The sequence below is a fragment of the Lampetra fluviatilis genome, chromosome 10 (genome assembly GCF_964198595.1).
Source record: "Lampetra fluviatilis chromosome 10, kcLamFluv1.1, whole genome shotgun sequence".
Lineage (NCBI taxonomy): Eukaryota > Metazoa > Chordata > Hyperoartia > Petromyzontiformes > Petromyzontidae > Lampetra > Lampetra fluviatilis.
The window spans coordinates 13,955,300-14,081,259 of NC_136284.1; the positions used below are offsets into that span (position 1 = coordinate 13,955,300).

The 125,960-nt window shown below is 46.1% G+C and overlaps 4 protein-coding genes across 9 annotated transcripts; 3 read left to right on the forward strand and 1 right to left on the reverse strand.

The window, feature by feature from the left end:
• The first annotated feature begins 448 nt into the window (after positions 1-448).
• Positions 449-12,940, forward strand: LOC144934602 (vesicle-trafficking protein SEC22a-like). Its single transcript, XM_078860591.1, has 7 exons — positions 449-648; positions 3,726-3,914; positions 5,032-5,195; positions 6,170-6,346; positions 7,362-7,480; positions 8,212-8,277; positions 9,766-12,940. The coding sequence occupies exons 2-7, from the start codon at positions 3,730-3,732 to the stop codon at positions 9,964-9,966; spliced, it is 912 nt and encodes a 303-aa protein (XP_078716717.1). The 5' UTR covers positions 449-648; positions 3,726-3,729; the 3' UTR covers positions 9,967-12,940.
• Positions 12,941-23,253: 10,313 nt separating this feature from the next.
• Positions 23,254-42,494, forward strand: VOPP1 (VOPP1 WW domain binding protein). Its single transcript, XM_078860593.1, has 5 exons — positions 23,254-23,588; positions 33,755-33,810; positions 37,357-37,434; positions 40,092-40,243; positions 40,943-42,494. Exons 1-5 carry the CDS (start codon positions 23,535-23,537, stop codon positions 41,272-41,274), a joined length of 672 nt encoding a protein of 223 aa, XP_078716719.1. The 5' UTR covers positions 23,254-23,534; the 3' UTR covers positions 41,275-42,494.
• Positions 42,495-51,458: 8,964 nt separating this feature from the next.
• LOC144934605 (cytosolic 5'-nucleotidase 3-like) lies at positions 51,459-73,269 on the forward strand. Of its 6 annotated transcripts, XM_078860594.1 has the most exons (11): positions 51,492-51,578; positions 52,876-52,950; positions 58,463-58,549; positions 63,007-63,105; positions 65,102-65,171; positions 65,952-65,998; positions 67,654-67,739; positions 68,324-68,413; positions 69,346-69,508; positions 69,900-70,100; positions 71,203-73,269. In XM_078860594.1, the coding sequence occupies exons 1-11, from the start codon at positions 51,546-51,548 to the stop codon at positions 71,356-71,358; spliced, it is 1,107 nt and encodes a 368-aa protein (XP_078716720.1). In that variant the 5' UTR covers positions 51,492-51,545; the 3' UTR covers positions 71,359-73,269. The 6 variants fall into 6 exon arrangements, with proteins under 6 accessions (XP_078716723.1, XP_078716720.1, XP_078716722.1 ...); XM_078860596.1 differs by lacking the exon at positions 58,463-58,549; XM_078860595.1 differs by lacking the exon at positions 52,876-52,950 and having other exon boundaries at positions 51,517-51,578.
• A 10,090-nt stretch (positions 73,270-83,359) lies between these two features.
• LOC144934546 (uncharacterized) lies at positions 83,360-105,691 on the reverse strand. The gene is made up of 2 exons (XM_078860448.1): positions 105,361-105,691; positions 83,360-86,972 (listed from the first exon to the last, which is right to left on the reverse strand). The coding sequence occupies exons 1-2, from the start codon at positions 105,422-105,424 to the stop codon at positions 85,414-85,416; spliced, it is 1,623 nt and encodes a 540-aa protein (XP_078716574.1). The 5' UTR covers positions 105,425-105,691; the 3' UTR covers positions 83,360-85,413.
• Between the last annotated feature and the right edge of the window lie 20,269 nt (positions 105,692-125,960).

The window sequence follows — 125,960 nt, forward strand, 5'->3', positions numbered from 1 at the left end:
CCCCACCGCCACCACCTCCCCCCCCACCACCACCACCTCCCCCCCCACCACCACCTCCCCCCCCACCACCACCTCCCCCTACCGGGCCACCACCCCCCCCTACCACCACCCCCACTCCACCTCCCACTCCCCCCTCCACCCCCCCCTCTCCCCCCTCCCCACCACCACCCCACCACCTCCCCCCTCCCCACCACCACCCCACCACCTCCCCCCCCACCACCTCCCCACCACCACCACCACCCACCCCCCACCACCTCCCCACCACCACCCCCACCCCCCCAACCACCACCCACCCCACCACCACCCACCCACCACCTCCCCCCACCACCACCCACCCCCACCTCCCCCCCACCACCACCCCCCACCACCACCCCCCCACCACCACCCCCCCACCACCTACCCCCCACCCCCCCCACCACCACCACCCCCCCTATCGGGCCACCGTGGATCGAGGCTCTCGGCGCTCCACTCACCGCCCTGGCCCCCGCGCTGCCTCTGCGAGAGATTTGTTTGACGCGGCCCTCAAACTCTTGGGGTTCAACAACAGCGACAACAACAACACAATTCTCCCCTCCACCACCACCTCCTCCGTGCGTCTTCGTGTCGCCTGAGCCCGCGTGAGGCTGCGGGGTTTACTTTGCGTGCGAGGTGAGGAAGACGAAGGCGGTGGTGGTGGCGGTGGTGGCGTCTGCGGCCTTCCGTGTGTGTGCAGGCCTCGGCGTGGCCGGCACCCAGCCGCGGCCTCCTCCTCCTCCCCCTTGTTCACCCTCCACACACGGCAGGGCGGGCAGGGTTGGCAGGGTGTTCGTGCCTCTTTATTGGTTATTAAAACGACGATAAAACAAAGACGCGACGTAGGGAACGATGTGAAACGCCTCGCTACGTTGACGGTCAAATATGGATGGTGCCTTGTGGCATTGCCGCTGTTGCTGATTGTGTTGTGGCCTAAACGTCGTGATATTTCAATTATGTTTTATTTTTATTATTTTATAATTTCCCATCTACGTGACTTTACCGAAAAAACCAAGAAGATGAATCCCTGCAGTCACGAAAGCTTTAAATCTAAATTTATATCCACACTTATATACACACTTGTGCAGCGGTAACACGTCGGCATTGCGATATTTGGCCATGCTCACTCCGCTGCTCGATGAATGCCCCCCATGTCACGACTCCTCGGTTCGTGCGTCTTGACCAGGGCTCTTTAAGGGACTGCTTCGTGACCCTTTTTATTTTAAATGTAAGGACCAACACCGTCTCGTATTCGCCACCCCAGCGCATTGAAACATTCTTATTTTGTTACAGAATTTGCGACCAAAAATGGTTTTTGTTATTGTTGTTTGCCTACTCCCCCCCCCCCTGGCTTTAACCACCCACCCCTGGCCTTGACCACCCACCGGCCATCAACCTTTGACAGCGACATGTCCAGCTCAAGTCCCCTTCACACACAGGGAGGGTGACCCTTTGACGTGTGTGTGCGTGGTCTCTACTCCGAGATGTTAACTACCTCGTCTGGTGTACAGGAGTACGCTCCTGGGTTCGATCCCCACCCTGACACGCCTGTTGTGTATTTGAAGGTTGCACGTTCTCCCTGTGGTCGCCTTCTCCACTCCACATTTAGAAAACATGCATTGAGGGTATTTGCTATATATTGCTACTTGATTAGCCGCTTTGTTGAGCTATCACTTGTGGACAGGTCGCTTCTGAAAAAGAGCCGTATATCTCAGTGGGCCTTACCTGGCAAAACAATATAATGTTAAACTTCGTTCGCACCGTACGTAGCCAATCGTGCTAATCTTTGCAGTGGAATGCCGAGTGTGCAGCTCCACACTTTTCGCCAATGTCCTCCATATGTCTCTTCCAGTATGTCATAGCAGGTAATGTGCTTACGTTACGTCTCTAATCACTACAAGTTAAAAGATTAGCCAAATATATTCTCCCAACAACAAGTGATGAAAATAAGTGGACCAATATCATGAGATTAAGCTTCTTAAGAAGGATAACACACAATTCAGCATGGTGAAAACCAATAATCTTAAGACCAGACTAAAATATGTATTTTCTGTTCTGTAGCTCACGTTTGGCACGTGAGAAACCTTGGAGTGTAATGGGAACTTGATTGCAAACATTTGGTAACGTTGCAGAGTTGAGCATGATTGGTAAGCTTGAAATTATGGTGAGGAATGAAAGAGGTTAACATTTATTCCAGTTTGCAGCCAGGAAGCACATGCTAATAATGAATAACTTACAAAAAGAACATAAAAAATGTATTTCTTTTAATCAAAGTTCAAATATGACAAATATTGAAATTAACAATTTAAACACAAACATTACTCAAGGTCCATAACACATGCTTTTGGGGTTAGATCGCATAAATTTATCAAATGTGTCGTTAAATCCAGCCACTTAGTAAGGTTTCTCACGTAAACAGAGCATGCTAATTCGTTACTAGTATTTGAGAGCAAATTCACAACATTTACAATCTCAGTACGACGCCTGATGAAGCTAGTTATAATTACTGGCGAAACGTCATACTCCGGTTGTTAATGTTGTGGCTTTGCTCTCCAATACACCGGTGTGATGTACTCGTAACAAATTGGCACGTTCTGTTTACGTGACAAACCTTACTAATTGGGTGTGTCGAGTGGTGGCGGGTTTCACGACACATTTATTTACACGATATAACCCAAAAAAAATGTATGATGGATGATATTGGTCGCGAAAGCCTACGTTTTAAAACATTGCTCAAGGTATTCAAACATGGAAACAACAGTCACAGCATACAAACATTGAGCATATGAATAACATTCCAGACATGGGTTACAAAACAACAAACCGGAGGCACAGCACACCCAGTGAGGTGTGTGTTTTAATCAAGAGCCTCTCCAACTGTTGACAGTTAAGAGTACACGATTGTTAACACTTGTCCTGTGTCCGGGTTTCATCTGCGCTCTTTTACTGTGGAACAACCAAAACGTGTCGTCCGGATGTTAAAAACCCCGTGTCATCCTCATCGTTAGTTTAACACGTAGGCTTTTGCGACCAATATCCATAACATCGTTTTTTTTTTGGGTTAGATCGCGTAAATATATAAATGTGTCGTTAAACCCGCCACCACCCTGGCTGTGTCGTTAGGTGGAGGGTTTAACGACACGTTTATATGACGCGATCCTACCCAACAAACCTGTATTATGGATGATATTGGTCGCGAAAGCCTACCTGTTAAACTGACGAACCTCGACGGGGAGGATACTTTTCTTCAAGCCTCGTCATTAAATTTCGATGTAAAGCTTTCGTGACTGCAGGGATTCATCTTCTTGGTTCTTTCGGTAAAGTCATGTAGAAGAGAAATAATAAAATAATAAAAATAAAACATAATAAAATAATTCCCACGACGTTTCGGCCACAACGCAAGCAGCCGTCCTCAGGTGAAGAACAGGTCTGTCGGAAAGACAGCGTCTGAAATGAATGAGATGACATCTTAATTTCAACTAAAAGCTCATTTACATCATTCAGACGCTGTCTTTCCGACAGACCTGTTCTTCACCTGAGGACGGCTACTTGCGTTGTGGCCGAAACGTCGTGAGAATTATTTTATTATGTTTTATTTTTATTATTTCCCTTCTACGTAACTTTACCGAAAGAACCAAGAAGATCGTCATCATTAGTTGCGGTGTTGGCGTCTTTTCTCACTCTGCCACCCTTGTGCTGTTCTCCTCCTGCAGGGCCATGTCGGGTGTTCTCTTTGCATCGGTGGTGCGTGTGCGCGACGGGCTGCCTCTGTCGGCCTCCACGGACCAGCAGCCGACGGCGGCGCTGCAAGCGAGCAAGCGAAGCCTCAAGCTCTTGTCGCGGCGCTTGTCCGCTCTGCCTGACCGCTGCTCCCTGGGCGCCGCACCCTCCCAGCGTATCCAGTATGCCCCGCACCGTCTGTGGATCACCTAATGAGATGCCACCTTTCTTCAGGTCACCTGAAAGCTCACGGACATTAAGGCTTTTTCTTTTTACTTTTATCTCATTCTTTGCAGGATTAGAACTTCGGTCCATGCAGCATGCACTGCTCCACGCTCGTCGGCATGCCCACATTTGTCACCGAATGAGATGCCATCTTAATTTCAACTAAAAGCCCATTTACATCATATGGATTAATCTTGACTTAAAGCTTTTGTGACTGCAGGAATTCATATTCTTTGGGTCTTTTGGTAACGCCACGTAGATAAAAAATAATAATCAAAATAACAATATGACGACTTTTCGATCGCCACACAAGCAATCGTCGTCAGGTGAAAAAAGAAGATTGCTTGTCTTACGATCGAAACGTCGTGATTTTGTTATTATTTTGATTATTTTTTCTATCTTTGTGGCTTTACCGAAAGACCCAAAGAATATCATATGGTTTATTACATGATTAAAACCATGAATTTATTTTCTCCCCATTAAATTTAAGTTGTACGATAGGCATATACTAATGAGATGAATACATTTCTATTTGGAATGCTCACAATGAGCTGTACACCAATGAGAAAGCATCACCCTGGCCTTTAGATGTCAAAGAGATATTCTGAGATTGTGATTCGCCTCTTATCACCACCAGGTGGCACACCTTCCCGCATGCCCTGCTATAGAGGTGTATGTCACTTTGAAAGCAGAAAAATAGTCCTCAGAGCTGGAATATGCTGAATAAAGTGGCAAACCAAATGTAACGTGATTTTTCCATGCAATCTTTGGTGATTGGACTGAGACCATCACCACTCTACACTGTCCAGATTTAAATCCAGGGTTCCCAGTGGGTATATATCGGTAGAGCACGTAAGCCCGTGTGCGGTTGGGTAAGGTGATCGGGGAGGAGAGCTTAATGCTAATTTTTATCTTTTAAAGAGCAAATAAGTATTGTTGAGGTGTTTTTTCTTCACCAGCGAGACCCCAACGTCCCCTCATGACGAAGCACCGCTGAGTCTTCTGTCAGCAACGCAAATAAAGAAGATAATAACACTGCCCCTCGCGCCGTCGTCGTTGTCTTTGCACGTGCAGCTTCATCAGCGCGCTGGGCGTGGCGTACATGCTGGTGTGCGAGGACGCCTACCCGGCCGTGCTCGCTTTCTCCTTCCTGGATGAGCTGCAGCGCGAGTTCCTGTCCACGTACGAGCGAGCGCGCATCGAGACCGCCGTGCGGCCTTACTGCCTCATCGAGTTCGGTGAGTGTGTGCGTGCGTGCGTGTGCATATCCCTCGGCAGGAGGCATGGGTGCGGTGGTAGTGTGGGGAGCGGCAGTGTCATGGTTAGTGTACTGCGCTAGTACCGGGGCACAGGTGGTGCATCGGCCAGTCATATCAGTCAACTCATGGCACCTGGGTCTCCCGTGATCCCCTGCCAGCGGGCATTCGACACTTCACATGGCTTTAAAGTGCACATAGCCTGGCACAAGTGCCGCGGTGACGTCACCGCCACTTAGTGGTGAATGGCGGTGGTTGTTGTTGTGTTGCGCGATCAACACGGCGAACCGAGATCATTTCTCGCTCACGGTCAACGTCAGTGACAAATATATGATTTGATCCTGGATCTCCCCTAGGTCAATTCCGTCTTAAATGAGTACGTGCTGTGGTGTGCAAACATTAGCACTGGGAAGATTAAGGCGGCCGGGCATGGTTGTGGCCACCTATCCCCTGGTATGCCATGGAGAGCTTCATAGGTACTCGCTAACAGCACTTAACCCCACAATCTGACTATATGGGGGATCTGTATGTGCACTCCTCTACAATGGTTATTGCACAATGCTACGCTTCCTGAGATGTGGGTTAAATTCCCAACCACGTGCCACATCAGAAGCGAATGGTATCCAAAACTGTCATAGGTCCCTTTTAGGTGAATTTAGCCTCAAATGACAGTGGTCTACAGCTCCAGAAATGTGGGGGCCAATGACCTGGAGTAATTAATAATCAACAACTACCTTTAATCATGAACCCTCCCAACACGGGTAGCAAAGCATCCATGTAGTGGCAAAAATCACTTTGGGCACTTTCCAAGTTTGAAAATATTTGCACTCGTGTATAACTTTTGCAATGATAATTAATTACTTGAGGCTCTTACTGGATTCCATAGCACAGCGAATTCAGGGAGTGAATTCACCTTGCAATGGTGACACTGAGTGATGTCGGACTCTGGCGAGCAGACACCTTCATCCAGAAGACGAAGCAGAGGTACAACAGCCCGCGGTCGCTGAGCGTTCGCCTCAACCTCACCGAGCTGCAGACCGAGCTGCGCCTGAGGCCACCGCATCAGTTGTCGGAGAGAGACTTCGCCAACGGAGGGGTGTCCACCAGTACAGAGCCGGTCCACACGAGCCTGTGTATGTCCCCTGTGTGTGTCCCCGTGTGTGTGTAAACGTGTTAGTGGGTGGGTGTGGGGAGCGGTAGTGTAGCGGTTAGCGCCCTGCGCTACGAATCCGGCGACCCGACTTCCATTCCCGCTCACGGCCAACGCCAGTGACGATTTTCTGAACCGGTACTGGGCCTCCCCTAGGTCGACTCGGCCTCAAATTAGAACCTGGTGGTGCGGTGTGTAAAAACAGTGCCACTTGGGGAGACAAAGGCGGTCGGACGTTTTGCTGGCCACCAAACCCCCTCGTGTGCCGTACCAACCTTCATAGGTGCTCACTAACAGCACTTGCCCCAGCAGTCTGTTAAGGCTATACGGGGTATATTTTTGTCTTTGTAGGTGAGTGCATTTGGGGCGGTGACATGGCCCAGCGGTAGTTTGTTCGTCACTTGTTTTGCAGCCGTTCCCGGTTCGAACTTGGCGGCCGCCCTGGTTAATACTGCAGGTGTATTAACCGTTAAAATCGTACCAACTGCTTCACAGTAAACATTTAAAATCCTGTGACGTCATTCAAAACAGTATGCCATTGTGTACCGCCATCATCGTCCAAATTTTAACAAGTAAAAAAAATGTGCACCTAGGCACAAGTGCCGTGGTAATGTCACCGTCACTTAGTGGCGAACGGTGGTTGTCGTTGTTGTCTGTTTCTGTGTGTTTGGGAAGTAGCGGCACAGTGGCGAATGAATATGTTCTACAAACCCGGATACCTGGGTGTTTATTCCCAGCAATAAATTGTATCAATGGCAAGTGGTGTGTGAACCTGTCCTGGGCCCTCCTCATGGTCAACTCGACCTGAAAATAGCGTCGTGTGCAGTTCGTTGACATAAAAAGGCAACAACAAGACCCACGGCAATGATGAGTCACTTGGCTCAGCTCTGGTGTGCTGTGTTTGTGGTGTTTCTATGTTAGTGAATGACTTTTTACGGGGTTCTGTGCATGCTGCTTGTGTATGTGCGAGTCAGTTATCCCTGTCCTCTCATTGGTAGCCCCCCGATCGCACCTGGGCCCCGTTAGTGTCACTGGAGCCATCTCATTGCTGCTCAACTTCGTGTGCGGTCTCCTCAACCTGGTGCGGGGATTCCACCTCCTCGAGAACACGCTCATGGTGAGGCAACTCCCTTTCACAATGGGTCTAACAAAGAGACACCGTCTCCTCTCACTCAAGGGTTTCCCAATATCTTGTCATCAAAACTCTCCATCGTCCGTCCGCCTTTCTACGTTTACCAATTTCCTGCTTTTAAATACAAATTGTCATGGCAAATGTCAAGGGTCCCCCGTGGCCTCCCGTGAAAAGCTGATGAAAAATTCCTGATGTCCATCTCTGCTTACGGACGTATTGCTTCCTGCACGTCTTGCGCAGGTGCTAATGTGATTGTCACAAAATAAATACTTCCTAGGACGAATAGATGTTAAATAATCAATGCATAGACATGGGTTTACTTCTTGTTCTGCTGTTAAACACCTTAGCCATGTACCTCCAGTCTACCAAGGTTTTTTTTTTATGAAAGATGTATTTTTTTTACTGAGTGCAGCTGAATATGGCATTAGACCCCACAATGTACACGGAGAGCACTCTGCCTGTAACACCCAGCGACCCAGTAGCAGTTTGAATCAACCACATCCTTCTGATGAGACTCGGGAAAGTTATAGCCAATCCATGGTTTTCTTTGCTTAAATAAATGCTCCTGGAAACACTGATATTGACGGCCCATTATTCGATGGAGTTAATGATGAAGTATGCATCACGACCTGGTTATGTGTTTAACATTAGTCTGCTGACGGTGCACAATGATGCTTATTCATGTCGCTCCCTTACTCTGTCCCTTGGTTGCGCAGGAGGATGGAGAAGGCTCGTTTAACATCATGGTGTTTTTCCTCGCATGTTCCACATCCTTCTATCAGGTACGGTGCACTTCTGTGGATGCGAGTGTACATAAATGCATGTGTATGTTTGTGTGGAGAGTGGGGTCACAGAGGTTCGTGCAACAAGTGTTCAAGTCCAGGAAGCATCATCGGTGGCAAGTTGTATTGAACTTGTCTTGGACATCCATTGGTGGATTCGGGCTTAAATGAGTACCTGATATGCCCATACATCAGCATTTGGGAGATGGGAAACAATGCTTGGAACTGGCTAAATCATCTGTATTGTTTGCTGTACCAGCTGTAATAATCGGTGCTTGTTCACATGACTTACTCCTACAGTCTATAACGTCACACAAGGGATCTTTGTACAATGAATACATCTGTCAGAGGCGGTGATATAGCCTAGCAAAGGGGTCGGCAACAAAAAAATAAGAAACATTGTTTTCGAAATCTATGAAAAAAAACTCTATTTCAAGAGCTGCGATGCGTGAGAACGTGAGAATACGTGACGGTGGTCCTGAATAAACGACGTCACGAAACTGCCCTTAAAGAGGCGCATGCGGTTGCCAACCCCTGGCCTAGCAGTACCACATTGCGCTTGTTGGAGAAGTTCACTGTTCAATGCAAGTGGGGTGTACCAACCATTATCACGTCGTCTGCTTCACAGTGCACATCCCGTGGTGTCATTCTCAAGAGTGGGCCATTGTCTGTTGGTGTCGTCCAAATTTGCTTCGTTTTTTTTTACAAATACCCACAAATTACTCAGTTGTGGTTATACATAGCAACCATCGCCCCTGCCGCAAAAACTCTGCAGGATCCTCCTGAAAAATAAGTCATGAGACTTGGTGAGGCTATCCTGGGTTAACAAGCGTAATACAATCATGATCATAATAATACAAATCCGGTCTGTTGAAGGTAGATGCGTGTGTGCGTGTGCGCTCTACCCGTGTGCGCCAACTTGTTCGTCTTTTCGTCGATATGTGCGGAGCCACGTTACGGGCAGCAGAGGGCAGTGTAGCAAAATCTATTATACTACTGTACTTATGTGCCTCCAAATCCGTACTCGCTATCTTCACCGCAGGATGGTGACGTATGGTCAAATAACCCCGACGACCCGCATGGCATGGGAAGGCCTTTGTCCAGCAGTGCTTTGACAAAGGGCTGTACGTGTACGCAGGAAGCTGCTGTCGTGTAATTCTTGTTACACGGGACTCGCAATCCAAATGTCGCCATTTCCCCCACACCTGTCCACCCAGCAGTATAAATGGGTACACCATAGTCCATCGGCAGGTTTGCATGTGGTGGGTACAGTTGTGGGTACTCCCCAACCCTTTCAAGTCTTCTCACGAGTGTGGAAGAGAAGGCCAAATACCCTCCAGAGGCGCTCTCCAAATCTCTCTTTAGGAGAGGCCCGTTTTACCTGCAGTGACATGAGCACGCTACACCTTTTGTTTTTTACTTTTTATATATGTCTGTGCATGCACGTGTCCTTCCTCCCTCCTACTCTCTCATTCCCCTCCGCCGCAGTGCTCCCTGCTCGTGCGCCAGTGCCATTGGCGGAAAGCCAAAGCTCTCACGTCACTCGCCGTGGTGTGCGCGTGCAACGCACGCCTCGCCGACACCCGCACGGCCTGGCAGCTGCTCTTCCACGTGGGAGCGTCGATCATGGGGGCCGCGCAGGTGTGCGCGTGGCAGCCCGCCGGGAAGAGCGCCGACTACAACGTGTGACCGACCGCCTCTCCCCACCCCCTCCGTGCCCACACCCAACTCACGCCACCCCCATTCCACACCGGCACCTTGTGCCCACAAGGAGAACGGCTACCACACATGCCAAGCTGCCAAATAGATTTTCCAGCGGAGTGACATTTAGGGAGCTGACATCTGTATAAGTTGCTCATTTGTTACGTGGTTTTATTTTTTTTGTTTCACATGTGGTGAAGGCGAATTCACTGTCTCTGCTCCGATGAGTGTTGGCAGTCTTGCCAGTAGTGGAACTCCACACTACTGTGGAGGATGTGAGTCTATCAGACATCCACTATTCCAGTGTATAGGTTTCTTTTGAATGTCATATCCTATCCAAGTTGTGCTTTAATCATCCATATAGCACTCTTCTAGAGAACTCAACTAGCATTCCGAGGGTTTCAAATGAAAATAACAATCAGGATTGTACCAAGCCCATCATATTTTTGCGTTTGGTAAAATGCATACCACTTGGTGAGTCATTCGTGTTTGTCCTATAGATAAACTTGCTCAAGTTATGTGGAATTTCCACCACCAGCTTTGGGCCACCCAACAAAGATGAGCACTGTCCCGGTGCTCGTTTGAGCAGCGAAACACTTTGACTTGAATTTGGACTTGGGTTCTAGTGAAGTCGAGGTACGAATAAAATGTGTTCATTCATTTACCTTTATTCCTCGTAACAATGTGACATTTTAGAAAAAAAAAAACCCCTGGAAGAGACTATTGTCTGTGTTACCTATAGGCCTCTTACCTAATACAAGATAAGACTTCATGTTTTGTGGCGAATAGGTTACCATGGCTTTTTTATTATCAGACCATATCTAGTCAAAAACAAATGTCAACTAATATTGTGCAATCATTTGACGAATGGCTAAGAACATCAAATCTGCTGCACAACAGAATCTTGAGTGGACTCCTTGATTTTATCCCAGGATCTCAGCAGTGCTGGCAGAATGCACCAATGTAGGCATTGGCCCCCGATCCATCGAGCCAAATTATGAATGTGGGTATCCACACGTGTAAAATTATGAGCAACTTAAAAAAAAATCAAACTCCACATGTTTTCCATACCAAGCAAAAACACTTAATATATTTTGGAAGAGTACAATGTGTGTTACTATTTTTTTTACATGTTCCCATAGTCTTTTAATTGGGGTTTAATATTATTAGCCTCTACATTTATTTTAAAAACAGATTTAAATAATAACTTAATGGTTCATCGGAGGTGCGATTCCACACCTCCGATTAGCACGGTTGGCAACATACGGTGCAAAAGATGTTGAACGTACATGGACATACAGCCTCAGCAGTTGCTGTTCATTTCACCAGCACAAAAGGTGATCACGAGCTTAGACGGCCCTTGCCAGTATTTCGAGTAAACGCAAGTACATGACAAAATGTTCCCTCTATAGACGTGGTTGGTAAGCTATTGTGCCATTGGATTTCTGTCTTGCTTGACTCATTTAGAGTGAATTTAACTTGCATTTCAGCTTTTGTCATCTTAATAATTTGCATAAGTATATCATAGTTCATGTCAAGATGAAAGTGTCTCCTTACAAACACGGGGTGGCACTCATTTCTATTGGTGGTCCTGAGCCAGTGGTGGAAATTCGGGAGCACGATTTCATGCAATGATCGTAATTGATATCTGACAAAGTGGTACTCATTGTATCAGAGAGATATGGGCTGAGTAAACCCCAAACCAGATTTGGACATGACCTTAATGTGAGATGTGTGATAACCAGTGCCACCTGGCCAGATTATAATTGGTTGCTCAAATGTTTGCATTGTGTCTGTGGAGGCTTGGAAGGGAGTAACTTTTTGCATAAAGTAAAAAAAATGTAACTCAGGAATAGTGAATCCCCCTCCACCCAGTGTTTTACATTCAGTCTTCTATTTGAATTCCTCGTTCATATTTTTTTTATGGAATGTTATTTTCTAGAACTTTTCAATGCCACGTCTGCCCAATAGTTAAGGAAATTACTAACTTATGCTGTCTACTTTCAAGTTAATGATAATAACGCAGAGTCGTCATTCACAAGAATGGACCATTCAATGTCAGTGTCATAACCAAAATGCCAAAAGTGAAAATTCCTAACATTTAAGTTATATATATAAACACATACTTGAATAACATTAATATACTGTCATCCAAAATCACAGTTTCTCCCTGGCCAAACAACCATTATAGTCCACTCATCTCCATTGGTATCCCCGATCCAGCGAATGTGTAAATTCCACATTCATAGAGTGGGGGTGGTCTATCAACAATATGATAATAGTTGAATTTCGATTTAAAGCTTTTGTGACTGCAGGGATTCATATTCTTGGTTCTTTCGGTAAAGTCACGTAGAAGGGAAATAATACAATATTATGTTTTATCCTTTATTATTTCCCTTCTACGTGACTTTACCGAAAGAACCAACAGTTGAATTCCCACGAAGTAGCATTCATGTAATTGACCCCCGAGGGAGAATATTTTAAGTCGAAACCCAAAACAAGATTTGAACTGTCAACCTTCCAAACGTGGCTCAAGCGTGCTAACATCAAAGTTGGCTTGTCAAGTGACCATGTCAGAAGCAGCAGTGGATGTCAGAGGGTCCACCTGCTGAAAAAGTACTGGTTTAGCCATTTATATCGATACTAGTTTCTGTGCCATGGCCAAAGAAGCATGTTCTAAATTAATCGCCCTTTCCGTTATTTTCAGAGGGAAAAGATCCATAGCGCACTTTGTTTTTACGCGATGATTTACTTTGGCCATGTTCCTTTGGCCATGCTATATCAATGTATTATGTAACGTCAGTTACAGCTATATCATTAGTCATATTTCGTCTGAAGAATTGCACTAAGTAAAAATGTCACGTCTTTATGAAGACAATTCTAGTGCAGTCATCTCAAGGATAAATGCAGGCATATCTACGACTGGAGTAAAATTAAAGGAAGGCACAGCCTAAAAAACATACACTTTTGTGGTTATTTCCCTGATAAGTACATAGGCTGTGTGTGCCCTGGGCTTTTAGACAGGTATTTGAAGATTTGTTAATGGTAAAAATTATTGAAAGTGACTTTCAGGAACACCACTGTAATATGTCGTAATATAATGCAGTGTGACGAAATAACATTTTTTAATATAACAGTGACGCCACCACACATCATGACTTGTATTCATGTACAGGGTGATTCAAAAAATGTTAACACTTATAAGGGACTATCGTTTTTAATGGGAAAAGAACGGATAATAAACTGCAACATGATGACAAATGTAATGTTAATAGCTTCAAAAAGTCATAGAGTCCCTACTTGTTCGTCATCGTTGTCAACGCGTGCCTGGAATCATCTCCAGGTGGTCTCTAGAGCCTCGGAGGCACATTTCTTGTGTTGCAAATTCACAGAAGTGTGAACATTTTTTTGAAGCGTCCTGTATATGGCAGTCATTGCAATGGCATCACTAGAGGAACATTGTCACGGTGCTCCTCATTGTGGCTTTCAAGTATCTTTTATTGTTCACAAAACGTAATATTCCTTCTAGATTTGAAGCTTTCGTGACTGCAAGGATTCATACTCTTAGTTTTTTCGGTAAAGTCACGTAGGTAAAAAATAATAATAAAATAATAATAAATGAAAATAACTCAATTAAATCACGACGTTTCGGAGGCAACACAAGTCTCCGTCTTCAGGTGGGAACCGTCACTGCCAAATATACTGTATCAAGTGAAGGAAAATCCAAGAGACAAGATCTTATATACTGGTTAAGGGGAGGGGGGAGGAGCTTATCTTAATGTGGCAGACTGGGTGGGGGAGAGGTGGGCGGGGCTAGAAGGGAAGGTGGGCGGGGCTAGAAGGGGAGGGGGCGGGGCTGGAAGGTGGGCGGGGCTAGAAGGGGAAGGTCCAGATGTTAAGCACCTCCGCAAGAATTACAGCTGATGTTGGCTTCCAAAACCAAAAAATAGCAGCACTGTTAAACGCTGGGGATGTCAACATCTCGGTAAAATAGACTAGTACCTGTCAAATAAGATATTCCTGTCGGCTTGAAACACCGATTAGATCTATCTCTACACGATAAGAGGTCTGTTTTTTTCTTAGTTTGCGTCGTTTCAGTGACAAAAATGTAATGTTTAATTTTAGAATGTATAGTTGAAAAAGTATTGTGATATGATCAGCCATGATCAACCGTTTACACCGCGCGTGGTCCTGCGAAGTCGCAATCGATCGTACCCTTGCACATGAGCCGCTGTTATCACTGCAACTCTCGCAGTAGTTCATGCATCGACCATCCAAATTCACGATGTCACCTGCCCAACGACGGAGCTTTACAACAATGATAGTGTAATAATGCCTTAACATCAGACTTTAAATGTAACTTCATGTTGTCAACTCTGGATTAAAACACAGGATTTTTGCAGTGTTGGTTCGCTACCATAACAGGAATTACTCCCCTAAGCCACCTTGCTACCCGCTAAGTCTTGCCTTTATATTCGAGCCGTCAGGTTCTTAAGAGACCGAGCTTAGCTGGGTGATTTTATCAAACAACTCATGCTTTAAAGTTTAAACCCTCTGTTTGGGCGCTCGAGTGAAGGAGCTGATTTTGGTTCCGAATACTGTTTATTTATTTTTAATTAATTAAACACAACAGTTCAGAGTTTTCAATTTGCTTACACTTGTACAGTGAAATCTCGTTACAACATATGTGTGGATAACCTGTATTTATTCTTTTTTTTACATGATGAAAATACTTTGATCTGAAATTACAAGAAATACACTTTCAAATTGTTTTACAAATTTCACCATTTTTACTTATATTAATAGGCTAGAGCCTAATAAATATAATAGTGTGGTACATTTTCATGTGTTTACATTTGTCTTCGATGGATATATGAATACATCAGCAACCTTTCCAACTTCGATTTAAAGCTTTCGTGACTGCATGGATTCATATTATTGGTTCTTTCGGTAAAGTCACGTAAAAGGGAAATAATAAAATAATAAAAACGAAAACTTAATTTTATCTTATTATGTTTTATTTTTATTATTATATTACTTCCCTTCTACGTGACTTTACCGAAAGAACCAAGAATATGAACCTTTACAACCTCTCTTGATGACAATGCCATGCAAACTGTCAGCCAATCCATGGGGCGCGCTTCGTTCTCCACGCTTCGTTCTCGCCAGCGAGTTGAGAAATCACAAGCAAGGCCACATGGCAGTGTCAAGTGGACTGGCTTGGCTGGCGTTATTTGCACGATGACATCATAGCTAATGCTTGTCAGGCTGCCGCGATTCTATAGGCTGCAATACCAAGCTGGTACGAAGCGGTAAACAATGACCAGAACTTTTAAAAATTAAGTTAATATGCAATGCACATTAATATGATGTTATTTTGAGATGTTTAACATGTGATCGTGCCGAGGATTTTGGCAAAATGCATTTATTAAAAGTTTGTCAATCTGGAGGACGTTATAGTGAGGTTTCACTGCAGTTTTATTTTGGTGGTTTTTAACCGAGGGTTACAGACTTGGCATGTATGTTCAGTGAATTGGTTCCTATGGGGTTTGTGCCTTTGTGAAATAAAATATAATATACTAACGCGTATGTGTAAGCTAACTGCATTAAATAATAACATCAGAACTTCACAAATCGCAGAGCTCATACCCATGCCACTTTTTAAAATGTTAACATACTCTAATGGACATCAATCTCCAAGCCATTAAGTTATTGAATCATTTAATGATTTATTTCCAACAGCTCTCTTGTTAAAAGTAACCAAAACTTGCTGAATGCTATGAAGTAAATCTTAAATATCCTGTGACATTGGTTCTGAAGAGCAAGCTATTGTGTGCTGGTATCCTATTCCCAACGTTTTCTCAATCATTCTGAACAGATAAAACATGTACCTATTGAAGTAATACATCGCTAATTGACGTGTTATACATGTGTATTGAGCGCCTTCCGAGACACGTCGAGTAGAAGGCTTATTTATTAAGAGCACACGGGGCGATCCACTTCGTAACGCAGCTACACATCGGCGATCCTAACACGCAAGCCCATCTCAGTCATCCACTACGCTCGCTTGATTTGAAGCTTTCGTGACAGCAGGATTACTCGTTGGTTCTTTTGGTAAAGACACGTAGAAATAAAATACATTAAATAATAGAATACGACGTTTCGATTGCAACATAAGCAGTCGTCATCAGGTAGAACTAAATTTGAGAGAGAGACAAAACACAGACACGGAGACAATAGTTGTGTGTCTCTGTGTCTGTGTTGTCTCTCTCTGCTTGTGTGCAGATAAGCTTTGTGTTTTGGGTTGCCCTGCGTGAGTTCAGAGCTTGGAGAATGATACGATTTTCCAGAGAGGGAGGGTGGATTTTTCAAAAAAATAATTTTGCTGAAAACATTGACAAAAGCGTGCATTTGGATGTTTTTAAGGGCACTGAATGAAAATGTTAAGGATTATTATTATTTTCGATTTAAAGCTTTCGTGACTGCAGGGATTCATCTTCTTGGTTCTTTCGGTAAAGTCACGTAGAAGGGAAATAATAAAATAATAATAATAAAATAAATGTATTTCCCTTCTACGTGACTTTACCGAAAGAACCAAAGAGTATGGATTCCTGCCGTCACGAAAGCTTCAAATCAGTATGATGCCAATTTCAATAAAAATCCGCCAAAGCTTGTTTCCAGTTCCTGCTATATTATGCACTGTACATGTATTTAAAAAATCATTGCATTGTAAACTATCATATTCCCTGCAGAACGCCAGTCGTCCAAAACCTCCATAATCTTCCTTTCGTCTCGCTGATAGTATAAAAAAAAACCTGACATTTTTCATTTAACCTCAACTCAGAATACTGCAGTTGCTGGCGTCAGGACTTGGATAACGAGGCGATCGTCTCAGCCCCAGTGGCACCAAGTTCAGCTTTGAGAGTTACAAGTGAGGCCCAATTACCACCGCAGCCCTAAATTGTCAACATATCTCCCAATTCACATTTTTATAACAACTGTAAATATACATTTTATTTTTCTACTTGCAACATGCAATGAGCTATTTTTAAATCATTCATGCGTGCGTTCATTCATTCATTCGTTGAGAGGCGTTCACTTTCAGGTTCGTCTCTACCGAGCTGCCTAAGCGTAGCGTTGAGCGCCAAGTTGGTCTTAATTTCCCTGTGGAAATACGTCTGTGTTGTTCAAGTGTGCACCGAGCCTCGTAATTGGCTGGCTTGCCACTCTCCGATCAACAGCGGCAGACAGAGCACTGGGGCCGGCATATAACGAGCGCATTAAAAAACACAATCGTGCCCTTCACACGGCAATAGGGCTGCAGGTGAGGTTGCCTCCAGAAAACCACCACCGTTACACAATCAATGGGACTGCAAGAGGCATCGTTCGGTGTGATCTTTTATGCATATAAAGTATCAACGCTACATTTTCCAAAACGTTTTGTTTTCACATTCGACATTGTCTGTTTTTGGCTTGCTGTAATTTGATGCAACTACGTAATTGTAAATCAGGCTGCGCATTTGGAATTCATAGTTTGCATATAAAAAAATAGAAATCTAAATGGATGTTATCTTTCAATTATCAAAGATTTAAACTGACTCCATTTGGAGCTTAGAGTATAGGTTCAGCCTGAGTATGTGGTGGAAATTCCATGTGTGGTGGGAGAAATTCTGTCCATAGAATAACCATTGTTGCTGTCCCAAAAGCCGTTCATTGTTTTGATTCTGGAAGAATGATGAGCAGAATTGACCTCCCCAAGTTGAATTTGAACTTTGAGATTTGTTTTACTTGAATGTGAGCCAAGACAGAAGGAAGAAAAACCATGCATACGCATGATTCCGTAACGCTTTCCATCACGAGTTTGGACTATTCTTTGGATGTGGATCACAAATATGGACGTTACCAAAAAAAACATGCAAATAAGGTAGTGTGATACATGCATTTAATTACAGTTTACTCGCATACCAACCACTCCATTGTCTCAAGTACACCGCTCCCCCCACGATAGAAATATTGGCCGTAAATATTTGCTTTAAAATATTTCCAACTACTGATCCTCAAACATCGTTCATTCGAATGGCATTGACGTATTTGGGGACGTTGCACTGGCAGTGGTGCAGAAGCACATATCAAACAAAAAACTCAACTCAACCCTTCACAACACGTTGGATTATTGCCTGAAACGTCGTTTCTTACATACTTCTATTTAAGGCAGTGTTATCGGCGAATGGGTTAACTTTTTTGTTCTTTCGTGTTAGGACATTCTCTTAAACATTAACAAGACAGGTACTCGGGGCTGTGGCCCTGAGCACGATTGTTTAAGAGCGCTTCATGAATGTAAATGATTACTTTCATGCCTACAGTACCGCTTGAGGCCTTTTTACTTCATAACGATATCAGCAACGGGCATCTGTGCGCAGAGCAGTGCCGGATTATCCTAGTAGCAAAAGCAGCTGCATGTGTAGTAGCTACATGTGTAGTTGCTACTACACATGTAGCTACTACACATGTACATGTGTAGTAGCTACGGGCCCCGCACTTTCAAGGGCCCCGCGCTAAACCCTTCCAAGCTATCAATTCCGGTTCAGTGATTCTGCACTTGCGCTATTACTATAGTACTATACTGCCTTCAATTTTGATGAACAACTGGGTGTTTAAGGTTAGCGATTTGTGGTATTTTTTGGCTGTATAGAAAATGACAAAAATACAATTAGGGGCCCGTCCATAAATGACGTCACGCGATTTTGGACAATTTTTGACCCCCCCCTCCTTCGTCACAAAAAGTCAGAACCCCCCTCAAATATGACGTCACAAAGCTCTGCCCCCACAAAAAAACACATGCTTCAAATCGCTTTAAACTATTGTCATTGTAGTGCGTATTTAATGTGGCGCTGCACTCTGATGTCGTAGGAAAAACATTTATTAAAAAGTCTATTTAATTAAGTAGAACGTGTTGTCTATATTCATTTAAAGTTGCGCATTTTGATGTGACGGCACATTTCTCACCCCCCCCCCCTCGTCAAACATCGTCACAAATGTCTGACCCCTTCCCTAGGTGCGTGACGTCATTTATGGACGGCCCCTTACATTACTACTCAAGTAAAAACATGTGCGTGTTTAATATTTGTGTGTTTTTTTCATTCATTGCCCCTTTATAATATATGCTCCAGGACCCGCACTCGTTTCATCCGGCACTGGGTGCGAGGGTCACCCAGGGACGGAAAATGCAGCGCCGAATCGTTGCGCACACGACTCTGCCGCCCGACTGACTGCTGTGTGGGAACAAAGCTGCTCTTTATTCAAATCTAGAATTAAAGCTGCCCTTGTTTATTCGCGCTGGTGGTGGGCAGGGCGCAGCTGAACCACAGTGGCCTTTATAAACACCCGGCACTGTGAAGCCATGCACACTACCCCAGCCATTCACGAGAGCCACTGCTGCTGCACACTCAACACGGCACACCGAGAGGCAATTCGTCCTGTTGAGTTACACCCGAGCATTTGTATGCGTGTGTTTCTTTACACATTTGACACAATAAATAATATCCCTCGAATCCGTTGAGATGTAATTCATGCCCTAACACGTTCTCTTATCTACGTGTTTTCCAATTTTCCATGACCGATATGCGAAATACCGTAAACATCTAAATATATATATACAAGAGATTAATTGTCCTTCATGTAAATAATAATAATGTGAAGACCCCATGATCTTTTTCACTGATGGATGGTCAGTCACCCCATGCTGTGCCGATCATGGAGGTTGTCTTCACCATATTTCACCACGCTGGTTCAGATATCTCTCGCCACTGATGTTTGCCGTGGCCGGGAATGGAACTCATATCCTTTGGTTCTTTCGGTAAAGTCACGTAGATAGAATAAAATAAAATAATAATAACAAATTAAATTTTAAAAAAATCAAAACCAAAAACTCCGGTCCGCTTGTGTTGCGATCAAAACGTCGTGAGTTTTTGGTTTTTATTTAAAATATATATAGTTTATTATTTTGATTATTTTTATTTTATTTTGTTCTATCTACATGACTTTACCGAAAGAACCAAAGACTATAAATTCACCTTATGTCGCCGTTTCACAACGCAGTGCGCTAAACACTGCCACACCGCCCCTCCGCTACCCATCATATCATGTCACCCAGAATCTGCCACGCATTGCGTTGCATATATATATTTAGAACATACGTTATTTGGAATGTGTCAATACATTATAAGATGTAGCAATGTTGATCTGAAAGTGGCTGTATGAAAAAAAATTCCCACCCTTACACCCTAAGGGGCCGTCCATAAATGACGTCACGCGATTTTTGACGATTTTTGACGATTTTTATCCCCCTCCTCGTCAAACGGCGTCACAACAAGTCAGACCCCCCTCAAATATGACGTCACAAAGCTCTGCCCCCCCCCCCAACCACATTTACATTTAGAAAATAAAACATGCTTCAAATCGATTTAAACTATTGTCATTGTAGTGCGTATTAAATGTGCCGCTGCACTCTGATGTTGTAGGAGAAAACATTTATTAGAAAGTCTATGTAACTAAGTAGAACGTGTTGTCTATATTTATTTAAAGTTGCGGATTTTGATGTGACGTCTCATTTCTCAACCCCCCCCCCACCTCGTCACACATCGTCACAAATGTCTGACCCCTCCCCCCCCCCAGGTGCGTGACGTCATTTATGGACCGCCCCTAAATGACACTGTTCGCTCAGAGATAAGCACTGGCCAGTATTTAAGAATGGAGGTTTTTTTGCTCGATTGACATTGTTACAAAATTGTATTCAAATACAATATTGCAACAATGTTGTATTCATGTACAATATTGTAACATATTGTATTATAACGTCTCGCCACGGTGGCGATGAGATGTTAACTACCTCGCCCGGTCTACAGGAGGTCGTGGGTTCGATCCCGACCCTGACACCAGCTGCTGCTGCTGCTGCGTATTTGGAGTTTGCGTGCCTCTCTCCCCGTGATCGCGTGGATTTTTCTCCGGGTCCTCCGGTTTTCCCCTCCATATTTAGAGACACATTTGGCTGATATAAATTCACACATGATAAGCCACTTCGATGAGCTATCATGCATTAAAAAAATAGTTTCGTTCAACTAAGTAACCGGCAGAGGTGTGGACTCGAGTCATGTGACTTGGACTCGAGTCAGACTCGAGTCATGAATTTGATGACTTGCGACTCGACTTGGACTTGCATAACAATGACTTTGTCCCACCTCTGGTAACCGGTATTCGGTCAAACATCCCATTGCTGGAAAATGACCAGTAAATATCTCAATTGGGATCGCACAGCAGAAACAACATTGCTCCCTGCTGCCAAAATCCAGCAGGTCCCTCCTGGAAAAAGAGTCGTGGGACTCATTGAGGCTTTCCTGAGTTTTCAAGCCGAATACAAATACTAATGGTGCATGCATTCTCACGTGTATATGAACACATTTGTGTTCATGCGTGTGGGCATGTGAGGCCACGTGTGCCCTTAATTCGCGTTTGTAAACGTGTATTCGCAAGTGTACGCATACACGTGCGAATTGACACGTGCACGTGTGTATTGCACATGCGTGTAAGTGTGTGTACCCACATCCGTGTGAACACGCATGTGTAACAGAGTGTGTGTGTGCACTGTGCCGGTCTTCATAGGTGCTCGCTGTGCCGTGTGCTGTCTGCGTGTGTGCACACCCATCGTGTGAACACGTGTGTGAGTGTGGCAGCGTGTGTGTAACTGTGTGTGTGTGACTGTGTGTGTGCTGTGAGTGTGACTGTGTGTGTGACTGTGTGTGACTGTATGTGACTGTGTGTGTAACTGTGTGTGTGACTGTGTCGTGGTGACGTCACCGCCACTTAGTGGCGAATGGCGGTTGTTGTTGTTGTTGTGTGACTGTGTGTGTCTGTGTGTGTGACTGTGTGTGTGACTGTGTGTGTGACTGTGTGACTGTGTGTGTGTGACTGTGTGTGTGTGACTGTGTGTATGTTTGTGACTGTGTGTGTGTGTCTGTGTGTCTCTGTGTGTGTGACTGTGTGTGTGACTGTGTGACTGTGTGTGTGACTGTGTGTCTGTGTGACTGTGTGTGTGACTGTGTGACTGTATGTGTGTGTGACTGAGTGACTGTGTGACTGTGTGTGACTGTGTGTGTGAGACTGTGTGTGTGTGAGCTGCTGTCAGAGCGCCATGTTGCAAGAGAGGTTATTGTTGGCTCGTCGTGCTCCAGGGCGCTGTTGTTAGAACCCCGTTACACACACACACAGTTACACACAGTCACACACAGTCACACACACACAGTTACACACACACAGTCACACACACACAGTTACACACACACACAGTCACAAACAGTCACACACAGTCACACACACACAGTTACACACACACACAGTTACACACAGTCACACACAGTCACACACACACAGTTACACACACACAGTTACACACACACACAGTTACACACAGTCACAGACACACAGTCACACACAGTTACACACACACAGTTACACACAGTCACACACACACAGTCACACACAGTTACACACAGTCACAGACACACAGTCACACACAGTTACACACACACAGTTACACACAGTCACACACACACACAGTCTCACACACACACAGTCACACACACACAGACACACACACACCCCCACCACCACACACCCATCATCACACACACACAGACACACACACAGCCACACACACACAGACAGTCACACACACACACACCCCCACCACCACACACAGACACACACACACAGACACACCCACCCCCACCACCACCACCCACCCATCGTCACACACACACAGACACACACACAGTCACACACACACAGTCACACACACAGACACACACACACCCCCACCACCACCACCCACCCATCGTCACACACACACAGGCACAGCCACACACACAGTCACACACACACAGACACACACACACACACCCCCACCACTACCACCCACCCATCGTCACACACACACAGACAACAACAACAACAACCGCCATTCGCCACTAAGTGGCGGTGACGTCACCACGACGCTTGTGCCAGGCCATGTGCACCTTGAGGCCACGTGAAGTGTCGAACGCCCGCTGGCAGGAGGTCACGGGGCAGACCCAGGTGCCACGGGTCGACTGACCGAGATGACCGAGATGCACACACAGTCACACACACACACACACCCACCACACACACAGACACACACACACCCCCACCACCACACACACACACAGACACACACACACCCCCACCACCACACACACACAGACACACACACACCCCCACCACCACCACCACCCACCCATCGTCACACACGAGACGCGGCTTTGACAGCTCCGCGACGGGGCCGTTACTGAAGTCGCCGACACGTTTTTTTAAACCCCCACAACACTAACCACGACAACAACAACAGCAGCAGCAGAGGATGAGTGGTGGTGGTGGTAGTGGTGGTGGTTGTTGTCGTCTGGGGTGAGGCCGCGTGATGCCAGTGAGGCGTGGGCGACCTGTGAGGATCGCGGCAGAAGAAGACGAAGAAGACGACGACGACGATGATGGTGGTGGTGGTGCTGATGCCGCTCGCCATCGCCGCCGCGATGTTGGAGGTGATTGTCGTTGTTGTTGTTTATCGTTGTTGTTGTCGTTGTTGTTGTCTTCGTTGTCGTTGCACGTCAAGCGCACGTGGTGTGGGTTACACGTGGTGTGTTGCTACACGCGGTGTGTTGCTACACGCGGTGTGTTGCTACGCGTGGTGTGTTGCTACACGTGGTGCGTTCGAATACGATGTTACATTGAGTGAATATATAAAATGGTTGAACACAATGTCTAAACCAATACTGATGCAATGATATACATATTGTTCTGTACAGTATATGCATCATTATTAAGGACAATGTGTATACAAAAGGAGACTTCTACATATACCATGCTATAGTCATAATAAACGAACACAATGTGTGCATACCAATATAGCAATACGATACGTGTTGTGCAAAATATTGAATACAATGTATGCACTATTGAGGGTGCATACATAAACATTATGAAGTGATTTAATTTAATGTATTCACTCGTGTATCGGGAACATCGCTGGCAAAATATCACCCGGCAGGGCTTCCATGTCAAGCAGAGGCAAACCCGTGCAGTCCTTTAGATTGTGAAAGTACCGTGTAGTGTGTAGGATTATTCACTGTCGAGAAATTTAATGTGGCCCCATATAACACAACACGGGGTGACCAGCCCCTCCCCACCTAGCCCCACCCCTCCCCCACCCAGCCCCATCCTCCCCACCCAGCCCCTCCCCACCCAGCCCCCACCCAGCCCCACCCTCCCCTCCCCACCCAGCCCCCCCTCCCCACCCAGCCCCTCCCCACCCTCCTCACCCAGCCCCTCCCCACCCAGCCCCACCCCTCCCACCCCCCACCCAGCCTCACCCTCCCCACCCAGCCCCTCCCGACCCTCCCCACCCAGCCCCACCCCACCATCCCCACCCAGCCCCTCCCCACCCAGCCCCTCCATACCCTCCCCTCGCACCCAGCCCCACCCTCCCCACCCAGCCCCTCCCCACCCAGCCCCTCCCTGCACGACGGACGGACGGACACAATAATCCCCTGTGGGCTGGTGTAACCAGAGGTTCCTACCAGTATAACATGTTACATGCGTTACCCTACAGGACTGCTACTGCATGCACGACAGTGTATAATGTCCTGAAACGATATTCTGAATTATTGTATTGTAAGAGCACTACTCTCCACTGTAACGTATACACATGGCGCTGGACTGCATTGTGCATACGACATCGACTGCTCTGTTGCCAGCGCTGTATAACATCGCACTTGCCATGTCCACGTGGGGCTTCTTCTAAGTGCATGGTTCGATGGCACCACGAGTTCAATCCCTCGTCAAGGTCAAGCGCCGGTGTGGGCACAGTCTCTCTCGCACCAGCTGCTTCGGGATGTGGTGGCAGGGCGATGAGGAGGGGACGGTGATGGTGGCGACTGGCAATGTGCAATTTGACACCACCACCAGCACCACCAGCACCACCACCAGCAGCACCACCACCAGCACCACCAACAGCACCACCACCAGCACCACCAGCACCACCACCAGCACCACCAGCACCACCAGCACCACCACCAGCACCACCAGCAGCACCACCAGCACCACCAGCAGCACCACCAGCACCACCAGCACCACCACCAGCACCACCAGCACCACCAGCACCACCAGCAGCAGCACCACCACCACCAGCAGCAGCACCACCAGCAGCACCACCAGCACCAGCAGCACCACCACCACCAGCAGCAGCACCAGCACCACCAGCACCACCAGCACCACCAGCAGCACCACCAGCACCAGCAGCAGCACCACCAGCAGCACCACCAGCACCACCAGCAGCACCACCAGCACCACCACCAGCAGCACCACCACCAGCACCACCACCAGCACCACCAGCACCACCAGCAGCACCACCAGCACCACCAGCACCACCAGCAGCACCACCACCAGCACCACCACCAGCACCACCAGCACCACCAGCAGCAGCACCAGCACCACCAGCAGCACCACCAGCAGCACCACCAGCACCACCACCAGCACCAGCACTACCAGAACCACCACCAGCAGCACCACCACCAGCACCACCAGCAGCACCACCACCAGCAGCACCACCAGCACCAGCACCACCAGAACCACCACCAGCAGCAGCACCAGCACCACCAGCACCACCACCAGCAGCACCACCACCAGCAGCACCACCAGCACCACCACCAGCACCACCAGCACCACCACCAGCAGCACCACCACCACCAGCAGCACCACCACCAGCAGCACCACCACCAGCAGCACCACCACCAGCAGCACCACCAGCACCACCACCAGCAGCACCACCAGCACCACCACCACCAGCACCACCAGCACCACCACCAGCAGCACCACCAGCACCAGCACCACCAGCACCACCAGCACCACCAACAGCAGCACCATCACCACCAACACCACCACCAGCACCACCACCACCAGCACCACCACCAGCACCACCACCAGCAGCACCACCACCACCAGCACCATCACCACCAGCACCACCACCAGCACCACCACCACCAGCACCACCACCAGCACCAGCACCACCACCACCGGGTCTCTTGACTCGATGGTATCATCTGACCATGGGCAGGCAGATTGACATGGAGGGGGGGTGAGGTGTTGCAGGTTACAGGATACAACTGTGCAATACCCACAATGTAACGTCCTTGTAATCCATACAGTCTGGGTCATTCGTTGATAGAGAGCTGTTTTCAGAAAACCAACTAGGACACGATTACTCTTTGGTTCTTTCGGTAAAGTCACGTAGATGCTATTTTTAACTGCAATTTTGTGTTAGCAGCTAATACCAACTGAGCTATACTGTAGCTCTTTTTTAGAAGCGACCTTTCCACACGAAATTGTAGCTCAAGTTGTTAGTGGCTTCTCATCACGTGGACATTTATAGCAGCCAAATCCTGCAAATGTATGATTCTAATGTCTTCCTCTCTCCTCAATAGGTAAATTAACACAGTCTATAAGGCAGTGGTTCTTAACCTGGGTTCGATCGAACCCCAGGGGTTCGGTGAGTCAGTCTCAGGGGTTCGGCGGAGGTTAAGACACACACCTGACTCATGATTGTGCACCAGTAAAACATATACCTATGTTTTGAATTTGAAAAAATATTTTATTTTTCCAATTAAGAAGGGTTCGGTGAATGCGCATATGAAACTGGTGGGGTTCAGTACCTCCAAAAAGGTTAAGAACCACTGCTATAAGGTAACCTTGAGGTCAGGCGAGCAAAAAGTCATTGAATATTGTAGAAGGATGGCTCAATAGCATACAGAGGAGAAAGAGAGAGATCGTTTAGAATATTCCCACAAATAAATGTGTTGAGGTTGGTGGGGAAACGTGCAGTGCTTTGGCTTTGAACTAAAAAAAACGTCCAAATTTGCCCCTATTCCGTCCTAGCACGAGTTTATTGAGTGGAGTAACTGCTATGTATACATGTTACACTTCATGAAGCACACTAAGTGCATGGTTCTTTTAAACTAGCCGCGGTTGCGGTGGTGTGGCACATGCATTGGCATTGCTGTGTTCTAGACGGTGGCTCGGATGGGTGGCAAAGCACGTGAAGTGGAGTGGTCTTGTTCTCCGCTCGCATTTCCCGTTACGTGAGCAAAATGTCACCATTGTCCCACAACACTGTGGACTGACAACCCACGCGTTGCGGTGATGTCGTCTTTGTGTGTTTCACACACGACGCGTGTTTCATTGTCGTCGTCCGCTTACACGACACGTTTTCTCAAACAATATGTGCACAGCGTTTGGGCAAGTTGGCCTGCTGCCTTGACTGTAGTTGAACAATTGCATGAGATTATTATTATTATTGTAGGGATTTCAGCAATGACGAGAACACGTGTCCGTGTGTCTTTCTTCATGCAAACAATACATACAAAGGCTGCCCGGCAAAGTGTGTACACAAGTACAGTGATGTATTGTATGCACTAAGTGAACGGTGACCGTAAGGTGAAATAGAAATGCACACAAGGTGAGTGGGATCTCGTGTGTGTGTGTGTGTGCCGGTCAATGTCAGAGTTCATCCGTGCTCCACGCAGTTACTGACAATCGTCTCTGTTGGAGGCCCTGTGCGCATGATGCAGCCAGCGGTGGGAATGTCACTTTCTTGTGACATGGGTCAATCTCCCTCTCGGACAACAGTCGTTTTACTTCACACAAAGCGGTACTCATTGTATCAACCCAGGGGGATGATGGGCTGTGAGTAAAGTCACTCTGACCAAAGTCCCACGCAGCCATATCTCTCAATGTCTTTACTGTATGTTTGGTTTAAATATTAGATGGCTCAGGTTGAGTGCTCTCAGATTATAAATTGCAATTACTGTTGTGTATGCCTGTTTATACACAATAGCATGTAGGCATTCAATTATTGAATAAGTACTCTAGCGGAAAATATAAATATTGAAATACCTTGTTAACAATTTTTAAAGTTGGTGTGTATTAAACACAACAACCTCTGTTGTCTGCTTTCTAATCTAGTAGAGCATGCCCGTTGTTATTACGATATACTGTGTCACCAAGAACTACTCGACATTTCATGGGTATTTTAACACAAGGGAGTCGTATATCTTCATTCTAAACGGAACATCAATTGAGTGGCTGTCATGCCCGTTGTGAGTCCTGAACCCATTTGTTGAAATTCCATGTTCCCACGGCAGGAATCGGTCTACTCATAAGACACCCAGGGTTGAATTCCCATCAAGTGATGCAATGTTACCACGTGGTATATATCCCGCATTTTGTCCCAAGTACGGTATGTCAATGATTAACATAAAGATAAAGATGCCCCCTCTTTATCAATACTGTACAGAAATTGTTTGCAAGCACCTATTAACACTGACCTGGCAAATGAGGGGGTAGTGAAGCCACCACGATGGCAAGCCACCAATTCCGAGGTCTCCACATTGCACCAACTCCTGTCCTCAGGGCGACATCAACTTAGGTGCGGTGCAGTAGTCCCCTTCCCCTTTACATTGCTACGTGTGCATGGGTAGCTATCTGTATCTGAAGCAGGTTACCTGGGACCGTAATGCAGTATATGAACTACAGTTACTGTTTGTAATGCCAAATCAGTACTTGAAACCCAAGACAATGTTCATGCTGTACTGGATAGCAGAACTCCAATAATTCGTGGTGATATGGGGCGGGAGGGCCATATCATGAGTCCTGTAATCCGTGGCATGCCGCAGAGATATAAATAGTTTGCGACGACGCAGTGTGTGGCGGTTCACCGGAGGAACTAACACCAACAACAACAACATCAATCCAGAAACAACTTGCAGATGACGGGAAGTGGGCAAGTGGTGAGCGGCCAAAGTAATCCGTGGTAAATTCCCGGAGTGCAAGATTACGAGTTTTCTCAGATCCAAATAGTGTCAATCTGCGATTATGGGTCTATGTTAAAGAATGTTTGCATTATTTCTGACTTGATATCCAAGTCTAAAACATGCAACATTCTCTTCTACCAAAAAAAGCTAATTAATTTTATAATGTTTTATTTTTATTATTTTATTATTTCCCTTCTACGTGACTTTACCGAAAGAACCAAGAAGATGAATCCCTGCAGTCACGAAAGCTTTAAATCGAAATTTAACCGCCTCTACGGGGAGGGATTCCACATAACTTTGAGATCCTTCAACAAACTCCGAGATGAGAAGGCTCAGCTAATCGAGTCTCTCACCTTTCTGAAGAGATGCCGCGACTCTAACCTTAAACATACGCTGCCAAGCTTGGTGGTGTTCATTCGGACGCTGTCTTTCCGACAGCCCTGTTCTTCACCTGAGGACGGCTGTTTGCGTTGTGGCCGAAACGTCGTGAGAATTTTATTCTATTATGTTTTATTTTTATTATTTTATTACTTCCCTTCTACGTGACTTTACCGAAAGAGCCAAGAAGATGAATCCCTGCAGTCACGAAAGCTTTAAATCGAAATTTTACATTTCTCTCTGCAGCTCCGTGAATAACTTCACAGCGCTCGCATGGCTAGAAAGCCAGCGGCCTCTTTGAAATGCGTATCGCTTTGACAACAAAAATATTACTTGAATACAAATGACAACAAGGTAATACAATTATAATGAAATTAGAATAAATTGTTATAAACTACGGATGCCAACAAACGTGGCGCGGAATATGAGAGGAATTAGCCGCTCCCGGAAGAATTCCAGAAATCCACGATGTTTGTAGATTGGAGCACCATAAACAGTACATGTATATTGAAACATATACACGCTATTTTCAATAAACTTCAGTGAATTTTTACGTGTGCCAACTCATTAGTCAAACAATTTAATCTTACACTCGAATTTGGACAGGTCTTATCGAAGGCTGGTTTAAGTATTCGACTCATAATCGGGTGTTGAGTTCTAATTTAGTGTCTCGCCTGGTTTTACGTAAAGAGACTTTCGCATTGGTCGTAGGAATTTAGAATTTACACCACTGGCTCAGGACCAACAACGGTGATGATCACTGCCACACATTTCCATGAAGCACGAAGGGCATTTGAGAAGATACTCTTCAGTCCGATATGGTGTTTTGGTAATTCCCCCCAAAAATACGACGCAGGCAGCAAAAATGATCTGACAATTGCACCATGGATTCCACGCAAACTGGCCTGTATGTATGTTGAACTTCTTTCGCAGCGTGCGTAGCTACCCGTGCAAATCGGAGGTGCGGTTAATTTAATCCGTGTCTAGATTGGGCTGTCCGCCCTAATGTACTGCGCCGTGTATCTGAACCTTGAGTGTGTTGTGGCAGTACGATATGACACACGCGTTCTAATTAGTAACATCAATTGGCATTGACTCAGACGCATTTCTGTGTCCAGCATCTTGCTGCAAATAATTCCCACACGTCAATTTGGTGCAGTGCAGGCTGGGTGTGTGGCTGTAGGGACACACTTAGAGCACGTTGAACGTGATGTCCCAGTGGGCAAGTTGTACTGATGTCAGGATGGTTGCACAGTCTAGAGTTTGGAGAGAGAAAAAATAAAATTCACTGTCCATTACTCCATAGTCATGCCATCAAAATATCTGTTTAATACATTTTGATTGTTAGTCACCGTATGAGTGAGTGGACACGGTTTGTTGTGTGCACATGGACTGCTTCCAGCTCATAATGTTTGACATTTACCGCCTCTGGTGTAATCTATATTTTAACCAGTGGTGACTAAGTGCCCATGTAAATCGTTTCTCAAGCACACAGGCCATGAATATTACAGCAGCAACAACAAAGAGCACTGTACGCTACATGTATAGAAAGTCGAAGGGGTTTCTCCAGTGGACGTGGGGATGTGGCCTTCCCCAAAGTACTGCACCGAGCCAGCAGTAGGGCTCTGACCTCTGAGGTCAGACAAAAAAAAACTGGGACATATCGTAGGAATGAGAAGACAGTATACCATAAGCGAGGAGAAGTATTTCTGCAATACATTTGTCTTGAGAGGGGCATTATGTTTTCTGCAACTGAAACTGGGATTTGTCAACAAGTCCTGGAAGAAAAAACAACCTCTTATGGATAATATTGGTCGCGAAAGCTTACGTGTTAAACTGAAGAGGAGGGCACTCTTGGGAAAACCAGGATAGGTGGCAACCCTAGCCAGTGAGTGGTAAGAATTCCCCATTGTTATGGCAGAACAAGGTCCACAACCATCGTGAATTCCCGCAGAAAAGTGGAGTGCTCATTTTTTGTGAACTCCGGAGGGATGATGGTCTGAGTTGACCTCTGCCTGTGATTTGACCATCTCATTACAAGTGCAACGTTCTAGGCAGTGTAGCAGACCTGACTAATCATCATAATCTCAGCATCAGCAATTTTTTTAAATTCTCTGTTGGATGAAGGCCTTCCAATGCCGTTGCCACCCCTCATGATCAAGTTTGTCATTTTAGCACTCGTGATGTCATTGCGAAGTCACTCCCATACATATTCGTTCAACATCAACAGTGATTTCCCTAAAGGCCATGCTATACTGTAACTATAAAGTATGTTTTTAATCATCAACTAAGCTTCAAACTCACGTGGGACAGTGGGACACCCAGCCGACGTATGTGTCCACTGGATATATTTCATTAAATTAATTTTTTTGCCGTGAAAAATTATAAACGTAGCTGCCACACGTGGTTTAGCTACACGCCGAAATCCTAGTCTCGGCATTGGCTGATTGAAAAGGGTCGTTCAGATTATATTTAAAATGACTTGTTAAACCTAGCGACAGTTATGGATCACGTCCCACGCATGCACCGTAGAGCTGGCGTGGAAAGACTGCATTGATCACTCTCCCTGTTGTTTTAGTCTTGCTGTTGTTGGCAGCTACAGTGTTGGTATTACCCCTGGGAATGTTGTGCATTAGCAGTTGAGACCCGTCCTACACGTAGGCAGTGCAGCAGCGAGCTACAGGCAGGAGGGTGGTGATCGCTGTTACATTGCTTATGGCTTTATTTTGGTGATTTCGAAAGCGTTTTTTTTGTTTGGCCATGTTTGTTTGTTGTAGTACGGAGTTAGAATGATGGCTTTAATCTAAGTTGTCTTGTGGTTGTTGTTGTTGTTGTTGTTTGACTTGCATCCCACTGGGATTTTTGCACAGCGTTGGTGTACGGTGCTTTTTTTCTCGAGGACTTTGCAGTTTTTTCCTGGATTTTTCTGTTTGCGCATAGTCACTTTAAGATGTTTTCATGTTTTTGTTTTTTGTTTGTTGCGGTTGCACCCGATTCAAGAGCCGAATGGCTCACAGGGCTATACCAAATAAATGAAACTGAAAAAAAACTGATAGATTCAGACTTGTAAGAATTTAGGCGAGGGCTTTTAAATTGAACCACAGAAGCAATTAACATCTCATTGTGTATGTATTGTGCAACATGTTCACAGAACCGCATACGTGTGTTAGTCATTAAATGTCATCCCTGTGTTTGCTTTGTAACACTAAGTCGAATTCCAATTAAAGGCTTTGCATGCAATTCAAATAGTGTAATCAAGAGTCCTGTTTCTCAGCGACAATCTTAATGAATATATTTTTTTTCAGGAGGGTCTTGTGTGAGATGCTTCCTCCATTTGAATGCAGCGAGATTCGTGTCATTCGTGGCCAAATTTACTGCCCTTACCCATGGAAAATTTTGTCACCCACGAATGGATTATTCCTATTATCCATGTTATCTCTGTTGATCGGCAAAGTCGTCCTTTTTACCGCAAATAACCATGCGAATTATTTTTGCGGTAATCAAAAAGTGCCCCCACATATGAATATGGATGAAGTGTTTCACAATCTTTTACTGTGTAGCAAGAAACCGGGGTATCCAGGGGGAGACCCACACACATACAAGTAGAATATACTCAGTGGTCTGCACAAATAGGTCAGCAGCCTGCATGCTGGAATTGCCCTCATCAGACCACCTCATCGCCCAATAGGTGGGTGACTCATGCTCGCTGATAGTCTCTGTGTGGTCCACCAACCCCCCTGCTAGGATTTTCTGGATTAAATCAGTGTGCCACTGTGAACGGCGGCCCAGCTAAGAAGGGAAAATAAAAGTGACGTTGGGTTAGATCGTCTAAATGTAACTGTGTCGTTAACCAACCACCACCCGACATAGTCAATGATTAAGGTTTGGAACGACAACAAAACGTGGAAATTAGTTGCTCTCCAACACACCGGGGTGCTGAAGTAGCAACTGATTGGCACGTTCTGTTTAAGTGACAAACCTCACTACTTGGCTGTGTCGGTGGTGGCGGGTTTACCACCACATTTATATGTACGCGATCTAACCCAACAAAAACCTCCGTTACTGACAGGTCACTTAGATCATAGTGCAGCACGCTAACCACTGCACCACCACTGCTCCACCTTGCATATCACACGCAAAATAAGTCAAGACCCCATCCCTCTTCAAATACATGGTGTGTTTCATCATCTTTGTTCATCTCGTGTGACGAAAACTTTCCATTTCTGTAGTGGAGACAGACTGTTGATTTGCCAGATTAGAGCAATTCGGGCTAAAGGAATGACTAGGTGTTTGAGCTCACCTCCATGTTTTTAAATGACCTGATTTGTCTCTTGTAACGAGTGACGATTGACCTAAAGAGGATGGCCCTCTTTTAGGCACGACCGTGCTGAACAGCTGATGATGATGATGATGATTGCCACTGCTGCTGATGATTATTCTAATGAATCACACCTCTTTTTCGACAGGCCTGTGAAGCCAAGTACTGTAATTACCACAAGGATGGTTTCAGCCGGCCTTTCACGTAAGTGCAATGATCGGTGAGTGCTTGTGATGTGCGCACAGCGTTGCGGGGCGCAAATTGCTCGCACCTCTTAAATGGAAGCCGCTTCTGAAATGGTGGCATCGCTGCTCAAAGGGGACACACGCTGAATTGTGCGCGGTTACGGAAGGGGACCGGCGCCATGTGAGTGAGGTGTGTGGGTGGCCCAGGGCGGTACGGGGGCACAGGGCAGGGAGGGCGAATGTCCTCGTCACAGTACTGAGCCAGCGCTGCTGGGATCCTGGTTTCGGATTGATGGCAGCCATCCATGATTAAGTCCGCATTGCCATCTGTGACGAGTCAACGGTCTCACCCGGTTATCTCGTTAATGCGTTTAAAAAAAAATACAATCTTCAAAATCGACCTTTCTCCAAATTTTTTTGCATTAACATTCGTACTCGCGTTCTGGCCCATGTGATGTGGACTAACCTCCATTGAGTGCGACGGAGCACGTTACAGTATCATAAGGCATGAGGGGTTATTATAGGCGCGACTCCACGAGTAATCTGTGGTTTCATTTCCCAGGAATATTCCCTAATATGATAATGCGTTTCTCTGCTGGCAGAACGAGCTACAAAATTATGTTCATTCTATTCATGACATGATTGGGTACAACAGCACGTTTGGAATATTGCCCGACAGTCAAAATATACAAAAGCACTTTCCTGCTCAGCTGAGTGCGCGGCAGCATACATTTCTTTTGCGCAGCCACAAGCAAGTGGTGGAAATTCTACGTTCCTATGGCAGGGGCGAAGCTGTCTATAACGACAACCGCCATGGTCGTCCCACAAAGTGGTAATTTTATCCACTCCAGATGATCGAACGACTTGAGGCCATCGTTGACTAGACTTTGATCTTGTGGCCTTCTGAATGCGAAACATACGCCTAACCACTGTGCCACCTGATCGATTATGGAATATGACTGCAACCCGTGATTCGGAACATCGTAGGGTTAAGTGAGATATCAGCAGGGGTGGAATGATGTATCTATTAATTAATTGATTAATATCTATATTTAAACTGATGATCCAAGTTCACAATGGTGATTGTTAGATAATGTGTTATATGTACGGTAATCGGCTCACATTATGTCCACACCCAATAAAGGCTGCATGGAGATGATGTAATCTTTAAAAAGTACAAATATTTAAATCAGATCGTGAATGAATTGGAGACAATTCATGGAATTTCATGGGGCAGTGGGGGGGTGAATAATTCCACCCTCGTGATATGATACACTATTGCAGCTGTTACAGCCAAAGTATCCAAACAACCATCTGTCGCATGCGGAGACTGACGCACAGTTGAGGGCAAAGTCGCTGTAGCATTGTTACGTTGTGTGCAGCGCTCCGTCAAAAGAGGTTCATGTGGAAGGGGAGCCATGGCAACGTGACAAATGTTACAGGAGCTGAGCATCTGTGTGAAGCTAAGGCAGTAAACACAGTGCCTATCATTTTCAAATGGAGGGGACAGGCAGAGTGGGCAGGTGTTTTTGTTGTTGTTGCCAATATATAGGCAGCCCTCGCCAATTCTCTGGACGATGCTGGCTGCTTCCCCGGTTCATGGAAACCGATTTGTCTTGCCCTGGGCAGTGCAGCATCAACCTGTTGACTGGGAAAGCATATTTTTTCATGATGGTACATATATTTTAATCAAAAGTTGTAATCGCTTTCGACGTTTAGAAAATGCTTAATGCAACCCTAATATAGGAGGAGTTAAAGCTTCATTGGTGGTGTGAATTTATTACTTGAAACACTGCCCTGTGGAGCAATACCTGACCAGCAGTGGAGTGGCCTGATTCTAGTGTCACGTTCTGGACCCGCCCTTACTGGACATGTGTGACAAAGAGCTTCATAGCTCATCGGATTCCTCCAGTACAATTCAATATTCTGATTCTGCTTTGCTCGCAAATCGAAATTTATGAGTTCGTTACCCGGTCGGGGATCAAATCCACCTATCACCTTTTTCGATTTAAAGCTTTCGTGACTGCAGGGATTCATCTTCTTGGTTCTTTCGGTAAAGTCACGTATAGGTGATAGATGTTCTTGGTTATTTCGGTAAAGTCACGTAGAAGGAAAATAATAAAATAATAAAAATAAAACATAATAAAATAATTCTCACGACAGAGTCTGTCTCGGCAGACCTGTTCTCCATCTGAAGACGGCTGCTTGCGTTGTGGCCGAAACGTCGTGAGAATTATTTTATTATGTTTTATTTTTATTATTTTATTATTTTCCTTCTACGTGACTTTTCCGAAAGAACCAAGAACATCTATCACCTATATAGGGCCAATCAGTACCACTTTGTTTAAAGTCAAAGTAGCTAATACTATTGAAAAAAACTCTTCATGGTACATGGGATTATTTTAGATGGATAGAATACGTTTGTAGCCACGTACTCTCTCACGGGATACATTGCAACATTGTGACGTTCCTTGGGCGGGTAGTCCCATGGGCATCGGTGGCATATGAACACACCGGACCGGCATTTGGGATTATGTTAGGTGTTAATTTGGAGCTTTCGTGACTGCAGGAATTACTCTTTGTTTTTTTCGGTAAAGTCACGTGACTTTACCGAAATAACCAAAGAGTAATTATGGTAGGTGGCCAGGAGATGGCGGTGCAGCAATGAATTTGATCACATCGCGCTGTCCCCACGCGTTTGTTGGGGTTTCTCTGGATACTCTGGGTTCCCTCCCACATGTCAAACACCTTTTAAAAAATGTGATTGACCAAACACACACCAATTGCAGAGCCCTCCTGAAACAGTGTCTCGATACTCGGGGAAACTGTTGTTTTCCTGGAGAGAGGACGTTATTGCAGTAAAATAGCAACGGTACTGTATTTGATTTGATTGTTCACTGTTCAGCAACCATTATGAAATAACCCAACCAATATGGTGTAATTTTACGGCAGTCCAGTACTGTATACATTTAAATATGTATTTTTATTTTCAGAATAACTGCAGTACATATTCCAAAGCTAGCACAAGCATAATGCACAGGTTGCCGTTAAAAGCGAGAGCTGAGAAAATGAAGATGTTACTGCTTTGTAAATTGACTTCACACAAAACATGAATTATACGCCACTTTGATTTTTAAAGCGAAGTAGGCTTGATCTTTGATAAATTCTCAAGTGAACATGGCCTTTGTGGTTTACGTAATTGAGTTATAACCGTAGTCAGTGGAGTTTAATTAACCCCCCATGTTATTTTGAGGTGCTATTGATTTCGACTTGGGGAAGTAGAAATCTGTGGAAGATATAAAACTGAACATTTTTGTTATTTTACCAGGTAAGGCCCACTGAGTTTTCTAGCTCTTTCTTTAAGAAGTGACCTGGTCACAAATGACAGCTCAACAAAGTGGCTTTTCACGTGGAAATGTATAGCAGCCAAATACTCTTAGAGGCATGTTTCTAAATATCCCCCCCCCCCCCGCAGAGAGAGATATACGCCTATATTTGTTATGTTTCTCGTCTGTTAATGTGCGTCGTGTTTACTTTTTGCACCTTCACTTCTTGCTCCCTGCAGGTGCCCCCCGTACGAAGATTGCTGTGGGAAAAAGTGTTGCGTCCGCGTGATTTCCCTCTACCGCATCTGGTATTTCTGGTGAGAGCGCGCGCACGCAGACGCACGCACGCACCACTACCCCTTCTGTTGTTCCCATAACCGCGGGCGACCGCTGCACGTGCTGGCTTCACGCCGCCGCAGCCATCGTCTCATCTTTAATCTCGCCTAAGCGAACGGGTTTTCGCGCAGAAACTCTTTGTGAGACATTTTCACGGCCTCGTGGAAAGACTGTGAAAGTGGCTCACAAAAGTGGCCCTTCCCACAGCGCCTGCGCGATCTGCGGTTGCACTTTCTGCCGGCGTGCGAGTGCCTCCCCCCTCCTGCGTGCGCTTGCTGCCAATGTGCTCTTGGCGATTGCTTCGCCGAGAGGGAAAGGCTCGTGCTACCGACGAAGGAGTTGACCTCTTTGGCGTCTGCGTTGACATTGCGCAGAAAGCACACTTTAAAGTCATTTGAGTTTCCACCGTGTTGTCGGCAATGAAAAACGACTCTTACCCGCGATCCGTAATTCACAAAAATTAAACAAGTTATTTGGTGATGGTGCATTGGTAGTGGTGCACAAACACAATTACAAAACACTTTCGACAATAACACTGCTTGAAATAAAATATATATTAGGTGACATTTCAGACATTAGCCCTTCTCCATTACATATGAAGAAGGACCATTACCCAAAAACATTGTGCATTATATATATTTGTTATATATTATGCATATAGGCAGTGTTATTGACGAATGTGTTGAGGTTTTTTTGTTATCCACAAATGCATGGAATCATTAAACCATTATCCGCAGCTAATGAGTTGATGATATGCAAGTCAACCCGACTCTGCGGATGACCGAGTCATGGATGAAAAGAATCCCAAGAGCAGAGAGATTTTATTTTATTGATGTACTCATGCAATTTGTACTTAAATATTTCATTTATTTTTATTTCGTCACTTGTTTACCTTTCCTATAATTTGCACCCCTAAGGTTGTTTTTATATTGTTCGTTGTTGTACCTTTTTGACCCGCGCCCAGCCGGGACACCTGTGAAAAAGAGCTTCATAGCTCATCGGATTTTTCCAGATTATGATTATTGTCATTAACTCGGCTCACTGTTGCGAGTTGAAGCCATGCTTTTTCTCCCTCGCCTCCATAATGTGCCGCGAAAAACGTTGTTGCTACCAAATAAATTGAAAACACCTTCGTATATAACTGAATTTCTTTCAATGAGTTGCACACACCAATTACGCTACTCTTGAGTTGATCCTTAAAAGGCGTCCTTGATGGCGCAACTGCAGGGTAAAGGGGAGAAATGGAGAGCGATGTGGAGCTGGGCGGTGGGGGGAGTTTGTTACAAAAGAAGCAACGGGGATTATTTTCTCCATATTCCATCTGTGCAACACTACACATTATTCAGAATGCTTTTATATCATGCCCAGCCTTCCACCGTTGCATCTAACATTTGCTTGAAAGGCATCCATTGCACATGAAGGCATAACTCATTATGAACACAGTGGCACTTTTTTTCCCCTATTCCTTGGAATGTTCGTATTTAAAACCTAATAGGATAGCTTTTTTGTGCAGTCCAGGCTGAGGCCATACACTCACTGCACTTGAAAACAGCTGTCAATTACGGTGGCCAAAACCTAGATGTGAACCCAGGACTTGAGCAGTGTTGGCTTGGCATTATGACGAGGGCATGTGTCCTCTGAACTTCCTGACCACCTCACTAGATATATCCCAGTAGCAGGGACTGCACTTGCCAGGGTTCAATTCCCGAAACTGCCCAGGCCTGTAGCTACGTTACTTGCCATTGCCAAGAATCTGTCGATTGCCGCAAAATAGACGTTAAAGACTCAATTGCCACACAGAAGGGTATGCAACTGCGTATCAGATTACAAACCTCAAATCCACAATGCGGGACATACTTGGTTCTCCCTACAGAGTGTGGCATCTCAGTGGGCTTTATGCGGTGAAGCAAAGGACATTGAATTGCTTTGCACATCATCTCCAGGACTTATTGATTGGGCTGTGGGTGAACGAGGCCATGGAATAGGTGGAAGATGATGCTATGGAATGACAGGTACTTGCCAGCTCGGGGATTGGAGTGTGTCAGGCTATTTACACTCTTCCTGTAGCAATGTTAAATCACTTCTACAGGACACAGTCTCTTTGTTGAAAAGTCCTCTTTTGAAAATGTGTTTTCTGTGTGAACAGAGCCGATTGCTTCACCTGTCCATCGAAACGCGATATTTAAAGAAAGATGTCGCACAAAACGCAATTCAGTGCTATTCACTCGTGAAATGGTCGACCGGTTCTTTAAAATCCCTTTTTCCCTCTGCTTCTCACGGCGTAGCGCTGCAGCAGGCGAAAACGCCTGCTAACCACGACACCACCGCCAGGTGCGGAGTAGTGGTTAGCACACCGCGCCGCGAACCCGGCGACCCGAGTTCGATTCCCTGCCATGGCTTATGTCAGTGGTGATTAACCGCACCGGTCCCAGGCCTCCCCTAGGTCGACTCAGCCTTATGTCAGTACCTGGTGCTGTGTGTAAATATCAGCGCCGGGGAGACAAAGGTTGCCAGGCGTGGTGCAGGCCACACCACCACCCCCTTGTGCACCTTCACAGGTGGCCGGTAACAGCACTTAAGCCTGTGCACGTCACACGGGGGATCTCTGTTTGTGTCGCCTGGCCTGCGCGCGGCGTAGGTTCTGCCTTCTGCTCGGGATCCTCTTCTGCTGCGGCTCGGGGCTGTGGCTGCGCAGGAGGTACCTGGGGCCACGCGGCATCGCCAGCCAGCCCCCGCTCACCGTCACGTACACCGCGCACGCCAGCGGGCCCAGGGCCAGGAGGTTCCACAGTGAGTTGTTGTGCCACCCTCCCCACCCTGCCCACCCTCCCCACCCTGCCCACCCTGCCCACCCTCCCCACCCTGCCCACCCTGCCCACCCTGCCCACCCTCTCCACCCTGCCCACCCTACCCACCCTCCCCACCCTGCCCACCCTCCCCACCCTGCCCACGCTGCCCACCCTCCCCACCCTGCCCACCCTGCCCACCCTGCCCACCCTCCCCACCCTGCCCACCCTGCCCACCCTGCCCACCCTCCCCACCCTCCCCACCCTGCCCACCCTGCCCACCCTGCCCACCCTCCCCACCCTGCCCACCCTGCCCACCCTCCCCACCCTGCCCACACTTCCCACCCTCCCACCGCCGCCCACACCCTGTGCACGAGTTGTGGTCATGGGGTCACGGCCACCAATGCTACTTTCAAAGACGCGTGAGAGACTCAGCCGTGGCCTCAGCCAGGCTCAGCTTGCAGAAACCATGAGCACGGCTGGGACCATGGCTAGAGCCGGCTCATTTCTTCAGAACTGCTTTTTGTGTTTAGTTTGTTGTCCTTTAACGCACCTCTAATTATCACGGTTGGCTACGTACGGTGTGTAAGAAGTTCTACATACATAAGTACGTACATACAGAGCCAAGCCTATGCCGGGACCTGACGAAGTACACGGCCCTTAACCCTCGCGCCGCGCCCACCGTGTGCCGTCCCCGTCACAGACACGCTGCCCTCGGGGATGTACTTCTACACGGAGCAGGGACCGTTCCCCGGCGGGCAGGTGCCGGTCGTGTACCCGTACCCGCCGCAGCCCTCCGGCGTGCCACTGTACGAGCCGGGGTACCCGCCGCCCGTCTACCAGCCCCCGCAGCACCCGCTCGCGTGCCACGCTCAGCCGCACCCGTTCGGCGCCCAGAGCCTCGGCCACCAGACTCAGCCGGGCGAGCTGTCGGTGCATCATCACCGTCAGCAGTACGCGCACGTGCCGTACCCGACGCCGATGGCTCCTCCGCCTTCGTACGAGGAGGTCGTGAAGTCCTCGGCGCCGCGGTGAAGCGCGTCTCGTGTCGTGGCAGCGTCTCGTCGTGTGCGTCGTAGACCTTTCCCCCACCCTGTTGGCCGCACACTCGTGCGTGCGCACACACACACACGCGCACGTATACACACTCGGACGAGATTGCCCTGTTTAGCCTTGTCGAATGTAAGGGTGAGTGCCATTCGTGAACACCGTTTAAGACCAGGCGTGGGACACAAAGGGGTAGTGTGGCCGGCACTATGCCTCTCCACCTTTGTATCCCCAGTGCTGATGTTCACACAAACCGTACCAATTACAAACTTAACGATGACTTGGCCTAGGCGGCACTCCAGGAGAGCACCACTTACCACTGATGGCGTGCACAGGTGGGAACTCAATCCAGGCCATCGGGGTCAGAGCGCAGTGCGCAAAGCAACGTGCCACCGCACTTCACGTGCACACATCGACAAAGATACCCCCCCCCCCACACAGCCTTCAGCAGGTTATTGAGGCAAGTGCTGTTAGCAAGCACCTATGAAGGCCACCGCAGCTCAGGAGGGGGAAGCGTGTCCAGCACCACACCCAGCCGCCTTTTCCTCCGCAATTATACAACAACAACCGCTATTCGCCACTAAGTGGCGGTGATGTCACCAAGGCGCTTGTGCCAGGATGGGTGCACCTTTAGGCCTCGCTGGCAGGAGGTCATGGGACAGACCCAGGTGTTAAAACCCAATGGTTCACACGCAGACGTACTTATTGAATGTTTTTTTGTTATTGCATCCTAGCTGTCATGTTGTATTCTAGGTATACAGAGAGGAGACCTACTGAGTGGCTTCGTGTGGATTAGGCCCTTATCAGTGGCACAGAGACAGGTTAAAATCCTGAGCCAGGTTCGATTCTAAGTTTGAAACTTGGGCTCATACCTCCCAATAAAGCCGTGTTGTTCATTGTGATGAGCATACGATCTCTCCCCATTCACTGGACAGTTTCTAAACTGAGGACTTAAGGTAAATATGCTTTACATATTGGATTATGGGCACAAGGGGAACAACGTGTCTGCTTAGCCGAGGTGTTTGTTTTACTGATAAGAGGAACCTCCAGAGAGGACACGGGAATGTATTGCAGTTGGAATGTGTGTCATCCCTGCCAAAGGTTGTCCCACGTAGGAAATGAACGCCGCTAAATGTGTGATGTTACTAGAATGAGCCTGCTGCTTTTGTTTGTGCCTTGCCTGTATTAAATAGCACAGTGGACTTGCAGTCATTGGTGACAATGCATTATACATGTGCGTATGGACATCAAATTGCTTCAGCATCCATTACAACAGCGGGCATGCATCACATTTGGAGAACACTTCTTTGGTAATATCGACAGCCTTCTGTTATCCTGTAAGGTACTGGGTGAGTGGTTGTCTCTGTCCACATCCTCCACAAATGTCATCGGCCTTGCGTAGGACCGTGCTGACTGCAGTGATCAAATGTTACATTTGTCCATGTGTGTTGTATGTGTACGCAACTATTAGTCGTGTGACAAGCGGTGGTGTCACGGTCAGCACGCTGCACTACAAACTCGACGACCTGAATTCGATTCCCGCGCACGGGAAATACCGGTGACGATTATCTGAAACAGTCCTGGGCCTCCTTGATGTCGACTCAACCTCTAATGAGAACCTATTGCGATGTGTACACATCACTACTAGGGAGACAAAGGTGGCCGGGCGTGGTTCTGGCCACCCAACACCCAGGTGCGCTGTGCCGTCCTTCATAGGTGCTCGCTAACAGCACTTGCCCTAAAATCTGTTAAGGATCTTTGTTTTTGTAACCATTAGTGACGGAACTGAGAACATGGGGATATTCGAACACTAATGACCAATCTGTTCTTCAATCGGCTGCTGTTTTAAACAACCTTAATGTTGCCGCTTAAACCGAAGGCTTCTTCACAAGAGCTCTTGATTGGGGCATCAATCGTGAGCATCGTCCACCTTGCCAATCTTGACGTACTTGTCCACTGTCCGTGTTCTAATTCAATGCACGGCACCTGGGCAGAGTAGCTTGGGATGTCATGTGCCTATCCACCAGTCTCATTCTAAATATTGCTTAGATTGCCTTTGGCAGGTCAAAGTGGTCCATGGTTATGGAACTTCCCTTTCGTAGAAGTGATTTTGTAGTGTCAGGGCGCAGAAAGTCCACACGCGCTCTGTGACTGAAGGCATAGGGCTCGGTCGCATCTTCTTGACCGTCAGGTTGTTTCTGCGTTTTTTCTTTATTTTGTAGAAACGCTTTGGAGAAATTCCAGTGGATAGTTGTTGAAAACTCTTGAGTGCTACAAAGATTACGTTTTTTGAAGGATTAGGCAGGCATTTTCTGAAGATTGGTGCCACGATTACAGTGGTGGATTTTGGTTAACGATGCAGTCAAGATGCTGCTATTCCACGTGTTATATGCAGTATACACACAATACAATAGAATGCAAATTGCACGATAATTTGGATTTATGAAGCCTCTGAATGCGACTACATCTCAAGAAGCTGAACAAATTGGGGAACATTTACAAAGAGATCAATTGAAGCATTGTAGTGGGATCTTGTGATTCTCACGTTAGTACAGTGTCTGTTGAAATTACGCCATAATTTAAAGCAGCTGCTTGGTAGGAAGGCAATTGTTACCGATATTTTGTGGAGAAACAGATGAGTCAACCCAATCAGTGCAAACGTGGTTTTTAACAACACATTAGGCACATTCTGCATATTGTTTTCTATTAAATACGTAACTCTATTTGTTTGCAGTGTGCTATATAGCTTTAATTAATTCAGTCTCTCTGCTCAAATTGGCATTGGTGTCTTTCTCCATAGGTGGCTCAAAGCCAATGGTGAAAATTTCAAATTTCTATGGCAAGGGTGAGTCACTGCAAAGGGCAACCACTGTTGGGACTTCGACAAGGTGGTGCTTAATGTATTGACTCCAGACGAGAAAGTTTGCCGAGTCAAATCCCCGACCAGGTTTCGAATGTGAATTGATCACTCTGTGACGGCACCACCTAGCCGGATGATCGGTATGGAGTAAACGTGACACGATGTGCGATAGGATTAATCCAGCAAGTCGCATTAACATTCCAAATAGATAGCATGCTGGTATTCGCCCATTTCTGCGGGCAGATTTACGTTCGGCACATTTCATGGCATCTGCTTTTGCGGTAATGGCCATGAGTGCACGTCAACGGCAAGTGCAGCGCTACAGACGTTTCACGGCAACGTCTTGTCGTGATTGCTGCCTCCACGCGCAGTCGACAAACATTTCGTTGGGGGGGCTGTCAAGGAGTCGAGTCAAACGACAAAACTCGCAGAAAACCTATGGCATTGTTTGGTTCTTTCGGTAAAGTCACGTATAAAGATAAAATAATAAATTAAATTAAATGCTAGCATACGACGTTTCGATTGCAACACAAGCAATCGTCATCAGGTATAAATTAAATAGAAACACAAATCTAGTATACTTATAAATGTAATGTAATACAACAGAGAGTCGGATAACATAACAGTCAACACCCTACCTGGTTGATTACGTTCTTCCTGAGAATGCTAAATTTGAGAGAGAGATAAAACACAGAACCAGATATATATAGACTTTTATCTTTATACGTGACTTTACCGAAAGAACCAAAGAATAATTCCTGCAGTCACGAAAGCTCCAAATTAAGTTTAAACCTATGGCATATTTTCGTCGCACCAACGGTTAGAACGGTCGGCTACGTATGGTGCGAAAGAAGTTTAACACACATCTGTTGCTATGTTTGATCCTTGATGTTCGTTTAGTATTCACCAATATATTAAATAGATGTTTGTCCAAACATAGCAACAGATGTCATGCCATATCGACCTGCTCATTATATAGGTTTTAATTAACTACACCAACACCCTCCCTTCCCCAACAGGATTTTGTGTCTCCAATATATTTAGCCACCAGCCGCCAATGATTATGTATTATAATAATAATAGTGAGTCTTGGATAGTCACATTTGTCGTCAGAGTTGGGACTGCTCTCGCAGTGGACACACGCGTTGGCGATCCGAAGGGGAATTCTCATCCCTGAGCAGTGCTGGTTAGAGCGCAGTGTTTTCACAAGCGTGCATCACACGCCGTGTGGCCATCACCTTGGACACCTCGCGGCATTTGATTTGTAAAACAGAGTTAAGCACGCTGCGTCGGACCAATGTTTGGCGAGCTATTCGCAACGCTGGCGAATTGATGTTCACTCTTCATGTCTCCGCTGCAGTCATCGTTTCGTTTGTAGTTAAGAAATATTATGGCGGTTGATTTCTGGAAACAGGTCTGCCTCCAAAACTAGCACACTTCATTTCCCAATTAATGATCTCCTCCATCAGCAGATAATAAATAAGGGAGTGGCAGTAGAGTCATCGCTTTAAGTGGTTTTCTACGGTGTTTTTTTAAATTTTAATACACAAGACTAATAGAAAAAAAACTTTCATTATTGCTAATCTATTGTCGACTTCTCACAATTGAAAGATTGTGAATTAAAATCCCAGTTGGGGGTTGACTCAGCCCATCAATTTGGGATCAATGAATTTGGGATCAGTGAATTTGGGATCAATGAATTTGGGATCAATGAAATGAGTATCACTTTGTGAGAGATCGACAGTGGACTTCTTATGGACATATTAAAACCTGCCACATAAATGGAGAATTTCCACACTTGGCCCAGGATTGTGGAACAATGAGTGTAATGTCAGGAGTGGAAACTAGCCGCTGTACAGCGTGATTCAACAAAACTGCGTTCCATTTTTAAATCCTTTATATTAAGTTCACTTGCTTGCTTGCTTGCGCGCTTACGACCGTGCAAATCTTTCGGTCGTTTTTTAACCCACTTCCCGTGATCCAATCGAGCTGACATTTTGCACACAGACTCGTTGTGCGTGACAATTTATTTTCGTGAAATTTTTTTTCCAAAATTTTACACTTTTTAGGAAAAAAATAATTATATTTAATTACCAATTGCTTAATGGTGGCAGACAATCATCTGACCCATAGGTGGCAGCCATCTCAAGCCAGAGGACGAGAGGACTAGCCGCCACGCATATAAAGGATTTATAGTGAAAAACTTAGTTTTTACGGGTTAATTTTTTTGTTCATTGTGTTAACTCTTCATTCACACACACACACAGCCGGGAAATCACATTCCAAAGGTCTGATATTTAATTGTCATTGGAAAATCTGTCTGTGTATGTTAGTTCAGTGCTTTAAATTCAAGTAAAGGGCTCTTGTGCGCTACTATACATTTGCACTGGGGTAAAGCCTACTAAAGTGCAGACAAGTCACATGGGGCAGTTTATAAATGTTAGGTGGGTGGCTATTTTGCTAAAGGGATCAACTTTTTTGCCACGTATGTAATTGATGTCGGTTTTCTGATAACAGCAGAGTAACATGATGAGTACTAAAAGTAGCCTTTGCATGTTGCATGTCTGAAAGTGTATACTTAATGTGTGATGTACCCTAGTGCCATTCGTGTGTGTGAAAGCTAGGTGTGTCCACTTGTAGTCGGTGGCCCCTGTTTCGCGTTCCTCTTTCTGCCGCTCTCCGATGGCAACATTTAGAGCAGCCCACTGCGGTAAGGGTGTCAGAGGCAGGCAATACTGGAGAATCTCTCCACACGAGCGAGTCTTTCCTTTTGCTTTCGGAAACCTCGAAGAGACGCGGATTGACGCATTGACAGAAAGTTGTGTGCGTGTCTTCTTGGTTCTTTCGGTAAAGTCACGTAGAAGGGAAATAATAAAAATAAAACATAATAAAATAATTCTCACGACGTTTCGGTTACAACGCAAGCAGCCGTCCTCAGGTGAAGAATGAAACACCACCAAGCTTGGAGAAATTTTATTATGTTTTATTTTTATTATTTTATTATTTCCCTTCTACGTGACTTTACCAAAAGAACCAAGAAGATGAATCCCTGTAGTCACGAAAGCTTTAAATCGAAATTGCGTGTGTGTGTTTGAAGAACGAGCGCTCGTCTCAAACTCTGAGTTCAAATCCCGGTCGGGAGTCGACTAAGCCTATCATCCCCTCTGGGGTCAATAAAATGAGCACCGCTGTGTGGGATCACAACAACTATCCAATGCGCAGTGGTGGACATTCCACATTGCTATGGCAGGAGGTGAGTTGCATAATATGATAAGACTAGTTGACTTCCCACCAAGTGGTACTCCTTATAATCAACCAAGGAAGGTTAACGATCTGAGTGAATATTTTTGGCAAATCAACCTGGATTTAAACTTTAGAGTGTTCAGTTATTGTGAAGTCTAGCCGCAGCAATGTCTGCCAAATTGAAGTGTTAAGCATAAAATAACAATGGAATCTGTTATCAGTTATTTCATTGAAGATTAGTGACATAAATGCGTGCCTGTGGTTATTTTTCAGCATCCCATTCTCAAAACCTTTACAGGATTATATCAGGAGTAAAAAAAAATCTAATCCCACATTGTATTTTTGAACATCCCCTTCTGTTGTATAATAGTTTGCTTTTGTAGATTATACAGCTGGTATTACAATGTTAATTAACTTTTAACATTTTTGACCATTGAGGCGGTCTTTTGAAATCCAGAAATGGTATATTCAGTGGTGTATCACGAAATGTCCTTTGTCAAGTCGTTTGTACATGCATGCGATTCTGTTGTGTGAATATAGTTTTCACACAGTGATTGAAATATCACTTAGTTCTGGGCAACCCAAGAACATTAACAAATGAATACAGGTTTGCAGGATGTATGAATTATTTAACTTAATGAAAAATATCAATTTGAGCCAAGAAAAAGCCACGTGCAATAAGTTTGCCGAATTAAAGAAAATTAATTGTTGGAGGCACACAAATGGAGAGAAAAAAATGTATATTTAGGACAATTATTGAGGATAGACCAGGATCACAATTATGAAATTCATAGGCAAGAAAAAGCGGGATTTATTCATTTTGGAATATTACATTTGACAATGAAAAGCAACATACCATTGCGCTTAAAGAATAACGTTTGCAATCATTCCCTATCCCCTGCTATAGCACATAATCCAAAACAGACCCGGACATAGAACATGGAACAAAGCAGAAAAATAACCAAAGATACATGGAAAGATGCACGCTGGGATTTATGAGAGACAGAAAGTGTAGCACAGACAACTTCATGAGTTTGTGGTATGCTCTGAAGCCGAACCTGTTGTTCAACCGTGCTTAGTAAAATGTTGATGGATATATGATTATTGATTCTTGGTTATGATGATTGTTGGATACATCTGAAATGCTAGATGACTACAGCTTGCATTTGCCAATGTTGTTACAGTTGGCAGTGGTACATGACTCAAAACTCATTTTTCAAACACCATCAGTTGGTACAACGTTCATGCAATGATGGCATACTGTGTTGTACCTCACATTATCGAACTCAATCGAAATTCACTTAACCGTGAGATAAAACACATTGACACTCGAGTGAACTTCGGGCAGAAAGACAAATGTTCTATTGTATTCAGTGGAATTGTAATTATTAGTTGATACGAAACATTGGCAGGGAAGAGGGTGTGAAATTTAATTGAACACAACTGCAAGTAAAATGCTCTTGAGACATTATCTGATAATTATTTGTGGGTTAAAACTGCCTGCGTTGAATAGATTAACAGTTTTAAAACAAATTAATGTGTTCTACATTTAATGATCTTTAAAAGAGTGTTTGATAAAAAAAAAATTAATACTGTACTTGCGGTAAAAGCAGTATTTATAGTCAAAAATTGTTCATAGTAAAAATACAAGAAAATGTTAAAGATATTGGAGTTTTTTTGCGTGTGTTTATGCATACGAGTGCTTCGGTCAACATTCTTTACGGAACCCAAAGTTAAATAAAAGTGTCTCCATGTCCCATCGAGTGTTGGGCAGTGTTCGCCTCCATTGGCAGCCCCAGCGGGGGTGATGCCACATTCCTGTAGCAGGGGGCATTCTGTTCTCAGCCACGACCTCAGCCGAGCACCAGTCGACAGTTCCACGACGGTGGATATGGACGTCACCATACAGGTTTACAGTTGACCTTGCAGGATCCTTAGCACGGTTGGCTACGTACGGCGCTAAAGAAGTTCAACATACTTTTACGTGTTGCTCAAGACAGCAGTGCATTGCCTATAGCCCTATACCAATGCATTGCACAATTCGATATTAAGTTATCAATACATGTCGCGGTTGTGACGTTGATAGAGTCTTGTACTGCCCAATATTGATATCGACTGCTCATATTGTTCATCTTGATTGCTATTTTTGCTCAAGTGCTCGAAGGTAACTCCTGTGATTTGTTTCGTGTACGGAGTTGTGCTGTGGTTAGAGCAGTTAACTCGCAGAAGGTTATGAGTTCAGGTCCTATGTGACGGTCAGTTCACCCATCATTCAGAACATAAGTACAGAACCACTGTGGGAAAGTCAATAGTGTTTGTTTTTCCCTGTGGGAAAACTCGCCCCTGCCATAGTAATGTGGAACTTCCACCACTTTGACGTTTTGAATTACTGTATTGTATCGTAATTAGCCAAGGAAAGGAACAAATATCTTGTGATACGACCTCACACAGTCATTGTAGTCCCAGGTAAGCTGAGGATCTGCCCTTAGGCAAGACGTGATTGCCATCAGGCGAGTCATTCCATTCACGGAATAATTTAAACATATACCGTAGTTTGCTGAAGAAAAATAATGCATTTTTAAAGTGCACATGTTTCTATTTATAGCTGTGCTCACTCCCATCCATCAGCCGATCGATCCTCCTTCCTTATCAATTTCTCAGACAATCGATCAATGTTGCTGTTGTAATATAATGTTTTGTTAGATAATCACGTAGGCTCCTCGTCTCGCCTTCCCATGCGTTTTTGCCACAACATCCATGCCAATACCATCCTTTATTAAGCGTTGTGGGTGAAGATTTAGGGCCACATTCACATCCCAAAACAGCCGAAACGTATTCGCCCCGACGATTTTCCACATTAAAATTCGACTTAAAACTTTCGTGACTGCAGTAATTCATATTCGTTGGTTATTTCGGTAAAGTCACGTAGATATAAACAATGATCCAAAAATAAAGTGAATAAAAATACCACGACGTTTCGATCGCAACACAAGCGGTCGTCATCAGGAAGCCACAGAACATCTGGAACACCCTTACAGCATATGGCATATGAAGTCCAAAGGCATCCATGAGTTTCATTTGAGGCTAAAGTACCCTCCAACAACGAAGCAAGTCCTCATTTTATGCCACGTTGTATTTATTGGCCAATCACCAATTAAACATTCTCCCTTCAAAGCCAACAAAGTTATACAACGCCAACGCTAAGCCGGCCAAGCTCTTCATAATGCAACAAAAGCTCGTTAATCTACCACCTAATGCCCTAACATCACATCAATCTGGCAACCGCTTTTTGACAAACCAGATGCAAAATGTGATATTAAATACACACGGGCAGATTTGCTTCCTCCACCTAATGGCTGGACGACTGCAGGTACAATGAACGACAGGGGTTTTAACCGCCACGCCAAAGTCTACTTGAGCCAAAGGATCTACAGGTTATGATGATGTCCCATCCCACAGGCGGAACATTTTACCCGCAAATTACTCAATTGGGATCACGCACGGCAGCAACATCGCACCCGATTGAGAGACCTTGGCTGGCAGGACCCTCCTGAAAAAAAAGAATCTTGAGACTCAATTAGACCTGCCAGGAAAAACGAAAGGAATCGAAAATAATGAAGCCTCGTTCGTCTACTGTGTGCGGTAAAGGCCATCTGGGAATCAATTGTGTTTTATCCGATGTGAATCAAACCATGATTACATCTGCACATGCTGATCGGGTTCACGAGTATGGATTCATAATTCACCACGCGGAAATCAACTATTAATATTAGTGCACAGTGAAATAACTGAAAACTAAACACTTTCGTCGATAACACTGTGGCCTGAAAATATAAAATACACAAACGGTCGATGGCTATATATGGGTATGGGCGGGGCGTGGAAGACGTGGGCGGGGCGTGGAAGACGTGGGCGGGGCGTCGAAGACGTGGGCGGGGCGTGGGAGACGTGGGGGGGGAGCGGGGGGGGGCGCCGAGTTCATAAGGGGGGGGGGGGTTGGAGAGGGGGCAGTTTTTACTGCGACGTAAACATAGCGTCTGATTGGTGGATTATCGGCACGTGATGCATATGGACCAATCGCAGCGCTCGGAGGCTGCCGTTATATAAAGTCAACAGTCGCCGACGCCTCAGGGTTGCGGCGGTGTTGGAGGTGACGATGAAGACGCCCAAGACGCCGTGGCCGGCGATGGTGAGGTCCGCCTGGCGTCTCCGCTCTTGTCGCAGCGGGTCGGGGTTCTCACTCGAGCCCGTGCGTATCACTCGCTGTTGTTGTTGCTGCTGTTGTTGTTGTTGTGGGTGCATGGGGAGCGCGCTGCGAGTTCGATTGCCCGCTGACGGCCACCTAAAGTCCTCCTAACCCGTGGGTGACGCTTCATCAGAGGCGGTACCTTGTGCCGTGGTGTGTAAACACCCCCACTGGGGAGACAAAGGCGGCCGCGCGTGGTGGTGTCCACCCCAACCTCTCGTGGGCCACGGTGCCGGCCTTCAGTGGGTGCTACTCTCGAACAGCACTTGCCCCAACAACGAGGCTACACGGGGGATCTTTGTCTTTGCGTCGTTGTTGTTGTTTTGTTGTTGTTCAGCGCGTCGTCTATTTAACACTTCCCCTCGTGGTGGCCTCGCTGATGATTGCCAGCACGGGTGAAGCCGCTTCGTGATTATAACACCCGCGCCTTGCCAAGTAACGGCGACGGTTACCAATGATTTGAAGCTTTCGTGACTGCAAGGATTCATACGCTTAGGTTTTTTCGGTAAAGTCACGTAGGTGAAAAAATAATGACTCCACGATGGTCACCAGCAATAGTTGAAGCTGGCTTGTATATTTACACCGGTTGTGCAATCGTGCCCATGATCGCCAGCAAGGCTAAAATAAATGTGGCTTGTGGTGTACACGCACTGATGATTACTGATAGCGGCGAAGCTGGTTTGGCATGACTAATATGATTTAACTTCCCTGGTAACCACCAATATACAAACCTGTCAACCCCTTATCAGTGCCCTACCTTATTACAGACCAATTCGGACCGTATTGGTCACCCCGTGCCCTCGCAAATCTCAAAGTTCATCCTGCAAAGCCCCATCGCAAGGGAGAAACACAAACAAACAGACGACAACAAAAAGACAAATGTCCATAATGAAACGGCTGTACGCCGGATGGACCTGAAAACTCAATTTCCCTGTACAAGAATACGGGGTAAACGGCACGGGTTGGCAGCTATGAATATCGTGGACCCTTCCCATGTGAAACGAGACGTAACTGATGACAACCAATTTGGGCCATTCGTATTAATAGTCAACAGAGTGGACATGTGGTGCAGCGGTGATAAGATCTACTCGTGGTGGGTCGGTCATCGTAAAGCTGCTTTGCATATTGATCACTTGCCACGACTATGCTGCATGATTGTTGTTGCCATCAATGATTCCTGATTTGGCACGTAACACTTTCGGCCTCGCCTAAATAGTACGCAATGTGTGCGTGTGCCTAGTTTGTAGGTCTGGGTTGTAAAATGGATCTCGGACCACTCCTTTCTATGAAACTCCCTTCGCGTGTGCAGACAAAGGTACTCGATATATGTTTCGATTTGGGGCCGCACATGAATGACGTCACGCGATTTTGGACGATTTTTGACCCCCCATCGTCACACGGCGTCACAAAAAGTCAGACCCCCACTCAAATATGACGTCACAAAGCTCTGCCCCCCCCCAAAATGCTTCAAATCGCTTTAAACTATTGTCATTGTAGTGCGTATTTAATGTGCCGCTGCACTCTGATGTTGTAGGAGAAAACATTTATTAAAAAGTCTTTAATTAAGTAGAACGTGTTGTCTATATTTATTTAAAGTTGCACATTTTGATGTGACGTCACATTTCTCACCCCCCCCCCCTCGTCACATCGTCACAAATGTCTGACCCTCCCCCCCTAGGTGCATGACGTCATTTATGGACCGGCCCCTTTGAACATCGACGTAATGCTTTACATTATAAATATGCAGGCCATGCATTTACTCGTGTTGCAAACATTTCTCTCTGGCATTTTTTTTATAATAACAGTGTCTACGACGCTTTACTTGGGAGTACGTTTCAGGTTTCGTAATGAGTAGACCCCGTTAACATAGCAGAGAGCGAGAGAGAGAGAAAAAAAAGCTCGAAGATTACTTCACATTTTGTTTACCCATTTCAGTCATGGCCTTGACTTGTGTGTTACAGTATCGTTGGTTGAATTACTGTACTGTATTCTCTGGATTAATAAAAGGTAAACGTTTGAGGTGCATCCCAATTTTCGGAGCGTCTTATAACCTTGAGACTATGATACATGTCGTGTAATTGACATTTGTCTGCATGTATTCGTGTTTTTTATGAATAGTGTTGTCTTATGAGAGGCAGTTGAGCGTTGGTTAGGCCTCCACTGCAATCCCAGAACACGTGTTTTCGATTCCCAAGCGTGCACACGAGTTTAAACTCGTGTCTGATCCTCTCCATGACTGTTCCCCAACATTGACTTGGCCATAGATCAGTGGCTGGTACAGTATGTCTATTATTATGATTGCTAAGGAGATAAAGATGGCTGGATGTTCTGCTGACCACCACCTAAAAACCATCATTGTGCTGTAGCAGCATTTAATATTCAGAGCACTTGCCAATCCAGTTCAAACGCGGACTGGGGCATCCCAGAGTTTGACTTTGTATCCTAGAGTTGGGATATCCCATTACGGTACTTAAGTATTAGATTTCCGATTCATATTTCAATAACCCAAGGCGCAATTGACCTCTAACTGGGATACGACATAACCTTTTGATTGTGATTAAAACAGATTTCAACGCGTGAAATTTTGCCTGCGAATAAAGGAAAATTAGGTCTCTAAGCACACTTTCCTTATGAATATGAAGTTGCAAAACTCAATGAAATGTCACAATTCGGCAATTTAAATTATGAACCACTTTAGACATTAACTTTTCGTCTCGTTTTTACTGGCTAGTTTGTATTGCTTCTCGTTTGTCTAGCCACTTTAATTCCCTTTGCCATCACGTAGAATTAATGTACAATTCGAGTACATATTTAATAGCCACTTATGACATGTACAATCCAATGCACATATCATGAGCGTAAGAATTGATTTTAGTTTGTTCATCATCACGTCTAGTCTCTCCAACTATTGTATTTCATCATCTTTGTAGTTGTAGAAACTAAAACAGAGGATCTTTGTTATAAGTTGTTGACTTCAGGACTTTGTGAGAGCGAAAAAACCCTATTTAAGTAAAATGGCACGTACGCTTCACGTTACATTGCTCAAGCTGGAGAAATATTCAACATCCTTGTTCTGCCAATTCTGCATTGCAATGAAACGACACACAGAAGAGAATTTCAGCTAAAACAAGCAGCTGCCTGCATGTCATCACCATGCGCTTACTTGTTGGGTACATTCAGTAGTAAAGTTATGCCCCTATCTGTATGATTGCAGGGCATACATGCCGTGCATAGGTTACAATGTATTTGAACAACCTGCCACTAAAAAGGAAGCTGTAAACGACTTTGTTAGAAACCGGTAAGTTGCTTTAGAAACTGTTACGTTTGTTCTTGTAAACTAGGGACATCTTGTGACGCGGTGTTATTTCGCACAAGTGTACCCCCTGTGATCGGCCGTGACAAATAATACAACTTTAATCCATAATACAGGTTTTTTTTGGGTTAGAGCGTGTAAATATATACATGTGTAATTAAACCCGCCACCACCCGACTGCCAATTAGTAAGGTTTGTCACGTTAACAGAATTGTAAATGTTGTGGTGGATTCACTCTTCAACATACCTGTGGGTTAAAGTAGTGAACTATTTGTCTTTTGTCAACGTGACACTTTTTTTTACTGATTGGCTGTGTCGGGTGATGGAGGGTTGCGACGCATTTATAAATAACGCGATCTAACCCAAAAACCTTTATTATGAATAATATTGTTCGCGAAAGCCTACGTGTTAGAATGTGCCAATTCGTCACTAGTAAAGCACTAACCGGTGTGTTGGAGAGCAAAGCCACAACATTTACAATCTGAGTACCGTGACGTTTCGCCAGCAATTATAACTCGCCTCATCAGGCGACAGCCAGATTTGTGGAGAAATCCTCCTGTTTCGTTCCTTCAGACGATTATGGATATTGGTCACGAAAGCCTAGTGTTAAACAATACAACTTTGCTTTGCCAAAAGGAAACTGAGAATTGTCACAGAGCATTGAGTTTGTCGTCGTTTCTCAGTCATAACTGCACAAATGCATTCCACGTGGCCTCTGCTTGTTATGCAATCCATGTTATACTGTACCTCTGTTTATTACATCGAGTTCGTTATATAATTCACTTGAAAATTATTTATTTCGGGTGCAACTGCAGCCGTTGTCAGATCCTTTGAAACGTTTTTGACATGTTTTCGGGCTCATTCAAACTACTGTCTTGTTGCAGTATTTTTATTTGTATGTTTTACATAATAAAACATTTGTGTAAAGACCATGTATGATGACGCATTGAGGCACTGTGGCAGTGTCTTGACAATCAGATGCTCATTCATTATCATGTTGGTTGGGGTCGACTCAGCCTGTCATCATGTAATGGTGCCATGATTTGACTGGTTGCTGCTGCTTAGGGATTGTGGAGTGTTAACCATTTATTGATTCAGGATTAAGCATGGAGACACCACCATTGTGAATTTTAAGTCACTTTAACCGAAATGAGAACACATTGAGATCCAACGAGATTCTCTAAAGCAGCAAATTCGTACATGCATGAGACAAGGACGACTGTGGCCAGTCGACAGCGATACAACGTGTACAGTAGACTTGTCGATCCATCTGTATGGAATTTTGAAATACTTCATCCCACCGAAGTTGGAGTTTACTCGCAGTGTTGGAGATTTTGCCCTCGTTGACAGTCATTGTGGCAGAGATGAATTGGCATTTTTGTCGCCAGTTCCAACTTGTCATTGGCATATTGGCATGGATTTATCATACAGTTCTCCATTGGAAAACAAAAAAACTTTTGCTGGCTGGCTTCCTAGCTGGCAGGCGCACGTGGTAGTGACGTCACCGTACACACGTGCGTGATGACGTCACCACGCACACCTACCTGGTAATCCATTTATATAGCGCTTTTCATCAAGGATCTCAAAGCGCTGTACAGGACAGTAGCAGCAGATACTCGGTATAAAACATATATAAATACATTTTAAGGATCATTTACTAAATGAACAAAAACATGTAAGAAGCGCAAGTTTAAAAATTGGTTTTAAGTCGCATTTTTACAATGTCCACAGACTCGGAGATCCCTCTGATATCGCGTGGAAGAGCATTCCATAGCCTGGTGGCTACACGGGGAAAAGCTCGGTCACCCATAGACCGAAACCTCGACCTGAGAATACAGAAGATCTGCATCCCCAGATATTAGGGACCTTGAGGAGACATGGGTGCAGCATGGCAATGGTGTAGGCTGAGGCAAGATGGGTCACTACTTTGTAAGTTAGCAATATGATATTAAACTGTATTCTATGGGAAACTAGAAGCCAATGTAGGGAGGTAAAAACGGGCGTAATATGATGTGAAGAAAGTGTTCTGGTTAACACCCGAGCAGCCGCATTTTAAACATGATCCAAATTGATCAGCACGAGATGAGATGAAGGCATGGACCAGCTTTTCTGCATCTGAGGCAGAGAGAAGGGATCAGGTACAGGAGATATTCCGAAGACGGAAAAATTAAGTCTGTGATCTTTTTAAAATGAGCCTTGAAGGACAATGTGGGATCACAGATGCCCCCTGGATTTGTGGCTTCCTGTGCCAAACTGATTACACGGCCGTCTATCGTAATGTTGAAGGGTGCAGATTTATGAAGTTGGTGCGGTGACCCAACGAGTATCACCATTCAATTAGAGAAAGTTTTGTTGCAACCAACTTTTGATGGAAGCCAGCGCCAAAGTAAGCATGGAGGCAGACAAAGGGATATCGGACTCGGTATGCAAGTAAAAAAAATTTTCAGAGCAAATGACCGAGTGGGACCATATGAATACAAGAGAGAAGAGGGCCAAGAACTGAACCCTGAGAAACCCCAAATGAAACATGGCTGGGAGCAGATTTAAAATCTCCCATGGATACAAACTGTTCCCAATTAAACTCAATAAGATCTGTACCAACGGAGAGCAGTTCCTGAAACCCCCATGATGCTTTCCAAGCAATCAGTCAAGATGTCATGATCGATGGTGTCAAAGGCTGAACTCAGATCCAGCAAAGCAAGAATACTGGGTGAGCCAGAGTCAGGAGCGATCAAAAGATCGTTCACCACTTTAACCAGAGCTGTCTCAGTGGGTGTGTCCAGCCCTGAACCCTGACTGAAATTGATACAGAAAATCAGAGGACAAATGGGGGTTCAACTGCAAGGCAATCAGGCATTCAAGGACCCGCATCACACAACCTTCAGCTAATTTGTGTGCGTGCTTACCGGCCCCCCTTCCCCCTCCCTCATATCTGCAGGATATGCCGGCTGTGAGTTTTGAAAATACACAATTGGAGCCAGTTGGTTTTGGAGCTTCAGAAGAGTTGCAAAAGCCATCCCAATCCACACTGCAAATCGAACCCCAAAAATCAATTACTTTCGTGTCACTTTTGGACCGACTGGAAGCGGCACAAATTCAGAAACCAGCCAGAACTCCACCCTCGAGCGGGATGCGCTAGTTATGGATGACGGCTACATGAGTGCCGTGCATGCTGGTCCCTGTGTTGTTCTTGTTGCTGCTGCTGTGCAAAGTAATTGTGAGAAATTTCGTGTAGGAAAATACAAAACGGACAGAGTAAATTAAATATTAATAGCGCCTGCAGCCATGCACCTGGCTGTTCCCAGTTGGGTTGTCCTCCCTCGCTGTGTGCTAGAGTAATGATGGCTTAAGTGCCTGGAAGGCTTGTGTACTTGGAACTGAGTAAATGTGAATCAAAGCATTTGTGTAGAAGCCAAATCCAGGCGGTGTATCGCATGTGGGGACATTGTTCAAGCAGAGCTGCTATGTTTGCTTTTAAAACTGTTTGCCCTCTTGTGTTTTTGTATTTAATCAGGTGGTGTTGTGGCAGAGCGTTCAACCTACAATCAGATGGTCGTTAGTTCAAACCCTGGTCAAGGATTGCCTTAACCCACCTTTCAAGGTCAATCAAATACGAGTGGTCATCCTTTTGGGAGTCTCTTCCCCCTCCGTTACATTGGGGAAACTAAGTGACATGTCTCAGACCTTGTTCGTGAACATAAGGCAGATTTGAAACACGGTAGGACCAATACTTCTGCCGTGGCTGATCATTATTTTAATGCGGCTGGCTCACACGAAATTTATTTCTCTAAGACGATGCTACTTTGCAAGCCTACTGGCTATCAACAAAGATTCGTTCATGAAGCCATCCATATATACAGACACAGAGACAATTTCAACCGAGAGAAGGGTTATAGACTCGGCATCAACCACTTTGAGTCATGAGTTGACTTGTGTTTTCTTGTCAATCAACCTCCACCGTCAGCAGTGTGATGTGTGGAGCGCGGTGCAGGGATGATTGTGCTGCTCTATTTGCATTCTGCTGCATTGGCATTGTTGCTGCATTGGCACTCGTGCACCGCCCATGCACCTGGTGCTGTTGATACACTTGGGCTCTGCCCGTCCCCAAACCTTTGCAAACAGTTGGCCTTGAGAGGCTGACTCGTTAGCCTGATGACGACAGCTTGTGTTGCGATCGAAACATCTGAGCCCATTGACCCTCAATTTCACCCATAGCTGTATATTTATTGTCCTCAGCATGCCCGGACTTGTTTTGTTTGTAATATAAATATGTAGGATGATTTAGACATTCACATTGAGTATCTGTACTCAGCCTGGGACTCATTGTTCCTGTACTCGCTGAATAAAACAGATGTAATTAGAGGAATAATTATTCACCCACTCTAGATTTTATTAATTTAAAAAATTTGTAGTCATGTTTAAATCCACAAATTGATTGTTTCCCCCCTTGTATTTCATATACAATTTGTAGTGGTATGAATCTATTAAATCAGTAGTGATATAAAAACAATTGTATACGACTAGCATATCAGTTGAACGTAGCCTCCTACATGCGCAACAACATTCTCGTGTAATGAGCGTAGCAGTCTATTTTCATTGTTGAATTGTTACATCCCTACTTCACGCTATTTAACACGTAGGCTTTCGCGGCCAATATCCATAATCGAGGTTTTTGGGTTGGATCGCGTAAATATATAAATGTGTCGTTAGAACCCGCCACCACCCGACAGCCACTGGTAAGCGTTGTCACGTAAACAGAACGTGCCATCATCATTAGACCTCCTTTGCCAGTACCAAAATATAAGAATAGGGTTTTTCCCCTTTTTTCTGGCAACAAAACTGAAACCTTTTTTTTAACATACCAATTTGTCACTGGTACAGCACACTGGTGTGTTGGACTCGTGACGAATTGGTATGTTCTGTTTACGTAACAACCCTTACTAGTGGCAGTGTTGTGTGGTGGCGGGTTTTAATGACACATTTATATATTTACACGATCTAACCCAAAAACCTCTTATGGATTCGCGTTATTTAATGTGATACGGAAAGCAGGGCGACCTACTAAATACTTTATAGGACCTCCAGGGACTATGGGTCACTTGGCACACACAAACAAGCTTCGAATAAACACTAACCACTCTCTAACTTTCCATCGGTTTCCATCCGTACGGGGATCGAGTGTTGCCCCTTTAGGTGGGTTTCCCCGGGGGCTCTGGTTTCCTCCCACGCATATAATGACCCTCTTGAAAAAAGCCCCAAGGACTCTGTCATATACTTTACATATATTATTGGTGGTAAGTGTGATTTCCATCATAAATATATTGCAGATCTTGGTAAGCAAAAAAAAAGCTGTCTTTTCTCTCCAGAGCAGCCACCAAAGCTGGTGTAATTCCAATACTTATCAGTGTTTCTCAGAAATGCATACCCAGTCTCTCGACCTTTCCCCGACTCTGATCACTCATGGGAATGTGCGATTGAGTCCTCTTTTTTTTCCCCCATTAAACTCCGCCCTGTGTTCTGTTGCTGCCCCATATAAGTAGCTGCGCAATAAGTCTGACAGCATTTCAGCTTGGGCAGTGTAACGATTAACTTACATTTCCTCTGCGTTTGGAGTCGGGGTGCCTTCAATCCTTTAAACGTGAGTCGAGTATTCGTAGTAACCACATAATATGGCACACGACATGTTTAATGTGAATGTAAAAAGTTTATATATGCTTTAACTTTTGTCGCAGTTTACAGTAGTGTTATTTGGTTCTAGCGGAGTGGTGCTGTGGTTATGGCACGTGACTTGCAATGGGACATATTTAAGTTGAACCTGTTGGGGTTCCACTCGGATCAATACATCAGTGCAACGTTTTGGGAAGTCAACAGTTGTTGGCCAGGTCGCTTCTGAAAGTTGAGTTAATACCTAAGTGGGCTTTACCTGGTAAGATAAAAAATGGATATTTTAGTTTTATTTGTGTTTTTGTATTGTTTGTTGGTATAACGTTTTGACTCACCCTTACTGGACATCTGTGAAAAAGAGTTTTAGCTCATCGGATTCCTCCAGGATAAATAATTATTCCGATTCTGTATGATTAATGTCCTGCGAACAAGAGACGAGCAATGCCCCCACCCTAATCTTATACGGACACCACCTTAACTTTGATTTTGTAAAAAAAAAGTGTTGTACTTTATACTCTTTGGTTCTTTCGGTAAAGTAAATCACGACGTTTCGATCGCAACACAAGCGGTCGTCCTCAGGCGGAAAAAAATTCATCCAGCAGTGGAACTGCTGAACCAGCGAGAGAGCCGTTACAACAAGAGGTTATATATGTGGCGATGGGCAAGCAAGCGGGGTCTGAGCTGGAAAGGAATTCCATCCACGTACGTAAGCACGTCAGTTGTGTTAATGGGGGAGATTAGGGAGAGAGGGATTAGGGAGGGAGATTAGCATGAATGAGCTTCCGTCGCCGCATAAGAGTATCATGCCCGCATATGCGCACAACAGCAGTGTTCATGAGAGATTAGCACCATGAGAGTGTTGTACTTTATTGAACATGTATAATAATATTATTCGAGGCCTGAACTCATTTAAACATGCCCATTGTAATTTTACCTGAGCATCTTTATGCCCATACCTTCGGATAATTAATAAAAATGTACGTGTGCCAAATGCAGTGTTGCAAGCATATTCCACTATGATGCACAAATACAATGATGTCTCTACGCTTACCATAAGTTCCTCGTGTCTAATGAAAGCTGCAATTTCTCGGTTAGAGAACTGTCCCAGGCCTGAGTCGTGCTCCCCCACCAATAGGTGATATTCGTATTTTCCATCCTACAGTATTGATGGTGGCTATTGATTCTCTTGTTCCTGTTGTGGGGTTCATCATGGCTGTCGTATTGTTTTGGTTTTAATAAAGATCCCGTCTTAATTCACAAGGTGCAACAATTGTATTACATTGTCGTAACCCAGCTGGGTTGTTGGAAGAGTGGTTGTCCTATCTGTGTAATGGCCCTGCCGTAGAAATGTCGAATTCCACTCTTGGTTTATGGCTGCCAATAATTGTTTGACCACATCATCGCCAATATACACAATTTTAATGCAACTAGCCATAGCTGAATAATGGAAATTCATTGAGTTATCAATGCCACTTCCAATAGCTTCACCTGCAGAATAAACATTGTTTCTCAGCTACCTGTCATCCGTTTTAATTCAACCGTAACTCGTTGAGAATGTTGCTGCTACTGCATCTATGCATCTCTGCTATTTTGATGTCCGAGGACACGATGGTCCTTTGTGGGACTGATACGACTGCCAAAAAAACATGGCACGCTGAAATATCTTCCTTCTGTGTTCACATATACCGTATAGTCTTGTGCTTTATAATTACATATATATATGTCTTGTTTAAAGAGCGCCTTACAATTGCCAATCAAAAAGTTGTTTTTTGTTGTGTATTTAATTTCTATATTTAAAGACAGCTAAGCAACTACAATAGCCCAGCTAAAGTGTGTGCCCTGCAACCTGACACACCACAGGCATGATAAGCCAGGCAGCTTTACACATCGAAACTATGAGGGGAAATTAATGTGTATTGTAAATTAATATGTTCTGTATTGTGCTAAAGCCGGATGGTGCTGTGGTAAGAGTGCTTGACTCACAGGAGTGCTTTGCACGTGTGAGAAAACCCAAAGTACTCTGAGAAAACAGTGGATAACACTCAGAGGCTTGCACATATGGGTTCACGTGTGCATGTTGAACTTCTTTCGCACCGTACGTAGCCAACCGTGCTCATTTCTGGAGTGGGGGATGGTCAACAAACTAAACGCAAAAAGCAGTTCTGTGTGGTGCTGTTGAATACTTCCCGTACCTCCGATTATCACGTTGCAAAAGAAGTTCATGCATGCTAGACACCTCACAATATTGTACAGTAGGACGTTTTACAAATCAATGTGACACATTGATCCAACAATCTTTGCTCACAGAGCACACGGGCTTACAGCAACAACGTCATTGACCATGGGAGCCTGGGGGTGTGCTGCTGCTAACGGTTGTGTGTTTGTTTTGTGCAGATGCCGGCTTTTGCGGATCAGAAGGTCCACATGAAGGATCCAGCACGTGTGCAACAGATCGTGGATTGCCTCATCAGTGGTGGTCCCAAAAAGCTACAGGTAATGGGCAGCTTAGAGACCCACTCCGATTTTAATTGTTGTGTACCATTGCACCTCTCAATCAATGCTCTGACAAGTTGAACTCAGTTTTGGCAATGTGGCCATACAAGAGTTGTCCTCATTTTTACTTGACATGTTTCTGTGACTATATCAATCCAAACATCCACATTTTTGTTCCTCATATCCATGTGAAGATGCATGGATAATCGTGGATGAATTTGCCAACACTTCCCGGTTAATTATGTTGTCGGCATTTTCGTTCGGACAACTTGATCAGTTTAAAACCTTCCGCAACTACTGCTGAGGAACCTTCTATCTGTGGATATAAACCCATCCATCCCCATCGTCGTCATCATTGTGACTGCTCATCCCTATGGAATAACTGGACAACCTGAACCGCTTTTGACCACGAGCCGACCCGATACGGTGAACAAGGAAGCCCCCATCTTTCTTGACAGGGAGCTGTTCATTCCTAAGTCACATGTGACGCTTGGTGTTTTACACTACGCTTGTGTCAATCTTGATTTGAAGCTTTCCTGACTGCATGCTCTTTGGTTCTTTCGATAAAGTCACGTAGGTAGAAAATTTATAAATCGCGACGTTTTGATCGCAACACAAGCAACCGTCAGCAGTTCTGCTGCTGTGTTTGTTTCACCTGATGACGGTTGCTTGTGTTGCGATCGAAATGTGGTGATCTGTGAATTTTCAATCTACGTGACTTTACCGAAAGAACCAAAGACGACGCTTGTGCCACAAGTCTATCAGAGAAATGGCTTCTGAAAGTCAAGATTATTCTTCCATAAACCAGCTATGGTCCAGGTTCTATTGCTCATCACATATTTTAACTCTGCGGCAATGGCTTTCTGCATAATCAACCATTAAGATCTTTTGTACATCTTTTTGAAGTCTATGAATGTATATAAATAGCTTGAGGATGTTCTTTTGCTTTTAAAAGACAATTTTCTACTTGAAGTTCCTCTTCATCATGTGCCCCCTGATTTTGTTAGTTTCGGTCATCTCCAGGTGAAAAAGAGGAAATATAGCAATCATTATAAAAACATATTGACAGTGGTGTTCCTAATGTACCGTCGTACTTAGAGCTTGTGGAAGTTCGCAGCCATTTAAAGCCTCGGTTGTGTTATTTAAGACAAAACAACCACTCTGTTTCTTCATTATACAACCACGTTATGTAAAGAAGAGACGGCAACATGTAGGGGCGTGTGGTATTGTTTTGCAAGCCACGAGCTCGGGTGAACATTGACGCACTGTCTGGCTGCATTCCAGAGAGCAAGGCTAAAGAGGTCGATACTTATTCATATCTGCAAAAAAGGAGAGAACCCCACACAGAAGAAAAATTGCAAACCTTCGCAACAGAGGTCAGCACACTGACTTCAATCGTAGCTTTTGAAAATGTGTGGCCCGGAGAAGGTTTTTCTTAAACTTGACGTGCCAAATGTTGGGCTGAAAGCATATGTGCAATGTACGTGTTTTTGCATCCTTATACATCGCTCTGAGGTCGCTCGATGGCCGAGTGGGATTTTGAGTAAGCTTTTGAGCCAACTTGTCTGAGCACCAGCTATTAATGAGACATATTCTGAGATCCTGGGTGCATTTGAGCAACTCATTTTGTGCCTTCCGTATCATCTAAATCATTTGATTTATAACAATTACGAAAATATCATCCAAGTAAAAGCCTGTTCGTATGCAAATGGTGGGCACTCATCTCCGTTGGTAGCCGTAAATCAGTGGTGGAAATTCCACGTTCCAATGGCAGTAGCCAGCATCTCATTTGAACCACCATCCGCTTATCTTCACACAAAATGGGTTTTCCAGGAGGTAAGTTGGGGATCGGTCAGCACTGTATACAGAGTTGAATTCTCAGCCCTTCCGATTGTGGGTTGAACACCGTTTAACCTCACGTGGCTGATGACAAAACATTGCATATTTTCATGATAGTCCCCACACACATTTAAACCCGTTTTTTTATGATTCACAGGTGATAACAGACTTTGACATGACACTGACAAGGTTTTCCAACAATGGAAAGAGGTGCTCGACTTGCCACAGTAAGTGGGTGCACATCAACAAGCATAGCTCCCATCATCGCTGCTCAGCTGCTGTTGTTGAACTTGAGCACCTACGATTGGCACGGCTGGCTGTGGTGCGGCGCAAAAGAAATGTAAACATACACATTGCTGTCAACCCCTTATCAGTGCTGCCTACCTCATTGCAGACCAGTTCACACCTCGGTTGTCACCACGTGCCTCTTATAAACCTCAACGTTCATCCTACAAAGTCCCATCACAAGGGAGAAACACAAACAAATAGACCAAGATAACATGTTTTTGCCCGGATGAAAACGGCTGTACGCCGTATGGACCTGAAAACTCAATTTCCATGTGCAAGAATACGGGTAAACCGTTCGGGTTGACGGGTATGCATACAAGTGGTTTTTACCCAATACAGGCAGGCGGTCTCCGCCTTTACGATGTCACAATGCCTTCCTGGAAACTCCGTCGTCGTAAATTGGACCGTATTTTCCCATAGACGGTCGAAGCAGTAGAAACACTCCTTTTACGAGTCATATTTAGTGGGGTTCAACCGGTAAAAAAATCCACAAAAACACTCGAATAACAAAAGCTCCGCGCCAAGTCACATCAGAAACCAGACTGACTGTTCAAATGTGTTCCGAGTCGTGTCGGAAGATGCGTCGTAAATCGGGTTTCTGCCACCATAAATCGATCCATGGTGGCGTTGTATAAAAGTCGTGAATGTGGGTGTAGTTAATCGCCTGTACTTGTCCGGTTGGACATTGATATTTAATACCTTTGTCCCTTTTTTTGCAGATGCAATTGAGACTTGCAATCTCATGACAGAAGAAATAAAGAAACAGGTACGTCCACTTTTTATCCTGATGATTTTGTACGTTTCACTCTTTCACGTGCTTCCCTCCATCTAAGTTTATTCGCTAATGTAACTCCTTTAAACCTCCCCATCCTGTACAGTTCTGTAACCAGTAACCCTCTTCATGATATAACCAGTCAAACCGCTCAAGTCGACCTTTCACCTTCCGCGCTGTTGCTGCTGTTGTGTGGAATATCTGCCCACTTTTTGTCCGCATTGCTGGCATTTTCTTCCTGTTCAACAGCTTCCTCGAGACACATCGCTTCTACTCTGCGTGTGCATGCCTGCCATCACAGTTCAAATCAAGACAAACTCGCCGCATTTGTTGTTATACTATTGCCTTATAACAGGAAAATATACAACGCAGAAGCGTGGTCACCACATCTACGCCTCTATATAAGGAACGAAACGGGTGGACTTCACAAATCTGGCTGTCGTCTGATGAAGCTAGTTGTAATTACTGGCGAAACGTCGTACTCAGATTGTCAATGTCGTGGCTTGGCTCTCCAACACACCGGTGTGCTGTATTAGTGATGAATTGTCACGTTCTGTTTACGTGACAACCCTTACCAGTTGGCTGTATCCAGTGGTGGCGGGTTTTAACGACGCATTTATATATTTACGCGATCTAAACCAAAAAACCTCTTATGGATGATATAGTTGTTGATTCAATTTTTTAATGAAGACTTGCCATCTATTTGACATAATTTCATCTTCATCACTGACGTGACTATTTATTGAAACTCATTATGCATGTTAGTAGAACATAGGTAATTACATAACTAAGCACAAATCCATTAATTGTTTCGTATTTATAAAATAAATGTTTTGAGTCCTGCCTATTGGTTTTCAAAACCAACATTATCCAGCAGCATTTGTTTTAGGAAGCAAATCCAGGATTGGTTTTGACTTTCTGGGTCCCATCAGCAGAGTTGGGCTCAATAAACAAACACTGCTTGTGTTGTCATGTCATTGGCAATAGCCCTTTTTTTCAATCATGGGGGCATGTTCCACACATAAATCAATATGGTATGCTTGCTTAAACATATTCTGCTGCATGTAATCGGTCTGCAAAGCCAGTAGGCCATTACACTCGAAACATTTTGTTGATATGTGAAGATACATTTCTTTTGTTTATTATTTCACCTGCTGTTTTCATTACTTACATCCCACTGTTGTATATCACTTGAAGATATTTCGTTTAGAATCAATCTAAAATGTTTTTTTTTGTGATTAGCACAGATGCAGAGCACTGAATTATTGTGGTTATGATTGTTTTTTTTTTATTATCATGCATGCTTTACTCGGGGAAGCCAAACTGAGCCTCAGGACTCGTTTTCATGAGAGTCCTGCCAAGTTTTTGATGTTGCTGTTGTGCAATAACCAAAGAGACTGATTTGCAGATACTTTGTCAGCATTGGGATCTTTGGCCAATAAAAATGATATTGTATATTTTTTTCTATGCGAGCAAATCTGGAGAACCCGGAGGAAAGTCATCCAGAACAGGGGGAGATAACATACAAACTTTACATGCCCCCAAGTCTGATTAATTGCTTATTGTTTGAATGCCATCTTTGTTTACGTTTATGAATTGTGACTGCCGGACATTGTATTTGCATTATAAACATTTAATGTTTCCCCCAGATGGCTGCACTGAAGTCAAAGTTCTACCCCATTGAGATCAACCCCAATCTCTCTGCTGAAGAAAAGATTCCTTTCATGGTTAATTGGTATGTATTGTACAAAATAAAAGTCTCCGCGATTGGCTGTATTAATCGTATTTATGCATCTTATATAATTTGTGTTGTGCCTCATTTTTGTTCAGTGTAATTGATGGGTTAACTTCTGTGTCTGACCGGTAATTCTGTAAGGAACTGCCAGAGCCCACGAAAAGCTGTAAATTGGGCATTACTCTTTCATATTCGCAGTGAAGAGGCAGGCGCACAACCAATACCATTGACGTCGGTCGTGCCTCTGAACCTTCCCATAACCTCCTCGATTTGTTTTGATCCCTGAAATATTGAATGGAAAAGTGCACGAGTCGAGTCCCTCGACGATACCCCTGATCAAACTCATGTCGGAATGTGCTGCACTCCGTTATTGTGCTGCATCATTGGTAAACATCGACAATCATTCCACAGGACAGCCGGTCTTGAATTCTCACAAAGTGGTAATCGTTGTGTCAACCTCAGAGTGGTGTTGTATTTTTTGTTGACTACTTTTCCCTCGAAAAATTGCCTGTGATCAACATGGAGCGATCCCAGCGCAATCCAATCAATTGCACAAAAATTTGCGTTTGTGTTTTTCTGCGCAGGTGGTCAAAGTCCCACGACCTTATGGTGGACATGCAAATCCGAAAAGAGCAGCTGGCCAAGGTGGTGCAAGAGTCTGATATCCAGCTCCGGTAAGCATCGACGCACTCACCCCAACCGTCCCAGCTTCACAGGCCACAGCAGTGCTGTGTAGGGATGACCAGAATGTAATGTGACTGGAGTGGCTCCTCCAACGGGCATTGGATCTGTGACAGCCATGTTGTCCTCCACCAGTTATTCATTGTTTCGGAGGTAAGGTGGGTGGACATCTGTGAAAAAAAGCTTCACAGCTCATCGGATTCCTCCAGTGTAAAGTAATGTTCTGATTCTGAGAGCAAACGAATTAGGTGGGATCGCATTCCTTTTTATTTGCTCTCTGCCGCCACCCGTGGGAAGCTTGGTGTAGTGAGGGAAAACTGGAGACTGGAAAAGCGGATCCCCATGTACCGTTACACCCTTTCACTCTAAAAATAGAGAGTGCCTGCAAGCATTGCACGTGGCCGTTAACATGCCCGCCCACATTTAGCACTGCAACAGCGTGCATGCATTGCGAGCGAAAGCACTCCTTCACTCGCAACATTTGCGTTTTCATTCCGCCTGCAGGCCAAGGTTCAGAGTGGAGCTACAGAATAGTAACGTGTTCATTACTGTAGATCAGCAGAAACGTCAAAGTGTGCATATTGTCTGTTCGGCAATTATTTCCTATGCTTGTTCGCATGTTTTTAAATGTCAGATATAATGATATCTCGAAAGGAAACTAACATTGTACCGTGCACAGAGGGTTGGACTTTCAGTGTGATTTGGCTTGCAAATCAGTGAGGATACAACAACTGTTCACAGAGACTTTGTACACATACTGTTTGAGTGTATTCTTTTAATAGGATATTCCAATGTATTGTGCCATTCTATCGTAATCAAAAAACGTGATACCCGCTACAACATATGGTCCTGTTACAATGGCATCAGTTGTGCCAAACTTCTGCCGCTTCCAACCGAACGGTGTCTGCTTCCCGCCTCGGCGCAGGGATGGTCACACGCGGTTTTTCGAAGCGCTGCACCAGCTGGATGTGGCGGTGTTCATCTTCTCAGCCGGCGTGGGGGACATTCTGGAGCACGTGCTGAACAACGCGGGCGCCATGCGCCCCAACGTGCAAATCGTCTCCAACTACATGGACTTCAACGAGGAGGTGCGATGACCGAGCGATCGCTGCGAGCTTGTGTTGAGTCGATGCGGCAAAAATGATGCATCCTCCAGAAGGCCGTGTCGCCGATGGGATGTGGGAAACATGCTTGTACTATTCACGTGGTGAGACGGAGATGCAAAGAAAGCATAGTCTGCCTATTTTATTCATGCGAATGACGAGTCGGTTACAGCGCTGCGTGGCTTTTATGGAACTAGTTCTGTAGAAAACTCTGCAAATTGATTGAAGTACCATCCAGAATCCGTTAATTAATTCGCTCGTCGTTAATCGCATGGGAGCCTTCAACACGTCACGCCCCGGGTGGGATCCGGCTCTATCCCTGCGACTCGGTGTGCGAATCGTCCACGGTGCGTCGTCGTGTTTCCGCGTCTCGCAGGGCGTCCTGCAAGGCTTCAAGGGGGAGCTGATCCACACCTACAACAAGAACGAGAGCGCGCACTCCAACGCCGGCTACTTTGAGAGACAGCGCGACTGCACCAACGTCATCCTGATGGGCGACTCGATGGGTGACGTGCGCATGGCGGACGGGGTCCCGTACGTCGACAACAAACTCACCATCGGATTCCTCAACGACAAGGTGGGGGGGAGGGGGGGGGGGTCCTTCTCAACCCGGGGAAACGTGACGGCCGTGGTGGGGCACGCTGGCAGCAAGCACCAAGTTGATGTTTAACACGTCGGATTTCGCGACCAATGTTAACCATTTATAAAGTAGTCTTTTTGGGTTGGATCGTGTAAATATAGATGTGTCGTTTACCCTCCTCGTTCTTGTTGTAGGTGTGGATCGGCTCTCACTTGAAGCCCACAATTCTGGCAAATCGCCTGATGAAGCTGGTTGTAATCACCAGCAAAACGTCGTACTCCCATTGTAAATGTGGTGGGTTTACTCTCCAATACAGCTGTGTGTTGAAGTAACTAATTGGCAAGTTTTATTTACGTGACAAACCTTACTAATTGGCTGTGTCGGGTCGTGGTGGGTTAACGACACATTTATATTTAAGCGATCTAACCCAAATCCTTTATTATGGACGAGGTTGCTGTTTCCTGCATGCAGAGGCTGTGTTGACCGATGTCCTCCTCCCAAATAAAGGTCGGGCTGCAGTCTTTTGTCATACACAGCCAGTGGTGGACATGGCTCGTTTTTGCGACAGGGGTTAAGCCACCCATAGGGCAATCACTGTTGACCTCTCATGAAGTGGTTCATATTTTATTGACCCAGAGGGATGTGGCACTGGGTGAAACCACGATCGAATTTATTGAAAACGTCTACTTTTGAACTGAGTGCTCTAACCGCTGCACCACACAGCCACCGTGCCGCCTGGCTGTATGGAGAATCCTCTTTGTCGTCGCCGTCATCATCATCAACCACCATGATGTAGAGACTGCTGGATGAAGGCCTCTGCAAGCTGTCACCGTCCCTAATTGCCTTGTGGGAGACATGGAGTAACAGTTGGGTATGACCTGGCTCAGCAGACTATAATTAACACCAAATAAATAGCATCCCGATCCATTGCACGAATCGAACCTGGCAGAATCCCTGTCCGAGTCGCATTCCCACGAAAGAATCGGGCGACTCGTGCAGCAATCGTTCCTGCAGGAAATCCCCCCACCGCCAGCCCTCGCCGCGTTGCCTGCGGGGTGCCGCTCGTGAATGGTCGGCGCTGTGCGTGTGGCGGGTGCAGGTGGAGGAGAGCCTGGAGAAGTACATGGACTTGTATGACATCGTCCTCGTTCGTGACGAGACTCTGGACCTGGTGAACAGCATCCTCGAGGAGCTGCAGAAACGCACTCAAGCGGACTGGGCGGGGGAGAAGAGCGACACGCCCAGTATCGTCTAGTACTCAGTAATAATGGTAATATTGTTATTGCTTGCACGTTTTTTTAAATTTTAATATTATATTGAAATACTTCATTTAACCTTTTCAGACTTTATGGGTGTCACGTTTATTGATGCAATCTGATGCACTTGACGGTACAGAGGAGAAAACTGCAACAACTGAAACGCACAATGCTTTCTTTAATATTTTTAGATGCACTTTTAAATGTATAAATACATTGGTGCAATGTTTATTTCTGCGTGATATTTTTAAAAGAAAAGTTCATTAAGACTAACACCTACGCAAAGCTAAATGGAGGTCTGGTTGGCCTCGTGGGTGGGTTTGGCAGGGGCGGCCTCTGCATCGTGTCGGAGTAACGGATTCCACGTTGCGTTTCGCAATGGTCACTTGTGCAGCTGATTGTTTTGTTTATCGGAATGCAGCACTCTTGCTTATTTAGTGATGCGCCTTTGCTGAAATTGCATCGGAGCCAGTCGTTGCGGGAGTGTTGTGTGGTGTTCATTTTGGCCAGTACAGCACAGTATTGATGAAGACATCTGCGTTATAACCACTGTCATTGTTTTCCACTCGTTGCATCGTCAAACAACCTGCACTTGCTGAGACTGTGAAATCCAAGGTGGAGGCAGTTGGGAGGCGTTCATTTCTAAAATAGTCCAATACGTGCACACGATTAGACGGATTGCATGGCATTGTCGGAGTTTGCCCTGTGGCATGTGTTTTGCTTGGATTGTCACATTCGAGACAATTGGGTGGGAAGTTCTCAAATGCGGCATCATCGCTCGGACTGCCACCAGTAGAGTAACGTGTCAAGGTACAGCACTCGGGTGGTGATGGTAAATATTGGTCAAGTTAATCTGCCAGCGATGGGCTCTGTGTAAAGTTCAGATGGGATACATTTCTGCAGTGACTTTTACCAGTCGAATAAAATCCACCGTGTTTTTTTTATTGTGACACAAATTAATATCTGTCCCGCACTTCGGACCTGTTTGCTTACAGATGCTATTTCTAAAGGATTGTCGGCTGTGTAAAATCTATTAATTTACCTGAACAGTCAAAGCTAAAACGATATATTGAAACCACACGGTCGTGTATTTTGTTTGCACTTCAGTATAATTTGTTATGAATGCATCGAACGCTAGAACATGTATTTAAATTACGTAAGAAAATACGTTTTTATAATTACAATATTGTGGAAATCGCAATAAACAAATGTGGCGGTGTGGTGGTGCAGTGGTTCGCGCACTTAGCTATGTGCTGTGCACCTGGCAACCCAAGTTTGATTCGCGGCCATAATTACATTCAGTGGAGCTTGGTGATCTCTACCATCCCACTCCGCCCTCTAGCTTGCACTGGTCAGCACGTGGAGTGTGGGCACACAAACTCCACGACTGGACCCGGGTCTCGTCCACTTGGACTTTAAACAGATTTCGATTCAACTCTCTACAACAGCCACTGTTACGTTATTCGTTAATTCACAGCACGATATTATGCAATAAAGCAGACAAAACACCAGGGGGCAGTTTTTTTATATCTTCCTGCAGGGTATTTGATGGAAAAGCACTTTTCAGTATTGTATGTGTCGTCACCAATTCCGAAGCTTCCTGGTACTGTTCAATGATTATTACGAATGTTGTCCAGAGGGCCACCTCTTCCCTTCTCACCACATGCAGCTGTTATCCATATACTGGGTTTCACTGCTTTGTGTTTAAAACCAAGCTGTCGGTCATCTTGTACGTGTTATTAAAAAAAACTGAGGCTGAAATGCGTTATTCATAAAGTATGGGTACGTGAACAGCTGACATAATCACGTCATTTTGATATCGGCATTGATTGTTTTTAAAACATGCACAATCTAAACATGTTTTTTCATCCAGACATGACTTTTACAAATAAAAAAAATATTTCAAAGCATTGGTGACGTGAATGTTTGTTCTTCGTGCCTTCCTGAACAACCACCCATGACTTCGCCGAGATCCTTGTACACAGCAAGATGCATCTCCTGCCGGCATCTTCCTCAGCCCCAGTGGCTGGGTGATGGAGCTGCTTGGAAAGTGCGCGCACGGCTCTTGGAGACAATGTTCACGTTGTGGGGTCGTCCGAGATGGCGACGGATCGGGGATGCCTTCATCCGGCAGTGGAGTTACGAAGGCAGAGACGGTGGTGGTCAGAGGTGTGGACTCGAGTCATGTGACTTGGACTCGAGTCAGACTCGAGTCATGAATTTGATGACTTGCGACTCGACTTGGACTTGCATAACAATGACTTTGTCCCACCTATGAGATGTGGACTCGAGTCATGTGACTTGGACTCGAGTCAGACTCGAGTCATGAATTTGATGACTTGCGACTCGACTTGGACTTGCATAACAATGACTTTGTCCCACCTCTGGTGGTGGTGGTGGTGATGATGGTGACTGTATTAGAATATCTAGATTTGTATTAGAATGCTTAATATTTGATAGCAGTCCGGAAGGTGGCAGTGTATGGTGTGGTTTTCGTGCTTGCATGGATCCCATGATGATGGCATGCGGCCAGGGTGCCTCTGTCGTGAGTGCCCCCATGTCACAGTCAAAACCCTCGTCCTCTATCGCGTCCACTCAGTCCATCGTTATTTATACAGCCCTTTGTCAATCCACATTACGTAAGTAAACATTACGTAAGTAATGTGGGTTGTTTGACCGTACTTCGTGTTGTTCAGTGCATGTTAGATGGCGTGGGGGCGGTTAGATATCACCAGTGGCGGCTCCTGCAAAATCTCTCAGGGGGGGCAAATGTCTGGATGATTGATAAGGTCCACCCATGCAATTAATAAATTAACAGCTTAAGCATGTAAAGGCAACTTCACTTCTTTAATATTAATGAAAAATAAAGTGACTCTTACAATACATCTTGTTTGTTTATATACTCACTATTAAAACAAACCACTCAAGTTTATTTTATTAAAGATTCCACTAGGTGGCGATAAATTATATTGTTGGATGAAACGTGCTTACGTATGATGACGTAAGCACGTATGATGACGTAAGCACGTTAGGGCGAGCCCTCCCGGAAGCCATAGAGAATGCATTGCAGCGCCCCCGTTCGAAAAAAAACATCTTTGCATGTAAGTCTATGGGGCCACTCGGGGCGATTCTCAGCCGTAGTGAAATCGCCCAAAAAGAGGCGGAACTCCACAGAACGTGACATGACGCTGATTGGACTATATCCAGAGGCTGACAGTGACGGCTAGCGTGACTCTGTGGTTGAATGACATTGGTGGTGCGTCGCCCAATCGCCCTAATGAAGAAACCGCCCCTGGATATCACTCTTTGAGGGTTAATAATTCACGTATCACAAGGACGGGTGGATATTGCAGTAAATGTGAATTATTCAATTGAAAAATTGTTCAGCTCATGATTATTATTGAGTGACGTCACCCGCTAATGATTATTGGGGAGGGGTGCGGCATGTGGAGTGACGTCACCCCCTCATGGTTATTGTGGCGTGGTGCGGCATGTGGAGTGACGTCACCCACTCATGAATATTAATGAGTGGGGGTGGGCCACATGTGGAGTGACGTCACGCGCGGGACGGACAGACATTTCTTGGTGATTATAGTCGGTCATCATTGCACCTCGTCTCCCAAGAAGGAATATGGACCTTTCACCCCTGGATTATGGCCACCAGTGTAAATGAGCACTGTCCACCAAATGCTATTTTGTGTGTGCATTTCAGGGATGTTCTTGATTTTGTTTTTTTTAATCTGAACAATTTGAGTATTGGGCACAAATTACGAAATTTCGGATCATCCCAATTTTTCCAATCATTCACAGGAAGTGATGTCACTTCTATGGCATCACCTCCACGCTTGTGACAATACGTTATGTCACGAATGCTTTAAATAAAACACATGTACGTAAAAAATATTTGAAACAAATGTTAGAAAGAAAATATATTAATTGTTTTTACATCATTAAAATAATACAATTTAGTTCATAATGCAATATGGTCAATTTAAATCTGAAAATATTAAATAAAATCTAAAACTTGGCCTCAACATCCAAAAATCTAATTTCCAACAACAAAATTGCATCTCAATCTCATCTCTCATCCAAGAATACCCCGTAACCTTGAGGAGATGCGTTTCTTTGTAGACGTGTGGTCATTATAAAAATAGCGAAAAGCGTGCAACCTTGCTGTTCATGGGAAGGGATACTTTTTTGAAAAATAATTTTTCAAAGAAATAACGACTTCGCCAGGGAGGTGCGAGTTTTAAATTTAGAGGCTGGCACTCCTCCCCCCTCCCCCCTCCTTGCCACCAGAGTGTCACATCCATCCATCCCTGGGCCAGCATGTGCCACTTTGCCTGGCCCCCCAGAAAAGTCAGTGTGCGGTGGCTCATGCTACGAATTTCCTCAGCCCTTGATTCTTTGCCCGACCGTCACCCCCCCCCACGCCCCCCACCGGTGTGTGTGTGTGGCAGCCGGCAGACAGAGGCCCCTTTTCACCGCTGTCTTTCTTCGCGCGGGCCCGAGATGTGACATCGTGGCGTTTTCGCGTGTCTCTCGCCAGACTCGCGGGGCCTTGTTTAAAAGTGGTGGGGGGACGAGGCGGGCGGAGGGGGGGTGGATGGTCCCGTCGCGTTCGTTAACAAAGTGGCGAGCGCCGAGTTATATAAGAGACGGGCGTTAGCACCGACTCGCCCGTGAACAACAAAGCGGGCGTTTGTGATCGTGTACTTTGTGTCGTCAACTCGACGGATAATGCTGGTAGTTTTTTTCGCTTAAAAAAACTCTATTATGGATTAACTTTGTTTATTTACCCCGAGTGAATTTGCAACTTCAAGAACGCTTGTTGGATTTTTGTTTTTTTAACAATGGCTTTGATTTCCATGGACAGCTGACTTCCCTGCCACGTGGCCAGTTGGTGGGGAAATCGCCTTGTATTGTGTACGGGAGTGATCAAAGGATCTAGCCAATCATACAATAGTTTTGCTGTAACGAATGGGTGAACGTTAGGTGAAAAGTACATTTTCAAAAAATCGATTTTACCAAAATTAATTCTCAGAGATGGTTTCAATCAAACATTTGGACGTTAACTTGAAAAACAATTGACCAAAAAAGATCTGAAACTTCCAGCGAAATCTCAAGGAAAATGAGAGAAAATTCGGTAAAATGTGGTGAAAGCTCAAACTCATTTATTAACGTGGCTCTGAAACGGGCCTAACGGCAAGGTCTAAAGAACCACGAGAAGAAAACAGTTCCCTAATGACAGCGAACTAATGCGCGCCGTGGATCAGAGGTTTCTAGAGTAAGACGATGTACTTCTGGTCGGATATAAAAGCCACCTGTTTCACGCTTAAAGGAGCTTTCTTGTCTTTATCATGTGCAACTAATTGTGTTCCAAGAAAGGTAAATGTGTAATATTCTTGTGCTGTGCCACTGCTGGCAGAAATGCCTCGATCAGAGAGTGTCTGACCTACTCTGGGGATGGAGAGAGATTTAAGAAACATTCCCATTGTTTCAACCGCAACGCCAGGAGCTCGAAGCAGCGAGCTCTGGATTGAAAGTCGTTCCAGTGTGCGAACCATCACACCGCCACGGATGAATCCCACCATTAAGAAAAACTCAACGGAAAAAACTGTGTTTTTCAGATATGCACTTAAGCTGCGTGTGCTGGGCTGTCTGAAATGAGTTTTCAGGCTTCAATACTTATTTTAAAAAAAAATACTTGAAAGAGACTTTTAAGAGCACCACCATACTGGCATCATTGCGGTGTGAAGGTTGTGCTTGTAACAGCAATGCGGTACACGTATGGTCGAAACTCGGGCCTCCGTGTCTCTGTAATTACATCATTACAACAGATACGGGCAGTCATCGACTTGCGAACGCGATTCGTTCCAAGGGTTCGTTTGTAAGTCGAACTGTTCGTAAGTCGGAAAACAGTACTCTACCCTACGCACTAGTCTTTGATATATATACTGAAGTGGAAATATATATAATATTAATGTTAATGTCCTTATACAAGAAGAGACTCGCTAAGTATAAATATTATTTTAGGAGAATCATGCTTATGATGTTTTGGCTCATCTCTTGAGTAATTCGCATGTGGGAAGATATGGGAGCGAGCGTTTGAAGAAAACTCAATACAAATAGGTCAACAACCGACTCATTAAATTTCGATTTAAAGCTTTCGTGACTGCAGGGATTCATCTTCTTGGTTCTTTCGGTAAAGTCACGTAGAATGGAAATAATAAAATAATAAAAAGAAAACATAAATAATTCTCACGACATTCAGACTCTGTCTTCTCGACAGACATGTTCTCCACCTGAGGACGGCTGCTTGCGTTGTGGCCGAAACGTCGTGAGAATTATTTTATTATGTTTTCTTTTTATTATTTTATTATTTCCATTCTACGTGACTTTACCGAAAGAACCAACAACCGACTCATTGTATTGCCACGTGCCGGCCACATCGAAGGCCTGTCTCGTGCGCGATGCCTGCATGAGCCACCAACCCCCGCCCCAAGCCCCGTCTCGGAGCAGGCCGTGACGTGTGCGTGCCACTCTACCCCCGCAAAGACGCGGAGTAATGTCGCACTTCTTCCTGTGTGTCTCTCTCTCTGTGTGTGCGCGCCGCAGCTACGAGCCCGGACACCCGAGTTCAAATCCCGATCACGGCCACGGACACCAGTGACGATTATTTGAACCGATCCTGGGCCTCCCATGGGTCGACTCAGCCTCAAATGAGTACCTGGGTGCGGTGTGTAAACATCGCCACTGGGGAGACAAAGGCGGCCGGGCGTCGTGTTGGCCACCCACCCCCACGTGTGTTTTGTGGCGGCCTTCATAGGTGCTCGCTGACGGCACTTGCCCCAACAGTATTTTCAGCCTATACGGGGGATCTTTGTCTTTGCTGCAGCTACACGTTTAAGAAATTGTAGACATTACGCCTTTCGAAATTCCACTTTTACTATTGACCCAGAGGATTATTGGCACTGATATTTGGCACGTACTGGAGATTGCATAGCGAAGCGATGACATTTGTCATGGGTCAATGGAACGTTTGATGATTCATTTCCCGCATAAACCCGGCAACTTAATGTGGGACTTATTGAAATAATTTTTTTTATCTTGAATAGTACTGCAAATGTCTGATCTCTCTCACAAATGAGACATTGTGGCGAGCGTCATCACTTCACGACATCCACAGTCCGACGTTGTCTGTGGCACCGAAATTGGAACGGCGTGGCAACTTGCGCGCATATTTGAGTTGAACGCATTTTGGGACGAAAACGGTAAAGTGCCGTTCGTGAAAGGTTCCATGTGGCTTCATCATAACGCTGCTTTAGTTCGCAGATAGAATCATGCTTTCTTGACTTAAAGCTTTCGTGACTGCTGGAATTCATGTTCTTGGGTCTTTCGGTAAAGTCACGTAGGTAGGTTATTTTTTGTTATTTTCTTTGAACCTATCTACGTGACTTTACCGAAAGACCCAAGAATATAATAATACTTTCATTTTATATTGCGTCATTGATGCTAATAGCATCCCATACCGCTGTACATTAATGTTTTTTGTATAAGGACCAAATCCCAGATGTGGCTTCATTTTAACTTTTGTTAAAAAACAATCTTTCATGACATCCAACTCACTTGGCCATGTCTAATTTGGGAAATGTGATTTCATCAACATCACAGCATTGCTAAAATTAGTTTCCTACACCTGGATACCAAGGACCTCGGTTTACTGATAATATTCGGAAGCCACTGAAGCTATGCACTTTAAAATATAGATTGAAAGACTATTTTTTTTAGGACCGCTTTTTTGTGTTTAGTTTGTTGTTGTTCTTCCCCCGCACCTACGATTAGCACGGTTGGCTACGTAGGGTGCGAAAGAAGTTCAACATATACAGGGTGACCCAAAAAAAACGGGCCCCGTGTACACTTTATGTGATATCTCCTTTATTTATTCACCGATTGCCCTTATTTTACAGGACATGGCAGAATCAACGACCGTGAGTACACCAAGACCCCAGTGGGAGCTGGGACAAAGAATACACTGTGTTAAATTTTACTACAAGACAGGCTCGTTCAAGAAAACCCAGGACAGTTTCATGCGTCAGTTCGAATGTGAAAAGGCTCCATCCAAAAGCAGAATTCAGAACTGGGTGGCCCACTTCGAGAAGTATGGGACCGTGGAGAACCTCAACGCTGCCAGTGAGAACCGTCCAAGCCACTCGGGACGTCCCAAGAAGCGAACAGCCGAGCTGGTCGAAAGTGTGAGAGAGTCTCTCCAGCAGAGTCCGAAACGCTCTGTGCGTAAGCGAAGTCAGTCCCTCGGTATGTCCCGTGAGACTGAACCATCACGGAACTCAAGGAAACCATCAGGGAGGAGATGAGAGCCATTACCAATTCAGTTTGTAAGAACGTCATGGACAACTTCGTGCTGCGCCTCAAGAAATGCACGGAGCTAAATGGAGGCCATCTAGAACACATGCTGTAGAACGGAGAAAAAAAGGCCAAAGACCCTAGTGTTTTGATTTGATGTTTCGAATATAATAAACTAGTTATGACCAAAGTTTCATTTCGTTCGGACAAAACACTAAGAAACGGGGCCTAATTAGAGTTGGGGCCCGTTTTTTTTGGGTCACCCTGTATTATACAGATAATGCGGTGCGTACAACTCACTTTGCAACTCGTTCTGAAGACACCAAGGGCGTTCAAGTAGATGAAGATGATGTCCTTTGGAGGAATGGTGACATTTACAGTCTGACGTTAAACTCTGATGTCGAGTCAGCATCTTTGGGAGATGCGGAGCTAATCCTGGAGGCATTTCCGGAGGAGTTCTAGCGGGAACGGTTGTTCGCTATGAGTTCCTTTCCGAGAAGTTGTTCACCACATTCGCACTCTCGGCCGCCCTTGACTCTTCATTTGTTGAAGCGAAAGTGACCGGGCCAACCCAGAGATTTGCAGCTGAAGACGTTGGCTTCCAGAAGCCACGCTCTTGCTGGCTCGTGACGTGTGTGCCCGTGTGAGTGTGTGCGAGTGAGTGCGTGAGTGTGGCACTGTAGGGGGCACAGGTAGTGCATCGGCCAGTCATCTGAATCAGTCGACCTATGGTACCTGCTGGGTCTGTCCCGTGACCTCCTGCCAGCGGGCGTTCGACACCTCACGTGGCCTTAACGCGCACATAGCCTGGCACAAGCGCCGTGGTGCCGTCACCGCCACTTAGTGGCGAATAGCGATTGTTGTTGTTGTGTGCGATTGTGTGTGTGTGGTGTGTTCGTGTGAGTGTGCAGATGTTAACTTACATTATAAACGGATAACTGAACTAGTAAGGATTTAATAAATTCCGCTAATTTTATTACTGGACCTCACATTTGCCAAACGCCTCAATGCAATCATACGCAACCCACTCTCCCTGTCCATTGCTATATCATAACGATCGTTTATATATATTTTTTCCTCATGGAAACATATTCTGTGACTTAAATCCACTTCACATGCGATTCCTGTTTTACAAAAACCCTCAACTCCTGCCAGCAGACATTCTCTCTAATCACCGCAGTACACTTTACATTATGTCAAGGTAAAACAACACCAATGCCACGTCACTATGTTCTGCACGAGGGTACAGACGTTTTTTTTTTATCATAAAATATACAGAAGCATCGGCATTTCTGGACAGATTTTAACTAAGCCCTCTACCATTTTATACATCACGCCTGTAGTCACGTCTACGGATATATAATTAAGTTACACTCGGCGATATATCCTCGTGTTAACAACACTGAACAACCCACACGAAATCACGCAATTACAAAGCTCTGCAACGTGTGGCTTCATGACCTGTCTATTTCCCAGGCCTCACTGGTTGATTTCCAAGAAGCAAATGCTTTTACAGTAGAACTCATGTTATCTGATACCCTATCCTTCCTATTATCCACAATTATTTGCAGATTTTTCGCATTCTGCATTGTGCAGCATTTTTAGCCATTTTTTTTTCATGGATAGGTGGAGTACATTCTCCAGATAACTCCACTGATAATAAGATCCGCGATGTTCATCTCCCACATTACCGCAGATAAGATTACTTCTACTGTATTTTCGTTTTCTCTGTCAGGGGATAATCAGTGCCACAGTCTATGGGTTTCTACCAAACGTTTAAAGACTTCAGAACCGCAGGATGTAACGCTGTTCGCCCCCTGCACAGTAATACAATTATTTGGCTTTAGAGGAACGACGCATGTGGCTGTGCGGGATGAGAAAGCACGTGGCATGCCACTGTAACTTGTGAAGCTACAATCCTCGTAGATTCACGACGCCACTGTGGCGAGGATGAAACTCCCTCGCTTGCTATGCAGAAGATCGTGCATTCGATCCCGACTCTGACACCTGCTGTATGTTTGGAGTTTGCGTGTTCTCCCCGTGGTCGTGTGGATTTTTCTCCGGGTCCTCCGGTTTTTCCCTCTCAACATTTAGAAACAAGCGTGTTGAGTATTTGGCTGCAATACATTTCTACATGACAAGCCACTAAGTTGAGCTTTAATTTGTGGCCAGGCCCGCTGCTGAAACAAAGCTGTATAGCTCAGTGCGCCTTACCTGGTAAAATAAAAAGTAAAATAGACTCAAATGAACCATGTTAATTGTTGCCATCAAAATTCTTATAATGTGGACAAAGTAACGAATCACGAAACTACTACTCAGTCAACCTCTATCCACTGCTGGATCAAGGCCTCCCCCTAAGCCGCCGCCGCCACCAGCTCTCACGAATCCCGCGATGTCAGCTCCGTCTAACTCCCGCACTCGTGCCGATTCCACTGCTCCATCCCTGCCGTGGGCGTCCTCTCGGGGGCATCCCTCCCCTCCTCCCCCTGGCTGCCGTTCCGTCGCTAGGCTCGACCGCCCGCTTCTAGCGACCGCGTCCCCGTGTCTCTCGCTCACTCAGTGCCGGATGTCCTCTAGCCCACGCGTTCCCCGCTTTCTCTCTCTCGCTCTGTCTCTCTCAATGCATTTCCAAGCATGCACCATGCAATGCTTCTCTGCGCGCTTCCCAGCTTTTGTTCCACTCGCTTTGTCAATGTCCATGTTTGTGTGTCTCCGTGTCACAGAGCAGTGGCTGTCAGAGAGCGGTCCCCGTTACCACCGGGGAGTGATCCACGACGGTCCTCCAGGTGGTCCCAGGGCTGTGACACAAACGCAGGTTGATCCGGACAATAATGACAACGTTAACACCTTCAGTTTCTTCCGCGAAATAATGGTTTACTCATATTTAATTTTCAAATTAAATTAAGTAATATACCCTCATTCAACTACCCTAACCCTAAGATCTCAATGCCACCCCCTAAACTTCATAGATGCGTTAAAGAAAAAAAATGTGTGTTCCGGTAATATGAATAATTTTGTACAACTGGTACGAAGTGAATGCGTTTTGTCAGCGGTGGCTGGGCGGTCCGCGAAAATGTTTGTGTCAGCCGAGTGATCCGCGGCCCAAACGAGTTTGAGAAACACCGTAATAGTGTGGAGTGTACAGCGACTGAAACGCGTATTTGTGTGCCTTTGTTAAGTAGCACAAGCAACACTTCATCCTGCCGGGGTGGCCAGGAGTACGAAAAATGGAAGCGACGTTGCCAACGATTGAAAATCACAGCGGTAAAATATCTTCTCGGCTTGACTCGCGGCTCAGAGACCACCTCAAATAGCAACTCCCAGCTGGGTAGTGAGCTGGCCTCTGCAAATGCATTGGTGGCGTTTCGAAGCATCGGACTTAGGGCCAGGATTGAATTATTGACTGTGGCATATTCAGTTTAACACTTAGGAGGCTTTCGCGATCAATATCATCCATAACAGAGGTTTTTTGGGGTTAGAACGCATAAATATATAAACGTGTTGTTAAACCCGCCACGAACCGACACAGCCAACTAGGAAGGGTTGTCACGTAAACAGAACGTGCCCAATTCGTTACTAGTACAGCACACCGGTGTGTTGGAGAGAAAATCTACATACTGTAAATGTTGCGGGTTTACTCTCCAACACACCGGCGTGCTGTATTAGTAACTAATTGCCATGTTCTGTTTGCATGATAAACCTTACGAATTGGCTATGTCGGGTGGTGGAGGGTTTAACGACACATATTTCCGTGATCTAACCCAAAAAAACTATATTATGTGGCATATTCATCAGCAACCATCACGATAAGTGGTTAACTGGTTTTAATTTGTCAGTAATATGCATTTATAGACTTGGGTTTATGGATAACATTTCACCAGTATAAAAATATAGATTTACTTCCCAATATACGGATATCAAATATCAACACATTATGAAGGTGGCTTAGATGTCTGGGTGGGACGTTCTGATAAGCTATCTAGGGCTATGCACATGTTGGCTGGATGCTTGTTAATGTGGCTTGCAAATTAAATAGCGTTCACTGCAGGACACTGCAACACCAACTCTTCTATTAATTTCTCCAGATACAGTGCTGGGAAGGAGCCATTTGAAAGTAATTAAACATGCTTGCTACTATTAACCGAAGGCTATTGAGAGACCTCGTGGAGTTTAAGGTAAAATCAAACTGTCAACAATCATTTCGCCACTCTCGACTTCTCGCTCGAGTTTCAGAAGCAATATATCTCCCGACCTTTCAAAGTCCAGCGGCTGTTTCACCAACAACTCTGCCCTGCATTACAGACCGAATCATCGCAGCTGTGAGGTTTACGTGGCAGTCGGTTTGCTTCGAAAGTTATTCGTATCACTGTGCAGAATTCGTGCGGGGCGACAACTTTCGTGGGTTCCCTTTCCATCGCATCCACAGACAAACAACCCACAGCCGGTGGGTCCCGGTGAAGGTTCTCGTACTTTGGTCAGGCGTGACATGTTTCACGGTGCTGATATCTATTTTAGTCAAAGGTGAAGGTGCAGCCCTGAAATATATATTGGCAGCAGGACCTCCACTCGAGGTGAGCTCGAGATAGAGAGAGCGAGCCCTACGGATGGTATTTGTTTTGGCTCACCCCGTTCCACGCTGGCGAGCCGTCTGGGAAGCAACGGAAGTCACGGGCCCACCCTTCACTCGGCCACACGCGGCTCTGCCGATCGACTGAGGGTGGCCAAAGCCAATTCGTACCGCTGGGCGGACGGATTGGCGGAACGATTTGAGAAACTTGCACCGTTGTTTCAACCGACCTGCTGGGACATCGAACTGGGAAACTTCCGGGTCAAAAGTTCGGTGCGTGATGGGTCAAGCCATAGACAATTGAATGTTTTTAAGTCTTTAGATTTTTGTCTGAAGCGTATGGTTCTGGGTGTTTTGTAATGGGTGACACGGCGACTGATAGAGAGGAGGAGTCTGTGCCTAGACAAATTAAACGCAGTTGACTGAGAAGCGTAGGGCTGATAAAGTAGTTGGTGACAGTGCAGATGTCCCTTGAGAATTTGTGTTCTGTTGGAGTGGCATTTCTCATTCTGTCTCCCGACCGCAAACGTTTGAATATTTGTTCAATAAGTAATCAGCACGATTACTGACTCCTGGAAGTTGTACAATGTGAAATATATTTGGTGTTTTCAAAACGATGAGATTGTAGTATTTGACCACTGCTATGATTACTCTCTTTGAGTTAACGTACATTATGCTGATCCGATCTAGGTTGTGATTGGAGGCTTTGCCGAATGATCGGTGAGCATTTGGCTGCTGTGCTGACATGAAGCCAAGCTGCGACCACAATCGTTTACAACCTTGAATCATTATTGTGGGCTATTTCTTTCAATGAAAGTAACCATAAACAGCAACGAACTTGCACACGCTAAGCAATGGCAATCTGATTACAAACAGAAAAAAAGGTATAACCAGGGGCGTAATTTCGCGGGGAATATTTTCCAGGGGAGGGCGGGGATATTTTCTGGTGCTCAGCCCCGGATAGCTTCGGCTGAAACGAAGCCCTGGGCGTGATCGAACAAATACTTCTGGTAACCCGCCCGCTGCTAACGTGACCACCGCGATGATGCTTTAGGCGGCCGTAGCACATCAACACTTCCAACACCGTCCGTGCATCACCGGCACCGAGACGCCGCCGCCGCCCCTACACAGTCTGGTGCATCTCAATGTTTTCCCGCTGCCTCGAGTGGCCCTTTCCGTTGAGCTGGAACGTGGACGACTGCTGCTGCTGCTGCCGCTTCTTGTAGCACCACACGGCGATCACGGCCACCACCAGCGTCGCGCACAGGACGGTCACGATGATGGCGATGATGGTGCCGTGCTCGTCCGAGGGGCAGTCGCCTCCCGGGCACGGCGGCCGCGGCTGCGGCGTGGGGCCGCCGTCGTGCCGCTGCTGACCTTCGACCTCGGACACGGTGCGAACCTCCGGCAGCGCCTCGCCGGCGTCCGTGGGCAGTGCCGAAGCGACGGGCTCCTCCGAAGCCTCGGCGCCTGGCCAGGGGTCGGCCGGCGTGGGCGACCTTGGATAGGACTCGTGGACGTCCTCGTCATCTCCGTCGTGGTCGTTGTCACCCTCATCCTCGTCTTCGACATTCGCATTGACATCGCCGTCCTCGAAATTGCCGTTGTTGTTGTCGTCGTCGTCCTCGTGGTCGTCGTCGACGCTGTCGGTCGCGAACGTCTCGGGGGTCGTCTCGGGGGTCGTCTCGCCGTCTCCCGTGCCCACCGCTTCCCCCGGCCACACGGGCGGGCGGTCGGTGGCGACGGCCGCCCTCTCCGCGTCGCTCCAGCCCGGCCGCAGGGGCTCATCCTCCTCATCCTCCTCGTCGCCCGGAGAGGCGGCGCCGGGCAGCGGCAGCGCCGAGAGCGTCGGCGCGGCCGCGTCCTCCACGTCCTCCGCGTCCTCCCGGTCCGGCTCGCGCGAGGTCGTGGACGCTTCCTGAGGTTCGCCGCCGTCGTACGGCGAATCCTCGTCCACGCCGCCCTTGCTCGTCCGCTCTCTCTGCTGCTCCTGCTCATCTTCATCATCACGTTCCTCCTCTCCCGTCTGCCCGTCATCCTCCGCCCTCCGCTCTTCCTCCTCCGCTTCCTCTTCACGCTCCTCGTCCTCTTCATCTGCCTCCTCTTGATTGTCCTCCCCCTCCTCGTGCCTCTCCTCCTCCTCCTCTTCCTCCTCCTCCTCTTCCACGTCCTCATCCGCCTCCGCGTCGTCCCCGAAGTCGTGCGCGCCGTCGTCCAAGTGGCCCCGGCCCCAGGAGAAGCCGGCGGGCGTCGTGCCGCCCAACTCGAAGCCGCCGTCGCTCCACTCGCCGCCGACGTCTCCTCCGGCGGCCCCGGCCTTCGCCCCCACGGCGTTGGTGGTCAGGAAGTGCGGGGGGAAGCTGCCCTCCCGCCGCTCGGACAGCAGCCGCAGCAGGTGACCGCCGCCCTTGGCCGAGGAGCCGTGCTGCTGCTGCTGCTTGTCGAAGGAGGGGTCCGCGAGCAGGGGGGGAGGCCCCCTCTGAAGCAGCCGCAGGATGTCCTGCGGCGGCACCCCGCGCGGCTTGCCGGGCTCGTGGCTGTCCTGCCACTTGGCGAGCTGCGAGCCCGCGGCGGCCTCGTCCGCCTCCGCGTCGAAGGGCGCCGAGGCGGCGGCGGTGGCGGTGCTGGCGGCCGCTTTGTCCGGGAATTCGTGGCCGCGGCGGAGGTGCCAGCCGTCGTGCTCTGCCGAGAGAACGCGACAACGAGGCGAGGGCGGCTTTACGCAGAGGTCGCAAACGGGGTTTGATTCCTTACCCGTAACCGGCCGCACCAGGGTCGCAAATGGGTACCCGTTCCCTACCCTACCCTACCCGAAATGAGTGACAAACGGTGACTCACCAGTGACTCACGGCCTACCCGTACCCGGTCGGGTACGGGTAGCCGGGTATCGGGCAGGGTACGGCTGTCGGGTACCCGGTTGCGACCTCTGGCTTTACGTCGTGGAATCAGCGGCGACAACGCGCCGCGTGCGCGTGTGTGTATGTGTGTGTGTGCGTGTGTGTGTGTGCGCGTGTGTGTGTGTGTGTGCGCGTGTGTGTATGTGTGCGCGTGTGTGTGTGTGCGCGTGTGTGTGTATGTGTGTGCGCGCGCGTGTGTGTGTGTATGTGTGTGTGCGTGTGTGTGTATGTGTGTGTGTGCGTGTGTGTGTATGTGTGTGCGTGTGTGTGTGTGCGTGTGTGTGTGCGCGTGTTGTGGAGTGGTGGTGTCGCGGTTAGCGCTACGCTGCGCTACGAACCCGGCGACCCGAGTTCGATTCCCGCTCACGGCCAACATCAGCGACGATTATCTGAACCGGGTCCTGGGCTTCCCCTAGGCCGACTCAGCCTCAAATGAGTACCTGGTGCGGTGTGTAAAACCATCGCCGGTGGGGAGACAAAGGCGGCCGGGCGTGGTGCTGGCCACCCACCACCTTCGTGTGGCGTGCCAGCCTTCATAGGAGCTCGCTAACAGCACTTGCCCCAACAGTCTGTTAAGCCATACGGGTGATCTTTGTATTTTTTTTCTAACTTAATTCGCACCGTACGTATCCAACCGTGCTAATCGGAGGGCACCTCATTATTTGCTGTGCCCTGCGGCCCTCCGATAGGGCGCGGCAAAACAAAATCAAACGCGGAGGGTACCGACCAGAGGGTACGACACCAACGGTCTGAGCGTGAGAGAGTGAAAAGCAGCACGGCAGGGAGGGTGGACAGCTGACAGCTGCTTTGTCAGCTGTCAGAAGGAAGGAGGCGATGGCGAGATGGCATCGATGGCGTTGACTGATGATCGCCCTACCGGACATCTGTGAAACAAGAGCTTGATTGCTCATCGGATTCCTTCGGTAGAAATACATATTCGCACTCTGATTAATTGGAGTGCTTCCCAGCCACTCCGAGGAGCTTCCTCTGATCAAGAATAGTGCGCGTGTATCTGACATCTGCTCCCCAACCCCCCACCCCCAACACCGCCTTCAGTGACCAGTATAGTGAAGTATTGCCAAACAACTCCCATGACTGACACAGAGTGGAGATGACCTCATCCGAAAATTATTCGGTTTGTTTTTATTTTAGTTCCTCCGTGTGATGAAGACAGTGAGAGGAGAGAGGCTCAAACCTGAGACTGGAGCCTGGGTGGGAGTGGAGACAGAGGAGGGGAGGCTGGGCCACAGCACAGTAATGTGGAATTTCCACAGATCAGCACCTACCCTCGCGCATTTGAGCGAGTGAACATTGTGGCCTGGATTATTCAGCAACAGCAAACCAAGCATACTGGCTTATTTATAATCCCTTTTCTGTCTTTCAGGTGTTTGGTATTTGTACTTTGCAGAGTTTATTTGTTTGAATGTGAATTTGGACGGAGCTTCGGTCCCTGTGTGGGCACATTCTGCTGCCTAAGAGGCTGTTCTATGGGCACTGCCACCCCGTGCTGTGAGCGTTCCTCTCACGGAGCCGACAACCACACACACGGTTCACTAAATACACACGGCGGAATGTTTCCTCGGGTTCCTGAACAAGCTGCCAGAACGCGGGGCGAAACGTCGGACATCATGTGGCACGACCCTGAAGCACGCCGGAGAGCTGTAGCGGCAACAAGCGCCAAAAACCTGCGCAGTGGTTTCATTCAAGAGACATCTTGCATCTGTGGTGCAAAATGTAGAATAAGTAAATGTTGTGGATCTCCAACACACCGGTGTTGCCGTACCAGTAACCAATTGGTTTGTTCTCTTTACATGACAAACCTTACTAATTGGCTGTGTCGGATGGTGACGGGTTTAACGATGGATTCATATTTACGCGATCTAACCCAAAAAAAAAACCTGTATTAAGGATGATATTGGTCGCGAAAGCTTACGTGTTAAAATGTAGAATAAGATTCATGGGGCTCAGCTTGTCACGTGGTAAGACAGACATCCCTTTGTTGTAATGAATGTATCTATGCATGTTGAACGTAGTTATAGGGCGCCCAAAATTTTTATTTTTATAATGTTTGCATTTATTAATGGAAATTAGCCCAACATTCTAATGCAGGACCCACCTGTAAAACAGTCTTAAAACTTATGCTTTCCTGGATAGGACACAATTATTATATAATGTGAGTTAACAAGGTGCCGCCTAAGTGATGATATATTAACTTTTATATTAAGTTGCAGGTTCGTTTAAATGAAAACAGGGTTTTTTTCACACCTCAAACATAACACAACACAGTTCAGTACTGTACGTGTTATTTGCCTGTTATTTTATAATTATTATTTTTATTACATTTCTTATTTAGTGTTTCCATGCTCAGAAAATGGTGGGGATTTTCTCGTCAACATTTGCAGCCGTGAGCCAATGGTCACAAATCCCCGTTCCCACAGTAGGAGCCAGTAGTTGTTTGTACGACACAACCTTGGTGGCATCCAAACACATATTGTGTTCATTAAATTCAATGTGTCCTTGCGAACACGGCCAATATTGCTCTTTGGTATAAAAACACAACGCTGTTTACAAATGTTTAACCCTGTATATATATACTCACCCAGAATTAGTTATGGGCAAAGCTTCACGTAATGCTACACCCACAGGCAGCTAAAGTCAATCAGCACCGCCTTCTTTACGAAGAACACTGCAAAATAAATAGACTGCAGCTTTTTTCGTTGAATGCAATCATTATAAGTCGTGATCTTGGGGTCCCAGACGCAGCTTAGTTTCGTCAGTATTTCCATCAGCATTGCATAACAGTGCAACAGCGATGTTTTGTTGAAGTTTCAGGTAGGCCTCGGCAAGGTAAGGTAAAAGGTAAAAACAACGAGCCTACCTTTACCCTACCTATTACCCTTACCACAATTCAATCACTCTACACTTACCTTTTACCCTTTAGCAAGTTAAGGTAAAAGGTAAAAACAACGAGCCTACCTTTACCCTACCTTTTACCCTTACCCCATACAAACTACCCGATTACAGGGTAATTACTGGGGTACTACTACACATGAAAAAGGTTTATAACAGGTAAATGCTAGGAAGAGGGCTTTATTCATATAGAGAATACTCTCGATGATTCCAATTCTAAATGGAGGCCACGGACTGCGCCACGGAGCTTTTAGCGAGCGGTAAACACAAGGTATTCAGCAGGTAATACTTCGCGCTACCTTTACCCTGCCTAGATTTGAAGCTTTCGTGACTGCAAGTAATCATATTCTTAGGTTGTTTCGGTAAAGTCACGTAGGTAAAACATCAAAATTAATGAAAATAAAATAAAAACAAAAATCACGACGTTTCGGAGGCAACACAAGTCTCCGTCATCAAGTGATCAATGATCATTGCCTCACTTGATGCAGCTAATTCGGCTGTGACGGTCCCACCTGATGACGGAGACTTGTGTTGCCTCCGAAACGTCGTGATTTTTGTTTTTACTTTATTTTATTTTCATTAATTTTGATGTTTTACCTACGTGACTTTACCGAAAAAACCTAAGAATACTTTACCCTGCCCTTTACCTTACCCCTTGGCATGGTCGACACCTTTACTCTGTTACCTGGTAAAAAGGGTAAACTACTTTACCTTGCCGAGGCCTAGTTTCAGGCAACAATTGACGTGTATTGTTGCACTCAATTACAATCGTTCACATGGATGAGAGGGCCATGTCTACATTGAAAGTTTGCGTTTCGTCTGATGCCCTTCCGCCCCCACCTCCAATTAGCACGGTTGGTTACGTGATGAATTCATACATCACGTTAACTATCTATATATATCCAAAATTGCCTTTAAAAATCAGATTATTTTTGTAATGAATCCGAAGCTCACCCTTCGGAGAGTATGCAGTGCGGCAAGGCAAGTTGTCTGTGATGGTGTCGTGTTGCCGCCTTGGGGTCATGTTAACCCCTCGACGTGGACAAATATCGCAGCTTTCCAGAGTCATTGCAACATCATCCCCCTCGCTATGCATTTACCTTTAAACAATTAATCATGGAACATTACGGCTCACACGTGGCACAATGCGTGATGTTGAATATGTGCAAACATGCCAAAACTATATACTGCTACTCCTGCGGTAAAATAGAAATACTGTAACAGGTTGTTTATCCCTGCCGCTAGGAGAAAATGAACGTGTTGACATTTTGGCGCACTGGCCTCCAAGACACATTTTCCTTTACTCTGTTTCCATGGCGGTTTACTTAACTTGAGATGTATTTACACGTATTTACCAACTCTATGTGTGTGTCTATATGTAAAGTAAGGGTGACAATATTTTTAGCTGTTATGGTTTTGCAGCCACAGTATGCATTTTTTGTAGACTTGCACTTAGTTTGAGCACATTAACCTAAACGGTCAATCGGATTATTTTAATACACGCTTAATGAGCACGGGCAGAGCAGCGACACACAGTGATGTGAGCACTGCTTTACGAACCCGCCATCCTGAGCAATCTATATGAACTGTCCATGGCCACCCCGTTCACCAACCCACACCGACCAGTGCGGTGAAGTATGGTCAAACAAACCCCGCACGACATGGGGAGGCCTTCATCCAGCAGTCGATTTACAAAGAGCTGTGCACACACACACGACGACTAGTCCACCTTCGCACTCTTAGGTTTTTTTCGGTAAAATCATGGAGGAAATTTTTTGGAATAAATAATAAATAAGATAAATAATAATATAAATGAAATAATAAATCACGACGTTTCGGAGGCAACACAAGTCTCCGTCATCAGGTGGGACCGTCACAGCTGAATTTCTATTATTTATTTTCTTTTTTACCTACGTGATTTGACCGAAAAAAACCTAAGAGTATGAATCCTTGCAGTCACGAAAGCTTCAAATCTAGAATTAGTCCACCTTCGTGCCTGTAAAACGAGGCCGGAATGACCTGTCCGTGTGCCCAAGCCTCGGCTGGTATGGGCCTGTGGTGGTGCACAGCGTAGCCCAACAATTGACGTAAAGTTTTCGTGACTGCAGGAATTCATATTCGTGGGTCTTTCGGTAAAGCCACGAAGATCGATCAAATCATGAATTTTTTTAAAAAATAACAATATCACGACGTTTTGATCGCAACACAAGCAATCGTCATCAGGTGAGAAATATCACGGGAGAGCTTCTGAGAAGAGATGGTGGGAGCGCTGCTAAGGTAAGGAGTTGTTCTCAGCAGCTCTCCCACGATATGTCTCACCTGATGACGATGGCTTGTGTTGCGATCGAAACGTGATGTTATTATTTTTGTATTATCTGATCTATCTACGTGGCTTTACCGAAAGACCCAAGATTATAAATTTCGATTGAAAGCTTTCGTGACTGCAAGGATTCATCTTCTTGGTTCTTTCGGTAAAGTCACGTAGAAGGGAAATATTAAAATAATAAAAATAAAACATAATAAAATACAATTCTCACGACGTTTCGGCCACAACGCAAGGACGGCTGCTTGCGTTGTGGCCGAAACGTCGTGAGAATTGTATTTAATTATGTTTTGTTTTTATTATTTTATTATTTCCCTTCTACGTGACTTTACCGAAAGAACCAAGAAGACCCAAGATTATAGGCCAACAATGTGGATGTGCGCCCAGTCGCCCCGGGGAGAGATTGAGTCTGCCACCTGTCCCGGTTTCCCAGGATCGACTTCGCTTTGAGGTGGCCGCTGTCCAGGGAAATCTGTCAATTTTACCGTGATTTTAATAGTCCTGGCTTTTGTCAGTTGCATAATAATCATGATACACCACTTAGGACAATCAATTCACATGTAGTTTAGAATATTTTTCCTGGAAGAATCCGAAGAGCTATAAAGCTATTTTTCACAGATGTCCCATCTTCCGGTTTTGTGAGATATTCTGCCCATGATGTGTTTTTTGTTGTTGTTGCTGTACCTTAGAGGTGGCAACCACACCTAGCTGGCCACACAATGATAAATAATGATCAGGAATGCATGCAGGGCTCAGTTTGGACCGACGTACATATACACCGGTTGGGTGAGTACTGTGCATTGCCCAATTTAGAGAGGGTGGCTGCTGCTGCTGCTCGTGGTGGTTGTGGTGGTGGTTGTGGTGGTTGTGGTGGTGGTGCTATTGTACGGGCCATGTCCTGATGATCACAGGATGGCTCTTCGTATCTCCCAGGGGTCTCCAGCCGCTTTCAATTGTTCTGTTCAACACTTCTCGACCCCAAAAACTTGGTGCTGTAAAGGACTATCGGTACAGGTGACGACCACGTGCCCAGTGTGAACTTGACCGGCCAACTTTTACGTCTCAGCCCCTGCTACCATTGAGTTTACGGTATGTGTATGTACGTTGAACTTCTTTCGCACCGTACGCAGTCAACCGTGCTAATCGGAGGTGCCGGGGAAGGACAACAGTACCACTTCAATCGTTGTTATCAACGCATTTCTGCTGGGCACCTGTGAAAGAAAAAAGCTTTATAGCTTATCGGATTCCTCCAGTAGAAGTAAATATTCTAATATTGTGATACGTGTACCGGGAGACATTCAGTACTGCGCACACCAAATAACGAATCAGTTGGCGATGCTGCGTTGGCAGCGGCGCACAATCAACAAACAACAACAAACTCGGCCAACCCGTCAACAATAGCGCCATAAACGAAAAACACTCGCTTGATTCCCAGCCAGGGTCAACGTCAGTGGCGAGCGATGCATGAACCAGTCCTGGGGTCTCCTTCATCAACGCGCACTGACCAGCGCGGTGCAGGACGGTCAAACAATGCGGCCGGTGGCTGTCCGCACGCTTGTGCGGCGATCCGGCGCGGCGGAGACGAGGATTGGTGGATCACACGAATGTCGCGAAACTCCGTGTGGGCACTGAGGCGCCACACCCCTGGCTTGCCAGGAGAATGCGGTGCAGAACGTGTAGACTAATCTCCATCTGTTCCACCTGTTTGGAATAGAGTGTTCTCATGCGTAGGATTTCTCCGGGCACTCTTATTGGCTGAAACGCATTTTAATCTAATAAATGAACTTGAACTTGATCTGCCTGCACCTCCTTGCATTGCAGATTATATTCACGCGTGTGTTTGTTGAACTTTTTTCGCACCGTACCTAGCCAACTGTGCTAATCCGAGGTGCAGTATGGCGATATGCAGCTTGCACGAGTGACACGGCATACCAATTACATATGCTATTACCTAGCAGTGCGTCGACGAATGTCCGCCAATCATTGTTATACAACATTTGCGAAGTGTCTGTCACCCTGCCCTGCGCCAATTCACTGGACTCAACCAGGTGAAAGGGCTCGAGGAATGTTGTTCCCACACTGCTGCAGGTCGTACAGGCAACGGACAAAGCACACCGCCCTGTGTAGAACTGCCAAGGGGGCCCGTGGAATCACTTGAAAACATATGCAATCTCGTTCCCCCGGTCGCAGGAGCGGCACTTGCAAATAAACACAGAGAGGCATGAAGGTTTCTTCTGAGAGATAGATCTCAGCGGGCTCTCTCTCGCTCACGGAAATAAAGCCACGTGCTACTACTACCGGAACGGGGAAGATCCTGACGTGATGGTTAGATCGTAGTTGTCGTCAATGATCTTAGTTGTCTTTCGATTTAAAGCGTTCGTGACTGCAGGGATTCATCTTCTTGGTTCTTTCGGTAAAGTCACGTAGAAGAGAAATAAAAAAATATAAAAATAAAAAATAACATTCGGGCGCTGTCTTTCCGACAGACCATGTTCTTCAACTGAGGACGGCTGCTTGCGTTGTGGACGAAACGTCGTGAAATTTTTATTTTATTATCTTTTATTTTTATTATTTTATTATTTCTCTTCTACGTGACTTGACCAAAAGAACCAAGAAGATCTTAGTTGTCGTCAATGATCGTATTTGTCGTGAATGATTGTAGTCATCGTGAATGATTGTAGTCATCGTGAATGATCCTAGTTGTCATGAATGATCTTGCTTCGTGGGTCGCTGTGACCTGCCACCCTGTTTGTGGGATTTCAACGAGGGGTGCTGGGCGCAGGGTGGATCGCTCAGCGCGCTGTGAACCTGGCGACCCAAGTTCTGTCAACGGCTAACGCCGGTCGCGAGTGCGATCTGCACTGGTCCTGGACCTCCCTCACCAACCCGCACTGACCACTGTGGTGAAGTATGGTCGAACAACCCCCACCAACAAAGCATCGTGGGGAGACCTTCATCCAGCAGTGGATTGACAAAGCGCTGGAAATTATTATTACATGGAACTTAATAATAAAGACGTCGTTTTTGGCGTATTTATTGTTTAAATGCCACCAAAATCCATAATTGGCGCTAACTACGGTAAAATAGTTTAATTTTGAAAGGGAATGGAACTTGTAATGGAACTGACACAGCATTAGCTAACAGCTGTGTTCAGGAGCATTCAATTGCCTTCCATACGTACTCTTCCATTTCGGATTCATATAGTGCCCTTTCCAGGGCTATGGACGTTGTGAAAACATTCTCACAGGCAGACAGACGAATAGGGAGACATTCAGAGAGGTCACATATCCGGGCAAGCTCATCGGCTGATTGAGAGGAGGGTTTGCCCTCGTTTTGCACAGACCAAATGTAACAAGTTCAACATCTCACCACATCTTGGTACAAATCAATTCTTGCCACGCAAACGCAGATGCCAATTTCCAGACAGGTGGCACACCTAAGAGAGACACGGACGGACAGATGCACATGTGGCGAGACGTTAACTAGCTCGCCTGGTATACAGGAGGTTGTGGGTTCAATCCCGACCCTGACGCCTGCTGCTGTGTATATTTAGAGTTTGCGTGTTCTCCAGTGGCCGCGTGGGTATTTCTCCTGTTCCTACGGGGTTTTCCCTCCATGTTTAGAAACATGCGTTTAGAGTATTTGGCTGCTATACATTTCCACGTGATAAGCCACTTCGTTGAGCGATCATTTGTGGCCAGGTCGCTTCTGAAAAAGAGCTCTATAGTTCAGTGGGCTTGACCTGCTAAACTCAAAAAAGTGTTTCTAGTATTACGCGCAATGGATCAGATCCTCATGTATATCCTTATGTCGACACCCAATGTTTACTATTGTGACAGTGTTGCTTTATGTAAATATGAGTGGTTGAACTGACTGTATTGGTGTCCTCCGAGTGCATTTTGAACATATTTCGGATCGTTCTGATCTAGGATAGCTTGCTGCACATTCCGAATGGACCACAGGGCCTTGAATGGAAACCCATCAGGCACACGAGTGTCATCTCAAACAGAAGCGGTCATGGCCAGACCCATTCTCCGCACGTGAGACACGCGCTCACTGGAATTCGCGATTTATTCACCATTCGTGAAAAAGCTTGAACCGGGGAGAACGGGAAGCAGAGGGGTTGGTGTGTCAACACCTGGCTGATCAGCATTTCCCTCCCCGAGTCCTTGAAATACAGGGCGCTTTAAAAAAATGTGAACACTTCCGAGAATTTGCACCAATACCACGAGAAATGTGCCTCCGGGCTCTGGAGACCACCTGGAGAAGATTCCAGGCAACGTGTTGACAACGGTGGCGAACGAGTGGAGACTCTTTGACTTTTTGAAGCTATTAACATTACATTTGTCATCATGTTAAAGTGCACTATCCGTTATTTTTCCATTAAAAACGATGGTCCCGTATAAGTGTTAGCATTTTTTGAAGCACCCTGTACATTAATGTTTCACAAAGGATACCGAGATGACATTTTGTTTGCGTGGGTACGGTTGAGAAAATGGCTTTGTATTTTGTATAACTGTACGTGGTTCACGATCCATAACAGAGTCTTTTGGCTAGGATAACGTAAATATAATTGCGTCGTTAAACCCGCCACCACCCGACACAGCCAATTACTAAGGTTTGTCACGTAAACAGAACGTGGCCAATTCGTTACTAGTTCAGCACACCGGTGTGTGGGAGAGTAAACCCACAACATTTGCAATATTTTGGTCGCGAAAGCCTACGTGCCAAATGGATCACGATACTGCTCTGCTCACGTCGACACTGACGACTCTGCAACCACGTGGTCGTCAGCCACACAATATATCACGTGGTTGTCAGCCACACAATGTTGGTGGTCATGAATGATTCGGCTGGGTAGTGGGGCGGCCAGAGCGGACGGCACACAGTGGTAAAGGTTGCGAGCTCATATCTCGGTTGGGGATTGACACACAGCAAAACCTGCATGTATTCGTAGTATAGGTCAATGCAGAGTGCACATTTCCAAAGAAATAAAGAAAAAAAACCCTAACAAGCATCTTTTGCACCCTCCCGTTGAGCCAGTAATGAGCACCGAAGATTTATGATCGTTAGAGCTCCTCTAATGAGGCCGGCCTTGGGATGTTGGTGCGATTGTGTGCGCATGCACTTATCAGCGTGGGCTGCGTGGAGACACGGGGCTATTTGTGGCTCAGTGAAGCGAGCGGAGGTCGGTGCCAGCTATCGCACGGCACAGCCACATTGTGCTTCTCGTTCTGGGGCTCCATGTACTTTGCATTCTCACGTAGCTATTAGTTCTACCCGTCGGCTAGACCTGCGACCATGGGGGGGTGGTGGAGGTGGGGTGTCGTGTGACTTGCATGTCCCACTGATGTCATGCTGACGGGTGGATTAACCAGCGACGCTCATCGTTTGTCAATTCACGCCAGTGCTGGAACGAAAGCGGTGGCTTCCAGTGAAAGCGGCGGTCGTTTTTTTTTAAAAATCTTGAGCTGGGGACCTGCGTGTCTGAACAAATCCATCACACCGTGGGTGACACGTCTCATCTGCTACCGTCGGCAGATGATAATCTCTCGGCCGGCTTGCCAATCCATGTGGCCCAGCTTACGCGACGGAGATTTGTTTTTTTTGTCAATTGTGCTCCGACATCAACGGAAACATTTCCCATAATGACGACGAGCAATCCACTACGCACAGTTTTAAGATAAACTTCAAATCGAAGGGATTTTTCGACGGAATTTTCATTGCGAATACCGCTTATGACAACAACAACAACTGCCGGTCGGGCGAGTTTATAACGACTGGCATTTGAGTGCCGTTTGGAGTGTATAATGGCCTTCATAGGTGCTCGCTAACAGCACTTGCCCCAACAGTTTGCTCAGGTTATACGGGGGATATTTGTTTTTTTTTGTCTGTACTGTTCATCATTTTTCTAGAGGCGAGGGAGACGTTCGTCTATTTGTATATCAATGACTCGCGAGATGGGCATGAGACATCTGCAAATCAATAAACAAAGGGCATCTCTTTTAATTTTGACAGGTTACACATAATCTGAAAATGTGGCAATATTGACACCTAATGTGCAGTATTCACAGCACAAAGTCACTTGGCCGCTGACGTTCTTGGCTCGAGACTCTAAGCTGCCAGGGCGCACTGCGAGTGAGTTGCCTAACGTCGTGGGAGTTGTTCCTGTTGAGTCCCCAGTGACTCAGCAGGCAGAGTTACGATTCGGATTGGGGCCATTTCGATGGCTGCCACGCTGAAGAAGATGTCACCACCAGTTGCAACGGTGCGGTGTGAAGCAAATGTCCGCGTTCGGAAGCGGTGAAATTCAATCAACCATTGGAGCGGCCACAGTAGGTTTGGTATCCAACAAGTATTCTTTATTTAAAGGAGTGTAAAAGTTATCCTGAAGATTTAAATATAGCAGAGAACTACCCAGCCACGTTCAATGCACCAGCTCACACTCATCCCCCACGAGACTTTCCCATCTCTGGCTCAGCCCCCCTTCATTTCGGCGGAGATCTCTCCCTTAATAATGATTCCAGCTGTCCCCCCAATTGCCTCACTCCCTGGGGAGTCGCCACATCGCCCAAGCAATTATCCTGGGTGTGCGTGTCCACACACACACACCACAAACCGACTCGCTCCTCCAATCCCACACGAGATGTACAACCCCTGGCCATCCCCTCGGAGGTGTGACCACAGCTCACAACGTTTGTGTGCACGTACGTTGAACTTCTTTCGCACCGCACGTAGCCAACCGTGCGAATCGGAAGGTGCGGGGGAAGGACAACAAACAAAACACACACAAAGACGTTGGCGGCGCGTGTGGGAGGACGCTGCTGCTGTCAAGACACATGATGGCACGTGCGTGAACGACCTCGCGTGGGGAGGGAGTGTGCCAATGCGCTGCACTGCCATCCTGCTGACCTGGGTTCGAGTCCTGGCCATGCACAACGTCAATAAAACGAAGACTACAAACCTCACGCTAATTATTCTGCAGATCCACTCAGCCTAAAGTGAGTGTGTGGTGCGGAGTGGACCAAGGCCACCGTATCGTGTGCCGTGCGAGCCTAAACATGTGGCCGCTAACAGCACTTGCCCCAACAGTCTGCTAAGGCTGTCCGGGGGATCTTTGTCTGTGGTGAACATATCCTGGTACAATACGTATCTGCATCAATTTACGCATTCGGCTTCATAGCGTTACATCACTAGTCATCGGTGTCGGCGCTTATTGATGCTCAACCGTGGAGCGAGTGGGCACCCCCTGGGTTGACTCAGTCGAGAATGTGCACCGCATGCATTGTTTCCACGGAGACAGTGCTGCCCGTCTGTGCTGTTAAGCATTGCATGGAAACAATGCTTACACGTGTGTGCATTGCATGTACACAATGCTTACACGTGTGTGCATTGCATGTACACAATGCATACACGTGTGTGCATTGCATGTACACAATGCATACACGTGTGTGCATTGCATGTACACAATGCTTACACGTGTGTGCATTGCATGTACACAATGCTTACACGTGTATGCATTGCATGTACACAATGCATACACGTGTGTGCATTGCATGGAAACAATGCTTACACGTGTGTGCATTGCATGTACACAATGCTTACACGTGTGTGCATTGCATGTACACAATGCTTACACGTGTGTGCATTGCATGTACACAATGCTTACACGTGTGTGCATTGCATGTACACAATGCATACACGTGTGTGCATTGCATGTACACAATGCTTACACGTGTGTGCATTGCATGTACACAATGCTTACACGTGTGTGCATTGCATGTACACAATGCTTACACGTGTGTGCATTGCATGTACACAATGCATACACGTGTGTGCATTGCATGTACACAATGCTTACACGTGTGTGCATTGCATGTACACAATGCTTACACGTGTGTGCATTGCATGTACACAATGCTTACACGTGTGTGCATTGCATGTACACAATGCTTACACGTGTGTGCATTGCATGTACACAATGCTTACACGTGTGTGCATTGCATGTACACAATGCTTACACGTGTGTGCATTGCATGGAAACAATGCTTACACGTGTGTGCATTGCATGTGCACAATGCTTACACGTGTGTGCATTGCATGTACACAATGCTTACACGTGTGTGCATTGCATGTACACAATGCATACACGTGTGTGCATTGCATGTACACAATGCTTACACGTGTGTGCATTGCATGTACACAATGCTTACACGTGTGTGCATTGCATGTACACAATGCATACACGTGTGTGCATTGCATGTACACAATGCATACACGTGTGTGCATTGCATGTACACAATGCTTACACGTGTGTGCATTGCATGTACACAATGCATACACGTGTGTGCATTGCATGTACACAATGCTTACACGTGTGTGCATTGCATGTACACAATGCTTACACGTGTGTGCATTGCATGGAAACAATGCTTACACGTGTGTGCATTGCATGTACACAATGCTTACACGTGTGTGCATTGCATGTACACAATGCTTACACGTGTGCGCATTGCATGTACACAATGCTTACACGTGTGCGCATTGCATGTACACAATGCTTACACGTGTGCGCATTGCATGTACACAATGCTTACACGTGTGCGCATTGCATGTACACAATGCTTACACGTGTGTGCATTGCATGTACACAATGCATACACGTGTGTGCATTGCATGGAAACAATGCTTACACGTGTGTGCATTGCATGTACACAATGCATACACGTGTGTGCATTGCATGTACACAATGCTTACACGTGTGTGCATTGCATGTACACAATGCTTACACGTGTGTGCATTGCATGTACACAATGCTTACACGTGTGCGCATTGCATGTACACAATGCTTACACGTGTGTGCATTGCATGTACACAATGCATACACGTGTGTGCATTGCATGTACACAATGCTTACACGTGTGTGCATTGCATGTACACAATGCTTACACGTGTGTGCATTGCATGTACACAATGCATACACGTGTGTGCATTGCATGTACACAATGCTTACACGTGTGTGCATTGCATGTACACAATGCATACACGTGTGTGCATTGCATGTACACAATGCTTACACGTGTGCGCATTGCATGTACACAATGCATACACGTGTGTGCATTGCATGTACACAATGCTTACACGTGTGCGAAAGCTTGTTTCTTCTAAGGTGAAGGCGCAGCCCTGCAATTCCTTTACCTCGCCACTGCTGGCGGAAGGGCCTCCACGGAGAGCGAGCTCCACGTGTGAAGTAGAAACAAACAAACACGTGACTTGACCGACAGACCCAAGAGTATGAGTTCCTGCAGTCACGAAAGCTTTACACCAAAGTAACACCGAACGAGTATTACTTGTCAAGGCACAGCGAGGCTGTGTGCCCTAAGTTGTCTGACACAAGTCAGAAGCTGCGTTAATTAACAATACAATGTTCAAAAGTCATGGCCACATGACGTTCTGAAACACTCGCGTAATAACCCTGTGGTTGCGTTGGCTTATACTGTGGTTGGCTTATGGCTGCCCTGCTCGTTAATATAAGATGGAGGACCCGGCACAGGGATGACAACAGGTTTTTGGAGGCCCTGGGCCAAATGCCAGATGAGGCCCTCTCGATCCATTCTAAGGCCACCTCTGAGACCCCTTCTACCCGTACTAAGACATCCTCTGAGACCCCTTCTACCCGCACTGAGACATCATCTGAGGCCCCTTCTACCCGTTCTGAGACATCATCTGAGGCCCCTTCTACCCGTGCTGAGGCCCCTTCTACCCGTTCTGAGACATCATCTGAGGCCCCTTCTACCCGTACTGAGACATCATCTGAGGCCCCTTCTACCCGTACTGAGACATCCTCTGAGGCCCCTTCTACCCGTACTGAGACATCATCTGAGGCCCGCGTGGCTTGTTCTGAAGGACCCTTCTGCTCTCCGTGGCCCTGGCTGGCCACATCAAACCAATGAAGGTTTGGCCGGGAAATGTTAAACCCATGATGGGCTGTCATTCATTTCTGGGGCCCGGTAAGAGGGCGCTTCGCAGTGGAGTTGTGAATTTTCGATTTTTAGGGAGCCCATTTCAAACTGAGGCACTGCTGTGGATCAGTGCTATTTTGGTTACAAAATAAATAAGTACGGTGCAATTTTTTTAAAATAAATGTTGTGTTTTCAATCGTAGGCAGAGGTCAGGATGCCTTATTGCTCCATCTCTGTTGTGGAGATGACACTAAACATCAACAGCTGTGTCTCGTCTCTACATTGGTGAGCTGTTCGTTAATTTTCATATCCACTGCTGAGAGTTTTAAGCGTGCTTACCTACCTGTTTTCCGCTGCTAATGGGAACGTGCTGTTACAGTACTTAAATATCTCAAAGCTAATATGATTATTTTTTCTTATACAAACATGGGTGGTGTAGTCGCATAGTAGTTAGCGCCCTCTGAATCCAGCGACCTGACTATAATATCCGGTTACGGCCCACATTAATGACATGTATGATGTCAACACTGATGCTGCTTGCCCCCCTTTACCGACATGCGTGGTGAAGTATGTTGACAAAAAAGAACCCATACCCAAGATGGTGTTGGGAGGTCTTCGTCCAATGACGGATTTAGAATTGCCGTCATTTATGTATTATTTACATTATATAGGCGCACAGACACTTTTAAAATCTATTACTGCCAGGGAACGATGATGCATCAAACACCGTACACCTCAGTCGACATCTCTCTTGAATGCAGGACGATGTTTTGCCGTCGGTAACCGCTACACGAGCCATAAAAAAAGACTCAGCACTTGCAGTGATCTCCATCGGTGACCCCTGAGCTGAGCGAGTGGTGGAAAAACGTCCACATTCTCATGGCAAGGGCCAGTCTCTGCCGGAAACAACCACTCTTGACTGCCGCCAAAGTGGTTGCTATTTTATCGACCCCACCAAATAAATAAAGAGCCTCCAATCTGGGTTATGAGGTCGTTACAAGACAAAGGTAAGCTGCACTTTGAACTCGAAGCAAGTCCACGATTTGGAATCACGTGGTGTCGTAAATATGACGAGAGGCAGCGCAGCATCTCTGGACGCTGCACAGCGAGAGGCAGTCGCACACAGGCGGCCCGGCGTGTCAGACCCACGGTGGCATTTTGTTGCAAAATATCGGGCGCTGGCAAGGCCTAGCAGCGGTGCGTCCCCCACCTGCGGCAGAGGTTCACGGTTTGAATGCGGCGGCTGCCCCGGTTAATCGTTTGGCGCCGTCTGCTTCGGAGTGGACCTCGCTGACCGCGTGACGTCCGTCGCAAGAGTTGGGCCATTGTGTGCCAGCGTCAAGGGCCACATTTGCTAGGATTTGAAGAATTTCCCCCAAATTACTCAATTGTTGGGTATTACACAATGCAACATCGCCTCCTCCTATTGCACAGCGCTTGGCAGGACCCTCTTGAAAAGGAATCGGCAGACTCGGTGATGCTTCCGTGGGTAAACAGGGGCAATACTGTTTAACACGTCGGCTTTCGCAAACAATATTATCCATATTAGAGGTTTTTTTTGGTTAGAGGGATAATAATACGAGTAAATATGGTTTTTTACGTCCATGCCTTTGGTTTGTATAATAGTATAATAGTACGTATTGTGAAAACATTATTTTTTATTGAGATACGGAAACAACCTACGATGCAATTCCCACTTCCATAGAATGAGACAATTATCAGGCCAGTCCCTGTTGTCACCGTCAGGGTGTGCGATTCGTACACGAGTGGATGTCAATATCAGTCATAGTCAAGTCATAGTCAGTGTAAGTCATAGTCAACAATATCTCCCTTTCGCTCATTTCAGTAGGTAGCCCTGAGCCGTTGACGGACATTCCACATTATTATGGACGGGACAAGTCTATCTCTATAACTACCACTGGTAAATAAAATAAGAAAAACGCAAGACTTATTCTATTCTCCTGGAGGGTTTATCAACTCAAATATATCCCTCATTAACATATCGCTCAAAATGCTGTTTAAATGATGAATGTATCTTACAATGCAGTAAATGACTCCTCATGGCATACCAATGTTATCTAAAACAAAAATACATCTTTAAAATGTAAATAGAATAATTTGCGAGCAGTGCTCGCTCCAAATAGCAGCCGGCTTCGTGTGAATGCCCGCCTGAGTTCTACTCCGGGTGAGGCTCCACTCACTGCCATCACACGAGCATCACCTGGTGAGGCCGCGCAGCTTGGAGAGTCCAGAGTTGTCAAGCGACAACTCTGGAGAGAGCCCTGCCATCGTAATGTGGATGTTCCACCAATGGCCAACGTCACCAAAGGAGGTGAGCAAAACTGATCGCTTGGAAGGGCATCGAGATATTTCGATGTTTTTTTCTTTGGATTAAAATAATGGACGCAGATTACTTCAATACAATATTTGACCATTGCAAACATTCAATTATGCACGCTACTTACAATATATGCGAAGAGGAAATAGCCAAACAGTTTGGTCAGCTCATTTCAATGGGGCATGACATATTTTAAGGAAAAAAAAACTGTTCTTGTGATATGGTTCCCACCATAGGAATGTGGAGTATCCACTAATTTCTTCGGGATGCACACTTATTTGACTTAAACAATGATTTAATGTTTTTTTTTGCAATGATAAATCTCTCTGAGAAAATCTCTCCGCTTAAAGCCGTCTATATCAGCCAGCCCTGGTCAACCCTATTTCCATCTCACATATTAAACAATAAAAACAAACACCTACAAGTGTTCATTATTTATACGCATTTAGCATCTGCACTGGTGCAAACGAAAATTAAACGATTTTACTCAGAAATGAAACTACGCGCGCGCACAAGTTATTTGCATCGGCACGAGAACGCGGAATGCACGGTGCAGAATTAATTGAACAATCAAATAATTTGAGCGGCACACAACTAAAACGTGGCATTAACATGTCTTAATTGCACACGATTTTCATACCTTGAGCCCGGGCCAGCAAACACATGCCCAAGCTGCAAAGAAGCCACAGGACGGTCGATGCCATGGGTGCTGCCTTCTGCCGGAATCGGAGTAAATTCTCGGCGTGAAAACTCCGGCTTCTGAAACCCACTTTGCCGAAATTTCTTTCAAGGGGCGCTAAACAAATAAGTTGTGTGTTTTTTTGGAGTGGTTTACAACCGTCGTTGGGAAAGGCACTTTGTGCAAGCAGCCTGCTTACAAGTCTATTCAACTGTGCCCAGTGCTTTATTGCTTGCGAATTATGCAGGCAGTGCAAATGCCATAGCGATGTGAAAACTGGCACCAGAGAAAAACTGGCACGCTCATGTGAACAAATAACTTGCTTGGAACGAGACTCAAAACCGCCCAGAAAGCGAGGATCATATATATCTCTTTTGAAGATATGAATTGGATGTCTGTTGTGGCCTAACTTAAGATGGACTGAAAGTGCTATTCTTCTCGCTGTTCATGATCAAGCTCACACAATTAGGGTCAGAGCAGTTGGCTCGAAAAGAGGGGTGCGTGAACGGTTATGCAGGTAGACTTAGACACGAGGCTGAAATTAAAAAATAATAAGTACAACTTGGGTACATTATGGGCCCATTGATGCAGAGTGCGCTGTCCATTGCAGGGGATGTCGATGTGATTGTTCGCGTGTTTGATTGTCTGCCGTGTTTGCAGGCAACAAGGGTAGAGATATAACGAAGGTATAGAGAGAGAGATGACGTTAATGTTGTGCGAGAGTGTTCACTCCACACTACGATGATGAAATTCTCTGGCACGCGTGGTGACGGGTACTGCAAGATCTGACCGTGTCCGTCCAGTGCTCACCCGAGCTGCATTGCCTTCCGGTGTGCCGAACGAAGATATTATTAGGCAGCACTAATTACACACAAAGTGGATGCCGCAAACGAACCACAACACCTCGCTGATCAAGAAGCATGAACCATCATCGCGTGAACTCCGGTCATTCCCGCATCAGCGACCTTTGCTCACAACCGAACAAAGACGGGGTCACCGCATCGCGCGGCGCTTTCAGATGCGCTTCTGCGGCCGTCTGGAACGCTCTTCCTTCCGATATTCGGAAGCCATTGGAGCTGTGCACTTTTAAATCTGAATGGAAAACTAATTTTTTTTGAAACTTATTTTTGTGTTCAGTTTGTTGTGCTCCTCCTGCACCTCCGATTAGCGCGGTGCGAAATAAGTTCTCAATGTACATGGCACATACACGTTTGGATGCTTTACTAACTTGATATAAAACAAATACAGTACAGTAATTCAATGTTGCTATTTATGTATGTGTAGTGGTGATACGCGCTGGGTGTATATGTCGTGTGCCAGCGCGTATGTACGGGTGTGTGTGTGGTGACGCGCGCTGACGGGGAGGAGCAGGCGTCAGTGCGCGGGTGGGGGTAGTGCTGCTGATTGGCTGTGTGCCGGTGACGCGCCCAGAGGGAGTGATCGGGTAGCAGCGCGGTGTGATTGGTCGGGGAGTGGAAACACGCGCTGAGCGGAACCGGATCGTAGGGATAGCGCGTGGGGATTGGGTAACTGAGGAGCGGTGCCGACGTTGAGGTCCGCATCCGCTCCGTCTCCCGGGAAGAAGAGGTATATAAGGTGATGCACAGAGGAGCAGGGGGCAGAAGTGGAACCATCTAAGAATGAAGACGAAGGTGCAGAGATAGAGCCCGGAGAGGAGAGTAATGGAGAGTAGAGGAGAGTAATGGAGAATAGAGGAGAGTAAGGTATAAGTGTGTAGCCAGCGAGAGAGAACGGTCTACACGAGCTGAGTAATGTATAGTGTGTAGCCAGAGAGAGAGAACGGTCTACACGAGCTGAGTAATGTATAGTGTGTAGCCAGAGAGAGAGAACGGTCTACACGAGCTGAGTAATGTATAGTGTGTAGCCAGAGAGAGAGAACGGTCTACACGAGCCGAGTATGCATACGGTGTAGCCGGAGAGAGAGGAAGGTCTACACGAGCCGAGTATGCATAGGGTGTAGCCAGAGAGAGAGATGCAAAGTCTACACGAGGCGAGTGGAGAGTGTAGCAGAGGCGCAGAGTCTACACGAGGCGAGAGAGGAGTGTAGCCGAGGCGCGGAGTCTACACGAGGCACAGAGAGCCAGCAGCACAGAATCCAGAGAGTCAAGAGAAGCGTAGGGTGAAGAAGAAGAGGTCACGAGTTGTACCGTTGTATGGTGACCGCATTGTGAAGAAGAGAGGCCACGCGTTGTATTGTTACAAGTCAAGATTTAATAAAAGAAGTGTGTTCCCGTCAAGGAGTTTCCTGCCGTCATTTTCCAATACTTCATCTGGCGTCAGAAGTGAAACGGGCTTCCAAGTATGGAGACAAGGAAGACCCGTAGGACCCACGGGATTGACCGCGAGGAAGACCTGGACGACTCGGGGCCGCTGGTGGCGGGGGGTGAGGAAGAGGACTTGCCCACGCTGCAGGGTCCGTCGACGGCGCCGGCCGAGCGACCGGGGACCGACGCCGGGCTTCGTGAGGCGCACTCCCGACTGGCGGAGCTGCTGCTCGCCGCCGCGTCCATCTTGGCGGAGATCAGCTCGTCGGGAGGAGCGGGGACGGTGGGGGACATTTTACAAGGTCGCCCCGCAGATTCCCGCCAAAACGAATGGGGGATTCCCGCCATTGCGCCTGGGCCTACTTTTGGCGGGAACGGCGAGCGCCACGTGGTGGTGGGTTCCCAAGCGCGCGCATCGACGTCATCAGCGCGCGAGGGGGTCCGCCATCTTACGTCTGCTGCTGGAGCCGCCATCTTAGACACCGACGGACAGGCGGAGAGGAACCACGAGGCGGATGACTTCATTTTTCAGCAGCGCCTGCCCACGTTGTCAGCCTTCAAGGCGGAAGGCGGAGATTGGGGCCAATTTCAGCGAAGGTTTTTGGCGCATCAAGAGATGTCAGCGTGGTCCGATGCTACGGCGCTGCGGGCATTGCCCGCCATGCTGGACGACGATGCGCTCGCGGCCTTCAGGGCTGCACGGAAGTCGGACCGCTCCACGCTGAAGGATGCGCTGGGTTTGTTGGCCAGGGTCTACGGACCTCCCTCTACGTGCCGCCATCAGTTCTACGCAAGACGGAAAGCGGCCACGGAGACCGCGCTGGCCTATCGCACGGCGTTGCTGGCTCTTGCTGATGCTGCGTTCCCTCGGATGGACGAGGAGGGCCAAGACGCGATGGTTTTGGAGCAGCTGCTCAAGTTGGCGCAGGACCTGGGGGTCCCTATCAACACAGCTGACGAGATTGATATTTCTTCTTTGAGAGTCGCCACGAGTATTCAAGCACACGAGGCCCTACAACGGAAGCAAGGCGTTGGTTGCAACGCTGCTGTCGTCGCAGCCCCGGGTGTGGTGGTCGCCGAACCCCAAGTCGTCAGCCCACGAGAGGAGGCGTTCGCCACGGGACGACCAGGGGACTGGAGGCCGGGGGCCCGGTCGCCTCTGCGATCGGGCCGAAAGTCGGAGCAACCAAGATCTACTCCGACCCTCGTCACGTGCTATAACTGCGGCCTCCGGGGCCACGTGGCGTCCGGGTGCCGCGCTCCGCGGCAGCGCGCCATGGGAGCTCGGCTGGACGACGACCGAGAGCCCAAGTCATCTCTACAATCCCCGGTGTCTCGGAACTGACAGCTGCCGATCACCGGCGGCCGGATCTCCGCGGCGGGGCCGGCCCTTTCAGGCCCGTTCCGCGCCGTCTGGAGCAGCCGGAACCGCCGGACGGTCGTCAGTGTCCCGCCCCATACGATGGACCAGCCAGACGGACTCGCGCCAGGTCGTGCTACTTTGCATGACCTGCCTCGTGAGGAGTCGGGGCAGTTGGAGCGCCTCGTCACTGCGTGTAGCCGCAGGGACGTGGGGCGCGTTCGTTTTCGAATTTGCTCGTATCGTGTTATTGTTGACTTTTCGTGTTCATTGTCAATCTGTACATAGTTATTCTTGTTGTTGTTGTTGTTGTGTTATGTTACGGGGCACACTCGGGGGGTTACGGGGTTTTTTTTTGTTGGTTGTCGTTTTATCGTCGCGGTTGGTTGTTGTTAGCAGCCGGGCCGGCTGCGAGCTATGTGGGAGGGGGTGATGTAGTGGTGATACGCGCTGGGTGTATATGTCGTGTGCCAGCGCGTATGTACGGGTGTGTGTGTGGTGACGCGCGCTGACGGGGAGGAGCAGGCGTCAGTGCGCGGGTGGGGGTAGTGCTGCTGATTGGCTGTGTGCCGGTGACGCGCCCAGAGGGAGTAATCGGGTAGCAGCGCGGTGTGATTGGTCGGGGAGTGGAAACACGCGCTGAGCGGAACCGGATCGTAGGGATAGCGCGTGGGGATTGGGTAACTGAGGAGCGGTGCCGACGTTGAGGTCCGCATCCGCTCCGTCTCCCGGGAAGAAGAGGTATATAAGGTGATGCACAGAGGAGCAGGGGGCAGAAGTGGAACCATCTAAGAATGAAGACGAAGGTGCAGAGATAGAGCCCGGAGAGGAGAGTAATGGAGAGTAGAGGAGAGTAATGGAGAATAGAGGAGAGTAAGGTATAAGTGTGTAGCCAGCGAGAGAGAACGGTCTACACGAGCTGAGTAATGTATAGTGTGTAGCCAGAGAGAGAGAACGGTCTACACGAGCTGAGTAATGTATAGTGTGTAGCCAGAGAGAGAGAACGGTCTACACGAGCTGAGTAATGTATAGTGTGTAGCCAGAGAGAGAGAACGGTCTACACGAGCCGAGTATGCATACGGTGTAGCCGGAGAGAGAGGAAGGTCTACACGAGCCGAGTATGCATAGGGTGTAGCCAGAGAGAGAGATGCAAAGTCTACACGAGGCGAGTGGAGAGTGTAGCAGAGGCGCAGAGTCTACACGAGGCGAGAGAGGAGTGTAGCCGAGGCGCGGAGTCTACACGAGGCACAGAGAGCCAGCAGCACAGAATCCAGAGAGTCAAGAGAAGCGTAGGGTGAAGAAGAAGAGGTCACGAGTTGTACCGTTGTATGGTGACCGCATTGTGAAGAAGAGAGGCCACGCGTTGTATTGTTACAAGTCAAGATTTAATAAAAGAAGTGTGTTCCCGTCAAGGAGTTTCCTGCCGTCATTTTCCAATACTTCATATGTAATAATAACCCTCAAATAACTTTAAAAAGCGACAATAATTAACATACTGATGAATTAATAGAATTAAACTGCAATGTCGTTTAATTAATAACCGAGTAAAAGACCTTGATCGATGTTTAATCTGCCACGACGATTTTGTCTGAGGGCATCTCCATACACTGGTTACTTCATTGCCAAAAATGTATACATTTGTAAAATGACAAAAACATATCATGAGTGTATCTGTGCTCAAACACTGGGGCAGTGCTCGTATCCGTCGTCATCTTGAGCAAGTGATTATAATTCCACATTGCCATGGCAGAGACCAATCTCAGCATTGTAAAACCACTTCTGACTTACAAGGTGGTTCTAATTTTACTCAACCCAAAGGAAAAGTGAGTGACCTTTGTTGACTGGACAGCATTTGAACGTCATGTTGACGAAATATGGTGCTTTGCATCTAAACAACTACTGAGTACTCAAAGTACTCTCAGGTAAGTGACTATATTTACATGTATTCCCCGATTTACGAAAGGGATGCATTCTTCAATAAACACGTAGAACGAAATTTCGTAAATCGGAATTCCTTTTCCCATTCATTTCATACAAAACAATGTAGGTACAGGTGTTTCGGAGAGCCATTTCAACTCTACTCCTAACCTAAAACATATACGTCTGTTTGCCTTTTTCACAATCCCCCCCAAAAATGTTAAACCGATTGAACAATAACGAATTTACAACTAAAACGAATTCACCTGTTTGTTCAGGGACCTCACCAACAGATCTGCGTGTTGGCACGACTGGCAAGGTGACGTGGAGGGCACCACTGCTGCACTGCAGATCTTCACTCAAAACTATTCGAGAGGAGTTGTACACCCCTAGCTGCTACTGCTATTCAGTGGCCTGAAAATCAAATGTATCGCTCTGGATGACCGCTGCAAAGTATGATCTTGAGTTTTGATTATAGTGGGCTGATCTTCAAAGGTGCATTTAACAAAAATGGATACTCCTATTGATACTCCTGCTGTTATGGAGTGATTCATGCTGCCAGCAATGGCTGCAAAGTTTGGTCGTACATGTTATGTATATCGTTTATTGTGAAATTTGAATCACAGTTCCTATGGTCACCGTTACATTGTTTTTATAGCTTTATTTTGGTGATTTCGAAAACGTTTTTGTTTAGCCATATTTGTTTGTTGTAGTACAGAGTTAGACTGATAACCTTAATCAAAATTGTCTTATGGTTGTTAGTGTTTGATTTGCATCCCACTGGGATTTGTGCACACAGCGTTGATACAGTATATGGTGCTTTTTCTGGAAGACTTTGCTGTTTTTTCCTGGATTTTTCTGTTGCGCGTAGTCACTTTAAGATGTTTCTTGTTCATGTTTTTGTTTGTTGCGGTTGCCCCCGATTCAAGAGCCGAATGGCTCACAGGGTTATACCTCATTACACATGAACTCAACTGAACATCGCGCCGCTGGGGCTGATGGGTAACCCCGCAAGCCCTCCCCACGTGGCTTCTCCTTTGACGATGCTCGTGACGCGTGGCCGCGGTGAAATGTCCAGAACGCGGAAGTTCCATTTCGTTCATCGAAAGGTGTCCGTCCCGTCATCTGTCAATCGCGTTCACGCGAAATTTCGTGAAACCGAACGGTCGTGAATCGATGGATACCTGTACAGGTGTTGTGCACGGTGTTGATGCCAGACAGGTGACACAGTGGATGGAGGTAATGGCACCGGATCAGAATGTTGCCGGTTCAAATATCCTGGTCATGTGTCAGCTGCTCATCCTTCTGCATGTCAACAGTGGTTGTCCGTAAAATAATTTGTTCCTGCCATAGCAATGGGGAATTTCCACCGCTGGTTCAGGGCTGAGCCACTGAGATAAGCGCTGCCCCTGTGGCCATGTGCAATGGAAACCGCTTTGTTGTATGAAGTTCAGTACTGTGGTTGCTGTTCACATCTGCTGGTCACTTATAACCGTGCCTTTATGAACCAAAATTACTTAGATTTTTTTAAAATAAACGCCTGTACTTTAATCGATTGAGATTACAAATGTCATGCTGAACACCAGATTCCTTTGACACGTACGCGGCCATGAAATTCTAATGGTTACACCAGCTTATTAATAGTAATTTGACATGTGACATTCAAACTACCCTTCTGTATGAGCAATGTTCTTGTTTATACCATGGATTGCTGTGTTTGGATATTCATTTGTGAAATTTATACCACTCCGAGTATAAGTATGGAGCCAGTCGTCATAAGGGGCCGTCCATAAATGACGTCACGCGATTTTGGACGGTTTTTGACCCCCCCCCCCCCTTCGTCACACGGCGTCACAAAAAGTCAGACCCCCCCCTCAAATATGACGTCACAAAGCTCTGCCCCCCCCCAAAAATAAAACTTAGTTCAAATCGCTTTAAACTATTGTCATTGTAGTGCGTATTTAATGTGGCGCTGCACTCTGATGTTGTAGGAGAAAACATTCATTAAAAAGTCTATTTAATTAAGTAGAACGTGTCGTCTATATGTATTTAAAGTTGCGCATTTTGATGTGACGTCACATTTCCCAACTCCCCCCCCCCCCCTTCGTCACACATCGTCACAAATGTCGGACCCCCCACCCCTAGGTGCGTGACGTCATTTATGGACGGCCCCTTATACAATAAACATATCTAAGTGCTTCTTTCTACTCTGTGTACCAGCAGTCACTTGCAGGGGTCTCAGAGATCGCTCTGCGATAGCCGCGTCCACGGGTCGCTCTCTATCACGAAGGGCCACCACCGACACTGCTCGGTGATGAGTCTGAATGGATTCTTCATCTTTCAATAGGACGCAAATAGCACCGGTGGTGTAAACATGGTGCCTGCAAATCAATACGCGCACACACACACACACACGGATGCGTCATGGCGTGGCCAGACGATGAGGAATGGCAATGGCGTGGAAAGATCTTCATACAGCAGTGGATGGATCAGGGATGTCCATAATGATGATCAACATCGATTATTACACAGTGCATAATGCACGGGCATAATATGACTTTGAAACCCCCCGCCCACCTCCTACGCATTCCACAAGTAGTGACTAATCCCATATCTGCATTTCCGATAAATATGCAAAATTCCTATTGATATGCAAATTCATTTGTCAAGGCGCTCTTCCCCCTCCAACCCAGCTTAAATATACGCTGCCAAGCCTGGTGATGTTCATTCAGACGCTGTCTTTCCGACAGACCTCTTCTTCACCTGAGGACGGCTGCTTGCGTTGTGGCCGAAACGTCGTGAGAATTATTTTATTATGTTTTGTTTTTATTATTTTATTATTTCCCTTCTACGTGACTTTACCGAAAGAACCAAGAATATGCATCCCTGCAGTCACGAAAGCTTTAAATCGAAATATTACACAGTAGTTGGTGTGCATGTAGGTGAGACTTGGCCTAATATTGCTGTAGAGAGTTTAAGTTCACGTTCTTGACCTCTGCACATGTTTTCCAGTAGATGTATGTAGTTTACATGCGTGTTGAACTTCTTTCACACCGTACGTAGCCAACCGTGCTAATCGGAGGTGCGGGAGAGTTGATGAGGATCCTTCTGGGCAGGGAGGGTGTTTGTCTAAAAGGTGTTTCTGGGCCATGTTTGTCTAAAAGGTGTTTCTGGGCCATGTTTGTCTAAAAGGTGTTTCTGGGCCATGTTTGTCTAAAAGGTGTTTCTGGGCCATGTTTGTCTAAAAGGTGTTTCTGGGCCATGTTTGTCTAAAAGGTGTTTCTGGGCCATGTTTGTCTAAAAGGTGTTTCTGGGCCATGCTGGACTCCTCTGTAGTGGCAGTAAAATGTCAGCGCCGCTGCACTGACGATCCTTAATAATAGTGACTCCACAGCATTGCAAATAAGTCTGGAAACTTGGCTCATGGATGGTAACCGAGCCCCTGCGTTTAAGGATTCTGCCATCTAGGGGTCATGTTTGTCTGGTTGTGACATCACACGAGGCTTGATGTGTCAAGCCACGAAGACGTCGCTGGCAAAGACGACGACTTGTTGTTTCCGAGTGCGACGACCAAAGGAATTGCTCACAATGTGGCAGTGTTTTTTTCTGACCACCCCCCTAACCCACCGACCCCCACTGGAGCCACGCAGCCCCTGGGTGGCTCGGGGTGCATTCTCGTCGCTTGGAGGTCTTCACTTGGCATCAAGATGTTACACCCAGAATCGGAATCTTTACTTATACCGGAGGAATCCGATGAGCTACAAAGCTCGCTCTTGAGCGACATTCACACTTTTATTTTGTTTGCAGTCTTTCCCCCACCCCCCACACTTTATATTATGGTTGCCATCTCCTGAGGTACAAAAGATGCCCAGAAAATATGATGGGAATAAGAATACGGTATCTCGCAGTATCTCATACGGCACTATCAAGTTTGTGAGCATAAAAAGTGTTTCTGGAATTGAGCACGATTATAGGAGCTTCGCGAAAGAGGCGATGGGATGGAAATTCCAAAGTCGATCGGTACGAGCGACAAGAAAACAAGGTAAGTGTTTACACTATGGGAACCTCATTTGCCAGTAAAAATATGATAATTGTTTTTTTACCCTTCTATCTGGCAACAAAACTGACACCTTTTTACAAGGAGTCATGTTTGCATGACTCCTCATCTGGTCCAACCCATGTGAGACTAGGCTCTAAGGAAAGCTGTCTCGGGTGTGGACCAATCAACTTCAAGGACAGTGCACATTATCAGAGTTATGTCTTTTGTTTGTATTTATGACTGCAGGTATTGCGGTCTATGCAAACATGACTCCTTGTAAAAAGGTGTCAGTTTTGTTGCCAGATAGAAGGGTAAAACAACAATTATCAAGGTAAGTGTTGTTGCCTGCAGCACGTGCAGCAGTTGAACACCAGATGAGTGAGCCACAATGGCCTGGTAGCGTTAGTCTAAGTCACATCATTTAACAAAGCAACATGAGAAGATATGCCTGACCTCTTGGCAGGACAGGGCGAGAGAGCGTTGCGGTTGTGATCAGAGAGAAGTGGAGGTTGTGGCGGTGAGTGGGCCACGCTCCCTGGGTCGAGGACGGCATGTCAACGTCGTAGGCACTGGAGTGGCACCCAGAGATCACAGAGACCTAAAGCTGGAGTAGTTTAAAGGCGGAATAGTGCAAGAGCAGACTTTGGAGGTCAGGGGTCAGCTGTACAACAAATTTTGGCATCTGACAGGAAAGGGTCAGAAAGCGGTGATGAGGTGCGGTGGCACAGTTGGCGTTGGCTCCGATAGGCTCGATACTGACCCTTGTGAACTCGTATACGCAGGGCCGGGTCGTGATTTCAGGTCAGTCAGGCAGCGAACGCCACCGAAGGATTTTCAGCCAATAAATCCACGCAGCCGCTGAGCAGAACAGATCTGGTGGCAGCCCAGCAGCCACTGGTACATTCAACACGCGAGATGTGACTTTCTGGATATGGTAATCGATTAGCTATTATCGGTTCCATTACGAGGCGGATAGGATGCCATCGAAATCGTTGGAGAAAATGAAGTGTAAACTTTGTTCCCACGTGTGCCGCTGGATGGGAGGTGATGAGCGGGGCTTTGTGATGTCATCGGAATCAGTAGCCACGTGACACGGGCCGTCGTAGCTTTTCGGGAACCGAGTAATCGACCACGAGAGAAAAGTAGCCAATTACAATTTTTTGTCGATTTATGTTTTTTTTTATTGACAACTCGTTCCAGCTCTGTTAACTGTTGAATCGCCTGGTGATGTCCCCAAAAATTAAGGTGGCGAAAAGTTAACTACCTTGCCTGGTATACAGGAGGTCATGGGTTTGATCCCTAACCTGACGCCTGCTGTATATTTGGAGTTTGCGTGTCCTCCGGGTTTTCCCTCCAAATTTAGGAACATGGATTTAGTGTATTTGGCTGCGATAAATTTCCACGTGATAAGCCACTTCGTTGAGCTATCATTTGTGGCCAGATCGCTTCTAAAAAAGAGCTAGTGGGCCTTACCTGGTAAAATAAAAAATAGATTAGTTTACAATCAGAAAATTCAAGGTGGAGCTCACCACTTTCTTGAACTGGAGACATCCAATTCCTAAGATGGCATTTGTGAATTTGAGTCACTTAGGACACTACATTTGTGCTCTCGGTTTCATTTAATGAAACAAAGGAATTGCTTTTCGTAACTCGTACAGTACACAGTGTAATGTCGCATTATTTCGTAAAATGGCACTGGAAAATGACATAACTTAGGAATTCGCTCTTTCATCCCACACTGCCACTCTTTCATGGCCTGTTAAAAATAGATGTTTCTCACAGCGCAATAAAAAGTTAAACTGTAGCTGTTACATTCTGAAACGTGCCAGATGTGTTATTATTGTTTATTTTTGTGATCTCATTAGCAACCAGGCTGAGATCACCAACTCACTCAACTTGTGAAATCTGTTTAATGGTGACTCAAATCCAGTGGCGGCTCCTGCAAAATCTCTCAGGGGGGGCAAATGTCTGGATGATTGATAAGGTCCACCCATGCAATGAATAAATTAACAGCTTAAGCATGTAAAGGCAACTTCACTTCTTTAATATTAATGAAAAATAAAGTGACTCTTACAATACATCTTGTTTGTTTATATACTCACTATTAAAACAAACCACTCAAGTTTATTTTATTAAAGATTCCACTAGGTGGCGATAAATTATATTGTTGGATGAAACGTGCTTACGTATGATGACGTTAGCACGTATGATGACGTAAGCACGTTAGTGCATGCCCTCCCGGAAGCCATAGAGAATGCATTGCAGCGCCCCCGTTCGAAAAAAAACATCTTTGAATGTAAGTCTATGGGGCCACTCGGGGCGATTCTCAGCCGTAGTGAAATCGCCCAAAAAGAGGCGGTACTCCACAGAACGTGACATGACGCTGATTGGACTATATCCAGAGGCTGACAGTGACGGCTAGCGTGACTCTGTGGTTGAATGACATTGGTGGTGCGTCGCCCAATCGCCCTAATGAAGAAACCGCCCCTGCTCAAATCCAGGACCTCAACGGCGTTGGTTCAGTGCCCGCTGACACTGCCGTTATGAACTCACTGAGTCACCCAGCCATCTTTGCTTCCGTTGTGAATAATAATTAATAAATAAACAGACACGCAAGATCTCATTCACACCCAACAATAAAATAACATTTATGTCAACGAGCCCTTCTGGATTAATGTTTCTATTTGCATTTGTTTCATCGGGTAAACTCTGAACTGGTTATGACTTTTCTGAATGTCATCAGCAGAGTGGGGCCTGGTTTCAACAATTCCACTGGATTGCCAGCATGTTTTACAGTCCTCCGTGAACACTGAAATTGTATAAATGTATTATATGCTGTCTTGGTGCACTGTGGCCAGTAAATAAGTAAACAAGCGTCTGCTTCACCTTCTAAAACAATATCACATTTTGGGCCCATGAGGTGGATATTTATGTAATTAATTCACCAGAATATTCTTTAAATCCTAGAGAATATAAAAAAACTTTCCTCACAATGCAGTACAGGGACTCCTCTACGAACGAACGAGTTCGGTTCCAGAGGTCTGTTCGTAAGTCGATTTGTTCGCAAGTTCAATTTTACTCCTGTCGATTCCAAACGTGGTGTACGGCATGTACACTAAACACGGGGAATGACTTTAAGCATTGTATAATCTCCTGCAGATGTAGATGCCACTGTTTCTTCTTCACGTTCTGCAGATGTAGATGCCACTGGTTCTTCCCGTTTTGTAGATGTAGATGCCACTGGTTCTTCACGTTCTGCAGATGTAGATGCCACTGATTCTTCACGTTCTGCAGATGTAGATGCCACTGGTTCTTCACGTTCTGCAAATGTAGATGCCACTGATTCTTCACGTTCTGCAGATGTAGATGCCACTGGTTCTTCACGTTCTGCAGATGTATATGCCACTGGTTCTTCACGTTCTGCAGATGTAGATGCCACTGATTCTTCACGTTCTGCAGATGTAGATGCCACTGTTAATCCTGCATAATGCACATGCATATGTAGTACTAATCACATTCCTGCATTTCCCATAAATATGCTAAATTCCTCTTGATATGCAAATTCCTTTGTCAAGGCGCCCAGCTTATATATATATGCTCCAAGCTCGTGTGCTGTTTCATTCAGACTCTGTCGCCTCGACAGACCTGGTTTTCACCTGAGGACGGCTGCTTGCGTTGTGGCCGAAACGTCGTGAGAATTATTTTATTATGTTTAATTTTTATTATTTTATTACTTCCCTTCTACGTGACTTTACCGAAAGAACCAAGAAGATGCCACTGGTTCTTTACGTTCTGCAGATGTAGATGCCACTGGTTCTTCACGTTCTGCAGATGTAGATGCCACTGATTCTTCACGTTCTGCAGATGTAGATGCCACTGGTTCTTCATGTTCTGCAGATGTAGATGCCACTGGTTCTTCACGTTGTGCAGATGTCGATGCCACTGGTTCTTCACGCTCAGTAGCTGTAGATGCCACTGGTTCTTCACGTTCTTCAGATATAGATGCCACTGCTCGTTCTTCACGTTCTGCAGATGTAGATGCCACTGGTTCTTCGCGTTCAGCAGATGTAGATGCCATTGGTTCTTCACGTTCAGCAGATGTAGATGCCACTGGTTCTTCACGTTGTGCAGATGTCGATGCCACTGGTTCTTCACGCTCAGTAGCTGTAGATGCCACTGGTTCTTCACGTTCTTCAGATATAGATGCCACTGCTCGTTCTTCACGTTCTGCAGATGTAGATGCCACTGGTTCTTCGCGTTCAGCAGATGTAGATGCCACTGGTTCTTCACGTTCAGCAGATGTAGATGCTACTGGTTCTTCACGTTCTGCAGATGTAAATGCCACTGCTTCTTCTTCACGTTCTGCAGATGTAGATGCCACTGATTCTTCACGTTGTGCAGATGTAAATGCCACTGCTTCTTCTTCACGTTCTGCAGATGTAGATGCCACTGGTTCTTCTTCACGTTCTGTAGATGTAGATGCCACTGCTTCTTCACGTTGTGTAGATGTAGATGCCAATGGTTCTTCACGTTGTGTAGATGTAGATGCCACTGCTTCTTCACGTTCTGTAGTTGTAGATGCCAATGGTTCTTCACGTTGTGTAGATGTAGATTCCAATGGTTCTTCACGTTCTGTAGTTGTAGATGCCACTGCTTCTTCACGTTGTGCAGATGTAGATGCCAATGGTTCTTCACGTTCTGTAGATGTAGATGCCACCACCGCCATCTATTGCTCGGCGGTCGAACTTACAAGTCTCCGTCCGAACAGGCAACTGGACATACGGACAGGTTTGTTCGTTTCTCTGAACGTTCGCGAGTCGAATTTTCGTAAGTAGAGGAGTCCCTGTACATATCTTGCCATTGTAGAGTATTACATAAAAACCAGATTACACGGAGTGCAGGAGGGTTGTGAAGAGAGGATGATAATGCCAGCCGCGTCTTATTTCCCGTTGCAGAACAACGGGTTCTCTACGAGATGTTTTTTTTCAACAATATATTTTGTACACAATGCATTGAGATTGCTCACATTGCTGGGCACACCAGTTTGGCTCTGGGATTTGCAGACTTCAGCGCTTGCTGCACCAAACTCTGCTGCAAGCGGAGTCCTGTGTCTCAGCCTGTTGCGAATTACATTTCCAGACGCAAATGCGATTATTCTCAGGCCTTTACAAGGGCCTCAAACTGCGCCGTTGTGGCCGTCGAATAAGCGAGGCTTGGTTTTTTTTTTCTGAGCAGATTTGCTTTATTTAAAGATTTAATTTGGGCATTGTGTGCACAACAGTGGCGCGGATAAATTCCGTGCTGCTGTTCAGAGATCTCACCAGCAGGCGGCAGTGAACCGACACGTGCCATCACACCGGTGGTCCGTGTCGCGATGTCCCACTAAAATGATCGTGAGAAATTATACAATTGTACATTGTGATCGAAAGCTGTTGATCATGACATCCTGCACAACCAACACACTATCGTCAGCTTCGACAGTTTGTTTTCTCTATTTGTCTTCAGGGTTTCAATTAAACCTGTGTCCGAAATGTGACATCGATTACGAAATTATCGAATTCATTTCTTCTGAAAACGAGACGTTGTGTGTGTGTGTGCCACATCCGTGATTGTCCATCCATGATTTTGCCACATAGATCACCCGACATCATACCGAACTACCACTACATTTTAACCAGAATTGTGTGGTGCGTATTGTGTTAAACTTTGAACCCATTGGGAAGAACAAAAAACCATGACATTGATTTGTCCGTTTTGTTCTTCCTACTAAATATCGATAAGTATTGACGTTGATTTTCGTTGTTGTTACCAGTTGCATTATTAACAATAACCATCAATCGATTCATTGTTTGGCAGGTGGCCCATTCGCAATGCCCCAGAGGTTATGAATTCTTGCATTTAAACATTATACAATGGGTGGAGCTGCGGTCAGAGCACTTGGGCATACATGAGAAGGTCTTGAGTCAAAATTCCGATTCGGGGTTAAGACCAGCCCGTGATGCGTCTGCCGGTGATACAATAACAGCCACGTCGTTAGAAGTCAACCGCGGGCGCCGTCTGATGAGACTCGCGTCTATGCTACCAACAAAATCGAGTGCTGCCCCCGCTGCTCATATAAGCAAGGCGAATGCGTTGACTTGATTTTAAACAACGTGGTACTAACGTACAATGCGTGTGTAATATAGCCCGTGGAACAGTTGACATCACGTAACTCGCGTTCAGTTTCAAGCCACGGGCGCCATGGGGTATGTATACATATGGCGCAAAAACACTGCTGAACACATCCCAATGCAGACATCTCGTGAATAAGAAAAACAGAGTGTTGGGACTCACAGAAGAAGATCTCCTGTAGACAGGAAATTTTTATTGTGCAGAGGAAACACTGCGCATTGTTTTTTTTTTTTGGGGGGGGGGCCGAGACCACTTCAGATATCACTCGCCCACAGCCGGATTAAGCTCGCGTGGGGGCTGGAGCAAATGTTATAAAGGGGCCCTAAATTAAAAAAACCCACAAATATTAAACACACAATTTGTTTACTTGCACAGTAAAGTAATTGTTTTTTTTTATTTCCCATACAGCCAGATAATACGACAAATCGCTAACCTTAAACACCCAGTCGTTCATAAAAGGCGGTATAGTACTATAGTAATAGAGCAAGTGCAGAATCACTGAACCGGAATTGATAGCTTGAAAGCATTTAGCGCGGGGCCCTTGAAAGTGCGGGGCCCGTAGCATTTGTAGCTACTTTTGCTACTGGGATAATCCGACACTGCACTCGCCACTGTTGCGAGCCATGGGCAGGAGTTGTGTTCGCAGCACAGCACGGCGAGCCAAACGCCGCGTCACTCCCTAATAATGTCTCTGTCTTGCTGCAACCTGCAAGGCGCTCCGCCACAGTTTAACAGAGGTGGGACAAAGTCATTGTTATGCAAGTCCAAGTCGAGTCGCAAGTCATCAAATTCATGACTCGAGTCTGACTCGAGTCCAAGTCACATGACTCGAGTCCACATCTCATAGGTGGGACAAAGTCATTGTTATGCAAGTCCAAGTCGAGTCGCAAGTCATCAAATTCATGACTCGAGTCTGACTCGAGTCCAAGTCACATGACTCGAGTCCACACCTCTGCAGTTTAACGGCAATTTTCTCACCCCTCCAGCACCCATGAGTACTTAACTTACAACCGTGGGTGAGTGTGGCTCACTGACAGAGCCCAAGAGGGAATGACAGTCATCTCTGTCGCCTTGCTGCAGACTTGCTCAAGTGCCCTTCTGGAAGGCCTCCTTACTATAATAGCTTAAGCTCTTTATTTTAGCATGATATCAAAAGGCGCGATTCACGTCTTGGGGAATATCTCTTCTTGTCAAACTTTTTTGGGGAGCAAAAAGAAAGAACTTTGCCAAAGTCTCCATCTCCGAGAACATCGCAAATCAATCTGAATGTGTGCTTGCTGTATCCTCAATATCCAGCCAATGGAATTGCAGGGCTTCCTATGTGCACTGCGCTTCGAGATGTGGTCCCATTTCGACGTTTGATACACCAGAATTGTAGTAAATATGTTTGAGTAACCCTCACCGAAGCAGCATTAACGTGATTGATACTTTAACATGAATTGCTCCGGTGTGATAACATTTCTGATGTGGTTCCAAACTGACAGCACATCAGGGGACATAGATTTCCACACATGCTGCATTGTGTATCAGCATCTGACGAGAGAATTATTGAGTGGCGCGTTGAAAATTGTAACATTTATATAGTGACTGCATCATGAGAAAAAAAACCCTTTATGGAATCCCACTATGCATCGTTAAATAAATACGGCAGAAATCAATCAGTCACCGTCTGACAATGCTTCTCAAGGCCCAGAGGACGTTTTTGCAAGGTCACACAAAATGACCTCAGGGGCTCGCCTCGAGTTTGGGTTCTTATTCCTCTCCAGAGGATTTGTCTTCGCTCCCCTCCCAGCAAGGGCATTCGACTGACTTATTGGCAAATCTGGTGGCTGTCCAAAGAGGGCTCTGAACAGCCCCTTTGTGCGTCTTAAAACTTAATTCCCGACTGCTAAAAGCTGCTTTGGTGTTGCTTTTTAGCTGCGGTAACAGACATTATATTGTATTAAAAAAATTACATGTTTTGCCATTTGTGATTGTTTTACAATTTTGCATGTTTAGTTTAATTCAATCGATGCTATTCATTTAAATAGGAGGATAATGCGTCGTGGTTTATTATTAATCTGCTAGGGATATTGTAGGTAGGTGGAAAGGTAGATAGATTTATGTTAGTGGGTAGACCCGGCTGCCTTTGCGGAGCCAGAATTGATGTTTGCACACAACACCGGGTTACTAAAATAAGGCTGAGTCTACATAGGAGTTGCCCAGGGGATACTTGAAACAGATTTATGTGGGTAGAAATCAAGCCCAGGTGTGTTAACAATGCACCACCAATCACCTCTAGCGCACAAAAGCGAAGGTCGCCTATTTCGCCTATTCAGTATACACCTTTGGGACAAGTGCTGTTAGAGAGCACCTGTTAAAGCCAGAATAGCGGACAATGGAATAGTGTGGCCTGCTCCATGTCTGGCCTCCTTTGTCTCCCCATTACCGATGTACACACAGTCACGCACGCACACTCACACGGCCACAATTCACCAAAACCCACACGACGGTGAGAGTCAAGCCCTTACACGACTCGTGGTCAATGATGGTGTAGACTGCGGATAGTTGAGATGAGCTCACTAAACATCCCAATTTTTTAAATTGCCCGGACTGGCTGAGCCCTATCTCTGCAGAGAGGCGGGACGAGGCCGTGTTTAATCCCGTGACGGTGACTTCAGCTGCAGGAATGAGGCGCAGTTCCCTCCCCTTCAAATCATCGTCTGGGTGGTGCTGTCTTGACTGACTCATCGACGAGCACTTATCAATGACGTGCACGGTGTTTCACCGGAGGCTCGCACGCGCCCAGTGAAAGTATAGGCAGCAAATTAATTACTACCCCATAGGCAATCAAAGGCTGCAAGTAATTTGCATTCGTTGATTGTGGCCAAAGACACCGAGGCGATTACATGAGAGCGGGGCGATGCTCATCTCTGTTGGTGGCCGTATGCCGCCGGTGCAAATTCCACATTGCTATGGCGGGGGCAGTCTATCCACAAAACAGCTGCTGTTGCCTTCACACAAAGTGGCACAGGTTTTTGTCGACCCCCGAGTGATGATGGGCTTTCACGCTGGGACCATGGTGCCACCTGGATGGATACTTATTGCTGCCTTTGATCTATTTGAAGCATTAACTCATTTGGATTCTTTATTTCTTACTTCCTGTAGCTGCGCAATTGTAATACTTATTTATTGCGGTGTGTAGTTATAGTATTTATTTTATTACAAAATAGTCGTCACTTTCACGCCTGGGCGAGATGCACTCATGGAAAAAAATCCTCCTGAATTATGCCACACAGTCATTAATGCCCCTCTTGCACAGCGCTCGGCATGTTGATACTTATTCATATTCTTGTTGATACTTCCCCACAACTTATCCTTGCGAGGCAAACTTTCTCGTCGCTCCATCTCTGCAGCGGTTGTCCTCATCGGAGCGATCTCTCCCTTGGCCTCACTCTCGCCGATCGCCCGTCAGCCCTTCGAGCGATGTGTCCACATTTCTTCGGCAGTCAGTATGGTATGTCTGATTTGATCCGTGAGCTCCTAGTCCTTTCTCTTAAGTTTACTTACGAGCATGCAGCTGCGTAAATGTAGTTGTTGCTAATTAAATTGAATCATAATCTGCCTGCTGAGGGGGCTTGATGCAGCCTGTCATCTCTCTGGGGCTCATTAAACACCACTTTTGTAAGAAGTCAACATTGAATTTCGATGTAAAGCTTTCGTGACTGCAGGGATTCATCTTCTTGGTTCTTTCAGTAAAGTCAAGGCGCCCTTCCCCCCCTTCCAACCCAGCTTAAATATACGCTCCAAGCATGGTGCTGTTTCATTCAGACGCTGTCTCCCCGACAGACCTGGTCTTCACCTGAGGACGGCTGCTTGCGTTGTGGCAGAAACGTCGTGAGAATTATTTTATAATGTTTTATTTTATTATTTTATTATTTCCATTCTACGTGACTTTACCGAAAGAACCAAGAAGAAGTCAACATTGATTGTCCTATGGACGGCCTGGCCCCCACCATAGGAATGTGGAAACTCTACAACTGGCTCACGGCCATATATGGAGATGAGCACTGCCCCACATCCATTTGATCAGAAAACACGTGGGCTTTAGTATTTTTACTTAAAAAATGGCAAGATACAAAATAAAATGCCCCATCTTGACAAAATGTAAATCATACATTTGAAATCCTCTGCACATTTTGCCTTAAACGGAAACTCAAATTTCAAAGGCAGAGCATGGAAAATTAACAATGCAGGGAATATGTGTTTTATTTCCATGTCAATATGGATTTTAAAGTTATTTTATTATGATATGCTTCTTGAGAAAATAGTTTTCAAATTGGTTAGTGCAATACGGTCGTCATAATTATCTGCTCTTTGTCAATAGACTGGTGAATGAAACCTTTCCCACCACTCTGTAAGTCTCGGTTTTTCTTTTTTTTTTCCACCATAATTCACGAAGCTGATCAGTATGGTCTGGTGAAGTGCGGGCTATGACTGGTTCAGATATAGTTATCCACCGATGTTAAACGTGGATGGGAATTTGACCTAGGGTTCGTAACGCATTGCGAAAGGCCACTGTCCCATCACGCCCCTGACATTAAAAGTGGGGACGCATATCTGGGCATGGTGGCGCACTTCTGCAATCCAGAAATAAGAGTTGGTGGATCAGATAGAGATCACCACGAGTGGAACCCTAAACATCCAGGCCGGTCATTATATGACAGCACTGAGAGGTGGGTTCTGTCGTACTTTGAGTTATCTCTATGATCATGTAGGATTTCTCCCACACTCTTGCTTTCCTCCCATG

Excerpts from the sequence above, each read along its gene's own strand:
- VOPP1 (XM_078860593.1), top strand. The coding sequence starts at position 23,535 with ATGATGGTGGTGGTGGTGCTGATGCCGCTCGCCATCGCCGCCGCGATG. Across the intron at positions 23,589-33,754 it reads TCGCCGCCGCGATGTTGGAG|GCCTGTGAAGCCAAGTACTG; the intron begins GTGATTGTCGTT and ends CTTTTTCGACAG. Across the intron at positions 40,244-40,942 it reads CAGGGCCAGGAGGTTCCACA|ACACGCTGCCCTCGGGGATG; the intron begins GTGAGTTGTTGT and ends TCCCCGTCACAG.
- LOC144934602 (XM_078860591.1), top strand. The coding sequence starts at position 3,730 with ATGTCGGGTGTTCTCTTTGCATCGGTGGTGCGTGTGCGCGACGGGCTG. Across the intron at positions 6,347-7,361 it reads GCCGGTCCACACGAGCCTGT|CCCCCCGATCGCACCTGGGC; the intron begins GTATGTCCCCTG and ends TCTCATTGGTAG. Across the intron at positions 8,278-9,765 it reads GTTCCACATCCTTCTATCAG|TGCTCCCTGCTCGTGCGCCA; the intron begins GTACGGTGCACT and ends CCTCCGCCGCAG.
- LOC144934546 (XM_078860448.1), bottom strand. The coding sequence starts at position 105,424 with ATGGCATCGACCGTCCTGTGGCTTCTTTGCAGCTTGGGCATGTGTTTG. Across the intron at positions 86,973-105,360 it reads TTTGCTGGCCCGGGCTCAAG|AGCACGACGGCTGGCACCTC; the intron begins GTATGAAAATCG and ends TTCTCTCGGCAG.
- LOC144934605 (XM_078860594.1), top strand. The coding sequence starts at position 51,546 with ATGAAGACGCCCAAGACGCCGTGGCCGGCGATG. Across the intron at positions 52,951-58,462 it reads CTTCGCGTGTGCAGACAAAG|GTGGTGTTGTGGCAGAGCGT; the intron begins GTACTCGATATA and ends GTATTTAATCAG. Across the intron at positions 65,999-67,653 it reads CAGAAGAAATAAAGAAACAG|ATGGCTGCACTGAAGTCAAA; the intron begins GTACGTCCACTT and ends TGTTTCCCCCAG.